The sequence below is a fragment of the Raphanus sativus genome, chromosome 6 (genome assembly GCF_000801105.2).
Source record: "Raphanus sativus cultivar WK10039 chromosome 6, ASM80110v3, whole genome shotgun sequence".
NCBI classification, from domain to species: Eukaryota; Viridiplantae; Streptophyta; class Magnoliopsida; order Brassicales; family Brassicaceae; genus Raphanus; species Raphanus sativus.
Genome location: NC_079516.1, coordinates 45,778,056 through 45,916,519, shown reverse-complemented (window position 1 = coordinate 45,916,519; position 138,464 = coordinate 45,778,056). Strand labels below are relative to the sequence as shown.

Below are 138,464 nucleotides of genomic sequence, written 5' to 3'. Positions count from 1 at the left end.
CTGGATGGTTTATTTGAAATCTGATTATCACTTCAACTTGGACTTGGTTAACTAAGAGTCACGATTGGTCCGATCTGGATAATTGGCTTTGCTTCGTTTTTCAAAATATCTATACTATTAAAGCAGATGACCGTTTATGAATATGTCCCTGAAAATTTTAAGTAATTACAAAAATGGCATGCATCTTTTTCAGCATTATTTACAACCAATCAAAAGTCATTATTTTGCAATTATATTAAAGAGTTATTTAATATAATTCAGTTCTTAGTCTTTTTGAAAATTTTGTTTCCTAAATGTTTGCACCATATCTTTCCAAAAAATATTTCACATTATTAATTATTTGAAAGTATTTATTAAATGAAACCTCAAAATAAACTCAAGTTGAAATAAAAATGGTTAAATTAACAAAATCATATTACGGGTCTCAATTATCTCAACTCCTTAAAAATAATTTCATTCAAAATAAAAACTAAATCAAATTAAATAAATTTAATAAAATTATAGAAAATATTTTGAAACGCACAAATGAAATTTTCAATACAAGAGTGTTGAAGATATAAAATATTTTATTTTTAACTTCGGTTAAAATAAATAAAATCATATTACAGGTTAGAATTATTTAGTCTTCTAAAATTTAGTAATACTGAAAATAACAAAAATAACTCATATAATTAAATTTAAGATAAACTTCATAAAAAGTTAAAATATATAATTTATCAAAAATCATAATTTATTTTACGTAAGATAATTTTCCAACAAAAAATATACCCGCCCTTTTTAAGGGCGGGTCAAAATCTAGTGTGTAGTTATGTGCATATTTTGATATGGTTTGGAGGCATGTATCTATTCTGAAAAGAATATTCTTTAGAATAAAAATCTTTTAGTCACATTGAGTCTTTAGTATTTATTAAAGTTGATTTACAAACCTTTTGTATTTACTGAAATTAGATACATGGTACATATTATTCTATTTACAAACCGGTATTAAATGGTTTTGATTGTTGTCCAAGTTTGAAACTCGTAAATTAAAACAAATATATTTTGAAAATATCTAAAATTATAAAATGCTATTATAGTACTCCAGAAAAGGTAATATATTAAGAATTAAACCAATATTCATATTTAGGTTGCACAAAATATTTTAAAATGTAAATATTTCATAAGTTATATACTGCAAAACGTCTTGATTTTATATTTTTCAAAAAAAAAATGTTTTTGATTTTATGCTGCAAAACATTAAAGACATATTGATAGTATACAATTTATGGTTAAAATTATAAGAGAGAAGGGGATAGAATATATGGTAATCATTTCTTTCCTAATGCTATAATAAGTTTGTTTAGATTTAGGTAGAAGCATCGTTCAAAATAAAAGATTTAGGTAGAAACTAATTATAATATATAATTTATTAATATTGTAGTAGCATAGCATTATAATTTTTCAGAAAATCAATGGCAAAATCCTATGAGGGATTCTGCTTTAATAGTATAGACTAGATTTTGATCCGCGCTTTTAAAGTGCGGATTTATTTTCCTTTATTTTTTTCTAAATTGACAAATATTTAGTAAATGTCATATTATCATATATTTGTTTTTTTATAAAAGACTTAAACTTTTTATCTTTCTTTATCGTGTTTCATTTTAAATGAGTATATGTCTGAGCACAATATCCGGACCCGAAGAACCAACCTGAACCGACCCGAAAATCAGGGTCCCGAACCGATCAGACCGCGGGTAAATATCCGAATGAGTTCTAAATTGCTATATCCGAAGAACCGGTCCCGAACCCAACCCGAACCAAGAACTAAATGAGTACCCGAAGATATCTGAAATGTGAATATATATCTAAAAACATATGTTATAATTATAATTATTATTATTTTAATATTTTAAATTAATATTATAAGTTAACTATAGTAGTTATTTTTAGTTTTTTTGAGTATTTTTCGATAAAATATGATAATTTGGATAAAATTTACCCAAAAGACTGTATAGAATGGATATTTTTGGTTTCTTTTGGTTACTTTTGAGTAATTTGGATACAAAAATTTGAACTGAATTGGATACTTTGGTTACTTTGAGTATAAATAACTGAACCCGTTTTAGATACTTTGGTTATTTGGTTATTTTTCAGGTTCTTATGCATGAGAACCGAACCCACCCGGACCCGGAAAGACCCAACTCGAACCCGATTCGAAATTTTATAATATCCGAATGGGGTTTAATTTCAAAATCCGAAAAACCCGATACCCGAAAGAACCGATTCGTACCCGAATGAGTACCCGAAAGTCCAGGTCTAATGAGTATTTATGTTTAGAAAATTAAACTTTATTTTTAATGAATTAATTAAGTTGGTATAACTCTGATAAATTAATTTTATTATGTGGTTAATTTCTTTTTAATAAAAAATTATATACTTTTAGTAAAGATTTATACTTCTCAATGAAAAAAATTCAATTTTTTTATGATTCTTAAATTATATTAAAAAGAAAAAACATAATAATTAAGTGATTAATTTTTGTTCACTACACAATATATTAAGAATGATTGAAAATAAATTATTTGAACTTGGAGAAAAGAAATAAGAATTGGATCTGATTTTTTAATCGGCCCAAATGGCCCAAAAGAGATGATGTGGACAGTGGGCTGGATCCAAAAAAATTACCCATATAGATTTTTATTAATATTACTTGATTACCCTTAATGAAATATGCAATGTTATTAAAGAAAATGATATTTTTAGTAAAAAGATCAATAGGATCCTGATTTAATAGTATACACTAGATTTTGATCCGCGCTTTTAAAGCGCGGATTTATTTTCTTTTATCTTTTTTTAAATTGACAAATATTTAATAAATGTCATATTTTCATATATTTGTTTTTTTATAAAAGACTTAAGCTTTTTATCTTTCTTTATCGTGTTTCATTTTAAATGAGTATAGGCCTGATCACAATATCCGGACCCGAAGAACCAACCCAAAACCGACCAAAAAATCAGGGTCCCGAACCCGATCAGACCCGGGGTAAATATCCGAATGAATTCTAAATTGCTATATCCGAAGAACCAATCCGAACCCGATCCGAACCGAGAACCAAATGAGTACCCGAAGATACCCGAAATGTGAATATATATCTAAAAATATATGTTATAGTTATATTTATAATTATTTTAATATTTTAAATTAATATCAAAAGTTAACTATAGTAGTCATTTTTAGTACTTTTGAGTATTTTGGATAAAATATGATAGTTTGGATAAAAGTTTACCAAAAAAACTGTATAGAATGGATATTTTTGGTTTCTTTTGGTTACTTTTGAGTAATTTGGATACAAAAATTTGAACCGAATCGGATACTTTGGTTATTCTGAGTATAAATAACCGAACCCGTTTTAGATATTTTAGTTATTTGGTTATTTTTCAGGTTCTTATGCATGAGAACCGAACCTATCCGGACCCGGAAAGATCCGACTCGAACCCGATCAAAAAAAAAAATTGAATCTGATTTGTTAATTGGTACAACTGGCCCAAAAGAAATGATGTGAGCAATGGGCTGGATTTTTTAAAAAGTGATCCAATATAGATGTGTTATTAATATTACTTGATTGCCCTTAATGAAATATGTAATGTTATTAAAGAAAGGAGTATTTTTAGTAAAAAAACCAATATAATCCTGTTTTAATAGTATAGATAGGCAAAACAAACTTTTATGTCTATTTCTAATAAAATATTATCTAGTAAGTAGTTCTTAAATTGTGTTAAAAAAGTAGTTCTTGAATATTCCGAAAAATCATAACTAGTTCATAAGTAATTGTAAATAGTTTACAATTACTCGTAAACAGTAAGTAATAAAGTAATGTAAGTAATTTACAAATAATTCATTTTTGATCAAGTACTCGAAATAGCAAGTACTCATTTTTATCAAGTCAAATACAAATCAAAAATTTTATTACTCGTACAAAGCAAGTCAAATTGCAAATACACGCAAAATAGCAAGTACTCAGCCTTGTGCCTAGCCCTACACCACATACTAAAACCAGCACATCACATGTTTTGTTTTCCGTACGCAGTTTTGTTATTACTATAGTTCTTTTTGCATTTTTGTGTGTATATGTTACTTGCATTTTATTTTTACTAAATCGTTTCTTTACTAAAATAAGTGAAGATATACTTCCGTTTATTTGTATGTCGCTTAGATTTTTGAATCAATTTACAGAATTACTATAACTCTAAAATAATTTCCAAAAATAATTTTAATTTAAGGTTTGGCTAAAACCTCAAAATTAAAAGCTTTATACTTAACTTTAAACATTTTATATTTTATACTTTAATTTTTACTATTGATTAAAATTAGTTAAAACGTACAATTTTTATAAAAATATAAATCTACTATAAAGCCGCATTTATATTTCTCTTTATGAATTTATTCATTCTAATATATAATAATTGGAAAATCGTATAAAAAACTTGAAAGTGTCGTTTACTAACACTTTGAACCCTCAACAGGTAAAAAATGATGTGTCAATTTTTTTCAAAAATAAATATTTAATTAATAAAATAAACAAATTTAAATAAAAACCAGAAATTAAAGAAAAATCTGAAAATTTAATAAAAATCATAAATTAAATAATAATTCTGAAAATTAAAAATCTGAAAATTAATTAAATATTTAGAAAATTAAAAAATTCAAAATTAAATGAGATAAAATTAAAACAAAGACAAATAATTAATTTATAAATTTCAAAAAAAAATTGAAAATTCAAAAGTTCGAAAAAAATTCTTTTGCTATTTTCAACGATGATGACGGAAACTATCACTAGACATATGCCAAATCTCATCATCAATAATGGTTATGTGAGAAACTGATCATGGTCACTAGTGATATATTTGAAATTTTACCTGTCCAGTTATATATTTTTTGAAAAACAAATCTTATAATTAAAAAAACTATTTGAATTTTGAATATTCTAATTGTTTTTTTTTAATTTATGAACTTTTATTCAGTTCTTCTGTATTTTAATTTAATCCTATTTATTATTAAATTTTAGTTTATTTTTGATTTTAAATATTTATTTAATTTTATGAAATTTTAGTTTAATTTTATGATTTTTGTTTTGATTTTTATGAATTTAATTGAATTTTCGATTTTTTATTTATGTTTTCGATTTTTATTTTTATTTTAATAATTAAATAATAAATTTTGGAAAAAACTGATACATCCTTTTTACTTATTAAACATGTCAATTTTTTTACTTTAGAAAATTTTTATGATACAAATATTAGTTTGAAGGTTAAAAGTGTTAATGAAAAATTTCAAAGTTTAAAGTGTTAGTAAATGATACTTTCAAAGTTTTATGCGATTTTCCTTATATTTATTCATTAACATCGATGAATTTTGACTATGCTAAATTTATATGGACAACATTGGAAATTTTAAATCAAATTTACATAAATTTTAGTATTATTTAATATTTGGTTGATAAGATTATTTTGAATAAATATAAATGTAAATTTGAAAAGTAAGAAACTTCAAATATAAGTAAAAATATTATATTTGAATATCATTGTTTTAAAATGCGCAAAACTTTATTTTGAACATAATATTTTCTAAGAATAAAAAAGGGTTGTACTCTTGCCATAACTGTTATTTGAAATGTATTTTTTGTCATGTCATACTGGCACATCTTAGTTATTTTTTTTTCTTATAAGATTTTAGTTTGTTATCTATATATATAATCTACCAAAATTAAACATACAATCAAAGTTCTAATCTAAAGTGTCAAGAGCATATTATAGAGATATGTATTACACCATGGTTGTTTTATTTCATTTCAGTTTTTTCTTAAATTTGAATAATAAATCAGTCGTTTAATATTAAAAAATCATAAGGCTTTATCTCAGTTTAATAATATTCCCACCTCCATACAAATAGAATGCTACAAAAAGTTACATGTCTCGTAACAGATTAAAAGAAAAATGAAAACATTGTTTTAAACATTTCTAAAATCTAAATCTCAGACCAAAACAAAAGAACAAAATGAGAATAAACTCTAACATCAATATTTATATCGAGCAATAACAAATATAAAAAAACGACATATAAAAAAAAGAAAAATATTGAAGATAGTTCTTTCTGATGGATCAATAAATTTTAAATTTCTAAAGAGATAGTTCTAGACCACTATTTAATTCAGTTCATTCTTTAAATTCAAATGATTGCATACAGAGCTCTTAGCTCAATTTGTTCCTTGTACGTAATAAATTTTCTGATGGATCAATAAATTTTAAATTTCATAAAAAAAAAATATTGAAGATAGATAGAATTGACACGTGAACGTAAACTTCTTATAATCATAATTAACTTTTAAATTGCTAAATCATGATATAAAACCAAACAGACATAATTTCATTGTAATCAAATAATAGGCCTGTGATTTTTAGGCCTGAGATTTTTCGACTTAAACGTTTGATTTTTATACAATAAATAAAATTTTGACTTACAATATTGTTTAAAAATGAGATCAGCTCATTAGTAAACAAATTATGTAATTCAAAAATATTTATTCGATCAAAAATATAAATTTAAATTTTTTCATACAATATCTCTTAAATAATTTTCATATATATTCACTCTTCGTAGGGCATATGTTTTATCCTAGTTTTTAAAGTATGTACTGAAAATCTATTCTTTTACACCATAAATAAAACTATTGGCGTAGAAAACAAAGTACTTGCTGAACATTAATCAAAATATGAGATTTCGTATAGCTACTTTCTCAATAGGTATTTAATAGTTGTTAATTACATCAAAAAGATCTCGTTTTTTTTGAACAAATTACACTAGAAGCACACTGTGTCTTGTAATGTGGATGTTGCAAAAGGATAAGTTCAAACGAGGGGATTCAAATAACACGGAACATCTGTAAGAGACCGGAGAGACAGAAGAAGTGGAGTTCCGTTGTCACACATCTCTATCTTTGCTCTTTTGTCTGAAGTCAAATCATTCAATTACAGGGAAGCAAACACCTATACACAATGATAACAGATAAGTAAGTAGACATTAGACTTTTTAACATTTTTAGAGCCAAAAATTGTGAAATATTGATAGAAGTCCCACTATGAAGCCACCGAAGCAGTATTTTTTTTTTTTGCAACTTCAAGCAGTATAAATATTTTTTAGTAATTTAGGTGTAACGTTCTGACTGCCCATAGTTAATGGAACATTCACACCGCTTACTCGATCCGTAAGTCTCATTCTGTCTGATGAACGGTGCATTAAATTTTTCAAAGGTTTGAAATCATGATTTTTTTGACTCTGCAATTACCACGATTTTACCTTATATTTTGGCCCCACTTGCATGATATTGAGAATCATTTTCCGATAGTCACCCATCATTTTATTATTCCAGTATAAACACGTTTAATCTTGAAATTTTAAACGAATAAATGACGAAAAAGATAAATGCACTTTAGTAACATATATATCCAAATCGATTCTTTTAAGCTTTCCAACATATACCATAAATCGGAATGTTACACTAAGAGTATCTGAAACTTGAAGATTCAACTAATTCTCTCGAGGTCGGTGCATCGACGACATGCAAATCTAGTTCCTTTACATTGAAAATTACTAATAGATAAATAAATTAAGTGATAAATTTTAAACACGAAGCACTTAACATCTTTTCGATCTTTCCTTATCACAGACCACACCCGCGGCGTTGTTAAAACAGTATTATTGACAAGAATATGTAAAGGTAAAATAAGGAAATAGGCCTTAATTCAAAATGCTGTCTTTGTTTAAGGTTATTTCCACTAAAACATGTTCCCACATGTACATCTCTGTGCAAATCACATCTTGTCCCTCTTCTCAAATGGAGCATTATCCATCGTCTTCACTTATTACTTATCCTCCCATGAAAAAATAAAATTTGAAATAAAGTAAAAGATAATTCACATCCTTAATAATTATGTTGCTCACAAATTTTATATTTAGTCTACCAGTTTAAGTGACGGTCATTTTATAATAAATAATATAAGTATTTTATATTTTACTAATTTAGAAAAAATAAATTTAAAGAATTAATTAGATTAGAAGTTAACTTTAAACAAAAATTTGTTAATTTATCAAATAATAATTCTTTTTGTCAGCAATAATAATTCATATATGTTATACTATATTAACTATTTGTTTGTATAATCACTATAATTTTATGTAAAAGTTCCACATAGCTAAATGCTCACTACTTCTATTATGATGTAATTTATTATATCTGTTTGATTTCAACAGAAATTTGATATTTTTCCTTTTAATTCGTTTACCAATTTCATGTCAAATAAGTTTTAGTTATTTTTCAAATTGACAAATCTAATTAATTTGTTTAACATCTCCATATTTTTCTTCTAATTAAGCATAACATTTAATTTGCAATATAAGTTTTGTACCACAGATTTTTCTTAACTCAGTTTCAAATTATTCAAGTCACCCATACATATTTATACCAAAATATTTATCATAATATAACTCATGAATTCAATATAAAACATTTTACATCAAAACAATTTAAATATTTCCGGTTAACCAGAAAAAATATTTTAAAATTTATTTTGTTTTATTGTATCTAGCTAACTCAAGCTTAAGGCTAAACATATTTATAAGATATGATTTGATTAAATGCTCTGACATTATCTCTAGTTTTCTTTGATTATATACAAATATAGTGATAGCTTAAAAATATTATTCAAACATCATATTGAAAATTTTATTAACACTAAAATCATATAATTTTTTATGCTTTTTTAGCTTGGAGTGTTTTATAGAAGTCACAATTTATTTTGAATTGGTAGTTATTTTCACATCAGGTTAATGTGACTTGGTTGTACTTTAGATATATAATATAAACTTTATAAATTAATACTCGAAAAATTAGTAAAATTTTCAGCTAAAGTTAGATCAGTATAAAATATGAAATAATTTTACAAGATAATAAAATAATTATATTTATAAAATCATAGGTAAATATACGCTTTAACTAAAATTATAAATTAATTTTACTATTTATATGAATCACAAAATCATAAATAAACCTAAACAAAACATAGTTTTGTTTATTTTTTCCTTAAAATGAATTTCATCTCTAAATTTTATATTTTAATTTCAACGTAGGTGTTATCTTAATATATTACAACTAAAAATAAAAATGTATTATATTAATATATTTAAGATATATGAAAAATTTCAAATAAACTAATAAATTAGATGAAATTCAGAATATGTAAAATCTAATAAAAATATTTTATCGTAAAATATAATATAGAATTGTATAAATAAATAAGTCTAAAAATGATTTAAAAATAAAAATATCGCTATAAGTTAATAAAATATAACTAACAGTACATGCATTATTAATTTATAAAGTTTTTACTTGTACGTTGACAAAAAAAAGTTTTTACTTGTACACTTTTAGGTATATTAAGGTTTTCTGAAAATATTATTTTACTATAATATCTTTAAAATAGAATGGAAAAATAAACATCATTTTTACATATTTAAATTAAAATTAAAAAATTAAAATATTTAGTAAAATAATATTTTTTATATTGAAAATTTTCTTAAATAGCAGAAAGTAATAAAATTTTATGAGTTTGTATTTAAAAAGTAATCAAAAATTTAAGAATTATACATGGACATTCTTAATGAAAATGAGTATTTAACTTTGTAAGTATTTGCAATTAGTCAATCGGTAAATTTATTATCTAATTATTGCTCACACATAATAATACGTCAATTTATAGTTGACTATGCCAATTTGTGATAAAAAGGTCAATTCTTAAATAACTAGCAAAAGTTATAATGTTGGTTTGATTTTAATGTTGAACTAATAATTTTTAAAATGAAGTGTTTATTAGTCTTTCAGCTATCTCCAATTGCCAAATTCCCAACTATTATTATGCAGAAAATATTTCAATCTATAGTGAAATGCACAATATTGTAAATGAAATATAATTTCACAAGTTCAGAAAAATCAATACACAAATTCACAAAAACAAAATAGAGAAGTCTATATATAACTTCATGTTTTCAGTTTAAAAGATCAACAAAAATCAATACGTAACATAACTGCATGTTTTTCAGTGTGAATGCTAAACAAAAGTTTTGACATGTTTTCAGGCTAAACAAAACAGAGAAGCCGAGAAACAAACATGGAGAGTCTTCTCAAATAAGATTTTTATTTTAATTTGAATTTTGATTTATTGTTTAATTTTGTAGAGAGTCATCTCAAACAATTTCTTTAGTTGAATGTTATTTGATTTTTGGGTGATTGTTTAACTCAAATGAGAGTTATCTCAAACAGGATTTTAATATATTGTTTTGTTAGTAGAGATTACTCTTGGGAATTATACAATCAACCAAAAATAAAATATCAAAACAATTAAAATTTTGTTTGCGATGAATTTTAATTTTTGTATTGATTTTTAGCTTTAGACTGAAAAATCATAAAATTACAGATTTCTCAGTTTTGTGAATTCTTTTTTTTTTGTCGACCAATTTTGTGAATTCATGATCTGTTAAATTATAATAATATTTCATATTTATCTATAATTTGGATTTATCTGCATAATAATAGTTGAAGAAAGAAGTCAATTTCTCGCTGAGGAAAAAATGTCAATTGCATATAATTGAAGAATTAAATACTAACTTTTGTGAATTCAGGATTTAACATTGAAATCATTATCACGTTTGAATATACATTAAATTTCCGCTAATTATTTTTAAATTGATCTTTTAATCACAAATTTGCACAATCATCTAGATATTGAGGTATTATTCGACACAAAGTATAGTAGAGGAATAGACGTGTGGATTACAAATACTTAAATCATAAATTTAAATCTGGATTTTTTTTTGTAGTATAGCAAAGTACTTACTTACATAAACCTTCTTTAAAATTTAATTTCAAAAATAATTTAAAGTCATGCCTTTCTCAATGGTCGTCTTATTTGAAATTTATTAAGATGATTTTCTCACGGAACAGATGTCAGTATGTCACAATGAAAGTTCTAGCAAGCAACATAGTGATTGACCAACAACCAGCCTAACAAAGACTCAATAATATATCTTTTCGAATAAAATAAAGTTAAGGTATGGCACATTCAATAACTTGATAGGTAGACATTAAAGGGAATGAATGCTCTAACTGATGACCAAAGGAACAAAGGAGAATAGCTAATTCCTATTTATTCTTTAAATTTGACACCATTCATAAGGAGTATGAATAATTAGTTCCTTTTTGTTCCTTAAATTGGATACCATTTATAAGGAATATTTTTTCTTCAATATTCCTTTGCATTTCCTTTAATTTAAGGAATCATAGAACAAGTGTATTCTTTATTAAATCCGAGGAGGAACAATAAGAAATATATATTCCTATTATTTTTTTCTTCTGCGTTCTATTCCTAATCGTTCCCATTATTCTTTTAGTGGTCATCAGTTAGAGCCAAAAGCCAAAGTGATTCAAGAGACGTACAAAATGAAACTAATAGTTGTGTCATTATTAGAGACATTTTAACATCTACGTCGGCACCTTCTAATTTCATTTTCTTTTACTTGTAGTTATATATGTCATAATCCAATATTAGAAAGGAGCGTCTTATCCTCTCTTTTAAGAAGAGAATTGACTTTTTTCTTCTAGTTCTTATCTCTTTTTTCTCCACTTTGGTCTTCAATAGAAGTGATGATGAATTGGGTCTCAAATCCATTGGTGTTACTGTGTGTCACTAAGGGTTAGGACTGGACACAAAGCGAGTACTTGTTATTTTGCGTGTACTTGCAACTTAATTTATCTTATACGAGTAATAAAATTTTCGACTTATACTTGACTTGTTAAAAATGAGTACTTACTATTTCGAATATTTGATCAAAATAAATTACTTGCAAGTTATTTGCATTACTCTATTACTTACTGTTTACGAGTATTTACAATTACTTATGAACTATTTACGATTTTTTTGAAATATTTAAGAATTATTTTTTACACAATTTAAGAATTACTTACTAAATAATACTCTATTAGAAATAGACATAGAAGTTTGTTTTGCCTATTCTACTTAAAATAACATGTGAATTACTTATTGTTCATATTATAGAGAAGACAAATAAAAAATATCTTTAAACAAGTAACTAGTAATAACAAATTATATAACTAAATTTTTAATATTTTTATGTAATACTTGACTAGATGACGACGAGTATTTAAAACTTAAGATGGATAAAATAAGTAACAAGTATAAAAAGATTAATAAGTATTTATGTCCAATTTTAAATGCAAGTAAAAGAAAAGATAATGAACAAGTAACTAATAGATTATGTAACAAATAACAAGAATGAATCAAGTAACATGGTGTAACGAATCAAATACTAAAAATTATAATGATACTTGATACATGACTTGGTCTTTCAAGTAATAAAAATTGTCGATTTGTTACTTGACTCGACAATACCGATTACTTGAATTTTCAAAGTGGATACAAATTTAAAGCGAGTAACGAGTAATGATGCCCAGTCCTACTGTCACAGACTCACTAACCTTATTATATGGGGAACTGAAATATCTCTCACCATTTTGGATGCACTCCAGATGGACTAGCTTTTACTGTTGATAGTTGGTGCACATTGGCTTTTTGTATTTGGGGAGGGGGTGAACTCTTGTAAGAACGAACCGAAGAAATACTAGCCTAAAAGTATATAAAAATGTGTAACGTGGAGGGGAAGAGGGGGTGAACTCTTGTAAGAACGAACTGGAAGATGACCAACAGCTTTAGTTATACATAAAATGAGTTAAGATCACTCGAACCGAAGAAATACTAGCCTAAAAGTATATAAAAATGTTTAACGTGTTGAAAGTATTATAAAAATCATGTTATATCTACTATTCTTTTTTTTTTTTGCTAAATTTTTTTACTATTCTTTCTTAAGAAAAAGGCAGGGAGTATACAAATGCTACTTACAAAATGAAAAGTTGTAACGCCGCCTCTCGTACACACACGTCTCTTAAATGTGTGGATGTTGTCTCAACTATCACCATCTGTGACACTCATCATTTTGGATTATGTAACCGGCAACTTGTTGTATCCCACAAACGCGGTCCTAAAATCAAGAGTCACAATCTGCACCATAACTGACTTGTCATTTATCGCATCTTATATATTCGTTTACGGAGCATATAACCAAAGCTGACGTTTTTTTTTTTGCTCTTCTTAATTATTATAATTTTAAATTTAGCTAAAATATTTTTGATTTCCAGATGTTAAAATTGGTTCGATTACGGTGAAGACTGTGTGAAAGGGTCTTCAAGTTGTTTAAAGACAAACTAACTGAAGCACAATCAAACAAAAAAAAAAAATCGTCACGTGAATACGTGAACGACTATGTTCTGATCTGTAAGTCTTTTGTGTGACTGTGAAGAAGACTAAGCCCAATTCACAAGTCTAAGACTTGATTTTAAGGAGGTCACATTGAGCTTTAGCCCAACAAAAGTTTTTTGAAAAAATAAATAGAACAACAATATGCATGTAAAGAAAATCAAACCGAGGAAAGGTGGATCAAAGGTTAGAGAGACATGGGTTTGCCTCTGTTTGAAATAATCTCCACGACACTAATTTGTATGATCAGTGATCACATAGATATGAGATCATCCTTTGCTCTTCCACAAGTTCGAAGTACCCAAGTTTAATAAAAAAAATAGTTAAATAGTTTGATGCATCTCTCTTAAGCTATTGCATAATTTGTTTGATCTTGCATCCAATGGCATGAATCAACAAGTGAAAGCCTCGTAATTGATTAGTTAGATATGCCGTAGGACAAATAGCCTCACTGTCTAGAGTTTTTTTCATAAATTTTATGGTCAAGATTTTATCACAAATATTGTATTTATCAATTTAACATTTTACCAATTTTTTTTTTGTATTTTCAATGCTTATACCAAAAGAAAAACATCGTCCAAATGACAGATACTAGGGCAGTTCTGAGGAAATGCAGGCGTTGAGGTCCATATAGGAGTTACAACTGATTTCTTTAGGTTACAATAGCTTCTTCTTTTTTTTGGAAAGAACAATACAATAGCTTTTTATTACAACGGATATATAAGAAACTATGCTTCCACAAACTCGGGTGCAGCTTCGTAGCAAGTATCTTCAAGTGATATCATCCGTAGTCTCCAAGAAATTATCATTTTCTTAGGATCTCTTAACAAATCTTGTTCAGCTTAGGGGTGTGTGTGTGCTTTGTGTTTATGCTGAGAAAAGTTATTAAGTTAAGTTTATTCAACTAACAATTATTCAGATATTTCATTTATTTTCCTATTTATCTGACAGACCAATTAAGCTCATGTTCTATCTAAAATTTAGTGTTTAATATACAAGACATATTGAATTGCTGGTACAAAATAATAATTTTAAACTTAATATACATATATATGTCTAAGTGGAGCCTTGCTTGCTAGAGATAGTAATGGTGCGTTCTATTCATGCTAGGGACGGTTTTACATGCTAGCCAAATAGAACCATTGCTGAACTAAGATGTGGGAATTATGCGCTTCAAAGCTGCCAAGATTTACATCCTAATGATGTCATAATTTTGGTGGACTCGGAAGCTTTTTTCTTGAGGCACTACCTAAGCTTGAAGTGTGGCCAAGCTATCACACTCTTAAAGCATAACCAAATGAGACGAGAGCATCTTGTTAATTCAAATTGAAACAGAAAACCTGGAAGCTAACAGCATTTCTCGACATATCTCATGCTCTGGAATTTGGACAAGACTTGGGTTTACTCTCTGGAATGAACTTTTAAATTCACCACTTGATTTATGACCAATCAAAGTGATATGTGGATAATTAAATAAAAATATTAAATATTTTTAAAAATAACTAAAAAAGAATAATATCAATTCTAAATTCTAAATCTTAATTTCTAAATCCTAAATATTAATTCCTAAATCCAAACCCTATAACCTAAACTCAAATTCTAAACCCTAAATCCAAATCTTAGACCCTAAACTCAAACCGTATACATTAAACCCAAATCTTAGACCCTAAACCCAAACCATAAACCTTAAATCTAAATCCTATATCCAAATACTAGATCCTAAACCCAAACCGTATACCCTAAAACCAAATTCTAAACCCTAAACCCAAACCGTAAACCGGACCGGCAAGCAACCAGATTTTTTTTGGGTCATGGGTCAATGTGGTTCGACCAGGTTTGATCCGGTTCGATCCGGGTTTGATTAGACTAAACTAAATTTAATAATATTTTGAATATGTATATTTTTACAAAGATAAAGATCATATCAAATAAAATATTTTAATAACCATAATGTTTAGAAATTTTTAAAAAATAACAAACTAAAAATTTAATAAAAGTAATAGAACAATGTAATAGTTCAAATCTCAAATCAATAGAAAAAACCAGTGTTATTAAACCCGGACCGAACCGGCAGTCGGACCAGGTTCAACCATGAACAGGACACAAATGCGGGTTGGGTTAATGTCAAAACCCAACTATAATTGAACCGGTTAAAAACCCATATCGAACCGTTAAAAATCCGTGAACCGGCGACCCAATGAACCGGCTAAACCCTGGTTCTTGTATTAAATCAAAAATTTATTAATAAAACAATTAAATTTCTTTTTTAAAATAAAAATAGGATTCAGATTAATAAGGTAAAGCCATCTCATATTTTTCTCTTGAGTCTTTGACGTCTATACAAGACTGCAACTCACAAGGTATTTATTTCCCAAGGTATTGTTTTTGTTTCGAAGATTTTAAGAATTGAAAACTTAGATTTGAAGAACTCAATCATGGTATAATTTTTAATTTTATTTCATAGTATAAATTTTTAACTAATGTGTCTATAATTTTTGTAAAGGTGCTGAAGATTTGGAGTGACAAAAATCCATAGAATAAAAATTAAATATGTTCTTTTATTGATTTGAGATTTGGACTATTCCATTGTTCTATTACTTTTATTACATTTTTAGTTTGTTACTTTTTAAAAATTTCTAAACATTATGGTTATTGAAATATTTTATTTGATATGATCTTTATCTTTGTAAGAATATACATATTCAAAATATCATTAAATTTAGTTTAGTCTAATCAAACCCAAATCGAACCGGATCGAACCTGGTCGAACCACATTGACCCATGACCCAAAAAAAATCCGGTTCGCTTACCGGTCCGGTTTTAACAACACTGAAAAAAACATATTTAAATTTTATTCTCCGGGTTTTTGTCACTCGAAATCTTCATCACTTTTACAAAAATTATAGACACATTAGTTAAAAATTTATACTATGAAATAAAATTATAAATTATACCATGAATAAGTTCTTCAAATCTAAGTTTTCAATTCTTAAAATATTCCAAACAAAAACAATACCTTGAGAAATAGATACCTTGTGAGTTGCATTCTTACATAGACGTCAAAGGCTCAAGAGAAAAATATGAGATGGCTTTACCTTATTAATCTGAATCTTATTTTTATTTTAAAAAGGAAATTTTAATTGTTTTATTAATAAATTTTTGGGTTTAATACAAGAACCATGGTTTAGCCGGTTCGTTGGGTCGCCGGTTCACGGGTTTTTAACGGTTCGATAGGGGTTTTTAACCGGTTCAACTATAGTTGGGTTTTGGCATTAACCCAACCCGCATTTGTGTCCGGTTTGTGGTTGAACCTGGTCCGACCGCCGGTTCGGTCCGGGTTTAATAACACTGCATATATCCAATGTCTAGAATATCTACAAATAAATACAGCATATATTGTTTAATCATTTATGGCAGGTTACACTACACTGCGATGATTGAAGAAGCTTAAGGAGATTCTTGCCACAGTTATCAAACCGAATAATGCTGACTGATATAAACCAGCAAACCAATCTTGAACCATTGTATTCAATAGGTTTCAATCATTACCTCACCTTAGGTGATCAAATAACTTAATAGCATTTTCAAACGATTAAAAGAGTTAGAGTTAAATAATACACATTAATTATACAAAAAGAAGCTACAAAAATAATAATTCAAAGCAATCATATATATATCAATTTCATTCACTAGAAAAATCCGGTTCTACTGGTTTCTGAATCGAAGATACCATACCAGAATCCGAGCCACTACGAGTAAACTTCCCACTGTTGAGCCTAACCATCGAGGCCGTCTCAAACATAAATTGAAACTCCTCTTTAACCCTCAGCTCAGTCGCATACTTCCTCTTCTTGTGCCGTCTCCAAGCAGCCTGTATGAAACAAGCCGCCCAAGTTCTCCATTGATGAGAGTAAAACCGAAACTTATGTTTCAACTGCTTACTATGTAATCTCCTAAACTGCATAGCCACGAACTTCAAATCTTCAGCTCTCAAAGCAAAAGCTTCAACCTCGTAAATGGCTTTGACGGTGCGTGTCGAAGACGGTAAGATCACAACGGGATGAGGATCTAAGGCCCAGGTAAGCAACTCCTCGCCGCAGAAATCTCCTGGTCCTATGAGACAAGAGTTGAAGAACCCTGTTCTGCCTCCATTTGTTGTGTAAGAATCAAGATGGCCTCTGATTATGAAGAGCATTTCGTTAACCGGGTCACCTTCTCTCACAAGAAACGTACCTTCAGTGCATAAGGCCGGTTTTAGCCTCTCGCTGATCGCGTCAAGCATTCTTTCGTCCATTTGATCGAACAGCGGAACCTAACGTGTTGAGCAAGAAATAACAGAATTAAAAAAAAAGATGTTGAGAAACTAAGGAGATCAAGAACGGTATAGGCTTACACGGCGAACAAGATCAAAACAGAGATGGCGTTTGATATCTCTTCGGAGATCAAGAGGAAGACTTATCAGTAAAGCTTCTTCATCGACTCCTCGTGTAGCTAACCACTTGTATTGATCATATTTTCTCACGGCTTGTCTTAGCTCTGGAGGAAGCTGCCTATGGTGCATCCACTGCTCTGTATCTGTCCTCCTTATCCTCCATTCTTCGAGTCTCATGGTTGTTGACTGTAAATATGTCTGCAAGAAAGTGAAAATTTTACACTTTATGATTAGAGAACTATATGACGTGTGTTACAAGAAAGTCCTAGATTTTGACTGTCTCACTTGCATATTTCCAATAAGCAGTGCAAAGAGAACAAGCCCTAGAGTAGCCATGACAACAGCGAAGATAATCTCGCCAACGTAAGTGCTTGTGGAGAAATTTTGTCCCAAGGAACTGAACGAGAATTAAGGAAGTTAATGTCTAAGAGGATATATATTTAAACTGTTATTGTAGTGGTGTTTGAATCTCTCACCTGAGGTTTTTCAGTCCCCACCAGAGACAGTAAAAGTACTTGTTTATGAAGTTTGACGAAGTAACAGTTGAAGTTACTGCATCTCCGTAAATACCAAACTCATAAAACCTAGTTCCAGGTTTGCACATAGTTGTTATGTTGCTCCATTCGAACCAAGAGTTCCTTTGAGGATCTTCAAGCCTTCTGCACTCAAAGAATCTGTATTGACAAATGGGTTTCTCGATGTTGCAAGCATGTCTCCAGCAAGCCTCTTGCCTCTCTACTGCAAGCAAGTACCAACAAGCACCTAAAACCTGGAATGAATAGACTTGATTGATGAGATAGACTCTCAACTCTTAAACCAATCTTAAAAAACTCTTATGTACCATTAGGATCGGCCCTGAGATTTATGAACCTTGAAACAATTATTAAACATATATATTTTTAATCATTCAAGAGCAGGATAATATTATATTCCCTCTATTTCTAATTGTAAATTGTTTTAGCAAAAAAATAATTATTTCATAATATAAATTATTTACGTATTTCAATGCAATTTTTTCTTTTATTTAATATTGTGTAACCATTGAAATACTTTTGTCTTTTTATAATTGGTTGAATTAGTTGATTAAATGATACTTTTTAAATAAATAACAATTTTCTAAATATTTATGTTTTTAAGCAAAACTATTTACAATTAGAAACAGAGGGAGTATATAACTATTAATATTTTGGGGACCTTAGGTGAATGTTTCAAGAACTGGCTCTATCAATACCAATTTCTCAGACTTCTCTTTATCTACTATCTTTAGTCCTAGGGTAAATATAATAGACCCTTATAGCTAAGGGTTGAGCCACTCACATGGCTTGCTAGCATATATAGCATGAGGTTGTAGGCGGCTCCTGCCCAAGCAGTCTCAGTTACGACACCAGTGGCTTTAATGATCTGGCGAGAGAGCGGAAATATAAGGAACATCCTTGGGACATACTGGAATATAATGATGAATCTAAGAACGTTCTTGGTGTTTGTCATTGGTGAGCCTCTTAGGTTTGGGATTACGATCCAAATCAACACCTGAAATTGTAAAAAACAAAGATTACTCAAGAGTTGAATATATCATGAATCACTTAAAAGCTGGAGGATACAATAAGAATCATATACCTGAGGTAAAGGTAAAGCAGCAACCAAATGAATCCAGAAGCTTTTGTTGAGATATCTCCAAGCAATCTTTCTTGAATCAATCACAAGCTCTCCTCTACCGAACACACGAGAAGAAGGAGCGATGTAAGCCGTTCTAAACCGTATAACAATCTGAGCGATGTAGAAAGCATCAGCCAAAGATCTAATAACCGTGAGAACCACCTCGAGTCTGATTCCGATGGTGATACAAGCTTCTTTTCTCATGACCGGTAAGAAGAAAAACAGAGGGTCCACGAACAGAGAAACCAAACATGCTATGAGAAAGAGCTTGTTCCATCTTCTTATTGTTTGTCCACGAGGATCGAGTATTTTGTTTTTAACTCTCTCAAGATCCTCAGTGAACACTCTGGATAGTACTTTAGCTTTGAAAGACTTCCCTCTAGTCATCTTCTTAACATTCTTTCCAGGAGAGATTTGAGCTCCGTTGATTTTAAACTTGAGCTTGACTGCAGATTCTTCATGAACAGCTTGTGGCTTTGTTACTTCTGAATCTTCTTCAAATCTTTAAACATTAAAAGAAAGTGTTATCTTTTGATAAAAGAGGAGAAAAATTGAAATAATTAACAAAAAGAGTTAAATCTTCTTGACAAGTACTAACCTCACAGATCTTGAGTTACCATAACCCATTGCTTTTTTCTCTTTAATAACACGAGAAGTCTCAAAACTTTACAGCTGTTATGAACCGTGAATCAAGCTTTACTTTATATCAATGAAGAAAACCCCATTTAAGCCACAAGAATATCAACTTCCAGGAAAATAGGGAAGAAACTAAACCCATATCTGGGATCAGACTGACACGTGTGTTTGTATATACAACTGTACACAAAAGATCTAGTAGTATCGAGTAGTGATGAGCAAGAAGACGAGCTTTGTGTGATTAAAAGAGGAAACCCATGATATGTGAATCTGTTGCGGAAATGAACGACTAGTTAGAAAGAAAATAGGGAAAAAGTTTTGAGTCGCTTAGGTAACAAGCAAAACAAGACCGCAAAACCCTGCAACAGATTATAGACTTATTTTTTATGGGAAAAAATGTCGACATGTGAAAACTAAAAAAGGAAGTTGAAATTAAGGCACCGACATAACACAACACAAACGAAACAGCTGTAATAATACCAAGTAGGACCACAACAACGAAAATATGAGCAAAAAGGACATTTCAGAGATAAAAGAAGAAAGAAAAGGCTCACTGAAACGTGAAGTGTTCTTTGTTCATCAATGCTTTTTGTAGATTTGATTTCTCTTTTCTTGGGTCTGTTCCTCTTCAGACAAAAAGATTGAAAAAATTAGCTTTTGTATTTGAGAGTGTGTTTCAATTGAAAATAGTGTTCGATTTCACTCTACTGGTGTGGACAAAGTGGAACTTTTTCTTTGTACGGATCACATGGTTATGACATTTATATATACCATTTAAAGTAGCCACTATGGATTTAGTTATGTACATTATATGATTGGATTATATAAAGTACAAAGACAAACTATGAGAAAGATAATCAAAACAAGTTGTGGTAAACGAAACTCATTTACTCCAGTATTTGGGTATTTGACTTTTTATGGGGTAAAATATTTGTTAAATTAAATACTGAATGAAAAATATATATTTACTAGATACTGAGTTAAGTACGTATTATGTATAGTAGTAATATACATATATACACTTCCCACTTAATTAGATGGTAAGGTTTGGAAGATCCGAGGAGTTGACTCGTTTTGGAATCCGGCCATGTGTTTTGTACCAGTTCCTGCATGGATTACACTTGACTTTCAAGTTTCTTAATGTATTTTACTGTCTATGTTTCTTTTGGATATCTTGTTCCAGAGCTGTAATATAGCTTAAAATACACACGATATGGTGAGGCTGATTGTGTGGCGAAATCAGCTCTCGCCTCGTCTGTAATAGCCTCCACTTAGGAGTGCAAACATCTTTATTAATGCAATGTTTGAGTTTATCCAAAAAAAAAAATACACACGACTTGTGTGTAAATTTGTTCTCGAGTTGAGACACTCTACTTTTTAAACATTAAATTCATGATTCATCCATTTAATACTTGCATGCTTTCATTTGTTAATTCTTTTTATTTTAATCTAAACGATTATGTCGCCGGATTTTGTAATCCAATTGCTTTTAGTGGACGATGACTATGTTGAGATGTTATCATCAACCTTGGTATACATAACACATTCATTCATCTGATGATGTGTTAATTAATTTGCTTAAGTTACCCCCACTGAATTATTTTACTCGTGTAAGTGTTATACTATTATCTTTGCATTGTCGCCTTGTTTTCTATCTAAATTAAGGGTATCTGTCTGAAACTACACATAGGAAATAAATATATCTAAGTGATAAGCTTAAAATTCAGGCAAACTATTCACAAATCTCGACGCATTTCCTCATCGGCTTAGACTGCTTTAATTGCACCAATGTATCTGTTAGGTTTAGATTATTAACGTGTCAAAAAATAAATAAAGAACTACCAAACACCCCTCAAAATGTATACTACGGACGACTATTTGCGTTTCTTTATGTTCAACAAGTATAAAATATATTATAGCGACATTAAATAAATTCGTATTCTATGAATAGGTCAATGTAGTCTCGAAAGGTTCTCTTTGAGCAAAAGGACAAATTTTAAAAACTAGAAACAAGTTGGAATTAACTTCCACTACTTGGTATATGCTTAAACATGCAATTTTGCAGTTTCAATTCATGGTATTGTGAAATTCACATATTTACTATTAAATAAAATGCATTTTACCTATTCGCCGTTTATGAATCTTTAGAACACATAACTTCGTGTGCATTTTCTTAATAATGGGTCTTAGGAAAATAAACAAAAATTGAATAACTTGCAAAAATGTATATAAATTGATTTTCTTTCAGCATATAGGAAAATACAATACGAAACTTGCATTATTTCTATGCATATATCTTCATTTCTTATTTGGCTCATTTTCATAAGGAAATACTCCCTCCGTTTCATATTAAATGTCGTTTTAGAAAAAAAATTTCGTTGCAAAATAAGTGTCGTTTTAGAGTTTCAATGCAAAATTTATTAACTTTATTTTCTATTCTATTTTTCTATTGGTTGAATTGTATCGGTAATGATGTTTTTATATTGAAAATATACAAAATTAAATGATTTTTTAATCCGTGTGCACAAGTCTAAAACGACACTTATAATGAAACAGAGGGAGTAATACATTAAGAGACAATGCTTGGGTTGGCAATTAATTGCAGGTTTCATTTTGAATAAATGAGGTTTGGTGTGGCGAGGCCACGGGAACACGCCATATGGGCTTTTCTTGATTGATCACATATCATCCCCCACCTTCTCTCTCTTCGATTATCCAAATAATGTTACTATTCGATTATTATATTTTACTAATCAAATTCAAACCTATATAAGGAAGTTTGTGACGATAAAGAACATAAGAACACAGCATTACTTCAAAAATATCTTACGACTTGCATATATTTTTATAAAATAATTGCATTCGATAATACCACAGATTTTAAGCTAAAAACATTAGTGTTTCATGGCAGAGTTGGTTTAAAGTCTCCTCACTAAACCCACCGATCATGTGTTCGACCCAAATACAACTTGATCCGCCACTGTATATATATGCAAATACAAGTAATACAATAATATATATTCAATGTACGTTGCCTCTCTATGGACGTACTTGCGTTTGACGGTTTACTTAGTACTAGATCATGACCCGCTCGACCGAGCGGGAGTAAATTTTTTTTATCTTTGTTTTTACTAAATGTTATACATGATCGTAATGTGTATTAATATAAAATTTTGATAAATATCAATGTGTACTAATGTGTTTAAATAAGCAATGTGTTTAATTACTAAATTTGATTTTTAAATTTTATGATAACGTAAAGTAATTTTTTCTATATTATTTTAAATATATAGTGCTATATATTTTGTATTTCCAACATTTATCATATAAAACTTACATTGGGATATTATTTATATGAAAATATGTATAACATAATATATTTATATATTATATAAACATATGCACACCCGCACGGGTTTTATTTTTAAAATGTATTCTATATTATTTAGTTTTATGTAGTATCGAGTTTGTATATTCAATTTTGTGTTTAAAGAACAATATCAAAACTGTCTTTCGTATGTAAAAATAACATTTTGCAATCGCGAGTTGTGTCTTTTTATTGTAACACAAAATTTTATATAAAACTTATGTTTTTTTGTACATTACGAAATTTAATTTTTTTAAATAATTATTATGTAATTTCAAAATGAATTTGATCTCTGAGGTCTAATATATTTTGTGTGTAATGGTTCAAAGCATTTTTGATATATATTATATTTCAGTTTGGTTTGTTTTTAGTATTACTATATAAATATAATACTATATAATATTACTATATTCTATACAATATATGAAGCTATGTGTTATTTGTTTTAGAAAGTAGATTAGTCCCGACATAGTTATAAGAATAGTCATATATTTATGTATGTGTCTATGACTTATCTACCTAATGTTATTCGTACTAATAAAATTAATATGACCAATGGAAATATACTGATCAATTTAAAATGAATTGTATAGGGTAATTATAGAACGATTAATATTTTTGGTATTCTTAGTATATATCTTATTTAAATCGACATGTAATAAATGTAAAAATCATATATGGAATATGGACAAAAAGAAGAACTGTATTTAAGGAAATACATCAATGCAAAGTTAGAGTATGATACGTATTATATATAAAGAATGAGACATTTAATTTAAATATATGAGATCCATCTTTAAAAATCCACCTAGAAGAAGTTGTAATGTTCCTGTTTTAATAAGATAGATGTCTCAACAAGAAGTATGACCATAATCTTACAAAGGAAACACCTCATCTAAAGTGAAAATGAGCAGCAAGTGTTTGCTTGAGCAATTCAGCTAGAAGAGTAGTAGCTGGAATGTTACATGGTTTGCATCAAGGGACACATGCCATGAGGTTCCCCTTGATCAATTTAAAAGTTAGTTATAAGGCCACATATAATTTCTCTGATCTTAATCATCTCCGATGGTGAGGCTTTGGATTAGTTTACAAGGGGATTTTAGCTGGAAAAAAAATTGCACAAAGAGTCTTTTAGATACATTTAATCAAAGTGAGAATGAATTTTTAGTGAAGTGAAGATGATCTCGAAGCACCCGCATAGAAACCTCATCCAGCTTCAAGGCTGTTATCTGGATATGGATAGAGGTGAGAAATTTATGTTGTGTGAATACTTGGAGAATAGAAGTCTTAACTATACATGTTGCTTTTCAATGCTTTCTTCAACTTGTTACAACTGGAATGCGAGTTAAACCACAATCCTGATTGTTTTGCAAGGAACAACCAAAGTCAGAATCTCATTTGGCCGATGAGATTCAAAAAAATTATTGGTATTGGTGGCAGATTTCTCTACCTCACCAAAATTCATCCCGGAGACAGGCCAGCCGATCTAAAATTTTTGAAAAAAATTATATGGATATACTCCCAAATTTGTAAAAGAAAATATATGAATCCAAGGATCTCCAGTTTCAGTCTGAATAAGTTCTTTCCAAGGGATGCAACAAAATATATCACGTAAAAGAAGGGAACAACTTAGTAAGCAAGCAGCTAATCTCTTACACTTTTAGTTGAAAACATAAAAACAAAACTCTCTTACACCTTCAGTGTTCATTATGTTGTGGATACATGGCCTTAGTGTATTGATGTGGAATGGGTATTCTCGACTAAATATGCTGTTTCAGCTTTGGAATCATGGTTCTTGAGTTCTATTGGACTCTCAATTTTGCTAGTCGGGACATGACCTTTAATATAATTGGTCACGCAAACCTCTTTAATCTGTCTTCTTTTTTGTTTTTTTGCAAAATAATCTTTCACATATTAGCATCTATCTTGAACCGTGTAATATGTTTGGCCAATCGATCCTAAGGAATTAGAGCAAATCCCCAATCAGATGCCTGAACCAATTCTGGCTAACATTTACCGAAAGGAATAAACAAACAATATTTTGAATTATAACCGAGTTTTGTTAAAAATATTTTATTAGATCATAAATTAAAAGTCAAAGTTTAAAAACAAATCTTGACACACACTTAATACAATAAAACTCTCAAGCCTCAATGCTTTACCCTTTGCCCAGATTGAGCTATTATCTACACACATGCGAGATGGCTCAGTGTTGTTTTCGTTCTGTGTTTTTCTATCTACTTTTTAAATATGTGCAGATGGTTCAAGCAAGACCGGCTTCACATTCGGCAAGCAAAAGGACTCGAACCGCGGCTCGGTCAGATCCACCGACTCCTCTTCATGTGCACTCCTGCTCCCACCTCTTGACCATCCTCCTACTTTGCTTTCTTTCTTCTTCTCATTACTCTGCCATTACAAAAATGTTTTAAAACGCTTAAACGATGCGCTTGTGTTTGCATTTAGTTGTTATAGAAACATTACCGGAAAAAGATGATTGATGGGGAAGTTTCTACGTCTGGAAGTGTCTGGCATGATGGTAGAAAGAATCTGAACAACCTCTCTCATTGTCGGCCTAGCTTCTGGCTCCAAAAGCAAACACTCTTTAGCAAGATACGCCATTATCTGCATCTCTTCTTCAGCAAACTTCCCGTTAAGCCTCGGATCAGGCAGCTCCTCAATCACCCTCTTACTGTCTTGTAAACGCGGCATAGCCTAACACACTAACATTGTTGGTAAAAGAGATTTATAATTAAACTAGTAGTGCTGTTAATTTAATTTTTTACCCAAATAACAAGACTTTCTTCTCCTTTGTTGTTGCAAACGCTAGGCTTCTGTATAGGTTTCCTCCCGGTTATAAGCTCGAGCAGAACAACACCGAAGCTGAAAACATCCGACATAGGTGAAGCACATCCTGCAATAGCGTACTCAGGTGCAAAGTAACCAAACGTCCCCTGCAGTCCCATTGTTGGAGAGCTTGAACCGCTTTGTAAACCGTCGCTGCTCAAACACTTAGCCATCCCAAGATCTGTTATCTGTCACAACAACAAATGTTTTATTCAAAGTTTCACATTTTGGCCTCACTCAAAAAAAAAAAGCAAATAGTCACTTACTTTAGCATGCCAGTTCTCATCGAGGAGAATGTTAGTGGATTTAACATCACGGTGCAAGATTCTCGGAGCAGCAGCTTCGTGTAGATACTCGAGCCCTCTCGCAGCTCCGAGAGCCAGAGAGATTCTGACGTTCCACGTCATCTTCTCTCCCACCTCTCCATCTAAGCAGTCTCTCAGGTTTCCGTAAGACATGTACTCAAAAACCAGAAGCCTCTCCGCATGCTTGCCGTGAAACTCCGAACAGTATCCAATCAGTGGAACCACGTGGTAGTGATGGAGTCTTGATAATAATTCTACCTGCAAAAAAAAAAGAAAAAAAACATTAAAGAAAACAACAGAACAGTTTTTTTTTCTTTTTTCTTTTATAATCGGAGGATCCGGCGACCGAGGTCAACCGATTAGTCCCACAAGGCCCACGGCACTCCACGTGCACTCCACATATTCTTGCGATTTAAAGCTAGAACGGGTGGCTACGAGGTCAGCCGAACAGTTTCATTATATTATATGGATCTTTCAAAACAAGAAGCAGAGGGGCAAAGGAGATTAGTTAATACTTCTGTTGAGAATAGAGTGTCGTTGTCGTTTCCTTTAGGAGCATTCAGACGTTTGATCGCAGCGGTTTTGCCGTCTCTGAGCTGACCACGGTAAACGCAGCTACTTCCTCCGTGTCCTATAACGTTGCTGCTGGCGAACTTATCCGTCGCTTGCTCCAGCTCTCCGTACGAGAACTGAAAGATCATCCCGTGGATTGTTTCGGGTTTACTCACGCAGAACAGAGAAGCGTTCTGAAAGAAACATCCTGAGAGTGAGGAGCTGAAGCTGGTCTTGTTGGGCTGTGAGATGGAGCTTTTACGGGCTATTAAGTTGGCGGAGCTGTGCCAGCTAGATTCTCTGTCTGAAGAGACTGAAGAAGGGGTTTGTCCAGATACATTGGTCCTGGTCCTTCGATAAACGTAGCAGAACATAGAGGCGAGGAAGGCTACTGAAGTGACTACAACGCAGAAGATTAGTGTGACGAGGAGGAGTTTCCTTGATAGAGATTGCTTCTTTATAGGTCCTGATGAGCAGTTGCAAGAAGTGAAGCATGAAGAGTTGGAACCGGTAACGGATATTATTGGAAACCCATTTGCCGGACACAAGCATACCCATTGTTGGTCTCTATCTGCTACTTAAGAGAGAGCAAGAGAGAGAGTCATACACTTCTCTAGAATCTTGAAAATTTGATATTTGGTGCTGAGAAAAAAATAATTTTAGAAAGCCAACCTGGTTTGCAGTGACATGAAGTGGAACAGTTAGATTCCCTGATATCGCTTTTGTTGGCAGAAGAGAAGCACGTGCACGTCCAGTTGCTTGCACCTTACAAACAGAAACTTGGATCTATTTAGTTGCTGAGTTATCTTAAGCATGGAACTTATGGAAATAGTATCAGAAAGACATTAAACCTCCATAACATTGGTGAACTGATATGAGGACCAAGAGAATCACAAGTGCAGTTTCCACTCTCATCTTGAATTCAGATTTGCTGCAGCAGAAGGAAATATTTTAATATCTTTTATTTGATAGAATCTCTAATATGTGTAGCAAACAAGACGAGGGAGTAAAGATTCATAATCATATAAAGATTTAAGATGAATACCTTCATGTCGGATATATATATTCTTCTACTCAAAGTAAACTCAACCTGAAACAAAACTATGTTTAGATTAGAGAATGTTGATTAAGAACCAGATTACAAGAGAAGCTGAAGTTTTATAGAGTAAAATCTACAGTGGATAAAAATGGGTTGGTGAACAGACATCCAAAAGATTCTAACTCTGTTGCACCCACTTAGAAACAAGATGATCAATTAAAAACAAAACATTCTATGACCTGGTCAAAAACAACAATAAAGATTACTCCTCCGGTTCTTAAGTGGCCAGAGCTTAGAAGATGGTACAAGTAACCCCAAAATCAATAAAAGTAGTAAAGAAGATATGCGGGTCACATCTCTACCATTTAAAGATTCATTGCCACTAACCTAAATTCGGAAAATTTTCAACATCCCTCTGTAGTTAAGTTGGTTAGACAAAAAGACACAACAACAGGAGAACCGACACTAATTGGCCGACTGGTTCTAAAACAGAAAGACTCATCCAAATCTGCCAACAGAGCAAACTATAACAAAGACAACAGAGCCAAAATAATGGATCAGATACATTACCCTACAACAAAAGTGGAGTAAGAACAAGCTTCTTTAAGTGAAGTTGTAGTATGAAGAAAAGGAAGTTGCAGACAAAAGGATATATACAAAAAAAGAAGGAAAGCAATGCAGCAGGGGATATGTGATTATTGTAAAATATATACTGCAACAATAATGTGATTATTGAAATGATTGATTAGCAAAAATAGTCAAATAATGGGAAACACAGAGTAGGAATAATTAAATTAAATGGGGAATGAAAATGGACCAACCACCTTTAGGAAAGAAACGGAATTGCAAATCTGAGTGTGACCCTTCACCCCATTATAGTATATCAAAGGTGAAGAATCATTCAAATACTTTTTTTAAAACCAATTTTATACCAAAAGAACACCTTTTTATAACTTTAAAAACTGTTTAATAATGGAAAAATCTTCATATACTATAATCAAACATTCATTCATAAATGTTAGATTGTGAATACAGCAAGAAGTTAAGAAGCATATGCTAAAAGCCTAAAATTAAAACTCTTTACTGTACGAAGTTAAAGAACCAATTTCCAAGTGAAGAATCCGACAAGAAGTAAAGAACAAAACACTAAACATAAAATCAAATACGTAAACCGAGATTAGATTAGATTAGATTATATATGTCCAAAAAGAGATGGAAAAAGAGGAAAGAAAGGGCATTGCTTTTACGGAAAAGCAGAAAAACGTAGGTCGAAGCAAAATGTGTCGGGACCCCCAGAAATTCCGGTGTCGGTTGTCGGCTATCGGTAACCGGTCCTTAAACCGGTTTAGGTTGTGGGACCCGGTTCCGCCATTGAACGTATCCAAAGGCTCTTTCTTTTTAATGGAAAGTGAATTTTATCAAACACAACAAAAGAAAGTGAAGCTTTTAGAGAGAATCAACAGAGACCAACCTATTTCATGATTTTGAAGAAAATGAGAAAAACAGGGGACATCATCTCCTTTGCCCATCTTCCTCATCACTCAATCTCCTATACCCACTAAAATCATCTATACCCATACCTCTTTAATGAATTGTGGAAAGACTAAACTGACCTTGGTTTGTTGAATGAAAACCGAAAATTGTAATGTGATTGGGTTGGGTTTGTGATTGGAAATCGTTGGTTTGGGAAGTTTGGTTAATGGTTTTATAAAAAAAAAAATTAATTGAGAAAAGCTAAATTAAAAAAAAACCGAAGCTCCGTGGTGGGTCTCCCGTCTCCTCTACCTCCCCGCAGCTCCCCCATCGGGGCTCCATCCGGCTCTGTCGCCGCAGTTTCTCTCCTCCTCCTCCATTTTCAAAGTGTTTCCGGAGGTCTAGCATTCCATCGGCGCAAATAGAGTTGGGTATTGCAGGTAAACTCAGGACCCCCAACTTCTCTTGAGAAATGCATGTATTTGGAATCGAGCTAGGAGCAATGCACAACGGCATTGTTTAGTTGATGGGTCAATTAGTATAGCGATTTGGTATAAAATGCATTAATGTGGTTGAATTAAACGTTGATAGATGCGATTCGAAACCTTAGTGTTTTGGATTATTGTTGGAAAACTGGGAAAAGTGGAATAACTAGGAAAACTCGAACAACTGGTATAACTGTGTTGATCTTGTGCGATATTTTTGGCAGGATACAATGACCAATAACGTATTCGTACATTTTACATATGAAGACTGCATGTATGGTATATCTGTGAAGGCATCAGTGGAGGATGTGACGTTGTCAATGTTACAAGAAAAGATGTATAAGAAGCTTGGGTTGGATGAAAGTAAGGAAAAACTGAAATTGAGCTACATTCCGATGGTGAGACGTTGCCAGAAAGCTGTAACTATTGCTGATGATGACGATCTTTATGTTTACCTCGGAAGTGTCGATAAAGAGAACCAAAGATGTCTTTTGGTTGTGGAGAGTAGTGAAAGGTCGGGACCGAGACCACAAGATAGACTTTCGATAGCGGGTAAACGTTCTGTTGGTATGAACTACAACGATTTGCAGCTATTGGAACATGAAGTTGGACCTAATGCAATTACATTGTACGTTGGTGAGAACCAAGAGAATAACGAGGTGCGTGCTATGGAGACTGGTACTGGTAAGGAGACTGACACTGGTATGGAGACTAATACGGCTGCGGAGACTGATACTGGTATGGAGAATGATACGGCTGCAGAGAATGAAACGGCTGCGGAGACTGATACGGCTGCGGAGACTGATACGGCTGCGGAGACTGATACGGCTGCGGAGAATGAAACGGCTGCGGAGACTGATACGGCTGCGGAGACTGATACGGCTGCGGAGAATGAAACCGTACATCCAACCGCCGATAAGTATGTTGAAGAGCCACCTGCAATAGTACGGAGTAGTTGTATAGAGGAATGGGCCGATGGTTTGAGTCTCAATAAACATGACGAATTTCCAAGTAAGAAGGCAATTCAGGAGATGGTGGATAGAGCTGCATATAGTGAATGTTATCGTTATGTCACTAAAAAGTCTGATCGAAATCGATTGGTGATAACATGTTCGCAAGCTGACTGCAAATGGGTAATACGAGCTTCAGGGATTGGTGGGACAGAAATTTTCTCAATAAAAAGCTACACGAAGATGCATACATGCTCGCGGACACAACAAAGTGACAGCAACGACAAGAGAAGAGCGTCAGCAGAAGTAGTGGCAAGTTTTTTGAATGAGGAATTCCCAGGAGATGTGCAAACTCCAACTCCAAAAGATATTAAGGCTCTGGTTAAGTCCAAACTTGGTGTCATGATATCCTACTCCACAGCATTGCGTGGAAAGAATTTGGCTTCTTGTGATACACGTGGTAGTCCGGAAGATAGCTACAGGATGATGTATAGCTATTTGTACATGTTAGAGCAAATGAACACGGGAACAAAAACTAGTGTGAAATTGGATGACTCAGGTAAATTCAAGTACCTCTTCATAGCGTTGGGAGCTTGCATTGAAGGGTTTGCAGTTATGAGAAAAGTGATTGTTGTCGATGCAACATGGCTGAAGAACGGATATGGGGGTGTTCTAATTTTTGCCAAAGCTCAAGATCCTAACCGTCATTGCTATCCACTTGCGTTTGCTGTACTTGATGGAGAGAATCATGCTAGTTGGACCTGGTTTTTTGAGATGCTTAGAAGCGTTATACCAGACTCTTCTGAACTGGTTTTCATGAGTGATAGAAATGCAAGTCTGATATTTGCCATAGCAAACGTGTACCCTCAGGCTCACCATGGTCATTGTTTATGGCATTTGAAGGAAAATGTTAAAGGGCATGCTTCTAACGTCAACAAAGATGTAGTCGGGCATAGATTCATGGAGCTGGGAAAGATGTATACAATGGCTGATTTCAATGCTGCTTACGAAAAATTTAAGCTAAGGTTCCCTTCAGCTTACACGTATGTGGAGGAGAAAACTGAAAAAGACAAATGGGCAAGGGTTTTTTTCCCCCGTGACAGGTACAACTTGGACACAAGCAACAGCGTGGAATCAATGAACAAAGTGTTTAGAGAGGCAAGGAGGTGGGCCTTGATACCAATGCTGGATTGTATCATTAGGACATTCTCTGATTGGTTTAATCAACGTCGGAAGGATGCTGTTTCACAATCATTGGGTACCAAGCTAGTGCCTCTGGTTGAGAACTACTTGCACGATCTATGGGTTCTTGCGCGAACGCTACCTGTGCGGGAGCTTAATAGTTATGAGCTAGAGTACGAGGTAAAGGATAGTAATGGGAAGATGTTTTTGACGAACTTGATTGCCAAAACTTGTACTTGCAAGGTGTGGGATTATGAAAAGATTCCTTGTCTGCACGGACTGGCTGCTTACATCTATTACACTAATCAGGTGGATAGTGGGGGTGGTAGGAGCCGTGATATCAACATAGTATATCATGAGTTGTGCTCAAAATACTATTGGACGGAACTGTGGTCATTGGCGTATTGGAGGACAATTTATGCTGTGCCAGACATGTCTGTATGGGAAGTCCCGGATCACATCAGGGAGCTGAAGATCATACCTCCGGATCCTATCAAGCGTAAGGGAAGGAAAAGAGTTAATAGACTTCCATCTGGTGGAGAACGCCGTAGGAGGACACAAAACAAAAAGCGGCCTAGGCAAAATTTTGGTTTCAATTGGCTGTTATTTGGAAATGGTTCAAGCACTTCAGAGCAGAACACGGCCTAACCACGATTGGTTTCAATTGGCTGTTATTTGGAAATGGTTATTTGTATGTTTTTGGAAAACTCTGGAAAACTATTTTATCTTCTTTGTAAAACTGCATTGTCTTTCGAGTGTGACATTATTATTATTATGACATTTACTATTATGATTACTCTAGTCTAACTAATAATTCAATTAAACATATTTTTTTCAAAACGTTTTTCAAAAATTATGAAAACTCTTACTATCTCCATAATAAGCCTTATAGTTTCACTCACACTTTGTGAATGAAGAACATGTCACAAAAGAGATTATCAGATAATGTTTGTTTCCCAAATATTTGTGCAGTGAACAAGATAAATATCATGTTCAAGTACTAAAATCGAAAGTAAAACAAGAAAACCAAACTGAAAGCATTGGTAACACTGAATAAATTATAAACCACAGAAAGTACAACTATGAGCAAATCTCGTAAAACTAGTATCTTATGTAAAACTAAGAAAAAATTTCGGGGAGGGAAATGAAATTACATTGGCGCCAAAACATATGAGGGAAAATAATTATTTTAATTATTTTAACTATTTTCATTATTTTTCTCTATGTCACGTCCCATCTCTCTGTCTCCACTCCATCTCTTTATTGATCCCATCGATCCATCTCTCTCTCTCCACTCCCCCACTCCATCCCTCATTCCTCTCTCTCGATCTCTTTCGGTTTCTCCCATTTCTCTCTGACAGTAAGAACTGAAGCATGACTCATCCCGAAGAGGAGTACAGTCACATGAAGGCCTTGAAGAGACACAACGACATGCTTGGTTTCGTGGCTGATGCGGAGTACGGCGTCCCGACCAAGTGCCCGTGTGGTGGAGGTATCATTCCTGAGGTATCTCCCTGTAACAAGTTTCCCAATGATTTTGATACGCAACCTGGAAGGAGGTACTTCACCTGCAAAAACTTTGAGGTAATTTTCATGTCGTGCAAAACTGGTAAAACTTGTATAACTAGGAAAACTAGGAAAACTAGGAAAACTGGAAAACTGGAAAACTGGAAAACTGGAAAACTGGAAAACTGGAAAACTGGAAAACTGGTTAAACTGGAAAACCTGAGAAACTTGTATAACTTGTGATAAAACTTGTGCAGAATAATGGTCTCCACTTTCGTACGCCGTGGGTGTTCGCGATTCAGGACGAAGTTACAAAGTTAGTACACCGTGTCGAAGAGATGGCTGAGGAGATTGATCGCCTCAAGTCTCAGCTTTACCAACTTCACCGTCCATGATCCCATCTTGTTGCTCTAAGTTGTTGTTGTTCTAAGTTGTTCTTGGGGATGTTGTTGTTGTTGTTCTACGTCGTATGATGGTACTTTGATCTATGTTGCTACTTTCTTTCTCTATGTGTGTGTCTTATGACTTAAACTATCTATATAATGTTTATGTGTTTTGTGGTTTACTTCTCTATGCGTGTGTCTTGTGACATTATACGAAAATAACAAGTTTGCAACATCAAACCAAAATCAAGAAAATGATTAACTAAAAGTCGAAAATGATTAACTAAAAGTCACAGACCAAATCTATATCATGATTCAGGACGTGAAATTGATTAATTAAAATTCGAAACTCTATATACGAACTTGCTAAAGTCGAAACTAATTGACATGAAAATGATTAACTAAAAGTTTGCAACATCAAACCAAAATAACAAGTTCAAAGTACCATCAAATCAAAATAACAAGTTCAAAGTACCAAAAGCAAACATATAAAAGACACACAAAATAAGTTCAAAGCACAAGACATTGTGCTCTTAAGATCAAGTCACAACCAACATAGATGTGTACTGGATGTCACAGCAGCTCGGACCAAAGGGAGTGACGTGAAAGACCATGGAACCTTCGAGTTTGAAGATGACAATGTCTCCTATTCGAAGGTCATGTGCCTCAGCGAACTCCTTCCAACCTCGGGTGAGTCGCCTCTCTTCTTGTATCACTTGCCATGTTTGATCCGTAGCGTCGGATGTTAGTGTCCATGTGTTCCCATTCGTCTTCCCTTGGATGTGCTTGGAGAAAAATACAATGGGTATTGTCTGCAATCAAGATTTGAGGTAAGTTACACAAACAAGGAAGAAATCAGGTTCTTGCAATCAAGAAAAGGCAATAGAGAAAGTGTGTTTACCAAGTAAGTCTGGAATCCAGGAAGCAAAGGTTGGAAGAAATGAAGTTCTTGCGGTTGCGCCATCTGCAAACAAGAAACAAAAGTTAGACAAATCAACTAAGTTAGACAAATCACGGACCAAATCAATCAAGAAACAAAAGCTAGACAAAGTTAGACAAATCATTTTGCATGTCAAGGAACTTGCTAAAGTCACAGACCAAATCTATATCATTTTCAGTTTAATTCGACCATTTGCTATAAAAGAAAACTAGCAAATGAACTCAATCAAGCATCATGAACTCCATCGAATGAGCTACCATAAAATTCTCAATTTTCAGTTTAATTTGACCATTTGCTATAACCGAAAACTAGCAAATGAACTCAATCAAGCATCATGAACTCCATCGACTGAGCTACCATAAAATTCTCAATTTTCAGTTTTATTTGACCATTTGCTATAACCGAGAACTAGCAAATGAACTCAATCAAGCATCATGAACTCCATCGACTGAGCTAGCATAAAATTCTCAATTTTCAGTTTTATTTGACCATTTGCTATAACCGAAAACTACCAAATGAACTCAATCAAGCATCATGAACTCCATTGACTGAGCTAGCATAAAATTCTCAATCAAGCATCATGAACTCGATATAACCAAAACTAGCATCATGAACTCGATCAACAGAGCTAATTCATGAACTCAATCAATCAAATACGCTAAGCAAAGCCGTCACTCCATCGATGGACCGAATCTAAAAAACCCTAAGCTACTTAATTAACCATTTGGTGGTGTTGCCATGGGATTGCCATCTAAAAAACCATAAGCAACCTTAAACAAAGATGACGTTTTCTCCATCCGAGGTAAACTTGATCGATGGAGAAACAGAACCGACGAGTAAGACATACCTTCAGTTGTGTCGCTATCGGTGGGATTGGCCGTCGCTGGTCTCCTCTTTGGTGGGATTGGCCGTCGCTGGTGGTCTCCCTCGGTTGTGTCGCCGAAGGGAAAATGGAAGAAAAGGGAAAATGGGGGAGAATCGGGGGGATGGTTTGGGAAATGGAGAAAGGAAATTGGTACAATTCGGTTTTTGAACGGTTAGGTTTTAATTTCGGGTCGAAATTAGGGATTGGTTCGTGGTCCAACTCAATTCGGTTATTCCTTCGGTTAAGGTAGGTACAACCGGTAAATACTTCAAATTTTCTAGGGTTAAATGTAATTTTCGGCTTTTTATTTAACTTTTCATTTTTGTTTTGTTTTCATGTCTTACGGAGATTAGAAATATAGCTGGGTGGGTATAGGAGATGATGTCCCGAAAAACAGAACAAAACACAAAGACTAATAATAACACCTTTGTAATGAAGGAAGTCGTTGACGTGAGACGGATTATCTTTAGTGTACTACTACTACTACACCAGTAAGCGCAAATTCGCGTTAGCTTCTGAGCTTTCCAGTGTAAAAGATAAGCTCTTCTTAGAAGAGAGTGAACGAGAGAAACTGGAAATCCATTTCCCCTTCGTCAGAAATCCAAAAAAAAAAAAAAAAAAGAGAATTTTAGAAAGCCAAACGCGAATATAAAAATTTAAAACAGAGGGTATCCAATCCACGTAATAGCGTTTGCGTTTGAGTGACGTTAGTGTGATCACTGAACTGACATATAGAGATCGATGGGGTTTTAAAAAACCATTGTTCATTTATGAGATCCAGGGGATGTCACGTGCCACGTTATTCTATATACTGATATCAGATTTGCATTGGAATTCGTTTTCATAAATGTAGCAGAGATTTCAGATCCTAGCTGGATCAAGAAAATTGTCATTTTTTAAAATTTCGACATAAATTATATTTAATTTTAACTTAACATTAATTGTAAACTTCATGGTCTTATAAATACTAAGACTATTAGTTAAATATATGTAATATGTGATTAATAGGAAAATAAATGCATTTTTATTTTTATTTTATTTGTGTACAAATGTAAAAATAACAATTTTTAAAGAAACAGAAGGAATATGATGCAGATAAATATTTGGAATATTTCCAAATATATTATTATTTATTTAATTAAGGGTTTTGATAATTATCTTAATATTTTAGGGTTTTATGGCTTTCTTATATATAGTCTTTTAGACTCTATAGTTGTATGCAGTTTTTGATGATTTAATAAAGGAGTTTTCCAGAAGAGGTTTTGATAAACCACTAAGAAGAGTATTCTCAAATCCTAAAGAGGTTTTTATAAACCACTGTGAAGAGTATTCACAACCCCTAAGAGCTTTTAATTAAGTACTGTGAAGAGTATTCACAAACCCTAGATTCGTGTATTCTTGGAATAAACGGATCTAGTTCTATCACTAGAAGCTTCCGCTACATCAGAATATTTACTAGTGATTTGTTCTTTTTTTGGTCTAAATGTTAAGAAAGTGATTTGTTATTTTCTTTCAATTTCTTGAACATTTTAGTTTTGGTTTGGTTTTGTTGTCAGTTATGAAACTCGAACAAAATGTTGCAGAAACTGAAAGAAAAAGAAATAGTAAGATTTATAACTACTAGTCTTCATCTGATAGATGAACCAAACCACCATTTGACTTCCCTTGTTGCTGCTGCTGCTTCTCTTGTTCTTGAACCGAGCTTGTTGGATGTGTTGTTGCAGCAGCAGACATGGGAGCTGGAGATGATCCATATTGCCTTAAATGAGGCGGCGCCTGTCTACGAGTCAAATGAGGAGCTGAGGCACGCATTATATGAGGCGCCGGGCCACGAACAGGTGGAGAAGAAGAAGAAGATGGAGTCAGGTTGGAGATTACAGGACGCGGTCTTGGCCTAGGCGTGTTGTTGGAGAGCGGTGAATGCAGAGGAAGTACTTCTGTTGTTGTCACTGAGGTTCGAGGAAGTGCTTCTGTTGTTGTGACTGAGGGTCGAGGAAGAAGAGCTGTTGAATTCACGTTTGTGTTTGATGCTTGCTGAGACATCGGACTTGGTTGAGTCGTTGTGGTGCGAGGAGGAAAGCGCACAAGAGGACGTAAATTATTATTCGGTGTTTGAGGTTCCACTGATGTGACTGAAGGTGGAGACGGAGGAGGAGGAGCGGTTGAGTTCACATGCGTGTGTGCTTGTGATGTTTGCTGAGACATCAGACTTGTTTGAGTGGTGGGGCGCCGCAGGAGCTGAGGAAGAGGAGGTCCTGATGAGTTTGGGATTGGATCTTCCACTGGTGTGACTGAGGATCGAGGAGGAGCGGTTGAGTTCACATGCGTGTGTGCTGCTTGCTGAGATATCGGACTTGGTAGAGTCGTGGTGCGGCGCTGGAGATGAAGAAGAGGACCTGATGAGTTTGGGACAGGGTCATCATCCACTGCTATAACAGAGGGTCGAGGAGGAGCACTAGTACCAACACGTGTGCTTGCTTGCTGAGGTCTCACTCTTGGAGGAGCAGTTGAACTCATCTGTGTGTTTGTTTGTACTGCTTGTTGCTGCTGAGTTGAATGTTGAGAGATCATAGCTGCTAAAATAACAAAAGGCAAGAGAAGAGAGATCAATTTGCTTTTTTTTATCCAAAGTGGCTTTTCTCACAAGACTAATCAATCTTTTGTTTTACCTCTTACAGCGGCAAGATCATTGGATGCACTCCTCTCTGAGCATTTAGAAACGAAAGCGTTGGCCAAAAGACTGCCCGTTCGAACAAGACCCATATTAGCTTCTACCTCCATCACTTTGGCATCAAGCTCTTGTGATTCCCTATCAAACTCGCTTCGCGCTTCAGCCATCTCTTTATCGAGCTCAGCCATTAACTGTGATATCTGCTTACAAACAACGAGGACAATGAGAGCAGAGAGAAAATAATATACAGAGAGAGAATCAGAAGATGGGAAACTAACTGTTTCTTCAAGGCTCTTCTTTAAGTTGTCTTCTTCAATGCGTATCTTCTCGAGTTCGTACTCATATGGGTCATTAAACAAATGCCTGGGAGGATTGTGTCCCATAGTAGGGTGGTTGTTAGCAAGAGGTGTATTGAGTGTTGTTGATCCGCCATATGAGATGTTAGTAGGCTCTGAATGGTTAACTACAACAAAGCAACAAAAGTCTTTTAAAACTAAAACACCAACTAACTAATAACTTAAGCAATGGCGAAAACTATCGCCTGACCTGAAGAAGATGTAACTTGAACACCCTGTAGAATTAAACCAATCAATTTACACCAAACCCCAAAAAAAAAAAGAATCAATCTTTATTATAAAGGAAGGAGCAAGTAACCTGATGTGATGTGGCAGAACCATGGATGTCTAACGTAGAGGCAGGGTCTGGGAAAGGAACCACAAACTCTTGGTCCAAAACAGCAGCATCATGACTCCTTGTTGTCATATGTTCCTGTACAATCAAAGGTGATAACAAGTGGAGGGAGGAAGATTCAAGAACCGGGAGCATCTCTACGTCACAAATCTGAGGAGAAGTATGTACAATGGCCTCATTCTCGGCCGCTGAAGCCATCAGCTAGTAAGTGTCTGTCATCATCAATTCAGATTTCATCACACTTTCAAACAAAACATAGAACTAGTAGTACATAAAAAAAAAGTTTTAACCACTTTTCAAATCATTATTTCATTCTAAATAGCAAAACCAAAAAAAAAACAAGCAAAGGGAGGCAAATTGGATTACATTAAACCCTGCAGAAGTGATGAACTTTCAATCAATCAAAAACCCTCTTTAAACTTTCCCCAAAGTTCATGAGCGTTACATTCAGAAACAAGCAAACTTCAACCTACAGTGATTGGATATTAATTCTAGAAGACTGTTTGAACCGAAATCTAGGGTTTTTTTTTTGTAAAACCAGCCTTTTTTAGAAAAAAATTAAAGAAGTGACGAAAGGAGTTTGCTTTTTAAGGTGAAAAAAACAAACTGTACAAAGGATTCTCTTTCCCCTGACATTAACAGAAACAAAAGCAAAAACTTAAGCTTTACTCTAGGAAGTTTTTGCGATCCATGAAAAGAAAGTGGCGAAATCAAATGATGTTTGGAAGAAACACACAGAGAGAATGTGGGATTCGAACAGATGTAAAGTGAGTGAAAAAACAGCCAAAAGAAGAAAAAAAAAACTCAGAAGCCAAACCTTGAAAGTGAAGAAATCGAGAAAAAAAATTAATCTGAATCAAAGAACGTCGTCGATTCCGCGGAATTTTAAAGGTTGTTCCTCGTGGCAAACCAAAGGGACAGGACAGTGATGATAATAATTAAGTTCGTTCAAGCGACGTGGTTTGTTTCCTTCACTGGACTCGAGTTTTCTTATAATGGGCTTCAAAATCAAAAGGGTTAGCCCATTAGTTTTATGGGCCCTTAAACCGTTTTATCCGAAGCCCAAATAGGGCCGGGAGGTTTGGAAAATTTCATTGTAAACCACAAATTACTATACGACGTCGTTCGTGATTTCCTTTTTTTTTTTTCTTGTAACAATCTCGATTTTAATTTGAACACAGTTTCTTCGTCGTGACTCGTGTGTGCGAATCGCTGTAGCTCCTCCTCCGCCGCCTCAATGCCTGTGAAATGGTAACTTACTCAATCTCAAAAACTTCTTCTTCAAATTCTCGTTAAACTAAAAGTAATCTCCCTTCTCTCTAGGGTTCTGTATTGGCAACCAAACCAAGGATCAACAGTAAGCACACAGATCCTCAACGAAGCCGCCCAGTGCGCGGAGAGCATCAGCGGCGTCAAAGAAGGACGCTGGAAAGCAACTCTCAACTACTACAAACCCTTACTCCGTGACCAGTCCTCCACCCACCACCCCGACTCCCTCCCCCGCGATTTCCTCGGCATCTCCCTCCCCGACCACCCCGCCAAGTACTACTTCATCATCAGGTCCCAGCGCATCGTCGTCGAGGCCGACGCCTCCATCCAGATCATCATGGAGAAGCTCCAGTCCTACAAATCCAAAGTCTCCCTCCACTTCGACGGGTTTCAGTACCACCTCGGTGATTTTAGGCTTAGGGTTGGGAGAGTCGTCCCTGTTCATTCCGAGAGTATCCGAGGCATTGTTATGGAGGTTTTGATCCGTTTTGCCCCTTTGTTTATTGTTGAAGGGTATATGGGGTTAAGATAGATCTGTTTGTGTGTTGTTAAGTTACAAGCTGTAACTAATGTTTTTACCAAAAAAAAAAAGCGGTAACTAATGGGTGTGTTTATTTTTAGGTGGAGTATCTGCCTATATCGTCAATGGAGAAGGCGAGGAAAGTGATGGAGGAGTTCGTGGAGATATGGCATGAAGCGCTGTCTAAGAGGTCCTTGTCGGGGAAGTTTGTGAACGTAGAGCTCAACTTTGGGGAGTTTGGACTTGCGGATAACTACACTCCCCAGCACACTGGTGTTCAGTACGCTATCGTCATGGCTCATATGATTGCAACGGTTCAGCCTGCTGTAAGAGGCTAGACTGTCTTAAACACACTGCATCATCCCTTTGTGAGTTTCATTGTTCAGGTTTTGTAATAATAACGTTGAGATTATGTATGCTTAGAAGAGTTTAGAAACTCAATTCGCATATTTAAAAACAAATCCATGTTCTTTTATCTTAACTTATTAATCAAAAGGACAAGTCTAAAGAAAACAAACTCAGAGTCAAAACAGTAGTGTAGAACGAGACTCTCTTGGTTTGTGTTTCCACAATGAAGAACAATCAGTGGGTTTCAAAGAAATGCATTGTGATCACATGGAATATCTCTATGGTCTTTTGATTAATAGCTAAGCATGTTGTTGGAGTAGAATACTGGATCAGCTGTCCCACTGCCTCTTATCACTTGGTTGTAGTAGCTCCTGGGCAAGTAGGTGAGATTGATTCTAGAGCCTATGAGCATGTTCAATGCAAGTCTCTCCAACGCTGACCTCTTCTAGGATTAGGTAATCTCAGTCTTCATAAACATAGTAGTTGAAACAGTCACAGCTCCTGACACAACAGCATAACGTCCAGAGTTTATCTTACTAGTTCAGCAGTATGAGAAAAGACCTAGGAAGCTTTCACCCATCAAAGAGATGAGTGATAAGGATCCTTAACTTAGACCAACAATACCCGAACCAGGCTGAAAAACACTGAGCTGTTTTAGGAGCATCCAATAGTGGTTTCAGGCATCACAAAGGATTGGCCTGAAGTGGATTTGAGAAGACTATGGTCAGTAGACCCACCAACAAGCGAGTCATCTCAACCATTTTGTAGATTTTGGGAGGAAATTTGAAATTTGTCCTCTTAGCATTTTTTTTTTAACACAGTCCTCTTAGCATTTTAAAAGGCCCTATCATATACAAAAAAAACATAGCAATTTATAGTCAAGCTATTTAACAATAATGTCTATATATAACAAGCAAAAACAAATAAATAAAGATCTCGTAAGTTCCGTTTAAATGTAAACATCAAGATTATAAATGTAAAGATATGTTATCCTTTAAAGATTAATTATGTTGATAAACTTATGTATTGTAGGGTCGTTTATAATTAGAGTAATTGCTGCATTGGGCGACACTGAACCTACCGATAATTAATTAAATGATAATGCCTTTTTACATTGATTTAGGAGATAGAAGACGATCTTACGTGTCGTCAAAAAAATATAGCTATCGTTTAATTAACGTGATTATTCCGTACCATTATTTTTGCGACGTGTTCTTGCCATACCTACAAACATTGTCGGTATTCATCCAAATTCTTGTAGTAGGCGTAAATACAGGGGTAGCTTTTGTTTTTGTTTTTTGAACAAAATGGTAACTTTAAAGTGAATAATAGTATTGAATAGAAGGTCTTTTACAACAACAAAAAAGTTGAATAGAAGGTCGCGAAAATAATGGAATGATGGAACACCAAAATATAACCAAGGAACACACCCTTTATTTAGTATAGCTACATACAATATTTGTAAAAATAAAATGAATATAGTGTATTACTGTATTGTATCTGATTCAGTAAGATCTTGGCCTGAATAATTTCACCACGCGCTTATTTGTAGGTTGAACCGGCCTTGCGTTTGTATTTGAATTCTACAGATTATTTTTCAAACAATAATATAATCACTTCTATCTCATATATAGTAAGGATTCAAATTCAGTAAGTATATATTAAGTTTGTAGTTTGTATTTAAATAAAACTTACATCATGAACAGCCACTCGGAGTAGTCTCACTTGGTTTCTCGCCACGGTCCTGACCTAAAAATCATGGAAACAAATATAAACGAAAGAGTGTAATTTCATAAACTAGGAGAAAAACACACATAAAGTAAAATAAATAACTTTAGAAAACATAGTATATACTTTTTTGACGACGGTCCAAGTGATATTTTGCGTACACGGAGGAGTGGTAAGTGATCCAACATATCTATAATATTTTCTGCTCCCAAGCTTAATCTCCTTTGGATCTATCGTTCCTATATTAAACTCATTTTGATCTGTCATCGCCGACAATTTATTTTCCAACTAACCAAAAAGCAAAGAAGAAAATTGGTTGAAAATAATTAGAAAAAACTTTAAAAGCTTAATATCATATTTTGTCAAAAAAAAAAGCTTAATATCATAGCTAATGATGGAATGATTTGTACCAAGGTGAGAAACGAGTCTGATCTTCCAATTTTATAAAGCACTGTGACTACAGCCATACTTCCGTCAATGCTTTCATGAACCATATGAAGTTCCAGAGCAAACCTGCCATTTTTAGGATAAAAAGTGTTACAAAATTCTGTCAAAACGTCAAGTTTAGCTTAGTTAGAGTAATATCAGAAGTTGGGAATTCATTTGTTATTTGATACAAACCGTCATATATACACGTGTTATAGAATATTGCATATACCTTCTTCCATTGATCGTATGTTCAGAGGGAGAATGCCAATGAAGCTGTAGGAGTTGATATTCAGTACCACTGATCTTAATACTTCCGGGCCTTTCTTCAAATCTCAGCTGCGAGCAAACAAATAAGAGTATATATAAAATTATGAAATCAAAAAATTAATAACCAAAAGAGCGTGTGGCTCAGTGTTCTTTTCGAGTAGGTAGAGGACTCTTGTCATGTGAATCGAGGCTAGGGATCAAGTACCACCACTTACAAAAATTGATGTGGTTTTCTTTTTACCACTGTAGATGTTTTAAATACATAAAAGTACATGATTTTTTTACGGGCCTGTGGGATTAGTCCGATTGGGTTCTAAAAGAAATGAAGGATCTATTACCATCATGTCATGGCCTCTATTTTTGAGAGAGGCATTGCAAGGTTTGTAGTTTCTAGTAAGCTTTCCAAGATGAGAAACAATTCTAACTCTTTCATTCATAAGATCAATGGGAGATTGCATCTCTCCTTTCCCGCACATTTTCCATTCCGGTTTCAGTTTCCCCCATTTCTCCGGCCCGTTCTCCACGTTCTGCTTGTAGCTAAATTCACTTTCATCCTCTACACACATCCATTCATCAATCTTAGTTAATAGTTTATCAAACAGAAGAAAAAAAAGGAAAACCATGTACCAAGATCAAATGTATAGCTTACCAACTTCTCTCTGAGCATTCGAACATGAAATAAAAGTGACGATGATGGTGAGAAGTATGAATAAGAAGCACTGGATTGATGATTTATCCATCTTTGTTTCTCAGAGAGACAAGAGCTAGACAGATGTATAAGAGAGAGATATGAGTTGGATTAATTGTTTTGTTGGATCCACGTTTATAGACTAAAGTATCAACTTGGATGCTTAATATATAGAGAGGGTGAGATAATACGTGCTTTAGGATTTTGAATAGGTATGTGAAACGTCACGTTAGTCGTCACGATTTTTCCTCTTGTTATTTAAATGCCAACGAGACGACATGTTTGACGATAGTTGAAAACATGGATTCGTTTCCTTTCACATTCTTTTTTTCTGGCTAGCTCTCACCTTTCCAATAGATTTTCTTGTGTTCACTAAATATATTTCCATTTATAATTTTTTTCAATTTGTCGAGACTATTTTTGTACGAACCGACCAAGTTTATGTAGCGAAGCATTTTCGAAGAACACTTTTAAGATTCGGTTTTCATATTAACGCTTTTATGTTATCGTTTATAATTCACGGAAATGCATATTATACCAGATTTAAATCTTGATCATGACATCAATATATATTAGTTACGAATTTTTCTTATACATAATGAAAGGAGAATGAAAACATAAATAAAAAAGAAAAAAAAAACATAAACCAGAACACAAATCACCACAATGTCAATTCAATTTTCTTCAACTTCTACATGCCAACACTTTTGTTTGTTTATGTAGTCCAATTTATATTACATTACTGTAGATGATTAGAATGCATGTTTCACATTAGAATGCATATTTCACATTGTTTTGGTTTGGTGGTTACTACATTATGCGCCAAAAATATCATATGAATATTGCGGAAAGCTTTATTTTAATAAAAGAAAAATTATTCATTTGTAATTACAAAGGAAAAACTATTCGTGCATTAATCTCTTACCAGTTACCACTCTTGTCTGAAGATGCAGATTCCTGAGATGTTCTTTATTAGTTCGTGAAGTATTACATGAGGTACTACAGGCGTGTGGCATGAAGATGGAACTGAATGAGAGTTCGGGTTTATGGATGATCGTGGGCTTCCTGAGTTAGAAAAGGAAAGATGATATGTGCTTGAAGACAAATGGACGTTTTCCATAAAGAAAAAGGGAGTTTGCTTGAAGATGAAGTTTTCCATTAAGGTAAATGGAAAGTTACCTTATGTGTATTGTAAAGACTTGGAGAGCAAGTGGAGGACTTGGAAAGCAAGTTAAAGACGTGGAGAGCAAGTTATGGTCTGCTATATAAGGAGGGACGTGCCTTATGAAAAAGCCAGACCTCACATAATAGAGAGAGGGGTTTCATTGTATATTGGTGTATCTGTTTGGTGTCGAAGCAGTGTCTGTAGTAGTTGTCGATGGAGTCTGATGTTGACTTAGTTTGGTGGCGTTGGTGTTGGCGCTTTGTGTGATGGAGTTAGCCATCGTGTGTAGCTCGTGGTGAGCTGTGTGTGTGCTTGGAGGATCAAGCGTTTTGTGTCACTGGTGTGCGTTGGGTACTGACGTACTTGGTGAAGTACTTCCGAGAAGTGGAAGATCGAAGCCTAGACTCAAGGGGAGTTTAGCAAAGGAGGTTTCATTGAAGAGGTCTGTGAAGATTGCAGCTGTAGAAGACAGTGTGCTCTGGCGTGTCCGGATGAGATCCGTTGTATTCCTAATCTTTGTAGATTGCTCCTTAGAAAAGAGTGGTAGACACTCGTGTGTGTTGTACCATATAGCAATTGTAGGTTGCTCCTTGTTCTAAGTCAATGAAATCTGGACGAGGTCCCGGAGATGTAGGAAACGAACCCCGTTAACAAACTTTGTGTCTATTTTACTTTCTGCACTAGTTTCTCTGCCCTCACTACATTAACAAGTGGTATCAGAGCGGGGTCGATAGAGTTAACGACTTAGTTTCGAGTAGATCAAGGTGAGGACAGAAACTTGTTCAGGAAGTAGAACAAAGTTTGATTGGAGATCGCTGAAGATGGCGTGATGGGATTTCTTCATAGATTTGGAAGGTGTTGATCTTCGAATTGGGCTTTGACCATGATGTGACTCATAGGGGGAGATTGAAGACGTGGTTTTCAAACCAGTTATGATGAGTGCACATGCATAGTCAAAAAGGGGGAGATCGAAGATGCAGATTCCTGAGATGTTCTGTATTAGTTCGTGAAGTATTACAGGAGGTACTACAGGCGTGTGGCATGAAGATGGAGCTGAATGGGAGTTCGGGTTTATGGATGATCGTGGGCTTCCTGAGTTAGAAAAGGAAAGATGATATGTGCTTGAAGACAAATGGACGTTTTCCATAAAGAAAAAGGGAGTTTGCTTGAAGATGAAGTTTTCCATTAAGGTAAATGGAAAGTTACCTTATGTGTATTGGAAAGACATGGAGAGCAAGTGGAGGACTTGGAAAGCAAGTTAAAGACGTGGAGAGTAAGTTATGGTCTGCTATATAAGGAGGGACGTGCCTTATGAGAAAGCCAGACCTCACATAATAGAGAGAGGGGTTTCATTGTATATTGGTGTATCTGTTTAGTGTCGAAGCAGTGTCTGTAGTAGTTGTCGATGGAGTCTGATGTTGGTTTAGTTTGGTGGCGTTGGTGTTGGCGCTTTGTGTGATGGAGTTAGCCATCGTGTGTAGCTCGTGGTGAGCTGTGTGTGTGCTTGGAGGATCAAGCGTTTTGTGTCACTGGTGTGCGTTGGGTACTGACGTACTTGGTGAAGTACTTCCGAGAAGTGGAAGATCGAAGCCTAGACTCAAGGGGAGTTTAGCAAAGGAGGTTTCATTGAAGAGGTCTGTGAAGATTGCAGCTGTAGAAGACAGTGTGCTCTGGCGTGTCCGGATGAGATCCGTTGTATTCCTAATTAGGGGTGGGCATTTCGGTTTAGTTTCGGGTTCGGTTTGGGTTCGGTTTGGTTTGGGTAATTTGGGTTTTATAAAACTCAAACCAATTAAAACCAAAGTAGCTTTGGTTTGGGTTCAGTTTGGGTTTAATTCGGTTCGGTTCAGTTCGGTTTGGTTTAGATTTAGTTCGGTTTACATTATTATGGTCTAGTTTGGTTCGGTGTAGTTCGGGTTGGTTATAAAATATGAAGGCATCAGTTTTATACTTTTATTAAAAAATAATCAACTCATAAACGATAGAGTGAGAATATAAAAACTTATGCTACATGATTTTATATATAATAGTATTATTTGAATCGTATTTATATTTTTTTTAAAGATATGGAAGTTATGAAAAAAATGAAATACGAAACTTTAACTAAAATTTACAATATGTTAATACAAATATATATGTCATATATATTTTTACTATATATATTGGATTATCGGTTTGGTTCGGTTTGGTTCGGTTTAAACCCAAACCAAACCAAACCGTTCGGGTTGAGTAAAAACTGAACCAATTGGGTTACATAAAGAGAACGGTTTGGTTTGGTTCGGTTTAACTTCGGTTTGGTTGGTTCGGTTCGGTTCGGTTTGGTTTTTTTGCCCACCCCTATTCCTAATCTTTGTAGATTGCTCCTTAGAAAAGAGTGGTAGACACTCGTGTGTGTTGTACCATATAGCAATTGTAGGTTGTTCCTTGTTCTAAGTCAATGAAATCTGGACGAGGTCCCGGGGATGTAGGAAACGAACCCCGTTAACAAACTTTGTGTCTATTTTACTTTCTGCACTAGTTTCTCTGCCCTCACTACATTAACATTGTCTAGCTCTCACATCCGTTAAAACGAAAATTCATGCATTTAAACAAACAAATCGGAGTGTTAAAAATGTAGATATTGGTATATACAAAAATAATATTAACTGTTGTTTTCAATGTTAAAAAATCCACTATTTTTACGAAAAATAAACTTTGGTGGCTCTAAATATATATGCTGGGTGGTTTTAAGCCATCACTTAGCCCGCTTGTCTTCAGAACATCTAGATTACATGAATTAATTTTCTTCATCGATTGAGTAAACGAGATGAGTTGAGGATTCTGAATAGTTTATCTCACTTCCTATGTTTTTGTTCATAGATTTAATCGGTTTCAGATATTTTGTGTCTGAATATAACACTTTCTAGATGGAATTAGTTATATAGTCGATTTCTTTAAAGGAGGGTGCACTACGCTATGAGAAGGCCAGTTTAGAAATATCAAACGTGTCGTCAATGTGAAATCAATATTAGCAAATTAAATTTCACGTAGCTATGCAGACATGCAGTCACTTGAAGAGAAGGAAAATTCTCCGGTGAATTGGATAAAAAACATGAAGCAACATCGATATGTCAGATTAATTTCTTTTGTACGACCCAATTTAATCACGAGAAAGCCTGTTGATCTTTGAAGACTATTAGTCCAAACATTCTAATAATTTAATTAGGGGATAGTTTGTTTGTTGGTTGAATATCAGTTTTTTAAATATATTTTACATAGGAAAGAGAAGTTTGGTTTCGCCAAAAGAAAAAGGTCAAAAGAGCAAATTCAAAATTTTCCATGTATGATAAGCTAATGCATGATGAAACGATCTTTGAATTATCTTATCATAATAGCTGGTGCCTAGAAACCCGTGCAACAGAAAGACATAAACCGGTTTAGTACTATTTTTCAATGCAACTCTATTTTTCTTCTGCATTTTATTCTATTTTAGATTAATTCTATTAAAAATGAATTTACTCCAACAGTATATGCATTTAAAATAAAATTATATTCTTTTCTTTTGTCATCAACTTATACAGATTCATGCTAATTCTGTAAAATTATACTCTTATTTGATCGAATACATGAAGTATCTTGACTTCTTAAGACCTTAAAATAATAAATAAGTTTGTGACTTTACATGATCTATATACAATGCGTTTGAAATTATGAGTCGCGGCAATCGGTTGTACAAACTGTAAAAAAAATCGGAGATAATACTGATTATAATTCCAATCTTCTTATAAAAAATATATATCTAATGATTTAATACAAGAAATAAAAAAAAGTTTCAGTGGTATAATGGTTCTTGGATTTCTTTTCCTTTTTTTTTCTAATGGTTCTTAGATTTCTATAAGCACAACAAGTTTTTTTTTTTTTTTTTTTTTTTTTTTTTTTTTTGATATCTCTGGTGTCTGGGCAGCCACTTTCCCAAATATCCCCCGAAGGGGTCCAGCGCCCCAGCAGTAAGGATGTTAAATCGCTGTGGCCGGGTTTCGAAGCTGGGTGGCGGGCACCTCAGCCGAGGTTCCATTACCACCAGGCTACGAAGCCCGGTTATATAAGCACAACAAGTTATGAATTCAATGTGTAGAATGTTTTTTCCGCTTTTTATTTATTAATGACATAATTGTAATTAGTTTATCTTATTCTTCCAAACATTTTAAGGTTACACAAAAAAAATTAAACTGCCGTATTCTTGTTTTCATAGGTTTCATCCAATTTTTGCATTTTTTCAGTTTAGATTTCAAACTAATAGATTTAACATATAACACCCTACTTCAAACTTTAAAACATCAAAAACGTGAATTGTTTAACTCTGTTCTAATGACTGAATAGGATAAATTGCCACGCTTGACCACTCTCCAGTGCAGCCGTGTTTTTTTTTTTGTAACCCAGTGCAGCCGTGTTTTAATACCTGGGTTGTGAAGTAATTTAGTTTTAGTCATTGATCATTTTAAAAATGTTTTACAATTGCTTCATGCAGCGCCGGACCAACATAAATGAAATTTGTTCAAGACCCTAAACCCGTATAATTTTTTTTATAATTGACATAAACATAACGAATTTGTAGTGAAAATTTTACAATTCAAATATTAAGTCCTAATCAGCCGTATACGTGGCTTATGCCACAAGTCGGACCTGGCTTCATGACTACTAAAATCAAATGAACTATCAGTTGATATAGACTAAAAGTAGAGTGCATAGTGTCACGAACTGTTCTTTGCTAAATCGGAACGTGTGGCCTTAGCATCTTTATTTGTGATCATCAAAGCATCTCCATCTTAAAGATGAAAATGAATATCTGACCATTAAACAGTTATATAAGAAATAACTGAGAAAAGAGAAAAATACATCTCGTTTAGGATATTTAAATCTTATTACAAATTGACAAAAGTAAGATTTATTACAAATGGTAGATTTCATTGTTCTTTATTTTATAAAAATTATATAAAAATAATAATATTAATTTTTGAAAACTTTTTTAATAAAGCTCTTAAAACAAGCCCAATGGTGAGATTTATTTTGTCTCTTAGAGCTTAACTAAGTCTTCAAGAACATCTCCAATCTTCTCATATTTTTACTTCTATAATAGTATTTAGGATCAAAATCACTCCAACTCATCTCTATTTTCATCTCTAAAATAGAGATTGCTATATTTTCCTCTATTTATAGAGAAAAAATAGCATTACTCTATATATTAGAAGATTCTATTTTAAAAAAAATATACTGAAGTAAAACTCATTTCTATTATAGAGTTCCTCTATTTTACAGGTAAAAATAGATAGATACATTGAAAAAGGTCTAAGCGATCTATATTTAAGACTGTTCTTTTTTTGTCGAAATTTTTTAGGCCGAGTTCTTTGCCATTTAAATATCACATGGTAATCTAGGTAAAAAAAGTTTAAGAAATTACAATCCAGTCGTGATAAGCTTTGAAATAGAGGAATAACACTCGGATTATGAAAGTTTCAAGTAATTATCAATATGTTAGTGGTCTAACGTGTTATGTAATGGAGTTGGGTTTTTTCAGATTCAGATGTTTTTTTGTACGAAGTGTCATTTACAAAAAAAAAAAGTGTTATTCTTTAAACTAAAATTTCCAAAAACTGATTTTGAATATTAAAATAGATTATGGGTCGACTATCTACAACTCTCATGGTCTTCAAAAAATAACCACATAAAATGTTTTTGTAATAGTCTTTACTTTCACGTCTAATAGTCTATTCTTAAGGATTAATGAAGTTTGATTTTAGTAAATTGGATAATTTTATAAGTCAAGAAATTTATAATTTGTAATTTTTTTGTATTACGTTTAGTGATATAAATTATACCAAATTTTATATAAGGTTTTCATAGAATTATTTTCTTTGAACTCAGTTTTCATAGAATTATAAAATAAATGTTTAGGAAATTTAATAATTATTACTGGATTTAAAAAAAAATACATAAAATTTCTAAAAACGTTATCAAAAATCTCCATTCCACTAATTACTATTTAGAATTTGATAAACATGCTAGAAAAATAGCATGGCCTGTTAAGTTGATTTTGGAATCTATTAACCGATTTGCTTTTTAAGTTTTTTCTCTGTCTTAGACTGAATTCAGTGGTCTTTGGATGCTACATAGTTGGTTCTCATCTTTCAAAGATACTAATGTAATGAGAATAACTCAAAAATGATCGTTTGTCTTATAAACTTTGAAGTGTATCAAGTTTACAAAAACTAACTTTAGAAGTGTATCAAGTTCACAAATTCTGTCCCAAGTCCAACCAAGCCCTTTGCTTGGGCCCATAATCAGCTCCAGTAATTACTACCAGCAATGAAGATGTTCTCTAGATTTATTTGACAGTCGTCAAGCCCATTGGCCCCATCGTTCTTTCCCAACATGTGTTTGATCCGCTAAACTTACGCATAAAAGGAAAAGCTGCAGATGACATTTTCATGATATATCATTATATTGGTATTACATATAGAGCTTAGTGTTTTTGATGCCATAGGCTAAACAAAAGCGATACTTTATAAAAGGTTTTAAAAGGAATAATACGAAAACATATTTTTGTGAAATGAAATTCTGATAGAAAATTTACTTAGTATTTTCTTTTATTATTTTATATTTAACTTTTAAATTAAACTACAACAAATTTTTGATATAAATAATATTAATTTATATCATAAATTCATTATAAAATTTATAATAAATAATAATAGACGAAAAAATAATTATCAAGATATTAATCATCGCTTAGATTCAAACATATATATTGATCACATTGTTTACCTTATAAAAGGAATAATAATAGAAAAAAGAAATAAACAAAAAGTTCGAGAGTTCTGAGAGTATCTTTAGCAGGAATACTGTGAGTATTCAATTATTAAAATAAAAATCGCTCTATATACACAATTTATGCACTAATTAGTGAATACACTAAATCTCATATCATGATACCTTAATTGATAGAGAACAAATTTATCACATCATAGGTAGTTTGCTAATTTAATCATTCTTTTTAGATTTTAAACCAATTCACCTTAAAAGTAATGAAAAAAATAAAAGAGGAAGAGAGAAAGAAAGAGTAAAATTCTTAAAAATAAAAAGCTTAGATTTTCATACTAATCTCACTATCCAAATGTCAATTTTTCATTGGTTCGATTTTAATAACAAAAATAAGTTTACTTAAGTAATTAAGTTTTAATAAGAAATTAATATTTTGTTATTTTAAGAAATTCATGTGGATTAACACCATTATTGTTGCTTTAATATTTTTTAAATATATATGTAATTGAAAATAATGATTTAAACTCTAAACTGTAAATGTTGTAAAAAAAATCTAAACTGTAAATATAGAAAAAAATTCCAAAATTTATCAATAATTTAGGTTTAGGTTATGAAAAAAAATTATTAGTGTCCTTACAAGTAAACCAAATAAAATCATATTTTTGTAAACATGGCCTTTAATTCTTATGTATAAAAAGATGAGCCAATGTTTTTTTTTTTTGACGAATAAAAAAGATGAGCCAATGTTTCAATTTTTCTTTAGTAGATACGGCTCTGATTATATACTTTGAAAAACTTAGATATTCCAATTATATAAATTTTTCAGATAATTAGAGCAGCTACTTAGTTTTTTTTCTGCTGCTGTTGTTGAAATTCATGATCCGGCCGGACTCGCCACGAAAACTAACATCAAATTAACTACTTTAACTAGGTGAATATATTACTCTTACAGTCGGGTGCTTGTCTATTGCATGACCTAGTTGATTTATTGTAATGTTTCGACTGTCACCATTGTGATTCTGGCACCCACACTGTCCTCTGTGCTGCACATTCCTCCAATAGTCGGTGCAATATTCGAAATATTTTTCAACAAGGGCTGCATATTACTATGAAGTGCATTGGAGAGGTAACAACTAGCAGCAGCAGTTAGTAGAATCTTCCTAGGGAATTGTAAAAAAAAAAAAGCTAGCGGTAGCAGTTAGTAGAATCTTCCTAGGGAATTGTAATTTATCTAAGAATATCTAAACTCCATACACTTCCTTTTTAAGTTTTCATTTACTTTATCAAACAAAGACGAGCTCTATCTAAGCCACTCCAAAAGTAGCATTGTTCGGACGCATAACTTATTATCGACTGAGTCATCCAACTCATTTTCCACACAATATAAATAAGGAAATAGTATAGATCAACATATTCTCTTAGAATAATGTCGAAATTCGTGCAACAAACAATGAATTTTCTTTTTAACACTAATGAATATTAATTCCTTTTTAACATAAAAAGGTAAAAAGATTTCTGTTGCGAGAGTAAATCGTAATTATTTGTGAAGCTCAGGGTACAAATGGCAACATAAAAAGGTTGGAGAGAACGGGTGGTGTGCGACATGACTTGCTAAGTAAGGGATTTTTATTTTAATTAAGCGTAACGAGTTGGCTTAGAACTGAAAGCAACCTGGTCCATCCCCATAATTAATTACCATATCTTATAGTCTTTTTAACTAATTAATATGAAATCATTGACTCTGTGATAAGGGAAGTTTATGCGGACATATATTATTTTTTCATCGGCTAAATTCGAAAGTGTTAGGTTTTCATAGCAGATGCACTGAACCGGCGAAAATATGAAATGGATGAACATGGTTAGACATAGTCTAATGACATCATGATTTTTGGTCTTCAAATTTTAGAGTTAGTATGTAATGATTTTTACCTCCAAGCTATATATGAAGATTATCAAAATTTATATTATATTTGTGTACCAAAATTTACCCGTTAGAAAAAGTTATTCAATTTCTTTTAAGAAAGTCTAATAATTGGCTAGCAGATCAATGAACCCATTTACAGAGTATCCAAATGAAAGCCAAATATAAAGACAAAACTGAGAGTTATGGCAAATATGTATTAGGAACCTTTTAGTTAATGTTTTAAGATTGTTACTTTTTGGTTTTTAACGTCAGAGTTTTGAAACCCAAAATTATTTAACCAAATGATGGTAGTTTAGTGGTATTTTTTTTGGAGTTACATGTGTATTTATTTTTCTATAATTAAATTATCACTATTTGGTCAATATAAATTTGAACTTCAGTTTACGTGGTTTATATACGTTCACCTTCTTGCATTATTCGGAAAATATTCTAAATTTAAATCAAACGTTTTGAAATAATCCAGTTTATAGCACTAACTAAGTGTGTTTTTCTCGAAACCTATCGGATAGAGTTTATAAAAAAATGTATCCGACAATTAGAAACCAGTACTATACATGACAGGAAAATGCATTTTGGTAATATTTTTGCAATAATTTGGTAGTAGTTTTGCACTATTGCGCCAACTATTGTAATACTACCAAAATGCATCTTCTAATATTTATATTATTCCATTTGATTAAAACTTGTAAGCAAACCAGTTATGCCTAATGAATATATGTTTTACCAAAGAAGGATTATTTAAAATATTGGCTCGTGTATTCTAGAATTATTACTGCAGTATTGTACTCGTGGAGGATAAACAAAAATATCGATTTTAATTGATAGTCAAGTGTAAATGACAGCCACTTGTTTAAGTCCGTGTGCTCTCTTCCAGTTTGCCTACCTAGTGTTTGTTTTATTTTGAATTTATACATATGAATATTAACGATTTAAAAGTTACCTATTTCTTTGGAACTCTACAAACTTCTAACTGATCTATAAAACAAATTCCTTGAAAGATAAAAGTTCAATTGAGAAATTAACATCGTGAAAGAACAAGAATAAGTTACACCTTTTATTTCAATTATTAAAAGTTGGATCATGAATACAACTGCAAGAATAATTTATAGGGGAAGCAATTGAAGCAAGGAGTGAAGCGGTGAGTGAATCTTGTGACTGTTCTGCTGTCACTGTTTATCTTTTCCCTTTTTTAATTGTTTCTTTTTTCCTTTTTTATTTCCGTTATAATAATTACAAGTCTGTTATAATTGATTAAAAATGTGGTGACCAGCAAAAACAACCCAAAATCAAAGAAGAACCTAATCCACGTCTATAAGTTGTGGTGGTCATTCCCCTGCCGAACCCTAAGCCGGTCACCACGTCCATCTCGTGTCCACTGCCTTTCTATTTCACCAATTCATTTTATGTACATCTAACGTATCGTATTTTTCAAAACCATTTATATAATACTGATACATATCACAAATTATATATAAAAATATTTTGCTAAAAAGTAAATTTCACTAGTTACAAAAAAAAAAAGTAAATTTCACAAAGTGCACAAAAACAACTTCTTAATATAGCATGTGTATGTATAAAACTAATTGGTCCTTATAGTATACAGTCCTAATGGAGACCATTTATCTATACCAAAAGCATATTATATACGTTTTGATTGTTTCTCTTTTTTCTGTAATCAGGTAAACTTTAAGTCGAAATCAAATTCAAAGATATGGGTCAATAAGATAGTATTTTCCATCCCGATTTATCTGATTTATGTTATCTTAGTTTAATGATATTACCATATATTTTGTCAAATATTAGAACACCGTTTTTAACAACAAAAAAAAAAAATATTAGAACACCGCAACATAGCGTTTGGCTGCGTAATCGTGGGGAAAGAGGCGTCTACAAGCAATACAATGCTTTGTTCACTTGTTAGAAATTGTATTTTTGTTAAACAAATAAATAAAAATATACCTTAAAAAGAGGGAAAGAAAATATGCCCTCGGAAGTCACTTGCTTTTCGTGAATGAAAGGCAACCATGAACACTAACCACTTGCTTACTCAAACTATTCTTACTTCAACAAGTAGATCATCTAACTATCACACAACCCTTTACTTAACTCCCACTATTATTCCCCTCACTCATTATAACTTGTACATTTCATTTTACTCTTTTAAAAAATCAATTAATTTTGGAAGATAATTCCAATTCAATAATATAGTAAAGAGAAGAAAATTTCACAAATTTCATATTATGTAATTAAACATTCAACTTTAAACAACTAGTAATGACAATCTATTAACGCTGGTGTGGTTGCCGAGAACACTATCCCTTGAAACTTTGATTCTCTTAGATCATCTTCTGGTGCCGGTAGATTAAGATCCAACGGTAGATATTTTCTCTGTTCCATCGAACGGCTCAAATTCTCAGTCTCTTCTTCTGTACTGTTCCTGCTCACTTCGGCTGTAGTGACCGGGCTAACCACGTTGGTAACTGTCCTGTGCCGCCTCATGTGGCCTCCGAGTGCTTGCCCTGAAGTGAACTCAGAACCACAGATCGAACACTCGTGTACTTTGTTTGCTTTGCTGGTGATGATGTTACTTGCCTTTGAAGCTAGGGCTGAGCCGGAAACTTTAAAATGACCTTTTTGCCCTTCATCTGATGCACTGGACTTGAGCTGCATAAGGGGTACTTTAGCCTTTTCGTCTATGGACGCTCTCGGCTTCTTGTGGCTCGCCCTGTGTCCACCAAGAGCTTGGAACGACGGGAACGTCCGGTTACATGTTTTACACTCGTAGACATAGAAACTAGAATTCTCCGTGGACGAAGCCTTCAGATGGAGACTTTTGTCTGTTTTTATAGAATTCTTGAGATCCGGCAGCGGAGATGGAGCAGCTCCACGAGCAAGCATGATGAGACAAATCGCCATGTCTTCCTCTTCTTCTGTACAATCAGTTGTAGTAACCGGAGACGAAACTACCGAGTTGTATCCATCGGAAGCTGTTCTTTCTCCCCCGGCAGATGAACTTGTGGAGGTGATTGTGGTCGCAGCCGCCGCCACCAAAAACGTCGAAGAGGATGATCTCTGCCGCTTCGTACGCTTCCCCTTAATGATTTGCGTCTGATCACTACCAACCTCGTGATCTTGACCCATCATGATTATTTTTACACTCAAAGATAGTAAAAACAAGAACAACCCAATTCAAGAAATCAATCGACAAAAACAAATCCAAGAAATTTCGAAATTGTGATGAAAAATGAGATGTTTGGTGTTTATTATGTAGAGTGAACTAACAAGAGAGAGAATAGAAGAGAACTAGACAAGAGAGGCAGTGAGGAAGATGATGGTGGGGCTGCTTATTTATATATACACAAAGGGAGAGGTTATAAGGTTGGTTGTTGTTAATCTTTTTAGTTTACTCCACAAAAGATTTTACACATTTGGATCCACTTTACATTATTATTTATTATAATATTGCCAACTAACCAATAACATTTTGACGATTCACTCTATCCCCATTACCTGACACTTCTGCATTTCTCTGCCAAATTCTATCAAATATGAAATCAAGTAAATTTTTATTAATGATGGAAGTAAAACAAATAAATCTATGTCATATTTCTTTCTAGTTCATGTTCTGTTGTATCTACTTTTAATCCATATCTTCGAATTATGATCTTTACCTAGATCTATGTACCAGAAGTCAACCCTTCATGACGTTTATTTTTATTAGTATTAAATTAGACAGCTTCTTCTTAGTACATACTTCTGATAACAAACATATTTATATTAGTAGTTTGATTAATCAAATTGTTAGATCTTGAATTATTCACATTCGCATAATTAACAGAGAATTGTTATCATTATGTCTAATTAATTATTTTCAAATGATTTAATTTTATTCAAAGAATAAAGTAGGAAATAAAAGAGAAAGTGAAACCCGTGAAGGGTTAACCACCGAATTAGGCAAAGGTTCATTAGTAGTGTTGAGTGGCACTTAGGCCACCAATTCACGTTTTTTTATAGTGTGAACATTTAGTTCTAGCAACAAGCAAAGGTTTTACTTTCACGCACTTTAGGTCCACGTCATCAAATCGACGCTTTCAATGAAAACCGAAAATGGATAGAACTAAACACAAAAACGTTCACGACAGCAAATAATAAGTATATATACACATTGTTAATGGTTGTGAGTCTTGTGACGACTAGATTAATACTTCTGATTAATTGTTTAATATAAAGATTATCAACAAAATAATGATTCGTAGACATAAGAGGGATCATAATTAGGAGGCGACATGCAGTGGCCGGTGTTTATAGGATTAGGTGCATTCATCGGTGGCATGTTAGGCTAAAAAAATTGTAAGCATAGACTTTGTTATTGTGAAGAGACAACACCACGACTTTTTTTCAAATAACAACTTAAATTAGGATCTTTATAAGGAGAAAGTTGATAGCTAGTGATCATCAACTGGGTATTTTATGACTTGAAACAGTTGCCGGTTATCTGAGATGAAAACATCTATATATATAAAACAGACTTCTTTGGCTGCTCAAGCTATCCACGTCACCCTGGGAGCATGGGGCGAATTGAGACACGTGTCATCAGCAAAAACAGGCGACAACCGAGGTTTGTGATTTGGGCTAACTTTTATTTTTTTACCTTCTGTTGGGCTTTTAGTTAAACTCAGTTTCATCCTGTATAAAACAACATAGCCACCGCCGATCAATATTCCATACCTAAGCACCCCCACGGTTGCGTAACCCGTAACCGGCATAGGTTGTATTTGATCAACCTCATTTATGATTTGCTTTAACACCACTGACCCACTACTTTGATAACCTTTTAAAGTAGATCCAATGATTGAAGACCACCTCAGTATTCCAAAAGTCACTTTTGCAATAAGGAACAAACGTCTCCACTTTAAGCTCTCTTCCGAACCCCAAATCTAAAGCCTTTTGCAGGTTTCCACATCTTCCTCTGTTTCTCTCCATCATTTGCAAACCCTGGTCTGGAATATCATTCGCAACAGCGCAGAGGATAAGGATAGAACAGGTAGAAGATGCCGCGGCGGAGATAGAGCTTACCGGGTCTGGAATAAAATTCCCGAGAAAAACTATTTGTAATGGTTCAACATGAAGTTCTGTTGTACTCATGCTTATGATTTACGTTTTTATAGATATTCTTAGAACTAATTGTTTATCACCTGATTGGTAAATTGCTTCTAAATAAAATGAATTGCCTTCTGAGTACTGTCTATTTTGTATTTTTTATGGTTTCGGATTTAGAGGACAAGCTTTGGAAGAACTCAGATGCTACACGCGATGTCTTACTCCGGGTATGTACAACACATCACTATATCTATGAACAATTTTCTTTGAAAATGTTATTGTGATGTGGCTGTGATTTCTCTCTTTTTGATCTTTTATGCAAAATAATAGTGGGAGATTGCTGGCTACCCTGAAGTTGCAGTCACAGTTGGAAGCTCCGAACCCTTAAAGTATGATCTCTCTCTCCTTTCTTGAAGATTAAACAATAGAAATCTTTAGTTCCTTGACATGCGACAAAGTCAAACTGTTGTTATGACTTATCTAAAGTAGCTGGTGTTTCAAAGTATGAACAGTGATCTCAGTAATTACTTTTTTCTTTTCTGTAATTGACTTTTTTTTCCCTCTTCATCACAGGTATCTTGCAAAATTCTCTATCTATGGAAACAACAATCAGACTGTTTTGTGCTACTTAGTGATGTAGGTCATGAGTTGACTGGAAAGCATGCCATGGAATTAGTTGACAACTACTTTCAGGTTAGTTGGCTTCAGATTTTACATGGACCTAGAGTTATTTATACTCGCTTTTTTAAAACAATGGTAGTCTAATGAAAACATTAGTGCGGACAATGAGATGCCTGCTCCCCAAGCTTTATTCTACACCATTGGTCAAACACATAAGTTCAGGGTCAGAGTATCTGAGTACAACTTGACAGGGAAGACTAAGTCTATAACTGTTACAAAGGTGCTTTCTTCATCGGTTCTGCCCCCTATAGCAGCCCCAGTTGAGAGTGATGTGTGTGCATCTTCGAAAGGTTGTGGAGACCTTGCTGATGAGGAAAATGAAAGCACCAGTAACACCCACGTATCACAGAAAGCTAATCGTGCTGCTGGATAATAGAGCTTTCGACTCATCCCAGTGCTAGCATGCGTTGGAGTGTTACTCTTTTGTTTTTTTTTTTAAGTTTGTGCTTCGACTAAGTTTTTCTTTATTTGGTTTTCAACCATCGTTATTGCTATGACTTAATATTTGAACACAGTTTACTTATTTGTTAGCTTTTTTTCTTTAAGAGCAAAGATTTCGAGGCTCCTAAGCACTTGGTATTTCGTATACTGATGACAACTAAACAATCTTGAATATTTAGTGGGAAATAAACTTCTTGCGACTCAGACAGATTGTTTAGACTGTTGCATTGTTAATTTTTAACTGCCTCAAACCAACTGTAGGCGTAGATCCAACCGAAACTAACTCAAGAAAAACACACAATTGTTCTTTCACATGTTCCTGATTGTTTCTAAAAACCACCATCGGACAAGCCGTCAAAGCTCTCCTACATAGGAACAATACTCCAATCAACTGCATAAATGTAAGAACTTTTAAATCAGACCCAAATATTTCATAACTTAACCCATAACACTAACTTACTATTTGATTGGTTCTAAGGTTTGTAATCTCGACCGAAATGGATAAACCATCTCCTACACACCCTCGATACTACCGGCTCCTTATTTCACTGATTCACATGTTAATGTTGGGGGTAAGCCGGTTAGACTTGATAGGTCTGGGAAAACTATATTTACTTTTATTGCTGATGCGATATTGTCATCAAAGAGGTTTTAGAAAAAGAAGGAAAATTTTGTTTATATTTAAATCAGATATATAAACGTGTAGTCATATACTCATATTCTTAATAGATTATATGGTTTCACTCAAAATGAGTCAACTTTCGAGTGTGAGTATATTCATTTTCGAATTCATGAAAGCTCAGAGAGAGCTACTGGTTTCCCAAAACAGTTATGAAGACAGTTCTATATCGAAGAAGATCATGTGCAGATATGGATAGAATATTTTTTAAAAAGTATTTCATAAAATATTTTCTTAAAATTATATTCCCGCCCGTAGGGCGGGCCAACCACTAGTTTGTAATAAAGTGAAATGAGAACTTAGAAGTTAGAATACTTCTGTTGTTATGGATAAAACTTGAATATTCTTTAGGTAATTGGAAAAAAAAAAATATATATATATATATATATATATATATAATAACTGAATTGATATAACTTAAAAAAATTACTGTAAAATATTTACATCACGAGAAAACCCAAAACCAAGCAGTGTTGCTTTCGCACAATATTTGGTATCCTAAAAAACTTAATGTGTTTACAACTTTACCAAATAGACACACTTTTCTTGTGTCTCGCAAATTCATTTGTACTAATATTTTAAATAAATGGATTTAAATTCACATGGAGTACTTTTTGTGTATGGGCAACTGGCAACCAGCCATATGTAAAAAACAACTCATGGTAGTGATGACTAGAACTTGTAGTTTAAGTGTGAACATTTGTGTTAATCTCGTCGTTGTGTTACCACTCAAATTCAAATTTGTATAATACATATTATGGTATTTATTGACAAAATAGTAAATCATATATTTTTGTTCAAAAAGTAAAAATGTATTTATATATGTATACATAAATCTGATAATTTATCAATTAGATGTTCATGTAACCGGTTATCGTTGATTCGAACTTTAGAAGACACTAAATAATAAATACGAGGAAAGCCTAGTAAAATTATAGTTTGTCATATACGAAGTTAACTCCACCAATTCTTTTTTTTTTTGAAAATTAACTCCACCAATTCTTTCATTCTTTTTGTTTGATAGTTAAAAACAACAAGATGTAAAAAATGAATTTTGTTTTTTTATTAAATATATTTACATTAAAAACAACTAACTATATGAAAACTGTGAAATATGAAAGCAAATTATATGTTTTGCAACGAGTAGAAAAATATGCACAACTCTATTCTAAAAATAATATGTCAACATAACAAAAGCTATATAATATACCAAAAAAACCTGGCCTTAACATAGTTGCTAAAAAAAATAGATGCATTTTTAATTGAAAATTTTCTGGGCTAAAACATATAATTTCCTTAGATCAAAGACAAAATATTTGGTTGCTGCTGAGACTCGAAAATGATACATCTACCATAATGGAAGAAGGTTTTACTATTAGAGTTAGCAGTTTTGGATTAGAAGCAAATACTTGAAAAGCTATAAACATTTTTATCTTCATACTTATTATTGCTCGCAACTAAAACTGAGTTTTAACTCATATAGGTCGAATGTGTAAAGAATAATGGCCAAGCCTCCCACAAAATACCTACTGAAAAAGAAGATAGAATTGTAAATTTATAATACTTACTAAATTTTGATATGTACATCTGCACGAATTACTTTTCATATATATATATATATATATATATATATATACATATATACATATATATGTTTATATTTCAAAACTTTAAGATTACGTTGCAAATATTTTGGTATTATGTATACATATAATATTTATGTTATGTGATTTATTAACTTTATTACTACAAAAGTTATTTGATACATAAAATATTATTCTGCATTATATATTTGTTATTTCAGACGTTCTAAATATATACTGTTATCCATAATTATTATTCAGTTTGTTTGTATTGTTTAAAAGAAATATAGTAATTATATGATTTGATGATTATTTCTGCCTCAAATATAGAAAAGAACCGATCTTATGTTTATTTTGATATAGCTTTCATAAAAGATTCGATCTTTAAATTTTGATTGTCCCACATACTAACCGATAAATTTAGTTCAAATATTGAATGAACCGGTTCTTTTAATCTAGGATTATGTAGACCAATTTTCTCATTAACATACATGAATGATTGATATTATCAGATTTGTCATTTTATAAATATTATATCATGTGAATTATAATGTTCTATGTTTGTTTATTAGAAAATGTAATGACCGGTTTAATTGCTTATTTTTATATCTTACGTCATATATATAGATGAATATTAGAGAAGATATAACATCAATTGGTTACAATTTGGTTTAACAAATTAAATGAAGCAGTCAGTTTAATTTTCATAAACAGAGAATATGTTAATTGATAAAGGTTTTAAAACACATATAATCATATTTAAGTTTTGATATGTGAAAACTATAATGGATATTACATTAATTAAATTTTTAAATTAATTTTGAGGTTTAAGTTTTGTATTTAAATTTAGTGTAATATCTTCATTCATATAAGTTTAGTTAAATGAGGATCTGATAAATAAAAACAGACATTTGAAAATATTATATCAGATAAATAAAAACAGACATTTGAAAAAATCTAACAGATTATTCAAAGAAAAAACACCACACATGAAAAAGTAAATTATATTTTAATAGATAAAATTGTTTACCAAAAAACTTATAATACCTATAATTATATGCACAATTTAATGGAAATTTGTATTTTAGTGATTTATACTAGTTGAGTAACTATTACATTGATTCAAGTCAAAAAGTATGTGTGGATTGTACCTTTTTCAAAAACGCCTTAAGGTGAAAGCTTAATCACCAGAAACTCGTTACACGACCATCAAATGTGGCGACTTGACCATGTTCGGTTTGTTACTCAGGAATGTGTAAAAATTTCACAATTTAGTATGCTATGTTACATATCTGATATATTTCAGTCATAAAATATTAAAGATATTGTAAAAAATAAAAAATAAAACGGAACAAAACTTTTTGACCATTTTCTAATCCCTTAACCATAATAAAAAAAAAGCAATCATCTACACTTGAACCGCCCAACCATAGTCATTTAAGACAAGGTTAACTAGACCAGACATCAAAAACTGGATAATTCCCATATTTAATATGTCACTTTTGAAATTGGATAAAAACTATAAGGAGAGTATACACAGACTTATTCCCAGTTCAACACCTCTAGCAGATGAAAAAGTGTGGTTGTTCTCAGCTTCCGGAGAGTATTCTACAAAATCTGGTTATGCGATAGCAAAGATCAACAATGGTGAACCTGACTTGCAGGATCTTAATTGGAAAAAGTGTGTTTGGCAGGTTGATACCTCTCCTAAGATTAAACACTTCTTATGGAAGGCAAAGAGTAAAGCTCTCCCAGTGGGTTCGGCCCTAGAGACCAGAGGCATCGCGATTACTCCAACCTGTAAAAGGTGTGGGAACAGAGAAACAGAGCTTCATGTTCTCCTGTCATGCCCTTTTGCCTCGAAAGTTTGGAGTCTGGTTCCTTGTGTGAACAAACCAGATGCACAAAACATTCATTCGGTTGCAGAACTGTTAACTAGTTGTCGACGCCTGATTTCCTTACCACCGGTGGGAATTGGAACTACTCCACTCTACCCTTGGGTTCTTTGGACCTTGTGGACCAACAGGAACAAACTAGTTTTCGAAAATAAATTCTTTTCGGAAGAGAGTACAATTCTCAAGGCTATACAAGATACTAAAGCCTGGAAGGCGGCTCAGATACTTATCCAAAAGCCTTCCCTACCACTCTATGTGGTCCGATCATCACAACCATCTGTTTGTTTTCCTACTGTTAATGCTTATATGTGGAATTGTTTTTCTGATGCAGCATGGGACCAAAAAACAGGTAACTGTGGAATCGGCTGGCAACTCCGGGATTCTTGTAACATCGTTACAGAGTCTTCCTCATCACACCGGCGTCTTGTGTCTTCTGCTCTCGTGGCCGAAGCTCTGGCGGTTAAGGCTGCTATTTCTGCAGCGATCTCTTCACATGTTAGCAGTCTCACTGTTAACTCGGACTCGAAGAACCTCATTTTGCTCTTGAAGACTCAAGGACGGGATGTGGCTCTGAGGGGCGTGCTCCATGATATCCACACTCTGGCTCGCTCTCTCACATCTATCTCTTATGTTTTTATTCCTCGTTTAATGAATGTTCATGCTGACTCTTTAGCAAAAACAGCTCTTGCTTCTATTTCTTCTGCGTTGTTGTAGACTGGTTCCCCTTTTACTCAAGTAATCGAATGTTTGATCAAAAAAAAAAAAAAGATAAAAACTATAATTGATCTCTGATTAATATATTTGGCGCTAGGCAGTACCTTAGCACAAATATTATTCAAACGCAATCCGAACAAATGACTGTACTAATGAAAATACTATTTTCTAAACTTGGGGACATTTTCTTGCAAAAAAAAGATGTTTAGTTTAAAGTTTCTACTGGCTTAAAGATAATAAGAATAAATCTCAAGTGGATATAATTCAACATCATTTTGGGGCCAAAGAAAGGTAATATGTGGGATGCAAGTCTGTTCTGTTACATACACCAAATCCATCACATCTTTTCTCCACCGGAATATTTTGCTAATTTCATGCAACATTTTTGACTTTGCATAGGGATTGCTGCTTCCATATACTAATAATTTTGCCGCTATATATGGCAATATACATACTCATGTATGTAACCAATGTGTAACCACTTGCCACTGGAATATACCAATCAAATGATTACTTACGGTTCTGCGTTATATATATATATATATTTTTTTTTTCTTTTGCTTAATTCTTTTTTTTTTAAGAAAATAAATTTTCTTTTATAAATTATGGTTTATTTTATATAAAATGAGTTTCCGTGTGATATTGCATGGGTCATTGCCTAACTTTTTTTGGCTAAATTCTTACATTATATTTTGTTTTCCTCTCTTTATTACTATAGCCGTAAATAATAAATTTTTAAAAAGTATTAATTAGTTGTACCAAATAAATGCTACCATTAAGCTTTATAAAAAATACGAAGGTTCTAACTGGTGACATAGGGACTCAAGGGGAATGATCAATTCCCACTCATTCCTTAAAAAATTACACTATTTATAAGGAATTTTTGTTCCGTCTGATTCCTTGTCATTCCTTAAATTTTAAGGAACCATAGAACACAAAAGTAATAAATACCATTGATTTTATTCCTATTCATTCATTTCCTACTCATTCATATTTCTAATTTAATGGTCACCAGTTAGAGTCGAAGTTTTTCTTACTAAGTTATTTTAGTTATTAAATATTTGATTAGGCACAATAGTTTAATAACACGATGAAATGATTGGAAGAAGTTACTCTTAATCACGTTGGGCTATTCCGAACCTTATTGTCTTGTACTTGAAGTGGCCCTCACATCCTTTACATAACTATTTAGTGGATACACTCACACATGGATATTCATATACAAATCAATATTTTTATAGTGGTCCTAATCAAACTAATTATATCAATTTCAGTTTTACAGTCATGACGATATACACACATGTATATAAACATATTTGTAACGTTTAGATACATGATGAGTAAATAATTGAAATCATTTGGTTGCTAATCATAAATAAGAAAAAAAAACCTTTTTTATAAACAAATCAGGAAACAGTCGAAGAAGAGATGCATGATGTTGCGTAAAGCAACGACACCAACAGATGTGTGGCTAAAAGCTACTAATTTTTTTACTCACCGCGTTATATTTCCTAAACATTATATCATCCAATTTGTTTTGTGTTTTCATTTTTATGTTGAAGAATTTATTATCCTATTTGGTTAGGGTACTCTAGATTTACTAATTACTAAAGCTTATGGTTGATAACCTGAACAATATCACGCTGTGTTCCCTATAGAAAAATGTTTTAGTAGAGCCTGAATCTCAATCTTTTTTATTTTATCCCGGTTTAGCCTAAAAGGATCAAGACTAAACGAGTTATCGTCAGAAGCTTCATCGTTTAAGAGATGTGAAATCCTGAAAGACTTTATACTTATTCGTCGAAAAATATACTTTCTGGTTTGGAGATTTTTACACATCATACCATCAAAGTAAGAAAAGGGAATTAGAAGTTACTATCCATCAAACTAGACGAGCTTTGGTCACAAAACGATTCTTAACTGTTGTTAATGCATAGTTTTTGTGTTCGGACTAAGTGGCACTACTCTAGTGTGGTAGATGAATGGAAAGCAGTTCTTTAGTTTATCAAACATCTTAAGCGGTTTTATCCCCTAATATCATGTGAATTCATGTACGTACATAGCGTGATTGAACTTCAGTATTTTCTGGCTCGTAAAACTATGGTTATATGATTTTTTTCAAATTGGACGGATATATAGAAAATTACTTCTTTTTTGTTTAACTCGAGAAGCAAGCATTTAAAAAAATATATATATGTTAAGTTGCATAGACTGTCAAATTAAAACAATTTGGTGATAAGTGGAACGACTCAAATATTTTATATATTATTAAGTTTTTTAATATTTTTAAGTGGATTCTTATCTCTAATACCTTATTTAAAATAGTAGTGCATATAACTATTAGTCTCGACAGATTCTATCGTATTCCGTTAAAATAATGCTTTGTTTTTTAGCTATTTTGGAAAACTAGGTGTTTTGCCCGCATTTCCGGGCTTAATAATTTTCTAAATTACTAAATAAATATATTATCAATTCGAGAACCATTAAAATAAGTTATTTTCATGCTTTTTATATATTTAATAATTAATTAAATATTAATTTTATATAAAATAAAGTTTTCTTATTTTAATAAGATATTTTTATTACATAATTTTTTGAAAATATTCATATATACATAAAACTATACATATGTATTTATATTTATTTTTAAAATATTTTGATGTAAAATATTTTGGATCACATAATATATAATTTTTAGAATATATCAGATAATGATGAGAATCAAATTAATGAAATTCATTTTAAATTTGTGAGCAATTTTATATTAACAAATCTAATCTAATTATTTATTAAGGGTAATGAAGATTTTAAATGCTTTAAATTTTACCGTGAGAAAAGGAAAATCGTTTTGAAAATAGTAATATAAACTACTTGTTTTTCAGTTATTTAAAATTAATATTTTTTTGGATCACATAATATATAACTTTTTAGATAATAATGAGAATCAAATTAATGAAATTCATTTTTTAGATTTTGGATAAATCTTACTATTATTAATTTTAATCAGTTACTAATCAAATAATTTTTTTATTTTTTATTTTTAGCTTAATTATATATTTTAAGTCACTTAATATTCTCTTTTCAATTATTTAAAACTAAGAATTTTATTTGATTAATATTTGGTTATATACTTTATGTTTTCAACTTTACATTTTTTAAAAATTTCAGATAACAACACAACATTAATATATGAATTATATTTATATTTAAAAATATTTTTAGATTTTGGATAAATCTTACTATTATTAATTTTAATCAATTATTAATCAAAAATAATAATTTTCGTTTTTATTTTTAGCTTAATTATATATTTTAAGTCACTTAATATTCTCTTTTCAATTATATAAATTAAGAATTTTATTTTATTAATATTTAGTTATATACTTTATGTTTTCAACTTTATATTTATGTTTTCAACTTTATATTCAAAGAAATTCAGATAACAACACAACATACATATAAGAATTATGTTTATATTTTAAAATATTTTTAGATTTTGGATAAATCTTACTATTATTAATTTTAATCAATTATTAATCAAATAAATTAATTTTCGTTTTTATTTTTAGCTTAATTATATATTTTTAGTCACTTAATATTATCTTTTTCAATTAAATAAAATTAATAATATCATTAAATTATATTTAGTTATATACTTTATGTTTTCAACTTTATTTTAAAAAAATTCAGATAACAACATACATATAGGAATTATATTTATATTTTAAAATATTTTTAGATTTTGGATAAATCTTACTATTACTAAATTTAATCAATTATATAATCAAATAAAGTAATTTTCATTTTTATTTTTACCTTAATTATATATTTTATTCATTAAGGGTAATATCGATATTAACCACTCTAACTTTTAACGTGAGAGCTCCGTCGCGAAAAATTACTTCGCAAATAATAGTATAGATTGAACTTTGTCTAAGACATCAATCCTTGAGATGATCAGCCCATTTTCTAGACCGAATAAATGGGTCAGATAATTGACTCAATATGATATTATGTTAAGTGTTAAGTTTTCGAGTTAAAAACAATTGATGATAAATAAAATCGTTCTAGTCTCTTCTATATTACTTAAATCTTTTTATATTTTTAATATGAGATCATATCTCTAACATAATACATATGTATACATATATAATTATAGTTCTGCCATTCTTAAATATATTATATACGGGTGCCAGTGTACAGTTCAAAATAACCTTTTTTGAACAACCAGTTCAAAATATCTAAAAACAAATATTTCATTTCTTTAATTCATGCACATGATCAAAAATATAAAACTAAATCAAGTAAATTATTTTGTATCAATTAAAAATATTTCATATCAAATACCAAATGATCTTTGTAAAGTTTATTATATGCATCGTAAGAAGTTCTTCTGAAATCAAGAAATCATGTTTTTTTTCTTTTCTATCACTTTACGTAGATGTTTGGAATTACCATTGTCTAGTAGATGTCTTTTTTAATGCCAAGAAAAGTTATGAAACAGTTAAATATGACGTAAGCAGGTTCAGTGTGGAAGTTAGTACAACAAAAAATGTACGTTAGCAAAGAGTGAGAGAGAGAGAGAGAGAGAGAGAGAGAGAGAGAGAGAGAGAGATTCTTAGCGTAAGAAGACAAAGGAGAAGAAAGTGTGAGGCACGCAAGGGTCAAGATGCACCGCCGCATCTTTAGTTGTATCTTCCACCAATTACACAACTCATTCCAACCAATATTCTAAAATAAAGGTCTAACAAATATATATTAGTATTGAAGTATCAATTTAACGTTTAACTAATACTCTTTCTCAGCCACAATGAAATATATTTAGACGATTTAGAGGACTTAATGATTGAGCATATATGTTTTACGTTGTAAAAGTTTAGTTAAATTGAACGATGTAGAAGACCAAATTTACGTTTTCATACATACAACTGTTTATCTGAGCACTGATACTAAACATTAGCCAACTCCATTTTTGTTATTTCAAAATTAGTTTATCTAATTATAATTGGTGGGTGTGAATGAGCCTGGCATACATGTGACATCGCTTCCAAGTTAGGATTTACCAAAAGATCTTGTTTCTACAAAACCGGATCCAACCCACTCTTTAGCTTGCTATACTTCACTTGCAGGTTGTTGTTTTCCTCTCAACTCCCAGTTACAATTTCTTTTTTCTAGCTAGTTTATAGCTCTTACAAAGTCTTCTCAATATAAAATCATTTATTACTAGAACATAATGAAAATTAAAACTTAATAAAAGATAAAGCCATCTAAGATACAATCGCTTGATTTGTAAGAATTATACAACTTTCAAGCTAAGTTTTTACTAGGATGTAATAGGCCTGATCAAAGAATAAATAAAGATCCGGCGTAACTCATATAGTATTGTAAGCTTCAAAAAAAAAGCTCATATAAGTATTGTATATCTAAATGGTGAACTCTAGAGAGACTACTAAATTGAACTATGTTAAATCAATCTAAGTCCCAGAATCGTTACACAATTTAATGATTTCAGTTATATCTGTTGATTCGATCCATTCAGTGCATTTTTGTTTACTTATAACAACCATAAGTTCAAAGTTTAGTATTGACTTCTACTTGAAAAAAGATGAGTGAAAAATCTACACACGAACAAACATATACATGCATGTTTGCCCAAGGAAAGAGGTGGAAAGTTCTTGAAAATATATCTTTTGAAATGTAAATAAGGTGAGAAAATGAGTGGCATACCAAACAGTAGAGGGTGTTTTATATTAAGAGGAAGAAGAGAGAGTGGTGGTGGGGTTTGAAGACATTATTTATAGAAAGAAGTTTTTGTCCAAAAGGAGTGGATAGACATAACACACCACCTCACCACACTTCAACACTACAACTACAACTCACTCTTACTTCTTACTCACTCCACTTCACCACACACTTCCTTATAAGTAGCTGTTTCATATATGTATTTCGGTTTTATTTATACCATTGCCCACTATTCATTTTAAATTGAAAAAAATCTTCAAACTATAATCTGTATCATATTTTTCTTTTGTTTTTGTTCTGCAAACTAATCAGTCTCTGGTTAGTTATGACTTTTTATTGAAACTTATGACTTTTTGGTAAATATTCTTCAATTTTGTGAGATTATATTTTTTACTGTTTACAGTAAGAGATAAGAAAGGTGAGATTTGATAAAAAGTCGTGTTTCATAGTAGAAAACCTCCACTGCAGTAGCGTTATTTATATTAATACTTACAAATTCAAACGAAAATTGTTTTAAAGACGAGAGAAATTTAATATTTGATTGAGAGTATGAATATTGTTCATACCAGTTCAAAAAGATCTATTAAATGTTTTTATTTGTGCATAGTTAAATTATCTACCACTACTACAAGGATAAGCTTCTAGATGATATCATCTTAGTCTTTTCCGATAAGCTTCTAGATGATAGTCTTTTCCAAATACTTTCAAGACAGTCTTTTACAGTATAACTGAAACAGTAAAATAGTTAATTTGCCATTAATCAATTTGTATACTCGTTGAAAGATAGAAAACATATCATAATCAGAACCTAATCCAGTGTGCATTATATGTATATATGCATTATTCAGGTAGCTGTCGAAATTTGCTAGAACTATCAACTATGTCTATCCTACTAAAGTTTTTATTGGTTGCCAGTAAGCTAACCCATTTATAAATACTTTAGTATAAAGAGTTGTAAGGTTTGGTTATGAAATTTTGATCTACAGTTTAATGAACAAAGCGAATATTGTCAAGAAACAAAAACAAAGTTTAATAATAAAACAAAAAATAGAGCAATGCCAGCTAAACCAAAATCAGCCTGTTGTTTTGCTGCATCTTCTTCCTCACAAAAACGAATAGTAACAGATATAGTTAAATATTGGGTGGTGATTTTTTGGTAGAACCAAAAACAAAATAAATTAAGAAAATAGCACTTAAAAGTAAATTAAGCGAATACCCATCTTTTTACTGTTCTGTAACATAATAGACAAAAATTACCTTTATTTTCTCTTTCATCTCATCATTTTGTATATGTTATTCTATGTATATAGCTTATATCTTTCTGGAATTTTCAAAATTGAACACTATTCAGTGTTGTTAAATTTGTAATCTAATATGGCTTTTTATTTACACCTAGCCAGAAATCTCGTTTTATATTATTAGTTAGCCGAGTCTTGTTAAACTGAAATATTTTTATATATACTTTGTGTTCTTGTAATTTTAATGTATCTTAAAAATAGATTTAACTTCTATTAATGAAATGTTTTTCTTTATTTGTGTTGGACTGGTGAACCATATTAAAATTTTCTGTCACCGCATTTTTTTTTGTGATCAAACGTGTCATCGCATTATCTTTTCTCATTGTTATAACATTTAATTATTTTGATTCGTTAAGTAGTTTTGAGTAATCTTAAATTCCTTTTAAAAGTTTAAATAGATAAAGAAATATATACGGTTTAAATTTTGTTTTTGAACTTGGTTTAAAGTTTGAAGAAATATGTTAATTTACAGAATATTTTCTAACCATTTTTATGATTATGGACTTGATTTCAGTTTTTGTAGTTATTGAATCTAAATTTTCCGAAATAATTTCTAACGTGATTTGCTTGGATTGAGTTATTTTTGAAGATATAGTTTACTCCTTCATGGTTGTACCTTCCGTATTCCAGATTTGTGACAAGAGCGCGAAAATAGTGTTCAATTTTGAAAATTCCAGAAAGATAAATGAATAGATGTGAGCCATATATAGGCCTCGATTGGTACAGCAGATGAAGAAGCAGTAGCAGTATGCTGTAGAAACAATATGCTGTAGAAGATGTATGCTTTCATTAAAACTTTTAATAAAATGATTGGTAAAGCAGTAGCAGTATACAATTTTAATTTTTTTTATAAAAGTTAGTATATAATATATTTATTTAAAAATAATATATATTAAATTATAATATATATATATATATATTTAATTATAATATATATATTTATTTATTTATTTATAATATATATATATATATAATATTTGTTATTAAAAATAATGAATCTTAATTAATAACATAAATGAAATTAAATTTTAAATGTGAAATATTATTATTTTTAAAAATAAATGTAATTTTTTAAAAAATATAAATTTATTTTTGGTTATAAAATAATTCTGAATATTATTAAATAAAATAAATAAAATATAAATTTATTTTTGGATATATATTAATATATAAAATAGACATAATTAATTTATTTTATTTACTAATTTCAAAAATTATGTTTATATCGAAAATTTTGTTTAAAAAATAAAATTTACAATTAAAATATCTATTTAAAAAATATATTTCGCATTTAAAATATAATATAGTTTATATAATTATATTATATTTTAAATGTGAAATACTATTTAAAAAAAATATATTTATATTGTAAATTTATTTTAGAAATGAAACTTCATTTTCTGGATATAAAATTTATTTTATAATATTATTAAATCAAATAAGTGAACTAATTATATTTATTTCATAAATATATAAATTGTAAATGTAAATGCTCTTCCAAAAGCTTCATATGAGAGCATTTGCTAGAGAGCATTTGGAGAGCATTAGCATTTAGTAAATGCTTTTCTAAATGCTTTTGTAACAAATGTTGATTGGATAATGTAGAGAATAATGCTAATGCTAATGCTCTACCAATCAAGGCCATAGAAGTCACATTGTTTGTGTCAGAAACATCAACTTCTCTTTATCATTCTCTTTCAGAAAAAAACATAGGATTATAACAAATTAGTGGTAGAATCCAATAATTGTGTTATTGGTAAGTCTCGAACAAAGTCTAATTTGTAATTTCCATAGATGAGTTCGGATGAAATTATCTTAAAGCATGTCGAAAGAAAGATTTATATTCACAAGTTGACCGACCATTTTGAGAAAGCAAAAGTATCACTAATATAATAGGAAGTGTTCGTATATCTATATATTAAAGTAGTTGAAGTAACAGACAGACGGTTCGGGAGACGCATACAACAAATTGGAATAACCAAGTGGGTAAGCTGAACTTTTTCTTTTTCAGTTTTACTACACTACATGTGATCGTAAATATATGTATATGAGACTGTGTCGTTTCATGTAACTTAGTAGTTAGTATACATACATGTGTACATGATAGTATAAATACAGTAGGATGTACATTCATAAACTTCAATGAAAATATTTCCATACATTATTCTGTTTCCAGTTTCTAATAAAATCAGTGATTCACCATTTGATCTTCTTCAAATTGATGTTTGGGGTATATATTTTGTTTCTACAACTGAAGGTTTTTGATATTTCTTGAATATTGTAGACGATCACAGTCATGCAGCTTGTGTTTACTTGACGAAATTAAAATCTGATGTCTTGTATGTGTTTCCGACTTTTCTGATTATGATTAAAAATCAGTTTGAGACTAGTGTCGATAATGCTCGTGAACTTTCATTTGCAGAGTTGTTTAAAGCTAAAGGTATTATTTCATTTCATTCGTGCCCTGAAACCTTGAATGTAATTCTGTTTTCAAAAGAATACACTATCACATTTTAAATGTGGCTCGTGCTTTAATGTTTCAATCCTCTATACCACCTAACTTCTAGAAGGATTTTATATTCATTGTTGGTTCCTTATCAACAGATTACCATCCCCATTCCCCAGTCATCCAAAATAAAACTCCTTATCAAATCCTTACCTCTAAAATCCCCAAATATAACCAACTAAAGACCTTCAGATGTCTGTGCTATAAAAGTACCTCTTCTAAATCTCGCACCAAGTTCAATCCACGAGCAAAGGCATATGTTTTTATTGGTTATCGAGCTGGATTTAAAGGTTATAAGTACTACAATATCTGGAAACTAATAACATCTCTATTTCAAGGCATGTTATTTTCCATGAATCAGTATTTCTTTTTGTTGCTTCTTCTATTTCCAATGCACCTAAGGATTTCTCTCCTAGTCCTGATACCTTGATGAGTGCTTACATTCTATAACACGATCTTTTGATGATACAGTGCACTTAGTGCCATCATCGTCTTATGTTTCATATTAAATATCCTTTTAACATTTTTTCTTGTTACAAAAAATATCGTTTTAGGACTATAATGCAACTTTCAACTTAATATTAATTACAAAAACATTGATTTAATAAATAATGTCATTTATCTTAAATGTTATTGGTTGAATATGTGTAATTAATAATAATTTAAATATATTTTAATTATTGTGAAAAATATCAAAATGACATTTTCTTTTTTCCACTCTCTTATCTTTCCCTCTATTTCTGAGATTTTCCTTTTTCCACTCTCTTATCTTTCTACTCCCACGATTTGAAAAAAAGAAGAAGATAGGAGTTATGAAGTTTTGCAGTCAGATGTGTATCACTCGATTTGGTATCTCTTAATTTGATTCTTTCTTTACTGGATAACATGTCCAAACTTAGATGGAGGTTTTCAAAATTGTTTGTTTGGCTTATTTTTAGTTATGCTTATCACCAATTTCTTTTATACTATATGTTAAAGTCACTTCACCTCATTACCTAAAAAAACAAAATCAAAGCATGAATCGTTAATTGACTTGATAAAAAAAGAGACGTTATACCAAAACAATGTTTCTAAAAACGATGGAAAGCAGATTTGGTCCATGAGTAGTTTTACAAAGGTACAAATCCAAAGAGAGTTTTTTTTTTGATGCTATGAATATAAACATCAAAAGTTTAATCAGCCAAACATTATTTGACAAGAAACAAGACACAATACAGTAGACAGAGAGTACTTTACTTATTCCAGACTTAGAGCGGCGTCAAACCAACCACATCTGCGTTAGAACCCACGTAGCTCGTGAGATTACCAAACACACAAATTCCAAATTCGCATTCAAACTATTATATATAAGCAAAGCTTTCTTTCTTAAAAAAAGAAACTGAAAATTTTTCTTTTGAAAAAAGTATTCTTATAGACATATGTAAACGTTTGAAACAATAGCAGGCTAAGTCATAGGGATCAAAAAAACTAATCATACCGCCTGCGTTACCACTGGTCAGACTAAGCTCATGCCCACCTATTATTTTGGCAAACAAAAATTAAGAAGAAGTAATCAGATCACAACTTTGATAAGAACCATCTTTTTCAGTAGCAAGAATAGTAAGATGGAGAATGGGGAAGTAAAATTAGGGATAAGAGTGTTTACCCTTTCCAAGATCATCCTGAAGCTCGTGAACCACAAAGGCTCTTCCGACAACAGATTTAGGACCAGTCAGAGGAATCTGATTGTCCACAAGTGTTGTTTCTGCCACGCCTGTTGTGTTGTTACAATTCAAAAAAAAAAAAACTGTACTTAGCCTGAAACAGTTTTCGAAGATTGATTAAAAGCTTGAATGGAGATACCGTCGGCATTGGCAATGATGTTTCCCATGTCACCCGCATGACGGATCTCGTCTTGAGGAGCTCCGTGTGTCATGTTGTTAGGGGTGAAATGTGGTCCTGTTGAGATGCATCCATTTGTTGTATCACCAAACTCATGCTGTTTTTTTTTTAAAAAGAAAGAAAAAAAACACAGTAAGTAAGTAACTCTTAAAAGAATCGAAAGTAGATAAAAAGGAAGAGTTAATACGAGGTGAAAGCCATGAGGCCCTGGAGTGAGACCAGTGATACGAACATTCACTGTTGTAGGACCTGCTTGCTTTCACATCATCAAAACCAATGTTTCATTAAGTAAGAAGGAAACAGAGAAATGGTGGAGGAAGAAGGGGGGGGGGGGGGGGGGGGGGGGAGACCTGTGTCTTCTTGAGTGAGAGTAACAACTCCTTCTACGTCGGAGTTACCCCTGAGCACTGCAACGGCTTTCTTCGCGGCGGAAACCACTGTTAGCCATCCATTTCTTCGAGGCTGAGAAGGAAACCGGCTGGGGACGGTGGAGGTTGAGAGAGACGCCGCGGAAAGAGGAACGGAGTGGTGGGTTGGGGTTGGATAACGGAGAAATGAGAAGGCGATGACAAGGAGATGAGAAGGAGAGGATGGTGTGAGCAGCCATTGGCTCCTGCTGCTTTTGTGGGGTTTGGAACCAAGTGTGTGATGAGGTAAATGTGAGGAGGTTTTTCTATTTTGTGTACCAAATATATCCGGTTTAAAAATTGGATAAAGTCCTAATATTTCGTGGCAAAACCCAAAGTCTTATAATTTCAAAAGATAACCAAATGTATTATTTTATTTTTTTTCACTTTAAAAACGTTTTAAAATAATTCCAAATAGAATTAAAATTTACTTCAATTTTGTTTCATTTTATAGAGATGGAAATGGAAAAAAATTACATAACTAGTCCATCGTTGGAATAAACATATTCCGTTCTCTATTTTTTTAAACTAAATAATTATGCTATTACAAAATTAAGATAAATATATTTGTAAATTTGTTTTTCTCTATAAATTTACATAATTGTTTTTATGATTCGGAAATCAGACTTTTTAATGTAAAAATATTGATTAACGTTTAATCAAATCACTAGACAAAAGAGGTTTCCGTATTTTTTTTTTTGGAAGTTAAAAATATAATAATGTTAGAGTAGATTTTATTATAAAAAAGATCATTTGGAATAGAAAATAAAGCATGATTAGAAATGTTCTAAACCAAACTAACATATATATTTATCTTTCTAGAGCTCTCCATGTTAACATGTACTCTCTCAAAACACACATTTGACGATTTGTGTAAGACTGTAAAATGTTACCAATTTTTTTTGGGCTTAAATCTTGGACATTAAGTTTAAAGTTGGCCCAAATAAGATTTCATAGCAAAGCACTATGTTGTATAATGAACTAGGGTCGGCCCGCCCTGCGGGCGGGAAGTTATATTAAAAATTATTTTTATATGATTTTTTATTGATTTATGAAGCATTTAAATTATTATAAAAAGATATTATAAAATCACTTTATATATAATTTCAGTAAATTGATCCTCAAAATTGTTGCAGTTATGTAAACTACATGATAGATGATTTGTCTTCTACTTTTTTATAAAATACGTATAATTTATTCTCTCACTATAAGATCACTGCAAAAACAATAAAAATAATTGTTAGACAAAATGAATAACATTTCGATCAGATGAAAAATTGAACTAAAATATTTATTAAAAACACAAAATACTACACTATATCATTGTACTATTTACTTAATGTTTAAAATAATTTTGATGTGAAATTTATTTGGAAATACTTATAAATAGATGACATTTGTTTATGTTCCATGATATATAATTAACTATTAGATTAACATTTATTAATTATATTATTTATTAATTTATATTTTTAGAAATATTTTACTATTTTATCATCATCCTCCTTATCTTCCAAAAATAATTTTTTTATTTAGTGGAAATGCATTTTTTTCGCCATCGTCTGTTGTTGACATTTTTTTCTTATAATTAAGTTATTTGAGATGAGTCTAAGATACGGCTTTGTTTTGAATATGAGAATAAACTGTTGGTGTGTTTTTCACCGCTTTCGAAAATCTTGTTTTTCCTAATGTTTTTTTCTCGAAGCTTGACTCATTTTTGAACAAAACTTACCTTCACCCCCTAAGGTGAATCTCTACATTCACCCACCAATAGGAATTAGTTAATTGAGATTTGATATCTCTTAAAAAAGAAAACCAAATAATAAGAATTTAATGAAATAAAATTATGTTTTTAGATAAATAAAAAATAGTAGCAATTATAAAAATATTTTTTTAGTATTGATAAATCCGTCAAAAATACTAAACCCTAAACTCTAAATTCTAAATACTAAACCCTAAATTCTAAATACTAAACCCTAAACCCTTAGGGAAAGCCTGAACCCTTGGGCAAATCCTATACCCTAAATCGTTAATCTTAAACCCTAAACCCTTAATCATAAACCATAATATTAAACCCTAAATTCTAAACACGAAACCCTAAACCCTAAACCCTAAACTCTTTGACAAATATTAAATCATATACTCTTAATCCTAAACTATAAACCATTTTGGAATTTAGGATTTAAGGTTTAGTATTAGAAGTTATGATTTAGGGTTTAGGAATTAAGATTTAGTTTATGATTTAAGGTTTGGTTTAAATTTAAGGGTTTAGGGTATAGGATTTGCCCAAGGGTTCAGGCTTTCCCTAAGGGTTTAGGGTTTAGTATTTAGAACTTAGGGTTTAGGGTTTATAATTTAGGGTTTAGAGTTTAGTATTTTCTGACGGATTTATCAATATTAAAAAGAATGTATTTTTTTGATGATTACTACTATTTTTTATTTATCTAAAAACATAATTTTATTTCATTAAATCATTATTACTTGGTTTTCTTTTTTAAGAGATATCAAATCTCAATTAACTAATTCTTATTGGTGGGTGAATGTAGAGATTCACCTTAGGGGGTGAACCTAAGTTTTGTTCCTCATTTTTAATTGCTTTATCTCACTTATGATTTTTAGAGTTTTGTTTTATTATATTCAACCTATTAGTGAGTCAATTTTTGCATTTTTTGGGTTTTGTATCTCATTTTTGGATTTTTATTTTGTTATGCTTATTTCTAGATTTGGAAGGTCAATGATCAATATTGTTATTTACAGGTTCTTTTACTCCATCCTCTGATTATATCACTTATTTAAAATGATTATATTTGTTTTCTCAACAAATTATATTTGTTTGTTGATTTTCTTATTTGCTTAGTTGAACTCTATTTTGGTTGGCTCTATAGAGAGTATTAAGTTATGTTGTTGGTTGTAATGATAAGGCCGATCCTTGCTATTTTAAGAATTTTGTGAATTTTACTATCTTCTTCCATATCCTACAAAAGATAGGATGTTTTGGTTGGCTCCATACGAATGCTGTTTTTTATTTTCATTGTTTCCGAGTCTCCGATTTCGTACGTATTTTTGTGGCGCAGTTTAATTTAGCCTCTAATGTTGCGTCTGTATATTTTTTTGTCAACGGTATAAGTATTGTTTTTCAACTGCATATGCATATCTTTTTAAGTACGGCTGATTTTTGTGAGTAATTTATATCCTCTTCAAACGTTAGGGATTCTTCAATCGTGTTAACTATATGCAAGGTCAATTCACAGGGTCTTCATACCTCCTATACAATACTACATTGCCTTGTAAAGGCCTGAAGTAACCTGCTTATTGACTCAAAATTTACTTGATAAGAACTCTTGCCCTGTTGTTGCTATTGTTGATGATGTTGGATTGTTGGGAACGTTCTACAGAAGAAGAAGCTCCCAATATTGATTGATTATGGGCTCCATCACGTTCTTCCAACTGAGATAGATAAAGAGAAAAAGACAACAATATTGTGAAAGATCTCAAATGATACAATTTCTTGGGCTATAAGATTTTGATGGCACAACCTTTCACTCAAGATCTATGGTGGTTTCCAATAACATTTCCTCCTGTAAATTAATCAATATGAGAGTGTTGTATTGAGATAATGGAACACTGTGAAAGTTTATGTAACTTTGTTTTGAGTTCAGAATGTTGATCAAGCATTGACCGGGACTGGCACTTAGACAACAATTCCAAGATTTGGTACTGTTCTAAATTCTCTTTAGACTAAAAGAATCAAATATAAGCTTATGGTTTCTTGAGATTATGTATACCTTTGTGGATCTTATCTGTCTTAGTGATGTATCTACTTGATGTTGTAGCTGCTCAAGCTCATCCACTCCCATCCCGGCTATCTCTTCACCTAGCAAATGCCTAAAGTCAGAAGAGTTATAAGTTATCCAGAGACATGGAGTAAGCATTCACTTTTCAAGATGTGTAATGAATAACGCTATGTACCGTTGTGAATGTTGTAAGATCTCTACTCTTGATTTGAGCTTCAAGTAGTCCTCGTACTTCTCCAGTCACATAAGAATCGTGAACGATGCCAATATCTGGAGATCAAATAACATCAATCAAGACCACTTCGTCTGAAATAAAATAAAAAGCATAAACAATATCAAACTTATGTGTATTGTTTCCTTGTTTTGTTCATAGCGAAACTTATTTAAGCAGATCCGACCAGAAGATATATAAAAATGCTCCATCTTACTCACTTGCCTCGTGTCTCTATATATATCTCGACTTCTCCGTTGCTCTTCATCTCAATATCTCTGTCATACTCTGTTGCTCTCCATCTCGTTCTCTCGGTTTCTTACTCCAGCGCTATCCCTGTCGATTTCCAGATGTGAGAGACGATTGGTTCAGAAATAATAAGCCAACAAAAACAATCAAACCAGAAGGCTCTGTAAATCAGAATTATAAGGGAGAGGAAAGTTTGATTTGAATCATCACTTGATGTTTATAAAATGAATAAAGAAGAAGACTGGAAAGAGCGTGACGTTCAAACTGTTTGATTGATGCAATTAAAAAAAAAAGAAACAACTTGGAATTTGCTGAGACGGAGACGAAGAGATGCGAAAGGGGAAAAATTGGTGTGAAGGAGACAAAAGAACGAACCTATTTGCACGAAGAAATCAACTTAAACCAGTCCTTCATTCCATTTATCGTACAAAAACAAATAAAAAAATCCAGCTCTTATAAACTCACATCCGAGAGCCTATCACCTCCCATGTGAGAGCTTAACCTGCAGCAATCGACTTTGCTATCTCTCTCTTCACATTCTCCGTAACTTGTTCCATGGCTATCCATCTTGATATGCCCGTCGCCTGGTCATTAAGCCCTCCTCCCGCTTGCTCCGCCGCTTGCTATGAACCCTCCCGCTCGGAGAAAAAAACCCTGGAATTAGCCATAACACAGATCTATTAGTATGAAATCAAAGAGATACTAAAGATAAGATGAGATTAAGGAGAGAAGCACTTACACATATTTATAATAAGAATTCACCGCCTTTCAGATCGAAGAAGCATTGAAGACGACGCAGTGGGGTAGTGAATCAATGAGATTAATCACCAAGCCTTTACTCAAACCGTTTCGACTGGTGAAGAAAGGCAAACGGCATCAGATCACCGCCCGGGGAAGAGGACCTTGGTTTCTTCTCCGCCGTATTAGGGTTGGCGACAACATCACTCAATCGGGCCGACAAAACACCGAACTCCACAGCCCAACGCTCAACTCACAAAACAAAGCCCACAAAGGTAACCTTTAATGAAACGCGGCGTTAGCAACTCATCTGACGTGTCACGCCTGTAGAGCTCCTATTTATGACGTGGCATCCTAGCTGGAGGCCCCAGGAAGGATGAAAAGGTTCTTTTATATATAAAGATTCATGATTCTACGTACATTAGAAATATGAAAAAAATTTAAGTAATATATAAGGGATAAGTTTTCATGTTCATTTCATATTCTGATACTATTTTAAATTCAAGCTTTTTACGAACTTCCAACTTAATACCAATCAGTGATAAACAGAATAGTACATATCAACTTTGGAAGTACTTCTCAACCTTAATGTGACATATATAATGCGTTTTAAAGCCCAAAGATATAGAAGCTGATTCTCTTGTCAAATTAACTTCGGTTGCTTGTGAATTATTTGATGGTTATTTATTCAATAGAGAATCACTTACATCAGCTTCAAAATAAAAATTAGATAGCTGGAAAGTTATGAAACATACAGAAAGGAAGACAATCAATGAGATGGACAACCGGGTTTTAATCAGATTGGAACATAGCGTTACAGAATCAAGTGAATGGCTTGATGAATTCAAAACCTTGGTTTAGAAGTGATCCAGTAATCCACAGCTTCAGGTTAGGCAAGTTTAAGCTCTGTTCAAAACATGTCCCCTGTTTTCAGCAAACAAGCAAACTCGGTACTTACTAAACATAAACTTAAAGAAACCACAAAAAAGGTAGAAAGGAACAAGTTGGTTTACATCTAATGTATATGTTAAGAGGTATGTCTCAGGAGAAGGGGAGCTTAGGTTGGAGTTCTGCACTTGGAAACTTGTAAGTGACTCCAAGGACTTGTATAGTGATGCAGCAACACCTTCTCCTTTATTACACACCAATCTTACGTAAAACTCTTTCTCCTCTACTTGAATAACATCCATCTAATAACACACCAAAAAAAACTTTAAAAATTAAGTCGATATAAAACTAGGGAAAATCTGCCAATAAAAATTTGAACATAAGCCGCGAAATAGAACACGTTACTAATATACCGGCGGAAGTCACTTGTAGTTGGTAGGCCTCGACGTTTTACCCGAAATACAATTTACATACCTAAATAATAATTATATTACTTTTTGAAATATCAAATATTTATAAATGTAATTTATAATTCAAATATAATATTGTTTTTTATGTCAAAGAAAATATAATATTATTTAGAAAATTGAATTATCCAAAAAATGAAATTATTCAATTAATTTATTTAAACTATCTAAACATATCTGAATTATATGGAACAATTCGAATTACCTAATATTTTTTAGTTAAATTGCCTAAACTTATCTAAAAACTCGAACCAAAACCTAATCGGACTCAACTTTTTTAACAGAAAAAATCAAATTGAAGCCGAACTAAATTTCATTAATACTCGAACAGTTCTTATCTGTATATACCATAAAGAACTAACCCCCCCCCCCCCCCAAAAAAAAAAAAACGAATCACTTGGATTGCAATATTTAATTTTGTTATTGCTATATGCCACTTTCGTAAACAAGGTTTTGAATGTTATCAAGAAGATTGGGTTCAATACCTGAATGATTTTCTTGGAAACCGGTGGATTAATACTGCGGAAAGTTTGACTCTTCTGAGCAACTGATGCAGGTTCTTGGTACCCTCCAGTGGAAGTCAAAGAAGCTTCAAGGCCAGCAATATCAGCTTTGAGTGTCTTGGCTTGTGATTGCAGTCCTTGAACGTACGCCACTGCATCTCCCACAATGGATGCTTTATCCATCTAATGCCACAAATTCAAGAAATACTCCTTATCAGTTTCATAACCCAAAAAAACTGTGTTCAAGTCATTACATTTTACCTTAGTAATGTTTGGAACAAGAGATCTCAATGCGTAGAGCTTATCCTTCATCCGACCTCTCCTTTTTCTCTCGGAGATCAAAGTTCTCGACCGATCCGTCTTCTTCTTACGGCTTCCTTCATTATTCGTGGTGGTGGCAGAAGAATCATCGCCGTCGTTGTAATCGTCTTCGCCTCCTGCTCTTACAACACTCTCACCCTCGAAGCTACGGAACGATTCGGCCACGTTGGAGTCTATATCAGGCAACTCGTCGAACAGGTCATCGACAGGTGTTGGGATGAACTGGCTCTCGTCGATGAAACATGGGCTGTTGTGTAAAGGACCACCAAGATCGAAATCGAGAGGTGGGTTTTCGATGGTTTGATCATCTCCTCTTATGATATTTATGAACTGATCGAAGTTTGGATCGACCAAGAAATTGTGTAGTTCGAGGTCGTTTAGGTTTGTAAGAGCGATGACTCTTCCTTTCATTGTCTTTTTGTGTGGGTTTTGTTTGTATCTTGTCCAGAAGAAAGAAGAGAAGACTCTTAGAAGTTTCTGACAATAAAACAGAAACAAAGTGAGTTTATATATATGTTTTCTAGTGTTTTTTAAATCTGAGTAATCAAAATAAAATGCATTGATGTAGACGCTTATAAAACAATCTGAAATCAATGGGATTATTATCCAAATTTTAGCTCGAATTTTTTTCCCAAAAGAGCAGATGGTAAAATAGTAGATAAAAAAAAAGTTTTCTTTTGTCACTTGTGCTTTATACAAATACCTCCGATTACAGATAAACTGTGTCATTTTAAGTCAGGCATGAATATATAGCATTCATCTTTCTTCGACTAGCTTTAAGCTACAACCTACCATATCTAGCAGAAATACAGATCGAATCCACTTTAAACCAGCTCGCGTAACTGCTCAACATGTTCAAACCGGCTCGTGCAACTGCTCAACATGTTTGTGCCATGGACACATTAAAAATGGATTGTTTTTGATTTGTTGTGTTTTTATCCAATGAGTAGATCAATCCAAATCAACCCATCCATCTGAACCGATCAATCCATCATCTTTTTCTTTTCTTGTCAACGTTCATCTTTTGTTTTTTTTTTGACTGAAAATTGTTACTTACAAACAGAACTATATTTTTCTTTTGTTCATCTTTTGTTTACAGTTATGAACTGCATATAATACCAATAGAACTATATTTTTCTTTATTTTTAACCTTTAAGTGCCTCTTTGTCAAAAAAAAAAACCTTTAAGTGCGTTACATTTTTACTTTTTGTTGAATAAAAGTAAAACAAGTGATTTTCAAAAATTGATCAAAACCGTACCACATTCTTCACAGTTCACACCTTATACATGTTAGTTTATTTTGTGTTCATTTCGTTGTCTTGATAATGTCATTCATAATGTCATGCATGATGCATGACGATGGATTATATATAATCATTCTAAGTTGATTCCAGTTGATGATTGCTTTTGCCGTATTGCATGACAACTAACTCTTGAAAACGATAAGCAAGCTGAAGTAATTTTGTTTTAAAGATAGAAAAAGGTCAATCACATTGTAGGGGAGTACATAACCCTCATAATCTCACAAACACGAAAGTTGAAAGCAATCATCTGAATAATTGAATTTCCCTTCGTTTTTTGGTGTAAAAGAGGAAAGAATCTAAGCTGGTACTATATAGGCTGATATGCAAAATGTATGAAAATACAAACATAAGTTTTTACTGTTTTTACTGTTTAAGAATTAACATTAGGAAATTAAAATTTCGGCATCGCCAGAAACAGAAAATCGACACGTGTTGACTAGTCTGCACTACTTATGTGGGACCAGAATACCTGTGTATAATTCAAAAAATAATAATAAGTTATACTGTTTAAGAATTGAGATATTAAATAATGAGTTTAAATTATAATAAACAGATTCGTTGACTTAGAATATAGTTTATGATGGTTGATAAGCCTTTTATTTATAGTTTAGTCATTGACTTATATATATAGCTTTATTCATATAATTAGCTTCTAATTCGGCCAACGTCCAATTAAATTTGAAACAAACAGGAAAATATATAAACATATATAGACTGCTCGGGTAGATTTAGGGATCCAAATTTTTAAGAACTGATTCAGTTTCTTATAAATATTTTACGCAGCAAGTGTAGTAGTATTTATTATCTATACACATATATGGATAGGCTCAAGTGTGTGAAAGGAATCAGAAGAAAATTTTATCACCTAATATAATGTCAATAACTTATTTCATATAGTTTACTAACAACAGGAATAAAGTATTCCTACGGATTTTGATATATTAAAATCGATCAGGCCGTATTGAAGGTGCATGTTACTATGTTAGTGTCTACATAATAACAAAATCTACTTGTATTATAAAAGTTTAAATATTTTGGTGGTTAAAATGTTTATCGGAAAATAGTTTTTTTTTGTCAAGATAATGTGTATATTTATAAACTGAACCCGCTGCAACGTCGACAAAATATTAATAACATTTTCATCTTTAACTCATTTATCACAACTTATTTTTATCTTACTTAATGCAGAAGCCTGTTCAATGCATTTTTTATTTCGTTTGCAATAACAAACTCAAATGCATAGAAGAAAGAGACAATATATGAAGTCTTTTTTTTTATAAACTTTATCGGCTGATCCGATCGATCGATCCTGAAAAAAACACATTTAGTGTTACAGAGTGGATTAGCTACCATATTGTTTGACTCGAATTTAAAATACCTTCTGACTAATGTTAAGAATTAAACCAATCATTTATTATGATTCACAAACTAAAACTCAAGTCTAAGTTTAGATTGAGTAAGTAACGATTATTTAGTTTTCGGGAGAATCTAGCCCAAAGGATTGATGTGGTACATACTACAGTATATGAAGTCTTGGTCGCTGAGAAGAATAATTAGTTGTTATAAAAACAATGGAGAACTTACTAAGGTGTATGATATCTCATCACGTCTTGACAAAAAAAAAGTTTTTTTTCTTTTTTTTTTTTTGAAAAAAAAAAAAAAAAAGTTGATCAACTAAAGATTCCTTTTAGGTGTCGGATTTCAAGAGAAATCACATGTTTTCTTTTCCAAAGAGACAAATCAAACGTTTGAGGAACGCTTTACTAGCCAAAAGAACACATGAGTTTTTGAACTTTTGTTTTACCTCGATGAGATATCAAATAGTATTACACAGACATCACAACTACAACCTGAAACATGTTGGTCCCAAACCTATGCAATGTCCCGAACCTCATATTAAGCCGACCATGTCGTTTCTCTATAATCAATAATCCAGCCACAAACTCATTTGGTTCCACATTGTTGATCCTAAAGGATCCAAGACTAATATACACCAATGCAGAGCATGATTAAAACAAAGCACGATTAGATGACGTGTTCATCTATTTCACTAACTATTCTGATAAACATAAACAATTTGAAAATATCTTCTTCTTTTTTTCTGCTAGTTCATGATCAGAAGAAGTGTCATAAGCTACAATGATAGTAAATATTTTATTCGTACTTACATTAGTAGCAGAAATGTTTGCAAAATGGAAAAATCCCAATTATACATTTTCTACCTTCTTCAAATTTTCAGCCTAAAAATGTGATTTACTATTTTCTTACTAATGTTTATATGGAACAAAACCACGTTTGCTATGACCATTCTCTTTTTTTTGAATCATTAGGAGCTTCTAGATCTTAAAGCTTGTATATCTTCTTAGAATGAGATCTACACTTATATTAAATTAGTTTTTGGGAAAAAAGATGCGTTCTAACAAGAAGTGAACTTATGATCCTTTAGACCTGTACTATATCACGTCTATAGAAAAACAAAACAACTTTGCTATATTCACATCTTCAGAAAAAAAAATTGGATAAATGATGAAACAAAAAATTAAAGCGGTGTGTAAGATACTCAGATAACTGTAACTTTCCGGTTACATTTTGAAAACCTAAATGGCATTGGAACTAACTAAAAAACAAACCTAACAATTGACCATACAAATCAGTAACAGTGGTCCATCATCTCATCTCACATCAAAACATTAAATACCCTTTTGCCTCCAGATTTGGTTTCTCTCAAATTTTAGTTACATATCTTTACACTGCCCAATGGCCAAACACTTAAGTGCTCCTCTGATCTTTTGTAGGCTTTTTATGAAACTTTTTCTCATACCACCTTTCCAGATTTACAATCAAAACACAATCAAATGGAGAATGTTCCCGCCACAAAAACAAAACTAAACAAAAAAGGGCCTTCTTCCATTTCATTTGTTTAAAAAAAAAAAAAGATACTTGGATAGAGCTCTTCATGAACTGCTTGGAGGCACTTTAGATTCTATTATAACCCGCGCCCCTGAAGCAAGCCTGTTCAATATACATAGAGATTTCACCAATCAAGTCCAAAAGGAATCAAGAGAACAATGAGATGTTACTATCAACACTTTTGTACAAAAGCCAATCAAGAGAAACGTTTATGTTGTGTACCTTTCCTCGATCTTGATCACCTTCTCTGAATCTTCTTTAGGCTTCAATAAAGATTCGGTTGTTCTTTTACTGCAAACATCAGTCGTCTTAGAGGGACTGGGAATCTTCCTGGTAGTATTTTTTGATGAGTCTCTTGTCTTTACCGAGACAGGAGATCTCATGGACTCGCTACGTGGTTGCTGCTTGCTTACAATAGAAGAAGAAGCCTTTCTAGAGCGTGGAATGTGTTTCGAACAACCCGGCTTCGAGTCTCCATTCTCTGCTACACCCATTTGGTTTGAAGCCCTGAAAAAAAAAACTTAAACTCAAATTACAATCCCAAACAAGCGGCATGCAATCACTAAGACAACTTTCATCTACCTGTCACCATTATAGGATGAAGAACGCTTAAGAGAAGCGTTCCCATCCGCAGCATCTTTCTTCTGTAACTTGGTCTCCACCAAGCTCCCACTGAAATACTCTTTCTCATCAAGCCTCAGGCTCACTAGACTCGGAGTTTCAGACAAACGGTCAACATCTCCCATCATAAACGAGGAGGAAGAGAAGAAAGGTGAAGGGAACTTGGAGTGGCCAAACTTGGGTTTGTAACTAGGCACAAGCCCGAACTTGTTATCCTTGACTGATATCGAACCACATGATATCAACTGCATCAGCATGTTGGAGGCCCTGAGCCTCGGCATTCGAACATCTTCCTGTTCGAGAATCCTAAAACTATTCATCTTACTAACATCAGCTCTTATGAGAGACTCCAACGTATCAGTCTTTGAGGTAAGAGAAGAGGCGCTGTTGGAAACTGGAGGAGGAGAGACAGAGTTTCTTGGTGTCTCTGCACTCTCTATCTCCTCCTTCCCTTCACAAGAAGGCTCTTCGCTTGATTCAGATTCTGATGATGAGAGAGACGCAGCATCATCGGTTGAAACGCCTCTGCTTAAGGTCTCTACAGGTTTGTTGTTGACGGTTTCATCGGTTTGTGTGGACGCATCAGCGAGCCCCTCGCTCTTGTACACCTTGTACTCAGCTAAACACCAAGAAGTCGAGTTCTTGGCGTCTCTGGAATCAGGAGAGGAAACAGAACGGAGAGCCGGAGGAGAAAGCTCATCATCATCTTCCTGAGAATGCTTATTATTAGAGGAAGAGGAATCATCCATGCTTCTAGATGATGATGGTGGTGGCTCCACAACTATCTGCTTCATGTTTTGTGTTGCTGAACTCTCAATTGGGCTAAAGTGATCTGCAGTGGATTCGTCAATGATCTCAGAGCCTTTAAGAACATACTCATTCCCATGAGCAGGTAGAATCAAGTCATCTTCTGATAAATCATGCCACACAAAACCATTCCTATAGCTTCTGCAGATAGTAACAAAAAAATCAAGAATACATTGAAATCTGAATCTGAACACTCTTTCTTGCATTTCAAAAGTTAATTAATAGTACCTTTTACTAGACCAAGAATACATTGAAGCCATGCCTCTGCCTCTAAGAACATTAAGTCTCTCTATAACATCTGCAATCAAAAAGATTCTTCAAGATTCATAAATCTTGAATTGTGCAAAAAGCATTGAGTAACTACTACTACCTCTAAGGTATAAACCGTTGGGAGAAGAAAGCAAGACTTCGATGAAATGAGGATGCTCGAGCTGACGATTCTTGGAGAGGTAATAAACAATTTGGACTTTCTTGATCTTCTGATGATACTTTGGTGATTTCTCTGTCCACACTTTTGCTCTCTCTGGACTCACTCCTTCTCTGTACTTCTTCATCCTCGTCTCCATTTCTTTTTTTAATTTTCTTGCCCAAAATGAAAAAGAAAAAAGCCCTAATTGGGAAACTCCAACATTCTCTGTGACATTTCCTCAATATGTATCAGATCTATCAATTTGGAGGAAGAAAAAGTGGGGGGGGGGGGGGGAGGACAAAGATTCCTTACTGTACTAGCTTAAGCCTTAAGGACGAAGAAGACCAATGAAGATTCGAGGATGAGAGAGCAGAGAGAGAGAGAGAGAGAGAGTGAGAGAGGTGAGATTCTGCAGTGAATGATTTTTTTAATTTTTTTTGCGAAGCTGTGGAGATTAATGGAGAGACAGCGAGACGACAGTAACAGTGAGGGAGAGAGAAGAGAGAAAGAGTTGGACTCTAGTGCCTTTTACCTTATTTTCAGACACAGCATTCTTTTGTTTTGTAATGAAACTCTGAAATCAACAGTGATTCTTATTCGGGCATGTCTTCTTCTTTTCTTTTGTCAACATTCATTCAAAATCCAATTCAACCAAATTTCTCGAATAGTTAAATTTTGCTTCCTTTTTTCTTTTTGAGAAGGTTTTCAAAATTTTGCTTCTGCTTCTTTTTACATTTGAATCTTGCTAAATTTAATTTGGAGTCAGTTACATAATAGAAGAAACAAAATAAACCAAATATAAGAAAATAGCATTTTTTAATGTATACATTTTCCGAGTGGTCTTATCCTAATGGTAAAAAAAATTCTGCTAGAATTTTCATGCTATGATCGATTAATATTGATCATCCGTAAATGGACTATGCGGTGTATAAGTCGAGCCAGAGAAGAGAAGAGAAGAGTAAACCTGAGAAAAGAAATTCATGCAGATCCGACTTAAGGTCATCGCTGATATCGTCGTCCTTAAAACAGAGAGCTTACTTAAAATTTCGGAAGTTTATGCAATCATATGATGTTTACGATGGCAAACTCCCTGCCCTCTTAAGTGACCACATCATATTGTCAGATTTGCAACTCTTAGACCCCAGACAACGAGAATGTAACGCTTCGATTGCTCACGGCTAATGTGGTGTGTTAATTTCTTCAAAATTCGAAATCATTGTTTATTGACCATGCAATCATCACATGATATTTTTCCGTGCTTTGACCTCATTCACATGCTATCGTAATAGGTCACTCATCTTTCTTTCCACTACTTTAGTCCAAGCACGATTAACTCTGGAGTTCTAAACGGATGTGTACCGGAAAAAGTAAACGCACTTAGGTGATATAGATAGTCAAATCAATTATCTTAAACTTTTCTATATATCACAATTCGGAATGTTACAATTCATCCAATTTCAAACCAGAAAAACGACCACGTTCAAAGCAACAATATCATACTAAAAAAACAATATCATACTATATGATTATATTCGAGCATTAACTTGCAATTGTAGAAAAGTTTAAAGCTATATGCTTTCTCTTTCTTCGTTGGAAAGCTGAAATGGAATAAAAACTCGTGCATGAAGATGACTCTTGTTAGGTTTACGTGCATGCTTTATTTCTTTATTATCATAAGCCGAAAATACGGCAACGAAATCAAAACAAATATGCTGTATGTAATAATTGAAGTTCATAGTAATGCGCCGGATTTGTTTTTCTGAGTGTCATATAGTAAAGTGGGTTTGAAATACTCCAAGAAATTCCGTTTGGGCCAACCCAATAATCTTCATCTTATTCATCAAACAACAACTTTCTATTTCTTTTCTTTTATTTTGGATCATTCATCCAACACTTATATCAATTATTATCTGAAAATTTTGAAATAACATTTACATTTCTTCGTATTTTTACATGATCAAAGAGGTTGCTATTTAGTGTTGACAAAAAAAAAAAGATAAAAAGGTTTCTCTTGCTTCTCGTTTATTTTAAAGTTTGTTTTCTTTATCAAATTTTAAAGTTTGTTTCTATCACGCTTTCATCTCTTTTTTTCCTCTGAAAATCTTAAGAGCCCATAAGACAAATGTTTAAAAATCCAACTTTTTCGTTTAAAACTCTATTTAGTGGGCCTGTTGAATACTTCCTTGTAACTTCTCTTAAAACTATATTTGGTTTGAATAATATATTACGCATCAAGATTAAATTATTCACAATACTTAAATGTATTTTTCCGTCTGAAATATCCTTACTATATTTTATAGAACAATTACAGAGATTTTCAAAAGAAAATTTTACATTCTACACAAACTCATAATTACTAAATTTTTACATGTATTATATTGTGAAAATACTTCTATACATTATTTCTCTACAAGAAAACATATTAGTTATAAATGCGGTATTCCTTGTTATTTTGTCATAACATTATCTCACTACAAAAAAACATCTAAGTTATTAACTTTTTCTTTTCTTTTACAATCAACATAAATTTATTTATATATTACGATGAAACTATTTTTTTGAAATTTACTACAATTTTACGAAGAAATTTCTTCGTAGTGTTTACGCATTATAGGCATGTCTTTGTAGTGTCTAACAATCAAATCCCAAAAACATTTATAGTATAGACACTAATTAACAATTTGGTGAACCATTAAACTAGAGAGTTTTCCACGTTCTTAATGTATTAAAATTGTATAATCTGTAAGATTTTCCCAACAATTCAATGTATCTTAGCTTTCAAAAATATTAATATATCTTTTGGAAAAAAAAAATTCAATATATCGTACTAGATCGGAGAAGTTGTTAAATATCATTCGTAATGTTAGGCCCACTAGTAACCACTCGATTGTGCAAGATGACCAAACTTTACACAAACTCATCAACTTCTCCTCATGAAATCATTTCTGAAGAACTTGATTTGTTTGTTAACATGGAATGTTGGAAATTTTATTGTCGTTTATATTCATATAAACAAAAGTACTTTATGTAATCAAGCTAAGTTCTCTTTTTATAAACTCATTATTTGGTTATGCATTTGCTCTTGAATAACCTATGGCTATGTGAATGATTTGCCATGGATGTTAAGACTAGGCTAAAGATATCTTGTATTTGGAAAAAATAAGGTTAGTGGGTGAATTAGTCAAAAAGAATAGTACAAAAAAAGCATAACCAAGAAAATTGGTCCTCACACTTTTTTCTTTAGGCTCCACCGACTCGTACACATGTCTATAGGCAAGAACTAATTGTTATTGGTCGCTGACAAAATTAGTTTTATTTATTTATATCTTCTTAGAAGATACTGATTTAAGATATGTGGGTTCCAAAAATCCAAATCACTATTCACTCATCAACCTCACATCATTTCATCTTAAAGTCTTTCTCACACACTTTTCTGTCTTCGTTTACACACACAAAGGCCAAGGGAATAGTTTTGTTGAAAAGGGGCAGGCCAGTCTCTTTTAGCCTATATCCGTTTTAAGCCCCGGCCGGTTTCAGTATTAGTTCAAAGCTTTAAAAGCCGGACCTAAAATTTTGCATAGGTAGCCAGTCCGAAGCTACACGCTGTTAACTTGCAAACAATATATGGACGATCTTAACATGATCAAAAGGTGGTCTGGATCAGCCCTTGGACCCACCATAACAACCTTACATAAGAGAAAGTAGTTCAAGCTCTAAGGGCCGACCTGTTAAAAACCGGACCGGAACAGTCCATGGATCTAATATTACAACCTCCACATGGGAGAAAACGATTCAAGCTCCAATGCTTTTTGCAGCGGAAAGAAACAAAGAAAAATGAACTCTTTAGAAACATAGTTGATGCTTGAATGAAAAATATGATTACATGAACAATCAAGGAAAGAGAAGTCTTTGGTACTTGGTCTCTCTTTTGGAACTAGAATCGTCGCAGTGAACCCTCTTCCGGTTTAGATTACTCCCACAGCTATTTTGTGACGATGGTGTTGTTGCTTCAGGAATAATCACCGGTGGAATTTCGAATGACTCTAGCTGCGGTGGTGGATAACGCCACTGTGGAAGCTGTCCAGCCAAAAGCAGAGTCTGAAGCAGAGGCCCTGCCTTCAAAACCGCATTTAAAAGCTTCCCTCTCTCCGGTAATGTCCTCTCAGGAAAATCTAACTCAATTTGCATCGGCGGTTCGAAAGATGATGAGACGATGCTTTCCTCACCGTCGGATGAAGGAAACCCACTGATGTGTGGGTCTTGTTCATCTAGAGTTTGGTGTTGAAGGATGAAGTTTTTGTCGAGAAGAAGCTTCTTGTATCTCTCTTGCGCTTCATCTTTCTCTTTAATAGTTTTGTTGAGGAGATCTTTCAGCTGCATTATGTGGTTGTCTTTGGTATTGAGTTCTTCTTGGGCTACCCTTATTGTTTGCTCTAACTCCACTCTTGTGTGGAGAAGCGAATGTCTTAACTCTTCTATTGTCTGCTCACAAAAATAAAACATGAGTTAGGAGAGAACTGAATGTGAAACACTCAAAAATAGAAAAAGAAAGTGAATTAAACTCTTGAAGAAGAATGTAGAATTGTGTTTCATTTACCTTTATACCACACTGGTTTTGGGGAACACAGCTAAGTAGATAATTCTGTTGTCTCTCCATCTTCTTCAATGAATCAGTTCTAGAGTGAGTGAGAAACTTATATGTGCGTTATGATGAGTTTATAGTGTATGTTGTCATAGTTATAAGTTATAACAAAATATAGAATAGATTTGATTTGATTTGATTTGATTTGCACTGGTTTAATTTAATTTAATTTAATTTAACTTAATTTAGTGGGTGTTTTAGACAAGTCACAAGGGCTCGAGACAAAAATGTCTGATCCTTTTTTCCATTAAAGAGAATCTTTATTGACTTTTTCTTCCCTTTTTTTAGTTTTTACAACAAAAACAAAACAGAAAAACGCGTTAACGGTAATAATGATTCTTGATCGCTATTTGACTGGACAGTAAAGTAGTTATAAGTTATAACCCATGGGTTATAACATGGTCTTCTTCGGTCTGGATTGGAGAGAAGTGGAGAATTTTAGTTGCAATAATTAAGAGACTAAATCAAACTAATGGTATCTGTTTCAAGTTTAGTAAAAATATGTATGTTTCGGTTCAGCCATCATAAGTCATAACAACTGCTATTGTATTTTGTTCCTTAGCAAAAATTGTCTCTAGTAAGACCTAAATAGTCTCGTATCCTCTTATACGATTGTATCACCATCGGATCTTTCTGCGACCAGTGTAGCTACATATATACTAACAAGACTAGACTGTGAATTTTAAAAATAATTCATAGTTATACTATTGCATTTTGTCTGATTTTAGACTATTCAGGTTGGAAATTAGGTATTTTGGGAGTTGGTTTTCGTTCCTGGGTTTATCTTCAGACTATTCAGTGATTTTGAGTGTATTTCTCGTGGTTTATTTCCTGTATTGATTCTTCTTCGTTTTTGGATGAGGCCATTGGAACGTTTGTCCAGCGCTTGCTGCTCTTTTCCAACTATTCGGGTGATTTCTTGAGCTTCTTTTGTTCTTCAAAGCTTTTGGGTAGTTTGTTTGTATATTTTTGATATTATCCTCATTTCTCTGTTGGTTGAAGCGTTGGTTCCCTCATTCCCTTGTTTGGCTTATTGTTTCCGAAGTTGTGTTTACTACCGGCTTAGTAATCGTCAATGTATCATAATGTTGTTCAGTTTGGTAATAAAATCTTTAGACAGAAAAAAATACTATTTCCTTCTCTAAAAGTCTGGACCTGATCTTATATGTTTAATTAAGAGGATGTTTTTATATAAGAAAAGAGAGAATGAAAACAATATCTCACCAATAACAATGATTTTCACCAACTGATACTATATACTAAAGTTTCTATACAGTCATAATCTGGTTAGGTTTGTTAGCAAGAATAACTTTCATCTTATATACTACAAAATAAAACGGTCCCATTTACTTTTTCCTTATAAATGTGAATTTAGTCTTTTCTCCAATATTAATTTAAGATGGTTGCAATGCAGGTCTAACGTTTTCTACTGTCCAAAGCCAAATTTAAAAATATGCCCCTTTATAAATTATTTATAAAATATATAGGACGCTTATTATTGAATATGGATCGTTTTGCATTTAGTTTTGTAAAATTCATCCGTTAAACTTATATAGCCAAGTATTTCAACCATAGTAGACTCAATTAATAACATAACCAACTTATCTGATATTTTCTGTGATATGATAGACCGCAACTAATTCTTTATCAATTTCAGTTTCGAAAATATTATTTCATTTGTGGTAACATTCAAATGGTCAATAGAAACTAAATTATATAATCAAAAGATAAGAAGGAAAATGAAAATTTTGGATAAATAAAAAAGTTTTGCAAAACATAAAATGATAAATTAGAACAAGAGGAAAATCAGTTTGCGGTTAAGTTTTGGTTAGAACTTTAAATTTTAACTATAAATCTACTATTAATTATTAATCATATATTTAACATTAATAAATTTTTAAATTGTTGGAAAGTCCAATAACATTATTCTAACTAAAAATTTCCAGTAACTAATATTTAACTTAAAAACTCTGCATGTTTATAAGTATTAATATTTTTTTTTTAAACAATATACTTATCTAATTTGGATCCATTAATCAATGGCTTAGGTGATTTTTCCTCTAGATCAGATCCTGGATGGTTGTCCGAGTTAGCTCTTACTATATCAAAATGTGTATGAGTTGTGGCCACTACTCATTTCTAATTTTCCATACACCTATGCTTTGATTGACAGAATATTACCATAAGCATTATATTACTTATTATTAAACTAATAGTAATTTAAAAAAAATATTTGGAATAGCATTTAGAAGATGCAAAAATATTTATTTAATATCATATCAAAACTGTCATTCTACATTTTTAATGGATTTTTTCATACATGATTTATTTCTTACTCTTTAACTAACCAATATATGTTTATTTAAATATTTTACTTAAATAATTATATATTAAATAAAGATATTCATGTTTTTATATGATTTTTTATTCTACATGAAATATGTCAAATTTACATTTTAAAAATATATAAATTATTTATTGTTATTCCAATCACTTTATTAACTACATTTATAAAAACATACTATTGTCTATGCAAAATACTGATTTTCTATTATCGGTTCTATCAATCAATGCCATAGTTGTCGCCAGGGCCTAGTCTAGAATTATACAAACTTCCAATGGCAATGGGGGACCCTTCCCTAAAAACATTTCCCGAAATGAATTTATTGCTTCATTCTGAAACATATTTCCAATAGTTGACGTCGATCAGACATATCCACACGTACGCAGTTGTCTTTGCTTCATGTGAATTCACACATACGTGCGATAAGTACTCGTATTCAAAAGTATTTATATAATACTGTGTGTGTGTGTGTGTGATGTGAACATGGAATCATGGATGGAGAAAAGTTGGTCAGCTAAAGGAGGATACTGATAACCTAACATCTTCCCTTTTGTGCTTATTCGCATGTCTCAGTCTCTTCTCCAAATTAATTCCGTTTAAATGGGTATTGTATTAAATTTCAAATTTGCATAGTGTATATCGTTTGACAAAAAAAAAGATTTAATCATCATTAGTTACTTACTTTAATAGAGCTCTAAATCATGTTACCAAGATATGAAACCGGCGTAATAGATGCTTGATGTGGGAGTGAAAGAATCTAATGTTGGTGGGTTAAATAAAAAGACAGGGAAAAGAAATCGCACATATCAAAAGGGGGAAAAACTTAGGAGTAACTAAAAAGTCCTTTACGTCCCATCCCAACGGTGCCCATTATGTTTTGTGTTATTATTACAACTTACAAGCAAGCAAGAATAGGACTTATCATTTATTGCCCCCTATATTTTCTATTGTGCACATTGACCCCATTTATTGATTGTGTATTTGCATTTGTAAACAACAACCGCAGCTGTTGAACAAAAAAAAAACAACCGCAGCTAGAGTTATGCATTAGTTATCATTATATACACTTCACGTATATGCATGTTTTCAACACAATACATTAGTTATCTATCCTTCTTTTTTCAATTTCGATCTTTAAATTTCTAAAAAGCGAAAATATACAGCACAAATATTGAAGCCGATTGAAATATGTGAAAGTGAAAGCCTCTTATATAATCACCATTTGATTAGAGTATTGTTACAAGTCCCATCATCATTGGAGTAAAAGCTAGTCAGTTAGGTGGCCAATTATCAAAACGGCCGACAAAATTAATCAGTTTAATACCGAATTAATGAGCCTGAATTAGCACTTAAAATATTCATTAGACGACTATCAGCTAACATAATAAACTTACAACAGTAGTACCACTCAATGAGTTTGTAGTATTAGATTTGGTAACATAACCCAAATTCATCAATGACACAAGGGTAGATTTTTCTCCTACCCCCAAGACATGGGCAAAAAAGAAAGCTTAATAGAGGGTTCTACAATTTAGTTTCTTTCAGTGTTAAAAGAGTTAAACTAAAGCTAAAAACCAAAACCTAACACTAACTAAATTTCACTTTGGAGACTTGCTGGTAAGTGCTAACGTTACAGGTTTTACCACTTCAATCGCTTCTGCATCCTTGAAGAAGATACGAGGCTTTAGTACGAACCTGTGTTAATAACCAACAAAACAGAGATTAAAGACTAGGATCAAAGTAAAAGAAGACAAGTTTTTTTAAGTCTGCTTTCTACTCACCTTTGATGCAAAAGGCCGAAGATCGGTGCTATTGATCTGACTGAAACAGTTTCTGAGAAACACAGCCCACATGTCTCTCAAAACTGGCTTCTCCTCAACCAGTTTACTGGACAAGAGCCAGTTCTCTGCCAAAACCAACAGCATGTACGTTCTGAAAAGGTTGCAACTCTTCTCCTTCAGATTGATAGACATCAGCGAGCTCATCAGATTCTCGTCGCTCTCCTGAGAGAACCAAAGACCAGAGCATATGTATAAACGCCTTTGACTTACAGTCTTAACTTTCTGGTGGTATTATTATGTGAACTGTTTACCTTATGATCAAGTAAAACAACAAGCATTTGATTGGCGATGGTACTTCTCAAACGCTTGCTTCGAGCATCAACACCTGATACAGATTCCACTATCCTCAAACAGTTCATGTCTTGAGCTACTCTGAAAAATGAAATCCAAAAACCAGAGAAGCAACTGTGTGATTTGATTTGATTTACATACATACATGATAAGTAAAGAAGAGGAGGCCGAACCTGGAAGCAAGAGAGTTTGCTATGTTCTTGCAGCTTGAAACCCACTCTCCATCTTTGAAGGATTCAGTAACAGATATCAAGCATTCTTGTAGGAGAAGCGAAAGACCTTGAAGACCGCGATCTAAGAGCAGCCAAACAAGGATTCCGGCTATTTGTTCAAGTTGAGATGCGTTGAAAATAGACCTTTTACACCTGAATCAACAGAGAAGGCATTATTAGTATTTTAAAAATGTATGGTGCATGGAGAACGTTTTTGTTATCTGTTTTTGCGTCACAAACCTAATCTGACAGCAAGCAGAGACGAATTTGAGCCAAGCTCTGATATTCTGAGGAGGACCTTGAGACTTGGAATCTTCAAGCACAAAAGTTAGTAGATGATATAGTCTCTATCTATGATAATAAAAACCAAAAAAGGAGAGAGCAACAAGAAACTCACCTGCTTCAGGTAGTTCAGCATTTTGTGATGAATTAGTTCTGAACCCATATGATTCAAGAGCTTCTTTAATTATCTGATAGTTAGGAAGCCATTGGATCTCAACAGGAGCTCCATTAACCTGATTAAAATCATCCAAGGAGTTAGTTTCAGTCTGGAAACATAATACATTGAACTAGGGAAGCTCAGGTAAAAGGAAAAAGGTAGATAGTGGTCACCTCGTTATGTGATAAGAGTATGGAACACCAGAAGTCACAAGCAGAAGACCTTAGGTCTTCTTTTGGTGAATACAACACTGATAAAATCGAAGAGCATTGGGTGAGCCAAAACCTCTAATGAAAAGAAACTTGAAGAAAAGAGATAAAGGACATACACATATCAAGCGACCATTTGCATATGATTGTTTCCACACGTGCACACGTCAAGATCAGTTTTGTGAGCCAGCCGTTAACCAGTAACCCCTCAAGAAATGCGGTTCCTGGATTTGTACATACTTTAATCCCGAAGATATTAAGGAAAATCAACTAAAGGCAATTAGAAAACTAACCGTTATCTGGATTAAGATCGACCACCGAGTTTAGCTGACTACTCATAAACTCTTTCAACAAGTAGCAGTTGTCGAGATCAGCAAGCAGTGAATGCGTTGGAGCTCTCTGTTATAATATAAAAACATCAAAGAAAATAACTATTAACAAACTATATCAATTACTCTGAAACATTGGGAATAAAAGAAGCAGCTACTAACCTGATCTCCAAACATAGATAAACCCCACTCTTGGATATCTTCTTCGCTGCATATCTCATTCATCTGAAAACATGGAATCACCAAACAGATATTATATGATAAGAAAAAAGAAAAACTTATTAAGAATGTGATGAATTTAACAAACATTTCATGCCTGATTACGACAGTTATCAACAATGGAGAGCAAAGTTTGTTGGCCATGTTTGTCATCATCATCATCAGAATCGTAAAGCTTAGAGGAGGCTTTGCGTTTCCTGTTTCGTTTGTCTATGAGTTTGCTCTTCTCTTTGTAGAAATCGGAGACAAGATCATCTAACTCAATCACTTTCTTCCTGCGTGTGACAGACACAAGTCAAAGAGAAACAAACACCACAAAGTTGAGAGCTTTATTAAGAGCATTAGGCACAAAGGTTGAGCCTTTACTTTGCCCATTAACCCTAAACAAGAAGCAACAAATGACCCTAAAGTCTACCAATGACAAGAAAAAAACATGAGAATTATGGGATCTAGGATAAGACCTTTTCTCAGCAGATGGTGGAGGGTTAACAAGAGGATCTTCGTTCTCGAAATCAAGAGGCCCGTCCATATTCATCGTTTCTTCTTCTTCGTCGAGAGACCAAAACCCTCTGAAACTTTAGGGAAGCGCGAATGTAAGTGAAGGTAGTAATTGAAAAAAGGGAAGGCAGTTCTGCCCTAATGGAAGACCAAAACCAATTTCGGATGGATGTCCGAAGATTCGGCTTGATTCTATTTTTTCAAAGTTCTTTTTCTGTTTCTTTTTTTGTAAACTCGGGTTGATTTCGGTTAGGTTATTTTTCTTTTGATTTTTGGTTTGGTTTGGAATAGTGATCTACATATAGGGATGGCAATCCAGGACCTGGACCGCGAGTCTAGCCCGTAAAGACTTGCTGCGGGATGGGATTGGACCTCCATTTGATAAGCCCGAAAAATTGCAGGCCTTGCGGGACAGACTCAAAGCAGGACGGATTCAAAGTGGGATGGGCTTAAAGCGGGACGGACCGAAAGTGGGATGGATTAAACCGCGGGATTTTGAAGACCCGCAATCCTAAGTCTCTATTTCTGCTTTCACCAGAGAGAGAGAGAGAGAGAGAGAGAGAGAGAGAGAGAGAGAGAGAGAGAGAGAGAGAGAGAGAGAGAGAGAGAGAGAGAGAGAGAGAGAGAGAGAGAGAGAGAGAGAGAGAGAGAAGGGGATTAGACATTATGGAATTCCGTTGATGGTGGTTTCAGGGTCGATGATGCTTTCGCTCTCTCCAAGCACCTCTGATCTGCACCGGTAGAGTTTCTTCAAGTCATCATAAATGATAATAAAAACATTTGTTTTGTATAAGCTTAATGTTTTGATCTTGTAAGAGTATGCTCGATCATGTGCAAGCTGAAACTCAATTCTTGTCTATATTTGTTTGTCTATGTAGATACAAGCAATGTAATATTAGATGTCCCGCGGGACGGTCCGCGAAGTCTGCATATTTCGCGGTACGGGATTAGGCAGCTAGTTTGAAGACCGCATTCCGTGCGGAACAGGCCCACCGTGTACCGCCAGAAGCCGAACCCGCAGCGGTTCAAAACGGGACGGGACGGGAGAGTCCAATTGCTATCCCTATCTACATAGTAGAGATGTTAAAATAAGCCTTGGCCGGTGGACCAAGCCCAAATTTGACCATCGCAAGCTGGTTTGGACGAAATAACTTATGCCCATTTTTTTTCTTCTTGTGGGGGTCTTTTGAGTTCGATTCAAGCAGTTTTCGATTTATGCGATTACCACGATATTTATCCATTTTGTGCCTTAAAGAGTGACCTCCATGGATTTACTATGTCTAACTCTTACCATGAATCAGTTGAGCTACCTTTATTTGAGCTGCCTAGATCTATATTCCTGGTAGAATTTTTACTTTGATTGATAGATTGAAATTTCACAAAATACCAACAATAAAAAACCCTTTGGAAACTAAAAAGACTACAGAAACACATTTTGATCATCATGGGCGATCACGTTACACATGACAAAAGAAAAAGAAAACAATTTTTTTTTGCAAGTGAATAATTTCTTCTAGTTACCCACTTGCAAAGTTTGTCAATAGAAGAAATACGTAGAACAGTTGACAAAGATACACACATGAACCTCAATATGCTGGAGTGAGTCTCCATCCACACAACCTAAGTCAAACTGGACAACCTTATCTTAAAAGAGAGATGATTTTTTCGTGGCAATTTGACTTTATTAGTTCAATATTCAACTTCTACGGAATAACTTATATTAGAATTGGCAAAAAAATGATGTAACAATATGTCATTAAGAGAAAAAAAGAACTTTATTAACTAGAATTGGCAAAAATGATGCAACAATAAGTCATTAAGAAAAAAATGTCTTCTAAAATAGCTAGTGGGAAAGAAGGTAATTCAAAGACCAACTGGCGTGCGTTACACACAGTTGGTGAGACCGTGGGAGTGATACAGACGCAAGTGCGTATTATCAACTTGTAGCCTTGTACGATGTAACGTTTGCTACACTAATAGATAAACTCAAATCCAAAATAGCATGCATAAAGACTATACGGATCTCGGTTTTGTCCAAAAAAAAAAAAAAAACTAAAACTATACGGATCTTGGTAGGATGCGCTGCATCATGTAATATGACAAAAACGCTCCTACAATTTCAGCCAATTGATTAAAGAAAAAGTAACCACGTTGAAGCAGAATAAAGAAACGGATCTCTATAAAAAAATCTATTCATCTATTATTCACAGACATAAATCAATTTGTCTGATAATGATAAACAAATAAATTCGAACAGCTTTTTTTTTCTGCCTCATCAAGACTTTCTCGAGTCAGAGACCATTACAGACTCGGACTCATGACTCTCCCTAAACTTCTTGTAAATATCACCTTTGTAAAACTTTCTCGTCCTTATCGCTAGACCCAAAGACACAAGCGCTCCAAAGAACGTCACCGCAGCCAAAACCAAAAACGGCAGTTTATAGCATTGGCTCCCTAGGCAAGTCAAGTCTTTCACATCTTTTCGAGTTAGCCCCCGAGCCGTTAACTGCTTCATGGCCTCTCTATCGTAAAGCATCCCCGTGACACGAACGTTCAGGATGTAAGATCCAAGCGGGCTAGCGAGCTGTCCGCAGTTGAACAACGTAGAGAAGTACTTGAGCCCGAAGAGCTCCGAGATGATGGCAAAGAGCAAAGGAAGCTGCGCGCCGAAAGAGAACCCCATTAGAATGGACGCTATGTATACCGAACCTGGCACCGGGAAGGCGATTAGAAGATGTCCCGCGCAGCTTAATAGGAGGACTAAAGTCATCATGAGCGGTCGGGGTAGTTTATGCTTGGCGAGCAAGTATTCAGAGACAAAACCGGAGAACACTCGACCGAAGTAGTTCCATATGCTGACCAATGACACAAACGAGCTAACCGCATGGTTCGGATAGCCGAGTGATTCTCCTATCTGTCCTAGGTTGTCTAAGGCCGTCAAGCTTGATCCCAAACCGCAGAAAGTCGCTAGGAATAGGATGATCATGTCCAGGCTCAGCAATGCTTGTAGTATCGTGTAGTCTTCCCCTCTCGGCGGCGGATCGAAAACCGTCAACAGACAAGATTTCATCTCCTTCTTTTCTCCATCCCCCTCCTTGAGATCATCAGTTTCTTTTTCGGGTTTCTCGATCTTGACCTCGCTAGGCTCTTCCAGCTTCTTCATGTTCCACACTTCGATCTCTTGCTTGACGGTGACCGTAAGAGGCACAAAGAGCAAGACGCAGCATATCGTGGCGCTCGCGATGTAAGCGGCTCTGGTGAAATGAACTTGCTTCTCGGCGATGTTCATAGCCATGAGGAAGAGAGCCAAGAAGATGGAGATGTAGAGGAAGTTGTAGAACACGTTGATCTCGTTCCTCTGCCTCACGACTTTCTTCTCTCTAATGGAATACACAAACACAAGGGAGACCAGAGCAGGTAGCCAAGCGATCAGCAGAATCAAAGACTTGGAATCGTTACCGTAAATAGCGAAGTAAAGCTGCGTGAATATCGCTCCACTTAACCCTACGTAACCTTTAAGTAAACCAAGCATGACTCCTCTGCTCTCAGGGAAGTTCTTGACGCAAATAACCAAAGCTCCCGTGTTCGCAAAGTTTTGAGAGTTTGCTCCGATGCAAATGTAGAGACACATTTGCCACACTTTCGGTTTCGCTACTCTCCCTGTTACGGTAAGCCAGATCATGAAGTAACCGACGAAGTTCATGGCGGAGCCGATGACGAGGACGAACCAAGTCGGGGTGACTTCGGCTATGAGTCCGGACATGACTCCTACGTTAGCTCCCAGATCTTTGAAGAAACCTAACATGTTCAACGTCGTCTGGTCGTAACCGAGCGTGGATTTGATGTCTTTAGAGTAAGTCCCGAAGAGGTAAGTGGCTCCAGCGCAAGCCATGATGAGGAACGAAGCGAACACCATGAACCATCTTCCATTGAAAAAATGAATCAAGAACCGTACGGTCTCGCCGGATGAATGAATCTCGCTACCCATTTTTAGAAACCAGAGTCAGGCTAATAGGATCAAGATCTCTGTAGATTTGAGTCTTTGAAAGATTTGAGTAAGGCAATCTTGATTGAGAAATATAGGCTTGGTGGGATCAAGAATGAAAGGTGAAATGATAGAAGTGCAGAAAAGGTCTCAAGGCTATAAAGTAGAACAAGAGAATAGGAGAGCTTGTAGACACATGTGTGTATCGAAGAGCGGGCTGATTGTCGGAGACTTTTGAGGATAATTTAACCATTTTATTGACGCCAAGAAAATAGTAATAAAGATTGACCATATTATCTGTCTTTTCTAATTTTGTCAGTAAGATAATGATAAGAAGATTAACAGATGTTGAAAAGTGATTCTTTCTGTCTTTGGACAGTAATTGTTATCAGGACCCAGATTTAGAAGAAGATGAGAGATCAAAGTTCAGTCACTATCTGTTTACCAGATTTAAAGACGGATAAATCGTTAATAAATTGGTTTAAGTTGAATTTATCTGAAAATAAATCGGTTTATGCTGACAGGAAATATCTTTTTAGACACAGTTACATGTGGATTGTGGAGGCTGACGAAACAGTAGTTATTATTAGTAAACAGTGTCTAAAAGTTGCTAGAGATTGTCTTTTTTTTTTTTTTGGCACTGGTTGCTAGAGATTGTCTTAAACTAGTATTTTAGAACAGTATGTAAAATCAGCTAAGACACCTCTAATAATCATCTCTAATCTCTAGCATGCTTCATTTTTGTTTTTGCTTCATTTTTGAGTTTTTTTTAATAAATAAAAATACCAAAATTTGGTGGCTTCCCATTGGTTCCCTATTCGAACTGGGTCCACTATTCCATGCCGTGTACGGGAATACTACCAAAGGTTGCACTATTTCAACCAATCTTCTATATAGTATAAGGCATAACTAGTGGGATTCGAAAGCTTAGAGAAAATCTTATAAATTTAGCCAGTCAATTTCTGTTCAATCTCTCTATTTACACTATTTGATACGAAGCAAGACTTGATTTTTGTTGTACATACTATTTCTACAATCAAATAATAATTCTAATAAACAGCTATAAATTCCGATGTCCTCTATCATTTTTTCTGTACAAAACGAGTTCTAGACTGACATTTTTGCTCATAAAAAAAGTTATCAGAAACTTCAATGTTTTTTACAAAATAATCGGCAAAAAAGAAGAAGAAATTATTAGCAATTTAATTGTTTTATTAGTATCTCTTAAGAGTCAGCAAAGAATTAATTATGTAGCTTTCATCAAATTTTGTCCAACTTCTGCTGTTCGACCTTACACCATTCCTTAATATCCACTTTATCTCCCAAACCCAATTTCGAAAGCCCCTCTTCACCAACTTAAAACCTTATTAACGTATTCCAACAATCAGATAATTTCAATCAAACAAGAAGAAGCCTTCCAAATTATCCAAGAAATCCAAGAACCATGATAACACATAAACAAAGAAGAACAGAGAAAGGACTCTGCTTTAAACACTACTTCAAATGGATCGTCTGTTTTTCATTCACTCTCTACTTTCTCGTTTCCTTCTTAGTCGATCATGACCAAGAAGACCTTCCTTTGTCTCCTTCTTCTTTGTCCCGACCAAACACTCTTCAAACTAACCCAAAAACCAAGTTTATTGCTTCTCATGCCGTGTTTGAATCTAAAATCCATGATCACACACTTATCTTTCCCCCACAACGTCCAAACATCAGAACTGGTATATGTATACATTAGTTTAGTTAATGGTTTCATATTTTCTTTTTGGTAAAGAAAAGTTTCAAGGACTAAATATTAAGGTTTCATATTATGACTATTTTCTTGTGTTTTTTTTATTTTCCTTCAGATGTATTCAACAATTTGAAAATATACGTCTATGACTTGCCTTCCAAGTTCAACACAGACTGGTTAGCCAACAGCAGATGCAGCAACCATCTTTTCGCGGCCGAGGTGGCTCTTCACAAGGCGTTGCTGAGCCTCGAGGGAGACGTACGGACGGAAGATCCGTACGAAGCGGATTTCTTCTTCGTCCCTGTTTACGTCTCATGTAATTTCAGCACAGTCAACGGCTTTCCAGCGATAGGTCACGCCAGATCACTCATCAAGGAAGCAATCGGGCTCGTCTCAGCTCAATACCCGTTTTGGAACCGAACCAGTGGCTCTGACCACGTCTTCACCGCCACACACGACTTTGGCTCTTGCTTCCACACCATGGTTAGTTCAAAATGAAACTATTTGCCAATTGTAAATATTTATTTACAAAAAAAAAAAAAAATATATTTATTTACATTTAGTGTATTTTTTACTTTTTTCAAAAAAAAAGGAGGATAGAGCAATTGCTGATGGGGTACCAATGATCTTGAGGAACTCTATAGTTTTGCAAACTTTTGGTGTTACGTTTAAGCATCCATGCCAAGAAGTAGAGAACGTTGTGATACCACCGTACATCTCGCCGGTGAGTTTGCGCAAGACGCAAAAGAATATCCCGGTAACTAAGGAGCGAGACATTAGGGTTTTCTTCCGGGGCAAGATGGAGATTCATCCCAAAAACATCAGTGGACGCTTTTACAGCAAGTAAAATACACAACAACCATATACTATAATTACTCCAATATAATATGATTTATCTATCTCCATACTGAATAACTTTTAAAAAAAATCTACTAGGCGTGTAAGGACGGAGATATGGAGGAGTTACGGTAGTGACCGGAGGTTTTATCTCCAACGACAAAGATTTGCTGGTTACCAGTCAGAAATTGCACGTTCTGTTTTCTGTTTATGTCCTCTCGGGTGGGCCCCGTGGAGTCCGAGACTTGTTGAGTCGGTTGCACTTGGATGCGTGCCCGTTATCATCGCCGACGGTATCCGTTTGCCGTTCCCTTCTGCCGTGCGCTGGCCGGATATCTCTCTCACGGTCGCGGAGCGAGACGTTGGGAAACTCGGAGAGATTTTGGAACACGTGGCGGGGACTAATTTGTCCTTCATACAGAAGAACCTTGAGGATCCGTCTGTTAAGCGGGCCCTAATGTTTAATGTCCCTCCGCGAGAGGGAGATGCCACGTGGCAAGTTTTGGAGGCTTTGTCGAAAAAATTGCATAGGTCCGCTATAAGATCAAATGCTTTTCTGTGAACCAATTTGTTTTTTTTTTGTCTTCTTTTTCACGGGTGTTATTACTGCTTTTGAGAGTTAGTGTATCAGAAATGTAGCAAAGTAATTGATAAATCCTAATTTAGGATTGAGCTTGGTGAAGTGGAAAAACAATCAAAACAGAGGATGTGGGAATTTTTTTAAAAAGACACAGATTTAAAAATCTCAATTTCTTATTTCCGGATGAGCGTTGGCAGATTAATCGGAAAACAATGATTTTGTTACTATGAGACTTGATGACCATTTAAATTTTAAATGAATGATGAACTTTTTAGTGAAATAGGAATACAAAATCTAATCGTTTAAGAACTTAACTGTCATGAAAATCATAAAAATATATATGCAATTTCTTTTTCAAGAGACTACTTAGTATTTTTGTCTAAGAAAATAATTATATAATGATTTAAGAGACTACTCTTGGACTTGGTTTTGGTAGAAAAAGACAGGTTAATTTGGATGTGTGCCTTTTTGTATCTCGCCAGCTCCGTATTCTTCTTATGTTTACTATCATATCCCACTAAATGGTTGCACCATATGTGAAACATGGCAGACGTTGTAAACGTCACCAAGCACGCTGCATTCCCTATTTGAAATAAATATTTATTATCTGTCACTTTGGTTTCATTTTGTCACTTTTTCTCGTTGAGCATATATGTCATAATGTATTTTTGCCCTTAGTAAAAATTATTAAATGAAACCAAATGAACACTTATTAATCGAATTTTGTGATTCTGCCTTCTAAAGACCCAATAACACATTGAGAACCCAAATGGTTATAACGATGATATTCATTCTATCAAATAAATTTATGTTTTAGTCATAGAAATAAATTTATGTTCTAGTCATAGAAATAAATAGAGTTATTCTTAGGTTCACCCCCTAGGGTGAACCTCAAGGTTCACCAACCAATAGTATTTGAATATTTGATATTTGACATCTTTTAAAAAAGGAAACAAAATTTAATTTTTAAACTATATTGTATTTTAAAAATAAAAAATATAAATACATTAAAAATAGTAATAGTTACAAAAATAAATTAATTAATATTATTAAGCTTTTAGTAAAATATTAAACCCTATACCCTAAATCCTAAACCCTAAAATTTTAGGTAAATCCTAAACCCAAAAATTTTAAATAAACCTAAACCTTTTTATAAATCCTAAACCCTAAATCACATATATTAAAAACTAAATCATAAAACACTAAACCCTAAATCCTAATCACTAAACCCTAAACCCTTGGGTAAACCCTGAACCCTTGGATAATTCATGATTTTGATAAATCTTAAACCCTAAATCATAAATATTAAAACCTAAATCATAAAAACAGTAAACCCTAAAATTTTTGGGTTTAGGATTTAGGGTATATGTTTTAGGATTTAGGGTATATAATTTAGTATTTTAGTGAAGGCTTAATAATATTAATTTATTTATTTTTTGTAACTATTATTATTTTTTTATGTATTTAATATTTTTTTTATTTTAATCTAATTTGAAAATTCAATTATGTTTCTTTTTTAAAAGATATCAAATATCAAATACTTAAAGACTATTGGTTGGTGAATCTAAAGGTTCACCCTAGGGGGTGAACCCAAGAATAAGTCAAATAAATATATGTTTTAGACTTTTAGTCATAGAGATGTCTTTGTAAATTGTATATACATAAGATGAGAAGAAACTGAAATAAAAAGGTAAGCCATTAAATATTAAGAAAAACATACACAGCAAAAAAAAAAACGTTTTGGATCAAAATGTTTTTCAGAAATTTCACTAACCACACCATAATAATCACAGAGAACAAAAACAAAGAACGTTTGTAAGAGACAAGAATGAGAAGAATGTATTTTACAGAAGAAGAATAAAAAAAACAAAGAACGTTTGTGAGAGACAAGAATGATAAGTATTGTAACTGAATATGTCAGATCATATGGGTATATAACAAATGAAAGGATTTTTATCCAATATACATCATTGAATTTTGAAAATATTTTAAGAAGCAAATATCTGACGTGGAATAAATAAAAATTGGAAAAGCAGAGTGAGGAAGGGAAGGGAGCAGAGTAACAAAAAAGTGAGTACGGAGTCTGCAGACTGCTGCACACATATCCCTCCTCTCTCTACACTCTCTCGCCGCCTCTGGTACTACTAAACCAAACAACACACACTTTTCGTCGTCTTCAGAAGAAAAAGCTCGCTCCAAGCATTGTGCTTTGGTTCAGGTTCAAATCACGCGCACACACGCTTTTCTTCTCGCCGCTGATTTTTGTTTTTTTTTTTCAATTCCTCAAGAGATTCAACGTCTCGTACTTCGATTTCCTCTTCTGTTCGTTGTTTTTTTGAGGTTCCTCACTTTATTTGTTTTCTTCTATGTTTGCAGAAGATGGAAACGAAATCCGAGAATCGGGTGTGCGAGTGTGACGTGGAGAAGAAGAAAAAGGAAGCGGTTCACGTCGTTCTTCAGGTGGATCTTCACTGCGACGGATGTATCGCCAGGATCGTCAGATTAGCTCGCTGTTTGGAAGGTTAGAAACCAAATCGATTCCCCCCCCCCATTACTACCTCCAATCGCGTCCGTCACTGTTTCTAAATATATAAAATCTCGTTACGCTTTCCCTCTGCACTTAGTTTTTTTTTTTTTTTTTTTGAGACTAAAGCCTCTGCACTTAGTTTATTGCGAATATTCCAAAAATCTCCGATACGCGTCCGTGTTTTTGATTGATTTTCCCGGAAAAATCTTCGCCGAGTCTCTTAAATCTCCGCGTCGTGTTTTGATTTTCCCGGAAAATCTGTTTTCACACCTTTTTTGTTGACACTTGCGCTGCCATAATGAAGAATCGATGAAATCTCTATTTTTTGGATCTTTGTTTCATCGCTAGATTTCATCAACTCATGTCTTTTGAGAAGGAATCGAAGTACTTGATTAACTTTCTCCTGGTGTTTTTGGGTTTTGACTTGTATCAGGAGTTGAAACAGTGAGAGCAGATCCTGTTTCCAACAAGCTCACTCTCATTGGCTGCTTCATGGATCCTGTGAAGACTGCTGAGAATTTGCAGGAGAAGACCAAGAAGAAGATCGAGCTCCTATCTCCCAAGCCCAAGAAAGAGACCAAAGTGAATATTAATGATGCAAAGCCGACTACTATGGTACACTCTTAACTCACCTTTTGAAATACATTCATCCATCCCATGCATTTAGACACTTTGAAAACCCTGATTACCAATGTACATAACATACTAAGGTTGTTGTAGTATCAAGAGGTAGATGTCTCACAAGACTTACTTGCGTCTCAAGCAACCTACTTCTTCTAAAGATTACTCATTAGTGTATCCATTATCTTCTAGGGGCTCATAGGGATTAAACCACTTAAGCCTTTCAATTACGTGGTGTGAGATCGCATGAAACTTATAAGAAAATATTGTTGACTTCTTTGCTTAGATCGCTGTGAGCACAGTGAACCTGAAGTTGAATTGTTCATGTGACGGTTGCATCAAGAGGATTCACAAGACTATCTCTAAGACCAAAGGTCAGACCTTTCATCTAATCCAAAGAATAGATAACTCATTGTTTCTGTTTGCTTAACTGGTTTTGAGCTTTGCGTAGTGGTACTATTGACTTCACAAAAAAATTGGGTTTTTAACGGGATTGAGTATGTGTTAACACAGGTGTCTACCAGGTGAAAATAGACAGGGAGAAAGAAGTGGTCAGCGTCACAGGGACTATGGAGGTTAAGACTGTGACAGAGACTCTGAAAAGGAAACTGAAGAAAACCATCCAGGCCGTGCCTGAGAAGAAGGACAAGAAGAAAGAGAATGCAGAGGGAATCTCCAAACCCGGGTCTCCAGGCCTGCCATGCTATGGTTTCAATTATGGGCTTGGACCTTACGGTTTCATGGGAGGCCCAATCACAGAGCTTTTTAGCGAGGAGGATCCCAACTCTTGCTGCGTTATGTGATTTTCAGGCGAGAAAAGATTGCAGTATATCACCGGCAAATAACTATAGGAGGCGTACCGCGTACATATATCTAAGGAACATCAACTGAAAAGAAAAACGGAAGTCAGGACTCAGGAGGTAGATGTTTTTGTGATGGACTTGAGACTTAATTGTAAATTGCATTATTTTACTTTTGGGGATGTTGCAATGACAATACCATGACACACTTTTCTATATGGTAATTTTGGGTGTGTACCACTCACCACATCAACTTATGCCAGTTTGTTTTGTATGCAAAACTTTGCCATATTCCCTCTCTTTTTCAATTCGTTTTGACTTTGTTTCTTAATTAGTATGTGAATCTTAGTATTTTTATGATCCAAATACTCTAACGTCTAGCATATGGTACATCTGATCTGATTGATAGAAGGAATTGTCGTACATATGACATTATAAGGGTTATACTATTACATTTGATCATAAAAATAATATTACTAGTGCATTTTTTTACATATGATAGTAGAAATGTATGATACATATGTCATTGCAAACTGGATATGCCACATATGATAGGAAGAATTATAGTATACATGGGAATGGTCTAGTGGTAGATAGACTTCGCAAACATGAATCAAGCAATAATATTTTAACATTTTTCCAAAAAAATAAACATCATTAGTTAACCTTGTTAAGTTTAATTATGTTATATTAATTAAGTTTACTGCTTATTGTTTCGCACCTGTTACACCATGACGCTAAAAAGGATATTGTCATGTTAGGTGCGTACTAACTTCTAATTTTCCTGTTGTTGATTCAATTTACGTACCGCGAATATTCGTTTTTATGCTTAATGAATTAGTATGCCATTATATGTTTCCGTATTATGGTTTGCAGTGGTATATGCGTGTTTAGAGGTTGATAACCCTTTTTGGTTACGTAACAACCTTCTTTCACCAAAATATCCTACCAAATTTCGTTCACGGCAAGAATACGCATGTTCATGTATTGATAGAGTTGAACAGAAAAGTGCAAATCCATAAATGTCGAAAACAAGAAAATGATAAATCAAACAAAGACCGTGTCGGACCAGCCCGAAGATAGCGGGTGTATGAGCTATAGCTTTCAAATTAAATTTGGACTGTGAACTGGCAAAGGCATTATATGCACTTTTTCCACGCTTTTCTGTTATATAAATAATTGGAAAAGATATTCACGCAATCATATGTCCTATCACTAGGTCACATTATGTCAAGATGGTGTTGCTATATACGACTAAATAGTCATGAAGCTCAAGGATACTATCAACAAAGCGCCACGGACCTGACGTTTTTTTTTTAATAAGTTTGGGACCTGATGATCAACAGTAGTTTTTTGGACAGACCTTTCTCTATTCCCACATGTTTCCTTGTTAAATGCCGACTACTATTTTTGATTATGGTAAGCTTTTTTTTTTTTAATGATTTTTTTTTTATTATTGTTCATTTGAGGTGATTAATACGTTCATATGTGAATGTATAATTATCTACAATTTTTTGTTTCAGTATCTTTTAATAATTTGTATACTATATATCACACCAAATTAATTTATAGTATTACATCTTGTGTCTCACATAAAATAAATATTACTTTTAGTAGATTAGCATAAGAGGAAAAAGGCATAAAAGGAAAATACATAGAAACAAGCCCTTGTGAAATGGTGTCTATCATTCTTTATTGTTTTTTTCTCACCTTCCTTTTCTTGTTTTATATGGATATTATATCTTTCAGATTTTTATTTTATTTTAAACATTTATCTATATGATTTTATCTTACAGAAGTAAATTTTCTTACTAATCATATCTGTAATATTCTGTATTTATTTGTATTTGAGTATTATATTTCAATTAATCAACTTCAGAAAGTTTTTTGACACAAACGGATAATCAACTTTAGAAAGTTTATATATATATGAACTGCTTGCCAATTTACGTTCACATATATGAACTGCTTGCCAATTTTTTTTTTTTTTGAAAAAGAACTGCTTGCCAATTTACGTTCACTATTGTAAATTATAATTACTTCTGTGTTCTTAACTTATATGATTGGAGTGTTATTTTATTAGTGGTTATCCATAAATTAAATAACAGCTAGAGGACTCCCCAGCTCCAAACATGATAATTATTTAGACATGTCAATTAAATTTGGACGTTCAGATATTCGATCAGTTTTTATGGGATCCATGTCTTTCGGACCTTAGTGATTTGGACCTATCTAGATATTTGTAAATTTTATTTTTGGTTTCAGGTCGATTCTTCTTGGTTCTAACTCGTTAATTTCAAATTATTTTAAACTTATAAATTCCCCCAAAAATCGTGTATAATTTGGATTAATTATTTTATCCAAAACCCGTCAAAACTTAGTCAAGTTCTAACACATTTATCTAAAATTTTACAAACTTTTACCAAATAAACTATTAATAACTAAAATTAAATATTTCAGAACTTAAGTTTGACATATAAAAATTATATTACTTTTAACACCTTTTTGAACACTAAAATTGAACATTTCCAGTTTTCTATTACTGAAGGCACATAAATAATAATAAAGATTGTAAACAAAAAGTTATTACAATTAAATTATAAGTAAAATATAAAAAGGAAGATTTGAAGTTACAATTTTGGATATTAATTTTTTTAGGTTGGATAAATATTAGTTCTTATGGGGGCGAGATATCGTTAATAATTGTTGATAACTACAGTAGAAATTTCCGGTTCCAAATATGACAGAAATCAATAAAATAATAATTTTATTAAAAATCCTATGTAAATACATATTTCCACCAAAATCATAAATTAATAATTTATATATATATAATGTTTATATAAGTCCAAACAAAACATTGTATTATTTTTTTATATTCATAATGAAGTTCATCTCTTTTTTCTTAACACTTCAATATATTTAGTAAAATTATATCTTAAACTACATTTAAATTTTATGAAACATATTTCATATACACCAAATAGTATAACCAAAAGTGACATAAAAGTTGAATTTATAAAATTTAATATTTTTTATTTTATAAAAATATTCTAAATTAAGAAAAATCTAAACTTTTTTTGTAAATTTAATAACTCTATAAATTAATAAAATTTCATAGTCTCAACATTATTAGTTTATAGATTTTTTGTTCTCTGTGCTAATTTCTTTTACTATTATTTTTCATGTTCTGTATATGTTTACCAGTTTAAGGTATAGACTCCTAAGTGAGTCAGAGATAGACCCTCGGTTATTTACCGTAGATACCGAAAAATATGCGTCGGGTCTTCTCTAATATATGGTTGACAAAAAAAACTTTTCTCTAATATTATATCTATTGTCGTTCAAAAACAGAACTGAAACATCGATCATCTTTATCACATGTACATTTCTTATGACAATGTAACCGGCCACGGCTTTGCAAGCAGAAATACAAAGCACAGTACTATCACACAGTTCATAAAGACACTCAATACTGTGCATATACGGAAATGACATTCCAAACTTTCAAGGGTGGAAAACTCTTGTCCGGTTTAGATAATATAAAGTACATCAACGTGAAGAACATGGCGAAAATATAAGGCTTTTTTTTTTTTGAAGTCCAAGTTTTGTTTGATTCAAAACGAGACCAAATAAGTTCAAATGGCATCTTACTCGATCCTTGCAAAGAGTTGAATATTAGTTGATAATTCAGCAGAAAAGCTTTATTGATGGGTTATTATACCCTTGGGATGCGTTAATCGGGTGATTCCCCAAGATTTCTTTATGTAGGGATTACCCAATGTTACCAAGGGAAAAAGGCAAACCAATTAGATGCCCGTTTCTGTACTCGGATGTGCATTTAGATGGACCCATAAAAAATAAAGTTTTTTTTGTACTTGGATGTGCATTATGAAATAGATGGAATAACATCTCTCATCGAAATGTTATTCCATCTATTTCATAACAGATGTCATTTTAATTTTTTTTATTTTGTTTTAAAATAATTGTCATTCTACAATTTTAATTTGTACAAAGAATTCTCTGTTGATCCATAATAAATTCACTTTTGACACCCAAACAAGAAGTTACCTGCCAATGGATTTGCATATAAGATCAAAAAGAATACTGTTTTAATTAGGGTATCCATAAGTGTTCCATAAAGGGTATCCATATAAACTATTTGTGTATTAAAGATAACAAAAGACTCTAAAGGGATTATAATCCGGATCCTGAATTTTGGAGTTGGAAATAGTTCAAAACTTGTCCTGAAGAGTAAAGAGTATAACTCATAATCTAAGTGTGTGTTTTGGTCGTCATGGTTGAGTTTCACTCCATAGTCGATATTATTTTTACAGAAGGTGAAAAACAAAAGAAGACTAATTAAAACTTACAACGGAAACAGCTTTTGTGGAAAATTCAAAGTGAAGAAAACCAACTCGGCCACATGGTTTGGTCTCCTTTGCTCACTTCTTCCTTATCTTCTTTGCACCATTCCTCTTTATATATATATACCCCATCTCACATGTCTATAATCGAACATATAATTTTTCGAGAACCCACAAAACCGAAGAATAAAAAGTCGAAAGGGAACTTAATTTGTTATGGCCAGACAAAGAATGATTACAGTTGAGTCGCCAAAGAAGAAAATGGGTGGAATTGTGAAGCTCAAGAATGTTGTAGAAAAGTTGGTGCAGATCAAAGGCTTTTCCTCGGCCAAGAAACATTGTTCCAACGAATACGGCCGTGACCGTGTCCCAAAAGATGTGAAGGAAGGTCATTTTGCGGTGATAGCCGTTGATGGATATCATGAGCCTACGCAAAGATTTGTTGTCCCATTAATGTTTCTAGAACACCCGATGTTTAGGAAGCTTCTAGAACGTGCGGAGGAGGAGTACGGGTTCTATCCTGATGGAGCCATCATGGTACCTTGCCGGCCAAGCCACCTCCGGACGATATTGACCGAACAATGGTGCTAGAGTTTCTAGCTGTAGTTCTTATTATATATGGTCTACTTCATTTTAAACGATAAAAACTGAATTGGTTTAAGAGGGACTCCAAAGCTCTCTGTAATTCAAGCTTTTAACTAACGAATAATTTATGTCTTTTTTTTTTTTTAACGAACGAATAATTTATGTCCTCACACCTCAAACTTGCATCACGAACAATTAAATGCAATTGTCCGGGAATTTAAAATGTGATATACTACAGTCTTAATCTGAAGAACGGATCTAAAACTCAGTGTATTTTAAATAAATTCGTATTTAAAAACAACTGATTAAAGTGTTTTGTTTAGTGCTCTTAGACTCGAATCTGACTCTTGTATTAAGCTTGAAACTGTAATTTTTAAAACATAACTTTCATCTTTTTCAACGATTTTTTGCTTTTTGTTTTTGTTCGTAACAATAAAATGAAAATGTCCTCACTATACTATTGATGATGGCACGTACAAAACAATACTGTTTGTTATTGTAACCCTAAGAGTCTATTTTTCTAATAATAGAAAAAGTCTAGCAAGACGGGACCAAATTATAATACCTTAAATACATAATAACCTTTTTATGTTGATAAAAAAAATATTCTTATTACAAATGACCAGTTAAAGTGAAAGTGGGGTAGATATGTATTTATTAAACATAGCTTCGGTTCGAATGTTGTAACTCTATACTGGAGGCGCAGGAGCGGTAAAAATTGATGTGGGGAGGAGATATGAGACGTCAACTCATATTTTAAAATACTTTAGATTTCTATGTTCCCTGATAAAATATATAGTATTTACATACATATATATATGTTAATTTTGTAGGGCAATGTACATAAAACCAAAAGAAAAGGTTGGACAATGTACACCAATCCGTACCTGTAGTTTCTCAATCAGTGCACCCCACACATGACCAGAGCGAGGAGATTAGGACTGGCCAAAATATGGGCGTTGTTTAAAATTAAACCGCATATATAATAGAGAAATTATGTGTTTGAATATGGTAGTGGTTATTCTTCTAATGAAATTACAATCACTTATGTTTCTTTTCTAAAACAAAAATCATAATCTACCATTCAACACTTGTGGTGTTTAAACAAGATTTTTGACAAAGGTTAAAAGGAAAATTAAGTTTGTGTATTGTATTTTACAGAAATATTTTACGAAAATTACACTTTCTACTAATACAATATTTCGTCTATATGTATAAAGACTAAACTATTAAAACTGAAGTACAAAAAAGAAATAACCCTAAATTTTACACAATAATTACCATTCTATGCCACTAGCATAAAACTCAGCCGTTTTACATCTAACTGTTTTACATCTAACGCATTTGTCGCTAACAACAACTGGCTTGACCAAAAATTCACTATGACTTTCCTATACCATCTTCTACTTAATTAAATTTGACCACCACCGTAGGATATAGATGTAAAACGACCATACACTATGACTATTTTTTTTACCCTGAATCAGTGTTACATGATTACTTTTCATCACTGAGTTTGTCAGTAGAAATCAAATACAAGCAATATAACCTTTGTTCATGCTTTATCATCTTGGCAATGATAATTCATAAGTATAACCTTTTTTTTTGTCAACAATTCATAAGTATAACCATATTAGAAAGATCTGACAATCAAATGTTTTCCAACTAAAATAATGCTAGCATTTAAGAAGTAAATCAATTAAGAAGTGTGGTTTTAAATCGACAAACCAAAATGGTGTAGCTTTAGATTAAAAAAATATACATTTATGGTGAATACTATTTTATTTCTATTCAAAATTATTAAATATTTTCAAAATTTTCAAAATATATCAGTTTGTTAGTATTGTGATATTCTAGATCTAGAAAATCTTAACTACAATCACCATTTCGTTAGATTTTTTTTTCAAAAATTAAAATAACAGAATCTTACATGAATATTCTCTGTCGATGAGAATTTTGTATTTCATATTTTGGTATCATAAATCAGTATTTCCAAATATCTAGATTATAGTTTTCACTAACTAACCAAAATATTTATACCAAAACATTTACGAAATTTTAAGGTATTGGCATTTTATAAGATAGATTCTATCTAGAGAAAGTTTTGGTTTCTATATTTTCTATATGTTTGGGAATGTGTTTCTAAAAATCTAAATTACAACTCATTTTTCAACTAAAGGTTACAATTTTTATAGGATATTATCAAAATAAATGTTCATAATATTTATGTTGATAATATTTTTCTTTTAACTGACTCAAATAAATCCTAAGTATCTTGAAAAGAACGAAACACCAAAATATATAATTAGATGAAAATATATTAAATAAATTTATTATTATTTTGTTGACAGAAGGAATGACATAGCAAAGAATGATATAAAATATTTTATAAAAGGAATGAATTTTGAAAAAATCAAAAGTATATTCACTTTTTAATGCGTGAAAATCACAACTAACAAAATCTATTATAAAAAAATTTCATTTACCCTATCTAAGTTCTTTTAACCAGATTCTTCGTAATTCTGATTTTAACCAGAATAACAAAATATGTGGTTTGTTTCATTAATCTTTTATGTATATGTCTAAATAATATATTTGTTTTATAAGATATCAAAATAAAATTTGAATTTTATAATCATATTTAAATCACAATATTTATGGTAAAATTTAATAAAAATAATATATATACTTAAAATTCTAATATTTTACACTTTAATAGTTACTTTCCCAAGCGAAATGAATAAAGGTAAAATAAAGAAAAGCACAATCTTATAATTTATAAATAGACGCTAAATAAGTTGAACAAGATACATCAACATTAAAAGTCAATGAATCTAGAAAAAAATACATTGTCAAAATGAAACATATAATTATGAAGAACAAACACTCATAGGCTAGTTGGTACTAAAGTCAAAGTTAAACTAAGGTCACTGTAAAGTTAGCACAATTATATACGGTTTGGGAGTATATATCTGAACACTGAAAACTCGTTAAAGGCCTTTTATATTTGTAGGATGGGACAATGAAAATCCCTATTGAAAATTAACAGAATCGATTGGAAACGATAATATTGAAATAGAAAATTGTCATGGAAATAAATGAATACACAGAGTCTATAAATTCACTTTCTTTATAGGACTGGTAAGAATAGTATAACTAAACTCGTCCTTCAGTTTTTTAGTTATCTAAACATCCCTTGTTTCTTAATGTGAATGAACAGTTTGGTCCATAATTTCATTTATTACAAAAAGTATTATCAAACTCATTCTTACCTTTCTCTAATCACCTAAAGCTTGAGTTATTCTTGGGTTCACCCCCGAGGGTGAACATTTAGATTCACCAACCAATAGGATTTAGTTATTTCAAATTTGACATCATTTAAAAAAAGAAATAAAATATTGTCAAATTATATTACGTTTTAAAAATAAAAAATAAAGTAAAAATAAATAAAATAAAGTAAAAATAAATAAAATAATAATAAAATGCAAAAAAGTATTTTTTTTTCAAAAAAATAAATTAATACCACAAAAAACACTAATCTCTAAATCTTAAACCCTAAATCCTTTAGTAAACCTTTGGATAAATTATAAAACTTTGATTTAAAAAAAAACTATTTATAACACAATCAACAAAAAACTATACCCTAAATCCTAATCCTAATCCTAAACCCTAAACCCTTGGGTAAACCCTAAACCCTTGGGTAAATCCGAAATTCTTGGATAAATCTTAAAATTTATCCAAAAGTCTAAGATTTAATGTTTGTTGGGAGCGTTAAAAATATTTTTTGAAAATATTTTTTTTTGTGATTAGTATAATTTTTATTTAATTTTTATTTTAAAAATATAATATAATTCGATAATATTTTGTTTCTTTTTTTAAAGATACTGAATCTTAAATGACACAATCCTATTGGTTGGTGAGGTTTTACCCTATGAAGTGAACCCAAGAATAAATCACCCGAAGCTTACATGTTTATTTTTTTTCTTTCAATCAGACATCGCTGCGATAATCGATTACATTCCCGGAGTTGAAGCAATAAACCCCAAAAATACGACATTATATATGTAAGAAACCGATATCTAAAAAAAAAAAAAAATATCTCCTCACTGGTCCATCAAATGATCTTCAAAGCATTAGAAGACGCAAAGAAAGTATATTTGTTCTCTGCTACACAGTTCACCAATTCAAAGCGAAAACGATCGAAGCTTTGAACTCGAAAATCCCATTATATGCAGTTGGGCCGACAATCCCTTTCAGAAAACTGGTTCTTCGGTCACAACAAGTCTCTAGTCAGAATCAGATTGCAGACAATGGCTTAATCTTTTCTTTCTAAACCGGTGGTGGTGGCCTAGTGGAGCTTGAGAGATTTAAAAACTCAATAAGGCAAACCCGGATCCAAACCCCACCGGCCACACGGATATGAGCTATTTCTCTCGGCTCATTTGAATGTCCAGAAGAGGATCTATCCGTGGACTGTACCTCCACTCGGGGGTTAAGCTTGTGTCATCATTGACCCGGGTTTAACCTTTTTTTAGTAAAAAAAAAAAAGACAATGGCTCAGCACAAAACCGGCCGGTTTGGTTTATACATTTTTTTTCTTTTGCTAGCTATTCACACGTTAGTTTTGTATAGCGAGAACAATCTGTTGCCGGAGAGTTTTAAATAGAAAGCTGGTGATCGTGCGATCTTGATTCCTTGTGTGTTTTCAGATGACAGTTTTGTCGCATACCCCGAGTATCAAAGAGTTTTTGGGTCACTGTGGATGGAATACAGTTCTGGAGAGTATATGGTGTGAAGTTCCATTTCTTCGTTTTCCGATTGGGAGATCGATGTGAATTTGTGTGAGATGAAGCGAAAATGAGTCTTGACCGTTTGATGTGTCGAAAGATCGAGAAAGAAAATCTAAAGGTTTGATAGGATCCGGACTGGTAAAAATGAGTTTGGAAGTATCAACAACATGCAATAGATCAAGGAGATCTGGTATCTTAACAGATATTTCATACCTCTCTTCATTGTTTTTACCGCTTTCTTTCTTTCTCGTTCACCCCTAGATCATAAAATGAGGAAGCCAATGAGTTAGCAAAGTTTGAACTCAGCAACTCTGATCTTGTATATAGTAAGAAAATACAGAATTTCATGTATATATTTATTCATATCCAACACCAATTCAACGGAAAACAAGGAACAATTTGATCATTGAAGTTTTAGACACGTGCAAATTCGAAGAATGATTCAGCTTTTATATTTCACTCAAAATTCAAAGACATATAATTTATCTTCTCCAAGTGAAATTATTTATAAATTCTGATTGGACTGTATCATCTCGCTTTTAAGTATATGAAAATAATTAAGAGAATTAATTTGGATATTTATGTTTCCAAAGTATATTTATCTTTTCGATCATACATTTATATAGAATTTTAGAGTTAAATGTGTTTAGACTATAGTAGTGAAAGGATTAATGATCTATCCGAAAATGTTATTCGCGAATGAAGCTAAACTACATAAAAGTCATGTGGTGATTTCAAAGTCACTAACCATGACTTTCAGTCCTCCGAAACTAATGCACCCGGTAACAATGAGAGGGATCCCATAAGGCCGAAACGGCGTGGAAAACCATTAGATGTGGATGGTCAAAACGTTACAGGAACATCAAGTCAAAGTTCTGGAGGACCTCGGATGGAACTCCAAGTGCACAGCCGCAAAAGCATCTCAAGAACCGGCCAGTTCTTATGACACAGTTATGAGGTTTCTTCAAGAGGATGATAATGGTAAAAGTCTTTGTTTTTGTGCGACAACAACAAACTTTCATTAAATTAAAGAAGGTGGTCTCAAAGGTGGGGTTTTGCAATACAAACTGTTAGCCCATTAAAAAATCCAGGACAGAGAGTAAAACGACAAGACACAGTAGAGTTCCGTCGGATCTCCGTTTCTATGGAAACTATAAATAATCATATTGAAAATAAATAAATAAATAAATAAATAAGCTTATGTAAGCCATGCATTAGTGATAGTGAGTGCGTTTAGTTTACTCACAAGCTTGTGATGGTTTCTTTGAGTGCACGGTTACTTGATTTGTGATGTGGATTTTCTTTGTCTCTTTTAACAAGCACTCCTATTTCTAAGTATATAATGAACACGGAATGATGACAGAAAAATGCACTATTGGACCGAAACAATTATGTAATATCTATCTTATTAAAACAGAAACATTCTCTTAGGCCTAACATTTATTTTGTAAGTTTTTAAATTAAATATACCTTTATACTTTACAGTTAAACCTACATTAAATTACTAATGTTTCTTTTTTTATACTACTATTCATGTTTCCAAACAAAACATACTTATACTATTATCAATGTTTCCAAACAATATGTTTTTATACTACTATTAGTGTTTCCAAACAATACAATAATTAATCTGATTTATTTTATATCTATCATTTTCTCTTTAAAATTTTGTAGAAATGTCATAATTTTATAAATTGCAAAATAATGAACTTTAAAATTTGGATTATAAGATTACAAATTATGAAACTATTACAATTTAAATCCAATTAGATTACATATCGGTCATCCATCAGTTCAATCGGTTATTTTCGGGTTTTACTGATTTTTTTTAATATGAATATTTTAAAAACCCTAAATTGAATTGTCAGATCTCCGGATTAACCGGTATAATCACAATCGGGTTGAATTTAAAAATACTGATTTAAATGCAAAAATATTTTAAATACACACTCTTTAAAAATTACCAAAATATTTGTTAAGTTATTAGTGAAATTTTTCATCGTAAAATATTCCGCGCTTCCAAAGCGCGGATCAAAATCTAGTTTTCTAATTAAACTAAAACAAATTCAAAGAAAACCAAGGAATATTTGATCATTGAAACTACAGACGCATGTTTCATAATAGCAATAGGCCAATGAACATCCCAAATAGCCAACTACAAAATTTCAATTGAAATTTAAATAAGAATACTAGGTTCAAATCAAAGACACTGATGCAATTAATGAGTAATTATTTGGGTTGAGCACAATAGATACATTATTGTTGTGAGGAAGTGTTGGAGGCATCTGAAGCAGTTGTGCGAAACATTCTAAAGCAAGGGGATGAGTATATCGAGATCGAAATTGTACAACCATCGTCTCTAGTGTCTTTGAGTTTCTCAGTACCAATTCCATGAAGGAAGCGAAGAGTTTGGATGCTGCATTCTGAATATATTCTGATCTCCAGCATTTATCGGGATTCAAACCTCGTTGACTCAAATAGTTGTCAAGATCTTGATCCTGTATAGAACAAAGAAAAGTTATTCCAGAGAAAACTAAAACGTATCTCCACAAATTTCTTTTTTTTTTGTCTGACAAAATATCAGTCCTGTATAGTAAAAAAGTAAATGGGATAGTTCTTGCAATGGCCTACTCAGTTAACAATAGTTTGCATGGTCTTATTAAGATACAGAAAAAATGAAAAAGAGGTTTCTAGTAAAATACTTTTATGGAGCCGCTGCACGTTGCTTGTGCTATTAGCTTCTTCAGTACAGGTGAATTTTGTAGTAACCTTGTTATACCGGGGGGAATAGCAGTTCGAACAACCATTGTTTCAACAATCAAAGTGTGGACCTTAAGCATTGGGAAAGTAAGACCACGGAGCTCGGCGAGAGATAGCATCTAGCAATACGATGATAAAAGTCAGACATGATCTAAAAATAAATCTCTAGACAGAAACAAATTAGAAAATAAAACAAGAACTGTATATTCGTTATAAACTAGTTCGTTGATGTTTTCATATTACATGTGCTTATATGTATTTGGCTTTGAACTGTATAACAGAGAAAATTAATCATCGAACAAATAAATTTAGCCCTTAATTAGAGAATACAAGAAAGAGAAGGCATATATAATATACCTGAAGAAGGGTTCTCCCAAAAGTAAGCCTCTCTACGTTTTGCAACTTTTCTAGCATCTTTAGCACCATGATTTGAACAAAATCAGCCACCGAGAAAAAATTATAGCTGATGCAAATTTCAAGGCTAGCTTCGGTCACAGAGGAGACATCAACTAAAGTACATGGTTCCTCATACATTGTCAATTTCAAATAATGGATATGCGGCGCTAAAATCTCAACTGGATATGAACTTTTGAAACTCCACTTAATCTCCAATCTCCTCAGGCTCAGTGATTTACTCAGATCAAGACGCTGAGGTAAACCAAGACAGTAAATCAATTCCAAGGTTTCAAGAATTGGACAGCCAGAGAGAATATTATCACTGGATTCAACATTGCATGAACTCAGTTTCAAGTTTCTTAGGGATTTCCAAGACACTGTTGTGCATCTGGGAATCAAAGCAGATCTAACGTAGAGTTTCTCCAAGGAGGAACTAAGAAAGAAGAAATCTGGACAAGTATAATTATGGAAGGACACATGCAGTTTATGCACGCTGCGAGACATTGCGAACTCGATCCAGCTATTAATCTCGCGTGAAGTGACATAATAGGCGTTAGCAAGAAAAAAACTTAAGAGTTTCAGAGCCCTGTAGGATATTAGGGTTTGGTTTATCCCTCGAACCGTAGCTTCCACGCCAAAGGAAAGACAAGGTGTCTCGCACCATACATGCCTCCATCGTTTGGACAACACGGAAGTTTTAACTGCGAGTTTGGTAGGATTAAATGAGATAATATGGTGGAGTATCTCATCTGGCATAGAGCTGATGAAGTCTCCACTGTCCCCTGTTGATGAAGTCTCTTGTTTCAGTTTTCTTTGGCTACGGTTTCTTTCTCCGCTATCCGCCATTGTGTATCAGGGCACTCTCTGTTTTCTATCTAGGTTTCTAATCCATTAACATAATTTTGGTTTTCTAAGTTTTCCATATTAATCAATGACGATTCTACTCTCTGTACCTCGACCAATAGAAATTAACATGATCAAATTCTAGAGCAGACCACAAGGGTCAACAATATTCCATTTTTTCATCTAAAAATTATTTTATTCAATATAGTCTATCAAAGATAATAATAAGTATATATATGTTGATATGATACATCGTATCAAAAAATCCAAAACAAATTCTTGAAAAATATATCTAGAAAATATGATTTGACAAAAGAAATCAGTGATGAAATCCACAACGAAATTAAATTGGATTTAAGCTAATACATTGATACCAGAATGATCTTGTCGTTTAGAAACCAACATGAATTCACTAATACCATTTGTATATTTTTTTGTAAATAAATTTATAACCAGATCCATAGCATGTTTATCTAATCCACGAACGAAAATAATCAAGGAGAGTCATGTTTTCTGTGATTCATTGTGAATGAGGGCAAATTGTATTTATAGATAGAAGCACAATATTTCCAGCAAATTTCTGATGAATTCCCAACGAACATGAAAATTTCATTGAGAATTCATATCACAATTTTGATTTTACAAATGGATATAAAAGGTTATAACATTTTTTTTTCGGGAATCCGTCAAAATTATATCAATAAATACCGCTATTACATCTTCTTCATAAATTCATGGAATTCCCGAAAATTTTCTTACAAAAGCTCGACTTTTAGTTCCTTCAGTATTTTGTCGACAGTTTCTCAGTAATATCTAAGAAATTGCTTTTCGTCATGATTTTTGTCAAAAAAATGTCATGTTTTCTTGTTGTGAAGGATAAACTCTTGAATTATTGATGTGCAATGTTATTTAAATAGATCTTTACGAGAATAATATGTGGTGCAAAGAATATTTATCTATTATCAAAAGAATAGTTATCTATTATCAACGCATAGATTGTATTTGTATGGTGCACTATGAACATTGTTGTTCTTTGAGGTGTGTTAGACACTGTGTATTTCATACTAGAGCTAGGGTCTCATGGTCGAAGTGTTGCAAGTGAGTTAGTGGTTTGTGTGTTTAGCATACCATATTTTATTGAGTGACTTCCTTATTAACCGTTCTTTTTCCTTTTCAGGTTAGCATGCAGAGTAATTGGATATCTGGACTATTTGATGTCTTGGGATGATAACAGTTTTATTTCGGTGATTAGTCGATTTTACGAATCCAATTATTTTGGTTATTGAATTTTTAACGCATTTTTATGCTGCACTTAATTAACTAAAAGTTTCAGTATTTTACTTGGTTTTATTATTTGGTTTAGTTTGGTTAGTTCAGTTAATATGATATTTTAGCATAAGTAGCACACCGAGAGAGGATGAAACTGATATTACAGTACCTTACCAACATACATTTTTCTATGAAAGTAGATGTCTTTCCGGATTCTTTGTCGATTAATGTTTTCAACTTACTCACCAGTTTGTCATCTTTTTAACAGTATGTATAGAACATAAAATACAATTGAACCTACTTCAGTTTTCCTTGTTGGTGAGGACTGGTTCTCAAAGTTACAACGCAAACGCATTTAAGCTTTGGTTATCTTCTTCTTGTGAAGAACTATATTGCTTAACTTCTTTTGTTTTTGTTTTCTCTGTTTCTGATTAAAGAAAATGGATAATTCCCTCTGTCTACTGTTTTGAAAAAGTTAAGTAATGCTTGCTTATCAGCAACAATGTCTGCAGTTCCTTAGAATATAATTCCTTCATGATATTCTTCTAAGCAACAATGTCTGTCCAATACTTGCTACTGGGAATGCAAAGCACTGAATCAGGTTATTTGTTTTCTTTGATTTGCTTCCTTGCTTCCCTTTTGAGCTTGTTTTGGTTCGGAAGGTAGTAGATCAGCTTGCAAGAGCTTTCATCATAGTGTTCTCTGTAGGGACAGTGATGTTCATTGCTCGGATTAATCTTATATGTTAGAGGAAGCTTTGGAGCAAGATGCTACTGTAATCTTTCTATGTTTTTGTAACATTTAATAATTCGGGGTTGTAACTGTAGTTGAGACCTTGACTGACAATAACAGCTGCTTAGGTTTTTGTAATGTTATGTGACGTCTAGTCTAATTTTCTGTCAATAAATGGACAAGAATGGTAAGACACTTGCTGTCTGAAAAAAATAGCACACATCAAACATCAAGTATCAAGTAGCTGAAGATTATGTTTCTCGTACAACAGTAGAAAGCTACATTGCTAAGACAGCAAGCTGCTCCACAATCATATAGATCCAAAACCAATGCAAGTAAACAAGTTCTAAGAGGTAACAATAGAAGAGAGAGTTTTGTCAAAACCCACAAGGGTAGAGTTGTAAACTAGTAATAGTTAAACAATTACACCACCTTTGTTTTCAGTTTCGAAGCTTCGTTTGATCCATTACATTGTCTACTGTCTATACCAGCAATGTAAAACAAACTGAACCAAGAATTATAATTGTTTTTACTTTCAACTACAAAAAAAAAAAGACAAACGTAAACATTATTATCTCGAAATCATCAACCATCTACCTAGAACTGTTATCCTTTCTATGACAAAGCAGCAAACGAGCAGACACATTCTTGTTAAGACCAAAACGTAACAAAACATAAACAATAAGACGGTAGCCAAAAGCCATAGCCAACAAGACAAGCATGTTCCTCCATTTGGAGCTCGTGTCTGGAGATATCTGGTAGTTTCCTCGAATTGCTTCGTAACCCGATATACTCCTCACTTCTCCAACCGCAAACACTTCCCCTAGGTACTCGTTCTCCAAAAGACCCTGAAAACATTCAAAATAACCAATAATGTCTAAATAGGTTTCCCCTGTAAGAAGCAAAGATTGTTTATTTATTTAATTTTCTAAGTGTTTTGAATGTGTAAATAAACCTCAATGGAGTAAGTGTGGAATGAGATGTAAGCCAACGGGTAAGTCCAGATGGGTTTTGGCAAAGCGTTACGGATCCTGAAGTGACCTGCAGCGAGCATCATGATCACCTGCAATGATACACACAACAAGTATGAAAAGATCAGTAAAGGCAGTACTCTCATTTTACTAATCACCTAGAGGTATCATTAGACTCTCTCATAGTAATCTAAGAAAAGGTAAAATATGGAAGACAAAAACTCACGTGTAGAGAGATGAGAGTCAAAGTGCTCCAGTAAACATCACGCCAAATGCAAGCGATGAAGAGCATCAACCCTTCATTGACCAGTAGGCACATGAAGAAGTTGAGGACAAAGTACATCAACAAGCTGAAATCGTCTCTCAGTCCGACCATGAAGTAGAAGACAAGACTTGAGGAAATGGACATGAGAAACAAGAAGGGTATGCTTCCCAGGAACTGCCCTAGTAGGAAGACGAAAGCACCCGAATGCTGGTTCGATGCTTCACTTCCATAAATCTATTAAAAAGAACAGAAGAAAAAGAACTTCAAAGCTCAAAAGAATTAAGTAGAAATCAAGAAGAAAAAGAAAAGGTTAAAACCTTGATCTCTTTCAAAAGCGAAGGTATTCCAGCAATCCCCAAAAGTGAGGCAAAGGAGACAAAAACGAACACTGCAGAAACTCTTGTCTGCAAGAAAAAAAAATGATAAATTGCTCAAATGGTGACAATGCTGACTGAGAAGAATGGTATTAGTATTAGAAGACTTACTGCAACAGAAGACAAAGAGTGTCCCAAGCCAGAATACAAAGTGCCAATACAGAGTGTAAGAATCATGTAGAGGATAAGTCGGAGCCAATAGTATTTCCATTCCCTAGACATAACCAAAAGCGATCTCCAAGTCAGCACTGCAACACGTGTAGCAGCACCAGCTTTTCCCTTGGATTTAAGCTGTGTGCCTTCCTGCAAAAAATAAAAGAAAAAACTTAGGTCTATAAAAGTTTGGGAAAACTAAAACTATTAAATGGACCAACTGATGATGATGATACCCTTTCCGTAAGTTTGAAGATCATAGTCTCAACCGAAGCAGCATCTTCAGATGATTTATAAGTCGCCTCAAGAGTGCGAATAGCCACAGCAGTATCCATATTCACTGCTGAAAAGTCACCGTTATCGTCCTGTTTTGTTTTCACATTTTTAAGCTCATTATCATCAGAAAAAAAACTAATGTTACAAGAAGGAAACACAAGCCTAGTTGTGTAATGTTACCTGCCAGTTTTTGCACATTGCAATAATCCTATCGAAATCTGTGTTTATAGCCCTCAAGAAATGATCTGATGGACTTTGCATTATAGGGCATGGGAATCCAGCATTTGAAAAGTGCTACAAAAGGATTACACAACACTACTTCAGAGAGAGAGAGAGACAAAGAAGAGAGAGTTTCCATTTCAAACATTATATACCTGTAAGCAAGCAAGCGTCTCTCCAAAGAAGAGAGTGTTTCCATTTGATAAGAGACAGATTCTATCAAACAAACCAAACACTTCGGTGCTGCTCTGATAGATGGTGAACACAAGTGTGCATCCCATACTCGCGAGCTTTTTAAGCGTCACCATCATAAGCAGTGCCGAAACACTGTCGAGATGATAAAGAGGCTCGTCGATGAACAAGATATGAGGTCGCATCACGAGCTCGCGAGCAATAGAGACACGTCTTCTTTCGCCACTTCGGAGACCCTTCATGTAACAGTGACCACCGATCAACTTGTTGGCGTAATCACTCAGAGACATGGCCTGAATCGCATCTTCCACGACGCCTCTTTTCTGGCAGAGGAAACCTGGAAGCTGGAGCAGCGCTGAGTAGTACAGAAACTCACGTACCGTAAGCGATCCAATCAGTTCCGTCTCCCTCTCAACATACCCCTGCAAAACACAGTTTAGCATACTGAAAGAAAAGATCAAGAAAGCTAAAAGACAATAGCTGAAGACTCACGTAAGATCCGTAAGGCATATGTGACTTTGACCCATTCACAAACACTTCACCATACATTTTGGCTGAAGGAGGCAGCCTTCCTGCAAGTGCCCTCAAGAGAGTAGACTTCCCTGACTTGGCAGGACCCATGATGACAGTCATAGTCCCGGGAAACGCATAACCATTCGAACTCTTCACCACTTTATCAGAGTATCTTCTCTTCCCTGTCATTGTAACAGTCAAATCTCTCCAAGCAATAGAAGCACCTGCGATTTTTCTAACGACATTTCCCCCACCACCACCTCCTCCTCCTTCAGGCACAGGAGGAGGAGAAGCCATTGAGCCGCTGTTGATTTTCGATAAAGAAGGCGAAATGGGAGTTGCTGTGGCGTCGTTGATAGAATCTCCACCACCACCACCACCACCAGCTTCATACTCCATTCTCACATCAGTATCATCCCATTCAGGAGAGTCTTCGAAGGATATAGGTTGTCTGAGAGAACCAGGTTTCCTTACGTAGAAGAAGTGACTTGATGGGACTCTGCTTGTGGGACTACTTGCACAGGAAGATGATGAACGGTAGAGATCTGATTGAGACTGTATCTCCTCCATTTTTGAAACCCTTTCAAGAAGACAAATATTTCAAGAAAGTTTCCAACTTTCTTTCCTTGGCACCTACAATTAGTGAAGTGTTTAGGTTCATCAATGAATGACACCAAGACAAAAAAGGCCAATAAGTAAAGTGATTTACTTGAATTAGAATGAGAAACTAACATTTAATTGAAGTCTATCACTCTTTGTTCTGCTTTACCATAAGCTCACTAAATTACAATGATTCCTAATTTAGTAAAACCCCAACAGCCAATGATTCACAAAAACCCTTTTTTATCAATTTCATAGCTTTTTGTTACTTTGTGACTTCCTCAGGACATAGCAGAAGCAGAAACCCTTCTTGTTCTGCCCTTACCAGAACCTCACTAAATTACAGTTAATGGAAGTGATTCCTAATTTAGTAAAACCCTTTTTTTTTATCAATTTCATAGCTTTTTGTTACTTTGTGACTTACTCAGGACTTAATGAAGAGTAGCAGAACCAGAAACCCTTTTGGAGAGAAACACAAGACATGGAAGAGGAGAAGACAAACCTGGATCTGGAAGAAGTGGATCCACCCGAGAGAGAGAGAGAAGCAGAGAATCTCTTCTTGGAAAGAGAGTGAGAAAGCAAGAGAGTGTGAGCTCTCAACTCTTCGGGTTCTGCAAATATGGAAAAAATTCAATGGATGGGGAAAGCTTTTTTTGTCCGGACGAAATATTTATTTAGATTAAATTTTTGAAAGAAAAAATTAATAATATTTTTCGCCAGTTTTAAGAAAAGAGTACTATTCTCTTTTTACATGTATTTTATTTATTTGGATTCAACTCGTATCGATGCAATGTTGTCTACAAAAATAAAAGTTTCTCTACATTAATTATTATATAGAACGAAATAATACTAGCTTCAACATTAAGCTTTAGATACTTGATCCAAGATTTGGACTAGTACTTTCTGTTGATTCATGTGTATTATTATTTGGATTCAAACTCGTTTCTATGCACTGTTTGTTTACAAAATAAAGTTTATAAGAAGAAATAATGCTAATTTCAACTTTTAAGTTTTAGATACTTGATCCAAGGTTTGGTCTAGTACTTTTTTGTTGATATTAACATTAACAAGCTGCTGAATGAAATTTTGAATTTGGAATCAGCACCAACTTTTCTTCTTTTTATTAAATGAAAAGATTCGAGATGATAATAATTGCAAGAAAGAAACAGCATATAATTTAACATATGTCAAAAGCAAGTAATTATAGCAAGAAATAATTTTTTTCTTTCCATTTAAAAAAAGAAAGAAATAAATTATTGGGATGAAAAGCATATAATAAGGTTTTGGTCGGTTTAGATTTTATTCAATCAACTTTTGTTAATAAAGTATTTAGTGAATCATTTAAAAACTGTTAATGTTCTATAAAGATTATTACTCTGTTTTTAAGTTAAAATATGGTAAAATTTTAATCTTTTAATATTTTTAAATAAAAATATTATTTTTATTTAATAATACCAATTTTTAAATATGCTATAAATAAGTTTATATTCTCAAAACTAATATTAATATAATTTAAAATATTGTTTTTAAAATTAAATCTATTAAATTAATTAAAATGGAATTTTTTATCCAGAAATATGAGAATTAATAAAAATATATTATAAATATCTGTATAATTTGTATAAGTATGATAGAAGTGGGGTTTTCATAATTATTAAATTAGAAAATAACAAAAAAGTGAAAAGACACAGACAACATACTCATTGGAGATATTATTAGAACGTCTTTAAAACTTTGACAAATGCTATTTAATTATTGTTTAGTTTACTTTAAGGGTACTTTAAAGTATGTGATAAAGTTGCATTTAAATATTACAGAGGGTTTGAAAACATGGGTCTTTTATCTAATAAAGCAATCTGCATTGGCAAATATCTCAACTGATTTTTAAAAAATTAAAAGATATTTAAAAATTAAAAATTGAAGAGTGAAGAGATGATAGTCTCAGACTTTGCCAATATTTTGAGAAACTCAATTTCTATTTAAAATAATAATTTTAATGTTATTGAAATATTAAAATTTGGTGTTGAGCATTTTTTTGTATTTCTATGATTTATACTCTTATATTTTCTGAATATATCAAACTAGTTTTTTTCTCACGCTTCAAAAAAAGATCATATTCGTTTATATTTTGTCATATTTTAGTTTCTATTTGATGTTAAACATGCTTTCTGACATTATAATATTTTAATTATTATTATTTACTCCTGTTATATTTTTTTATTCAATGGAAATTTTTTTAATCTTTATTTTTATATGCGTCAAACCATTTTCTCCTACACAATAATTATAATGATACTAAAATATCTAAAATATAATCTTATTTTGAATGTGAAAATATTTTAATGTGTTATGTTTTGTTTATTTTGGCATAGAGTTGAGTTTGTTCAAAGTGTACCCATATTATGTTAGTATAAGGTCCATATTTGTTCTGAAAGCCAAACCAGCTTATTTGAATCTGGTCTTTGTACTGAGACAATAGAAACCTTACAAAAGAAATGTTCCAATCGTAGGAGTCATGAAGGAAAAGATCTAAAACCTCTGAATCGTTTTAGATCTATAGAGAGAAAAGAGAACGGATCAATGAAGGTGGAAGCATGTTGCAGTGATAGCCAAGGATCTTCCCAGACCATGATATTGGTTCCATATCCTACAATCCATCCTAAACCTCGATTGAACACATCTTTTGCCCACTAAAATTCTACAACAACTATAGAAAGCATGCTGCTGACATTTGGTTTCCAAGAAGCTTGATGAGTGATAATATTATCCGAGCAGTGTGAGATTTTGGGTTGTGGAGAATTATCCACGCCATCTTTTCCAAGAAAAGCTTAAAATGTTCAATGTATCTAAATCCAAGTCCTCATCACTCTTCAGTAGTGTAAGATTCTTCCAAAAGGCCAAAAACATTATTTCAAAGGCCGGTTTAACGTCCTATTAAAAAAGAATCAACACTTTTTGAAGTTGTTTACACATAGGGTTAAAAAAAAGCTTGAAACATGACATAATGGCAGCACGTACCACCTTCGAAAGAACTTATTTCCCAACACCATTGAGGAACTCCAAAGCCCAACTATGAAAGTGTTTTCTGATTCGATCCATAATGGATAAAATAATTTCTCGTTTTTCTTTCGGATTGAAATGCTCCAAGAGGCCAAGAAACTTCCCTATCCCACTTTCATTGACGTTTTTCATGTTCTTTTTTTTACTCTCTTTATGGTAATGATAATATCGGACTTGAGAAGCTATATGCATTGTCCCAAGCTTTCTTTATATCTTCTTATGATGATAAAGAAAGTCCCACAATTTTATTTGTTACTTTTACAGAAGAACATCGTCTTATCAACGAAAATAAGATAGTTGATGATAGGAGCATCACGTGCAACCTTGAGACTTAGAGATTTCTTTGATTTTGGGCAGAATGACACAAATTCAATAGGACTTCAAAACATAGGATAGGATGAATAAATGTAGGGATAAGAAATTTTCTTGAATTTTCATAGATTCGCCATTAATGAGGATTGAAAAAGAGACATAATAGATACATTCCACAATCTATTGAATCCAACTTGATGGAAGCCAAACAGTCGAGAACACGTTTGAGAAATTTCCACTCGATTTCATTATAAACCTTGCTTATGTCGTTCTTTGTAACCAAAAACAATATTTTTTGTTTGCTTTAGAATTTTGCAAGCAATGGAATATTTCATGGGTAACTAACACATTTTTTATCATTTAGTATAATAAAAAAATAATTTAAAGATGTATAGAAGAAACAGAAACAACAAATAAAAATGATTCATCCAGTGGGATTTTTTCTTCAAGTGTTATTTAAAAGTAAAAATAATTAATTTATTGGAAAGTTAAAAGAGTAAAATGGTGGAAGGAATCATGCATGAATGGAGAAAGAAGCTCAACCCGAGGATGGCAATGATAAACTGATTAGTTATATCTTGAGAGTTTTTTTTTTTTTGTCACAAATCTTGAGAGTCTTCTAGCGCGTTTGGAAATGTATGTCTTTCATTTGGGCTTCTTGTATTTGCCTAGCATGAGCATTGGGCCTCAATAATGTAAATTGACGACAAAAAAAAGGAGTAAAATGGTGGTTCGGTCGGAAGAAGGAAAAAAAAGAAATGTATTCAGACGAAAGAACAAGTTTCCAGAGCAAAGCAACAGTTGAGCCAATAATAAACACACAACACAAAGGGAAGCCGATACTTGTCGCCAGTCTCTCTGTTCGTCATCACGACCGTTCCGCGAAGATCTGAGGACAAAAGCAATCTCCTTCAACCTCAATTAATCAAAAGCATTCCAGCAAATCAATACATATATAAATAAAATTAGAGTAAATCCCCCTTCCTTTACTTTCTTCGTTGCATCGTTTCCTCCGTCGTTTCTCCCGAAATTTTCTCTTGTCTTATTATCGAATACCCATTGTTGCAAAGTTTCAATCTTTTGCGGCTGATTAGCTCAGAACTTGATTTCTAGGGCTTTCCGTGAGGTTGATGTTCTTCTCTTTGTTTCTTTGTATTCTCATTTTGATTTCCGTAAAGGTGAGTTCTTTATTCCGAATAATTTAATCCCTTAGCCTCTGTTTTTGTAATGATCTGTGTGCTAAGTTTGTCTTGTGTGTTCATCAGACTGGTTCAGTTTATTTCTATTTGCTTGGTTTCATCCTCTGGGTTTAGGACTTAGGCCTTACTTACGTTTTTGTATCCTTAGGTTTGTCTATTGGTTTAAGAACCTCTGACTAGACTTTTACCAACCAATTAGACCAAGTCTTACATTGCACACAGATTAAAGAGTTTGCGTCATTGTATTCTTATGCTAACTTTGCTTTTATCGCAGTTATAATTTATGATTGTTTTTGTTTCAGGCACTTAGGTATCAACATGAACAACTCACATCCTGGTGATGATCATGTAAGCCAGTTCTTAAATTTTAGTTATTTTTTTTATATTGAACAAACGAACTCGAGTAAAATTAATAGTATCCCTCAGCTTAAATATTGTTCTTCTTCTTCTCAAACTATTTAGGAGGACACAACGGTTGCCGGATTTGAAGTACCTGTATCGCCGGTTTCAAGTTACAACAATGTGTATTCCGCAACCGAAGACGAGACAAGAGACCCTCCAGCTGTACCCCCACATCTTCAACACTCTCTGTTAGGCCATACAGGCAGCACGGAATTGCCTTGTGCACCACAGAGTGTCGTCCTCAACCATCTCTATATCGAAAACCGTGACCCACCAAGATCCGTCGTAGCGCTTGGTTTCTCGCATCGGTTCAGGTCTAAGTATGTCACTGTTGTGATATACAAGCCGGTCCAAAGAAGAGGAAACGCCAACGTTTAATTATATGATGATGCATCTTCTTAATAGTGTTGGAATCTTGCTTCTTTGTGGATTCAGTTTGGTATATGCAAAAAACCAGCTGGTCCGGACTAAATTGTGTCTCAGTTTAGGGAATTCGATTGAAATCATCTTTGTCTGGACGTTTATATAAAATGTTCCTGCGCTGTTTGTAACAACTCGCTTTAGGTTTGGTTGTTTAACCGAATCCACATACATATCTCTATTGACGATATGCATTTAATTATGTTCACATACTTCTTTGTCCAATAACCAAGGGTGCAAACACTTTCAGACACATTCCTACACCATCCCAAAACTCCATATTACAAGTTGTATGATAGGCTGCAAGTCCTTTAGGATGCTTTCCCATTTACATTCTGCCTATTCATTGCTAGCAAACATCATCTTTAAGCTTTCTTTCTTATCCATTAAACTTTTCAAAGTAAGGAAAGCAGATGCAAAATTTATTTCCTTACATAAAAATAAAATAAAAATGGTTTCTCACATTATATATTTTCTGAGTTTTAACTAACAGTTTCTAACCGTGTCCAACAAAAACTCAGCTGAAACTTAATGAAACCAAAACTAAAACGAAACTAAATATTGAAACCCAAGAAGGAAGAAATTGATCAGTTAAATGAAAAAAAAATCACACTACAAGATTAATGATTCATGACTAAATCATTGTCCTCAATTATTTTGCCGGGTCGCTAGTTTTTACCCTTGATATAAAGGTTATACCGGACTAATGCCGGCTCACAGATCTATCAGTCAGGTTTTAAAACACTGCCTGTAATTTATTTTATTTTTGTCTTGAAACCTCTTCGAACCTCCTAGCCCCTTAATCTAATTTGGAAAGTTAGGTCTGGTTTCTGAGTACACTAGAATGCAACTATAATACTATTCTTTGTTATTTTGGTTGTAGATCTCCAAAACTAAATCTATTGTGAACACAAACGCATACCAAGTTTCAGAACAAATGTCCATACTTGATAGTTGTGAACAAAAAAAAATGCCCATAC

General features: G+C 33.1%; 21 protein-coding genes and 1 long non-coding RNA gene across 34 annotated transcripts; 7 read left to right on the top strand and 15 right to left on the bottom strand.

Moving 5' to 3' along the window:
- Positions 1-16,979: 16,979 nt before the first annotated feature.
- LOC108836270 (putative cyclic nucleotide-gated ion channel 15) lies at positions 16,980-20,572 on the bottom strand. Its single transcript, XM_056989513.1, has 7 exons — positions 20,106-20,572; positions 19,469-20,009; positions 19,169-19,381; positions 18,328-18,620; positions 18,137-18,248; positions 17,813-18,049; positions 16,980-17,731 (listed from the first exon to the last, which is right to left on the bottom strand). Exons 1-7 carry the CDS (start codon positions 20,132-20,134, stop codon positions 17,102-17,104), a joined length of 2,055 nt encoding a protein of 684 aa, XP_056845493.1. The 5' UTR covers positions 20,135-20,572; the 3' UTR covers positions 16,980-17,101.
- A 4,995-nt stretch (positions 20,573-25,567) lies between these two features.
- Positions 25,568-36,612, bottom strand: LOC108812271 (receptor-like serine/threonine-protein kinase NCRK). 6 transcript variants are annotated; one of them, XM_018584483.2, is made up of 9 exons: positions 36,460-36,612; positions 28,257-28,301; positions 28,063-28,142; positions 27,884-27,976; positions 27,175-27,788; positions 26,621-26,917; positions 26,294-26,542; positions 25,992-26,222; positions 25,568-25,916 (listed from the first exon to the last, which is right to left on the bottom strand). In XM_018584483.2, the coding sequence occupies exons 3-9, from the start codon at positions 28,124-28,126 to the stop codon at positions 25,755-25,757; spliced, it is 1,710 nt and encodes a 569-aa protein (XP_018439985.2). In that variant the 5' UTR covers positions 28,127-28,142; positions 28,257-28,301; positions 36,460-36,612; the 3' UTR covers positions 25,568-25,754. The 6 variants fall into 6 exon arrangements, with proteins under 6 accessions (XP_018439985.2, XP_018439983.2, XP_018439988.2 ...); XM_018584481.2 differs by lacking the exon at positions 36,460-36,612 and adding an exon at positions 28,821-29,301; XM_018584486.2 differs by lacking the exon at positions 36,460-36,612 and adding an exon at positions 28,821-29,301 and having other exon boundaries at positions 27,175-27,782.
- Positions 29,763-34,411, top strand: LOC130496721 (uncharacterized). The gene is made up of 2 exons (XM_056989060.1): positions 29,763-33,924; positions 34,104-34,411. The coding sequence occupies exon 1, from the start codon at positions 30,439-30,441 to the stop codon at positions 32,986-32,988; it is 2,550 nt and encodes an 849-aa protein (XP_056845040.1). The 5' UTR covers positions 29,763-30,438; the 3' UTR covers positions 32,989-33,924; positions 34,104-34,411.
- LOC130495854 (B3 domain-containing protein REM7-like) lies at positions 34,769-35,293 on the bottom strand. Its single transcript, XM_056987406.1, has 3 exons — positions 35,249-35,293; positions 35,131-35,193; positions 34,769-35,041 (listed from the first exon to the last, which is right to left on the bottom strand). The coding sequence occupies exons 1-3, from the start codon at positions 35,291-35,293 to the stop codon at positions 34,769-34,771; spliced, it is 381 nt and encodes a 126-aa protein (XP_056843386.1).
- A 906-nt stretch (positions 36,613-37,518) lies between the features above and the next one.
- On the bottom strand, positions 37,519-40,354 carry LOC108812272 (flocculation protein FLO11). Of its 3 annotated transcripts, none has more exons than XM_018584488.2 (6): positions 40,213-40,354; positions 39,360-39,607; positions 39,252-39,276; positions 38,984-39,168; positions 38,704-38,905; positions 37,519-38,610 (listed from the first exon to the last, which is right to left on the bottom strand). In XM_018584488.2, exons 2-6 carry the CDS (start codon positions 39,591-39,593, stop codon positions 37,655-37,657), a joined length of 1,602 nt encoding a protein of 533 aa, XP_018439990.1. In that variant the 5' UTR covers positions 39,594-39,607; positions 40,213-40,354; the 3' UTR covers positions 37,519-37,654. The 3 variants fall into 3 exon arrangements, with proteins under 3 accessions (XP_018439990.1, XP_018439991.1, XP_018439992.1); XM_018584489.2 differs by having other exon boundaries at positions 39,762-40,313; XM_018584490.2 differs by having other exon boundaries at positions 37,519-38,607; positions 39,360-40,313.
- A 141-nt stretch (positions 40,355-40,495) lies between these two features.
- On the top strand, positions 40,496-41,659 carry LOC108806884 (mediator of RNA polymerase II transcription subunit 20a). The gene is made up of 3 exons (XM_018579093.2): positions 40,496-40,646; positions 40,719-41,139; positions 41,286-41,659. Exons 1-3 carry the CDS (start codon positions 40,633-40,635, stop codon positions 41,520-41,522), a joined length of 672 nt encoding a protein of 223 aa, XP_018434595.1. The 5' UTR covers positions 40,496-40,632; the 3' UTR covers positions 41,523-41,659.
- Positions 41,660-42,843: 1,184 nt separating this feature from the next.
- Positions 42,844-44,767, bottom strand: LOC108810040 (alpha carbonic anhydrase 2). Its single transcript, XM_018582168.2, has 7 exons — positions 44,606-44,767; positions 44,295-44,512; positions 43,919-44,025; positions 43,671-43,773; positions 43,387-43,548; positions 43,228-43,281; positions 42,844-43,115 (listed from the first exon to the last, which is right to left on the bottom strand). The coding sequence occupies exons 1-7, from the start codon at positions 44,694-44,696 to the stop codon at positions 43,038-43,040; spliced, it is 813 nt and encodes a 270-aa protein (XP_018437670.1). The 5' UTR covers positions 44,697-44,767; the 3' UTR covers positions 42,844-43,037.
- An 11,914-nt stretch (positions 44,768-56,681) lies between these two features.
- LOC108811579 (zinc finger protein ZAT5) lies at positions 56,682-57,878 on the bottom strand. The gene has a single exon (XM_018583640.2). The coding sequence runs from the start codon at positions 57,673-57,675 to the stop codon at positions 56,800-56,802; it is 876 nt and encodes a 291-aa protein (XP_018439142.1). The 5' UTR covers positions 57,676-57,878; the 3' UTR covers positions 56,682-56,799.
- Positions 57,879-59,246: 1,368 nt separating this feature from the next.
- Positions 59,247-60,877, top strand: LOC130496284 (uncharacterized). 3 transcript variants are annotated; one of them, XR_008935396.1, is made up of 5 exons: positions 59,247-59,642; positions 59,809-59,858; positions 59,962-60,020; positions 60,205-60,324; positions 60,392-60,877. It is a non-coding gene; the product is annotated as an uncharacterized LOC130496284 (long non-coding RNA). The 3 variants fall into 3 exon arrangements; XR_008935395.1 differs by having other exon boundaries at positions 59,248-59,642; positions 60,409-60,877; XR_008935394.1 differs by having other exon boundaries at positions 59,248-59,642; positions 60,205-60,877.
- Positions 60,878-76,207: 15,330 nt separating this feature from the next.
- Positions 76,208-77,713, bottom strand: LOC108809798 (superoxide dismutase [Cu-Zn] 2, chloroplastic). Its single transcript, XM_018581941.2, is given in 7 exon segments — positions 76,208-76,443; positions 76,648-76,686; positions 76,816-76,923; positions 77,013-77,148; positions 77,239-77,300; positions 77,402-77,505; positions 77,507-77,713. Coding segments are annotated over 7 exon segments (627 nt in total). The 5' UTR covers positions 77,659-77,713; the 3' UTR covers positions 76,208-76,417.
- Positions 77,714-80,782: 3,069 nt separating this feature from the next.
- LOC130495853 (agamous-like MADS-box protein AGL3) lies at positions 80,783-82,279 on the bottom strand. Its single transcript, XM_056987405.1, has 4 exons — positions 82,178-82,279; positions 81,428-81,483; positions 81,244-81,343; positions 80,783-80,905 (listed from the first exon to the last, which is right to left on the bottom strand). The coding sequence occupies exons 1-4, from the start codon at positions 82,277-82,279 to the stop codon at positions 80,783-80,785; spliced, it is 381 nt and encodes a 126-aa protein (XP_056843385.1).
- An 852-nt stretch (positions 82,280-83,131) lies between these two features.
- On the bottom strand, positions 83,132-85,088 carry LOC108808644 (transcription factor FER-LIKE IRON DEFICIENCY-INDUCED TRANSCRIPTION FACTOR). 2 transcript variants are annotated; one of them, XM_056988000.1, is made up of 4 exons: positions 84,570-85,088; positions 84,291-84,491; positions 83,464-83,640; positions 83,132-83,374 (listed from the first exon to the last, which is right to left on the bottom strand). In XM_056988000.1, the coding sequence occupies exons 1-4, from the start codon at positions 85,038-85,040 to the stop codon at positions 83,273-83,275; spliced, it is 951 nt and encodes a 316-aa protein (XP_056843980.1). In that variant the 5' UTR covers positions 85,041-85,088; the 3' UTR covers positions 83,132-83,272. The 2 variants fall into 2 exon arrangements, with proteins under 2 accessions (XP_056843980.1, XP_018436258.2); XM_018580756.2 differs by having other exon boundaries at positions 83,132-83,640.
- Positions 85,089-88,858: 3,770 nt separating this feature from the next.
- Positions 88,859-91,200, bottom strand: LOC108813846 (protein SOSEKI 3). The gene is made up of 5 exons (XM_018586519.2): positions 90,642-91,200; positions 90,500-90,569; positions 89,426-90,412; positions 89,066-89,350; positions 88,859-88,945 (listed from the first exon to the last, which is right to left on the bottom strand). The coding sequence occupies exons 1-5, from the start codon at positions 90,835-90,837 to the stop codon at positions 88,888-88,890; spliced, it is 1,596 nt and encodes a 531-aa protein (XP_018442021.2). The 5' UTR covers positions 90,838-91,200; the 3' UTR covers positions 88,859-88,887.
- Positions 91,201-94,385: 3,185 nt separating this feature from the next.
- On the bottom strand, positions 94,386-95,432 carry LOC108809036 (uncharacterized). Its single transcript, XM_018581159.2, has 2 exons — positions 95,278-95,432; positions 94,386-95,162 (listed from the first exon to the last, which is right to left on the bottom strand). The coding sequence occupies exons 1-2, from the start codon at positions 95,335-95,337 to the stop codon at positions 94,572-94,574; spliced, it is 651 nt and encodes a 216-aa protein (XP_018436661.2). The 5' UTR covers positions 95,338-95,432; the 3' UTR covers positions 94,386-94,571.
- Positions 95,433-99,008: 3,576 nt separating this feature from the next.
- Positions 99,009-101,926, bottom strand: LOC108813792 (uncharacterized). Its single transcript, XM_018586447.2, has 12 exons — positions 101,668-101,926; positions 101,304-101,481; positions 101,150-101,212; positions 100,952-101,057; positions 100,778-100,882; positions 100,623-100,699; positions 100,408-100,525; positions 100,251-100,323; positions 99,972-100,163; positions 99,759-99,879; positions 99,448-99,669; positions 99,009-99,361 (listed from the first exon to the last, which is right to left on the bottom strand). The coding sequence occupies exons 1-12, from the start codon at positions 101,739-101,741 to the stop codon at positions 99,314-99,316; spliced, it is 1,377 nt and encodes a 458-aa protein (XP_018441949.2). The 5' UTR covers positions 101,742-101,926; the 3' UTR covers positions 99,009-99,313.
- A 1,954-nt stretch (positions 101,927-103,880) lies between these two features.
- Positions 103,881-105,964, bottom strand: LOC108813791 (protein NUCLEAR FUSION DEFECTIVE 4). The gene has a single exon (XM_018586444.2). The coding sequence runs from the start codon at positions 105,690-105,692 to the stop codon at positions 103,980-103,982; it is 1,713 nt and encodes a 570-aa protein (XP_018441946.1). The 5' UTR covers positions 105,693-105,964; the 3' UTR covers positions 103,881-103,979.
- Positions 105,965-106,968: 1,004 nt separating this feature from the next.
- Positions 106,969-108,956, top strand: LOC108811565 (probable glucuronoxylan glucuronosyltransferase IRX7). The gene is made up of 4 exons (XM_018583629.2): positions 106,969-107,410; positions 107,537-107,904; positions 108,014-108,264; positions 108,358-108,956. Exons 1-4 carry the CDS (start codon positions 107,134-107,136, stop codon positions 108,818-108,820), a joined length of 1,359 nt encoding a protein of 452 aa, XP_018439131.1. The 5' UTR covers positions 106,969-107,133; the 3' UTR covers positions 108,821-108,956.
- A 1,864-nt stretch (positions 108,957-110,820) lies between these two features.
- Positions 110,821-113,057, top strand: LOC108810956 (heavy metal-associated isoprenylated plant protein 1). Of its 2 annotated transcripts, XM_018583024.2 has the most exons (5): positions 110,821-111,056; positions 111,215-111,359; positions 111,799-111,980; positions 112,273-112,360; positions 112,500-113,057. In XM_018583024.2, the coding sequence occupies exons 2-5, from the start codon at positions 111,218-111,220 to the stop codon at positions 112,787-112,789; spliced, it is 702 nt and encodes a 233-aa protein (XP_018438526.1). In that variant the 5' UTR covers positions 110,821-111,056; positions 111,215-111,217; the 3' UTR covers positions 112,790-113,057. The 2 variants fall into 2 exon arrangements, with proteins under 2 accessions (XP_018438526.1, XP_056844028.1); XM_056988048.1 differs by lacking the exon at positions 110,821-111,056 and having other exon boundaries at positions 111,063-111,359.
- A 4,234-nt stretch (positions 113,058-117,291) lies between these two features.
- LOC108810724 (protein SMALL AUXIN UP-REGULATED RNA 12) lies at positions 117,292-117,885 on the top strand. The gene has a single exon (XM_018582813.2). It carries the CDS (start codon positions 117,370-117,372, stop codon positions 117,742-117,744), a length of 375 nt encoding a protein of 124 aa, XP_018438315.1. The 5' UTR covers positions 117,292-117,369; the 3' UTR covers positions 117,745-117,885.
- Positions 117,886-124,723: 6,838 nt separating this feature from the next.
- Positions 124,724-126,631, bottom strand: LOC108808643 (putative F-box/LRR-repeat protein At3g28410). Its single transcript, XM_056987404.1, has 3 exons — positions 125,646-126,631; positions 125,231-125,407; positions 124,724-125,026 (listed from the first exon to the last, which is right to left on the bottom strand). The coding sequence occupies exons 1-3, from the start codon at positions 126,528-126,530 to the stop codon at positions 124,724-124,726; spliced, it is 1,365 nt and encodes a 454-aa protein (XP_056843384.1). The 5' UTR covers positions 126,531-126,631.
- Positions 126,632-129,043: 2,412 nt separating this feature from the next.
- LOC108813628 (ABC transporter G family member 3) lies at positions 129,044-132,751 on the bottom strand. The gene is made up of 10 exons (XM_018586240.2): positions 132,594-132,751; positions 131,471-132,124; positions 130,942-131,400; positions 130,748-130,861; positions 130,528-130,656; positions 130,250-130,441; positions 130,082-130,168; positions 129,726-129,998; positions 129,484-129,591; positions 129,044-129,376 (listed from the first exon to the last, which is right to left on the bottom strand). The coding sequence occupies exons 2-10, from the start codon at positions 132,059-132,061 to the stop codon at positions 129,122-129,124; spliced, it is 2,208 nt and encodes a 735-aa protein (XP_018441742.2). The 5' UTR covers positions 132,062-132,124; positions 132,594-132,751; the 3' UTR covers positions 129,044-129,121.
- A 3,451-nt stretch (positions 132,752-136,202) lies between these two features.
- Positions 136,203-137,696, top strand: LOC108839303 (SNF1-related protein kinase regulatory subunit beta-3). Of its 2 annotated transcripts, XM_056988128.1 has the most exons (4): positions 136,203-136,433; positions 136,577-136,641; positions 136,965-137,010; positions 137,125-137,696. In XM_056988128.1, exons 3-4 carry the CDS (start codon positions 136,981-136,983, stop codon positions 137,440-137,442), a joined length of 348 nt encoding a protein of 115 aa, XP_056844108.1. In that variant the 5' UTR covers positions 136,203-136,433; positions 136,577-136,641; positions 136,965-136,980; the 3' UTR covers positions 137,443-137,696. The 2 variants fall into 2 exon arrangements, with proteins under 2 accessions (XP_056844108.1, XP_056844107.1); XM_056988127.1 differs by lacking the exon at positions 136,577-136,641 and having other exon boundaries at positions 136,206-136,433.
- Positions 137,697-138,464: the final 768 nt, after the last annotated feature.

What these genes read in the sequence shown, in the direction of transcription:
- LOC108836270 (XM_056989513.1), bottom strand. Translation starts at nt 20,134, where the DNA reads ATGGGTTATGGTAACTCAAGATCTGTGAG. An exon ending in TGGGGACTGAAAAACCTCAG is followed by an intron (nt 18,249 to 18,327) that starts GTGAGAGATTCA and finishes ATTCTCGTTCAG; the next exon opens with TTCCTTGGGACAAAATTTCT. An exon ending in TGCTTATTGGAAATATGCAA is followed by an intron (nt 18,050 to 18,136) that starts GTGAGACAGTCA and finishes ACTTTCTTGCAG; the next exon opens with ACATATTTACAGTCAACAAC.
- LOC108812271 (XM_018584483.2), bottom strand. Translation starts at nt 28,126, where the DNA reads ATGAGAGTGGAAACTGCACTTGTGATTCTCTTGGTCCTCATATCAGTT. An exon ending in AGTTCACCAATGTTATGGAG is followed by an intron (nt 27,977 to 28,062) that starts GTTTAATGTCTT and finishes TCTGTTTGTAAG; the next exon opens with GTGCAAGCAACTGGACGTGC. An exon ending in ACACTCTATTCTCAACAGAA is followed by an intron (nt 26,918 to 27,174) that starts GTATTAACTAAT and finishes TTTTTTTTGCAG; the next exon opens with GTAGAATTATTATCAAGACT.
- LOC130496721 (XM_056989060.1), top strand. Translation starts at nt 30,439, where the DNA reads ATGACCAATAACGTATTCGTACATTTTACATATGAAGACTGCATGTAT.
- LOC130495854 (XM_056987406.1), bottom strand. Translation starts at nt 35,293, where the DNA reads ATGATTTGTCTAACTTTGTCTAGCTTTTGTTTCTTGATTGATTTG. An exon ending in TTTGTTTCTTGATTGATTTG is followed by an intron (nt 35,194 to 35,248) that starts GTCCGTGATTTG and finishes TCTTGTTTGCAG; the next exon opens with ATGGCGCAACCGCAAGAACT. An exon ending in CTGGATTCCAGACTTACTTG is followed by an intron (nt 35,042 to 35,130) that starts GTAAACACACTT and finishes TCTTGATTGCAG; the next exon opens with ACAATACCCATTGTATTTTT.
- LOC108812272 (XM_018584488.2), bottom strand. Translation starts at nt 39,593, where the DNA reads ATGGCTTCAGCGGCCGAGAATGAGGCCATTGTACATACTTCTCCTCAG. An exon ending in GTTCTGCCACATCACATCAG is followed by an intron (nt 39,277 to 39,359) that starts GTTACTTGCTCC and finishes TTAATTCTACAG; the next exon opens with GGTGTTCAAGTTACATCTTC. An exon ending in AGAAGAGCCTTGAAGAAACA is followed by an intron (nt 38,906 to 38,983) that starts GTTAGTTTCCCA and finishes GTTTGTAAGCAG; the next exon opens with ATATCACAGTTAATGGCTGA.
- LOC108806884 (XM_018579093.2), top strand. An exon ending in TCCGAGGCATTGTTATGGAG is followed by an intron (nt 41,140 to 41,285) that starts GTTTTGATCCGT and finishes GTTTATTTTTAG; the next exon opens with GTGGAGTATCTGCCTATATC.
- LOC108810040 (XM_018582168.2), bottom strand. Translation starts at nt 44,696, where the DNA reads ATGGATAAATCATCAATCCAGTGCTTCTTATTCATACTTCTCACCATC. An exon ending in GAATGCTCAGAGAGAAGTTG is followed by an intron (nt 44,513 to 44,605) that starts GTAAGCTATACA and finishes GGATGTGTGTAG; the next exon opens with AGGATGAAAGTGAATTTAGC. An exon ending in ATAGAGGCCATGACATGATG is followed by an intron (nt 44,026 to 44,294) that starts GTAATAGATCCT and finishes GTTTGCTCGCAG; the next exon opens with CTGAGATTTGAAGAAAGGCC.
- LOC108811579 (XM_018583640.2), bottom strand. Translation starts at nt 57,675, where the DNA reads ATGATGGGTCAAGATCACGAGGTTGGTAGTGATCAGACGCAAATCATT.
- LOC130495853 (XM_056987405.1), bottom strand. Translation starts at nt 82,279, where the DNA reads ATGGATAGCCATGGAACAAGTTACGGAGAATGTGAAGAGAGAGATAGC. An exon ending in GAGGTGATAGGCTCTCGGAT is followed by an intron (nt 81,484 to 82,177) that starts GTGAGTTTATAA and finishes TGACTGGAGAAG; the next exon opens with TACGAGGACTACTTGAAGCT. An exon ending in GACAGATAAGATCCACAAAG is followed by an intron (nt 80,906 to 81,243) that starts GTATACATAATC and finishes TATCTATCTCAG; the next exon opens with TTGGAAGAACGTGATGGAGC.
- LOC108808644 (XM_018580756.2), bottom strand. Translation starts at nt 85,040, where the DNA reads ATGAAAGGAAGAGTCATCGCTCTTACAAACCTAAACGACCTCGAACTA. An exon ending in TTGTTCCAAACATTACTAAG is followed by an intron (nt 84,492 to 84,569) that starts GTAAAATGTAAT and finishes TTGTGGCATTAG; the next exon opens with ATGGATAAAGCATCCATTGT. An exon ending in TTTCCAAGAAAATCATTCAG is followed by an intron (nt 83,641 to 84,290) that starts GTATTGAACCCA and finishes GTGTGTTATTAG; the next exon opens with ATGGATGTTATTCAAGTAGA.
- LOC108813846 (XM_018586519.2), bottom strand. Translation starts at nt 90,837, where the DNA reads ATGGAGACGAGGATGAAGAAGTACAGAGAAGGAGTGAGTCCAGAGAGA. An exon ending in CAACGGTTTATACCTTAGAG is followed by an intron (nt 90,570 to 90,641) that starts GTAGTAGTAGTT and finishes TTTTGATTGCAG; the next exon opens with ATGTTATAGAGAGACTTAAT. An exon ending in TATTCTTGGTCTAGTAAAAG is followed by an intron (nt 90,413 to 90,499) that starts GTACTATTAATT and finishes TACTATCTGCAG; the next exon opens with AAGCTATAGGAATGGTTTTG.
- LOC108809036 (XM_018581159.2), bottom strand. Translation starts at nt 95,337, where the DNA reads ATGGAGAGACAACAGAATTATCTACTTAGCTGTGTTCCCCAAAACCAG. An exon ending in AAAACCAGTGTGGTATAAAG is followed by an intron (nt 95,163 to 95,277) that starts GTAAATGAAACA and finishes TTTTGTGAGCAG; the next exon opens with ACAATAGAAGAGTTAAGACA.
- LOC108813792 (XM_018586447.2), bottom strand. Translation starts at nt 101,741, where the DNA reads ATGAATATGGACGGGCCTCTTGATTTCGAGAACGAAGATCCTCTTGTT. An exon ending in TATCTATGTTTGGAGATCAG is followed by an intron (nt 101,058 to 101,149) that starts GTTAGTAGCTGC and finishes ATATTATAACAG; the next exon opens with AGAGCTCCAACGCATTCACT. An exon ending in TACTCTTATCACATAACGAG is followed by an intron (nt 100,526 to 100,622) that starts GTGACCACTATC and finishes GATTTTAATCAG; the next exon opens with GTTAATGGAGCTCCTGTTGA.
- LOC108813791 (XM_018586444.2), bottom strand. Translation starts at nt 105,692, where the DNA reads ATGGGTAGCGAGATTCATTCATCCGGCGAGACCGTACGGTTCTTGATT.
- LOC108811565 (XM_018583629.2), top strand. Translation starts at nt 107,134, where the DNA reads ATGATAACACATAAACAAAGAAGAACAGAGAAAGGACTCTGCTTTAAA. An exon ending in ACGTCCAAACATCAGAACTG is followed by an intron (nt 107,411 to 107,536) that starts GTATATGTATAC and finishes ATTTTCCTTCAG; the next exon opens with ATGTATTCAACAATTTGAAA. An exon ending in AGTGGACGCTTTTACAGCAA is followed by an intron (nt 108,265 to 108,357) that starts GTAAAATACACA and finishes AAAATCTACTAG; the next exon opens with GCGTGTAAGGACGGAGATAT.
- LOC108810956 (XM_018583024.2), top strand. Translation starts at nt 111,218, where the DNA reads ATGGAAACGAAATCCGAGAATCGGGTGTGCGAGTGTGACGTGGAGAAG. An exon ending in ATTAGCTCGCTGTTTGGAAG is followed by an intron (nt 111,360 to 111,798) that starts GTTAGAAACCAA and finishes GACTTGTATCAG; the next exon opens with GAGTTGAAACAGTGAGAGCA. An exon ending in ATGCAAAGCCGACTACTATG is followed by an intron (nt 111,981 to 112,272) that starts GTACACTCTTAA and finishes TTCTTTGCTTAG; the next exon opens with ATCGCTGTGAGCACAGTGAA.
- LOC108810724 (XM_018582813.2), top strand. Translation starts at nt 117,370, where the DNA reads ATGGCCAGACAAAGAATGATTACAGTTGAGTCGCCAAAGAAGAAAATG.
- LOC108808643 (XM_056987404.1), bottom strand. Translation starts at nt 126,530, where the DNA reads ATGGCGGATAGCGGAGAAAGAAACCGTAGCCAAAGAAAACTGAAACAA. An exon ending in TTGGGAGAACCCTTCTTCAG is followed by an intron (nt 125,408 to 125,645) that starts GTATATTATATA and finishes TCGTATTGCTAG; the next exon opens with ATGCTATCTCTCGCCGAGCT. An exon ending in CGTGCAGCGGCTCCATAAAA is followed by an intron (nt 125,027 to 125,230) that starts GTATTTTACTAG and finishes TGTTCTATACAG; the next exon opens with GATCAAGATCTTGACAACTA.
- LOC108813628 (XM_018586240.2), bottom strand. Translation starts at nt 132,061, where the DNA reads ATGGAGGAGATACAGTCTCAATCAGATCTCTACCGTTCATCATCTTCC. An exon ending in ACTCTTTGTCTTCTGTTGCA is followed by an intron (nt 130,169 to 130,249) that starts GTAAGTCTTCTA and finishes TTTTTCTTGCAG; the next exon opens with ACAAGAGTTTCTGCAGTGTT. An exon ending in TCCACACTTACTCCATTGAG is followed by an intron (nt 129,377 to 129,483) that starts GTTTATTTACAC and finishes GAATGTTTTCAG; the next exon opens with GGTCTTTTGGAGAACGAGTA.
- LOC108839303 (XM_056988128.1), top strand. Translation starts at nt 136,981, where the DNA reads ATGAACAACTCACATCCTGGTGATGATCAT. An exon ending in CACATCCTGGTGATGATCAT is followed by an intron (nt 137,011 to 137,124) that starts GTAAGCCAGTTC and finishes CAAACTATTTAG; the next exon opens with GAGGACACAACGGTTGCCGG.